This window comes from Callospermophilus lateralis, chromosome 5, assembly GCF_048772815.1.
Source record: "Callospermophilus lateralis isolate mCalLat2 chromosome 5, mCalLat2.hap1, whole genome shotgun sequence".
Taxonomy (NCBI): domain Eukaryota; kingdom Metazoa; phylum Chordata; class Mammalia; order Rodentia; family Sciuridae; genus Callospermophilus; species Callospermophilus lateralis.
In genome coordinates, this window is record NC_135309.1 from 37,229,614 (window position 1) to 37,354,326 (window position 124,713).

Genomic DNA, 124,713 nt, shown 5'->3' on the forward strand with positions numbered 1-124,713 from the left:
CAATGCTTACTGAGCACCTGTTCATCAGGGAAGACACCAGCTATACCCTGGGGACACAGAACAGAGGAAGGCTCATATGACATCATCCCAGACACATAAGTAAAGTAAAACAGCAGAGGGTGCACTATGCAGGGATGGGTTAAGCACAAGTTTCAGAAATGATGCAAGAGCGTGCTCCTAGAGTTGAGAGGGAAAGCACCACAGGGGAATTGACAAGTGCAACCACGAGCAGGAGTCCTCGGCCAACAGTGGGTCCGGCATCCCAGGCTGAGTGGGAAGCAGGGCTTGGAGTCCCAAGTTGAGAAATGGCCTAGGGTAGAGGCAAAGGAATTTTTGAGCCTGATGTGTTCACCGTGCTCCAAAGTTTCTGGGCTCCCCCAGGGTGCAGTGTGGCTTGATCTCCTTCCATGCAGCAACACAGTGGAGTTGGGAGGGGAGAAGATGCACCCTCTCTGCAGCATTTGCTGCATTGCCTTCCATCTTTGGGTCTTTGGGGCCTGACCATGATGTCAAAGGTGCCATAAATTAGTGGGGAAAAAGTAGGATTTCTTCAGCCTTGGAGGTCCCCCATTGACTATGGATGAACTCTTAGGCCTGCCTGTCCCCAGCCAGTTCTGATGGGGCAGCAGGCAGGGCCAAAGCTACAGCCCGTAAAGCATTCCAGCCCTCCACTCCCTGCTGTCAGACCCAGTTCCCCAAGGCTTCTGGATTCTTCAGAACCCATGGGAACCCCCAGGACCACCAAAGCACCCATCTTTAGCTGGTCCTACAACATGAAGAAAGAGATCTGGCTTATGTTGCACACTCTAGTCACTCTTCTGTGGTATGCAAGCTTGCTTTACCTCCAGGAGGCAGGAAAAAGTAAGATGCAAATAAATCTCTAGGCAAACCCACACCAAACAGCTGCTCTGGAGTTGTTCTATGAAGGCAGAAGGAATCACAAGCTCCTAGAGGTCCAGCAGGCACCACCTTCTCTCTGAAGCAAGGTGAGCAAGTGAGACTGAACCAATTCACATTGGGATGGCTCTGTATGTCCAGAGCTGGGCACAGAGCTGTCAGCGTTCAGAGAAGAGAACCTGTGAGGCAGCAGGAAGGCGTGCCTTGCCCTTGTTATCCAGGCCCTGGCCAGCGCAGCTTGTACATTCACCCTTTCCCCCAGTTGATAACCTCCTGGCATCCCTGTTCCTCTCTCACCTCTGCCAGCTCTGATCCCAAGGCCTAGCTCAGGTTCAGAAAGCATTTAATTACAAGTTCTACATTCTGGCATTCAAGGCTTTATGCACTATAATACTAAGCCACCTATCATCAGGCCTTCCACATACTCCTCTTCCAACCAAGTGTGTACCCATCTTTTTATACTTTACCCACAAAGATCTCCCATCTTCATTTGGGGGCCTGGGTCTTGCATTTACCTGGTCCAAATTCCCGCTTGTTACTGCTCTAGACAGCTGACCAGGCCCAGACCCAGCTTCAATGTTGTCTCACCTATCAAGTTTTCCTAGTCATACTCTGCCCTCTGAACCCATGGCCTAAGGGAGGCAGCATTTTATTAGATTTTCATCTTTAATTATAGGAGTGATACATGCTTGTAAAAACATTCCCACATTACAGAAGCGTACACAGTAAAACGAGAGTATGTCATTCCAACCCTGCTTCCCCTAGAAGTAATCCAGTTAACAATTAGACATGTGCATGGATATCCATTTTATCCAGCCTGAGAGGGGATCTTGGGACATTCTCTAATTACTTGATATGGTGGGCATGAGCAGAGTTGGTGGAAGGCTCTGGAGAGTGGTGACATAGGTTCAACTTTGAAAGAAATTCCCCAAAGTGAGTCTATGGGACCCCTTGATTTTTTTTTTTTTCTTTTACAAGACAGTTCAAAGAACAGCGCCCCAGGGAGATATTCCTAGGTCATGTGGGAATATACATTCTATTCACCCAAGAGCCAGAAACTAAAGTTCAAAAGGCAACCAGACCTCTGTAGAATCCCCCTGGTTTAGAACAACTAGCAACTAACTGAGCTGAGCCAAAGCCTGAACAATATGGTCACTTGGTCAGATGGAAAGAAGCAGGGCATGGACCGTGGTCTTCCCTGTTCCAACTGGGCCTTTGCCTGATCACCCTGAGCCCTGTGTCCTGGCTGGTCTGTCTGTAGAGGTACCACCAAACAACAGAGGTGCCAGTATTCCTTGCTGGCAGAGGTGATTCTCCTTAGTGTGGCCCAAGGTAAGGGTAGTCTGGGGGATAAATGGGCCCTGAACTCCTTAGAATAGGGTCTGGCAAAGAACTAAGGGTGTGCTGACAACTCTTTCTCAAGGGGCTCCAGCCATGTTTCTAAGGAGCTTGAGAGGCAGACCACATCTCTCCTCCACACCACAACCCAAATAAATATTTAAGTGGGGAGAAGAGACTAGAGTATACCAAGTTGGGAACACCTAGCCCAACTTAGGGATGTCAGAAAAGATTCTCTCCAGGTGTTAGCATCTCAGCCAACCCTTGAAAGGTAAGCACGATGTGGCAAAGGTAGGAATGGGATTCTTGCGGAGGAAATGTGATGGGCAAACACCTGAGAGTGAGAGGAGTATGACTTTGGAGGAAATGAAAACTCATTATTGCTGAGCCTAGTGTGGGGAGAAGTACAGGAGGGTAGCTACAGAGGCCAACTGCCTGGGTGTGCACATGTTTTCTGACAAAATGTCAGGCTTTGTCTTGATGGCCAAGGGGAGTCAGGAAGGATTTTTGTTTTGTTTTTATTATTATTATTGTTTTTTTGTTTTTGTTTTTGTTTTTACAGTAGAATGAATAAGGAAGGGTTTTAAGCAGATGGTGGAATTTCAGACAGATGACTCTGGTTGCCACATAGAGCATGAGCTGGAGGAGATAAGTTTAGAGGAAGTGAATGCCTGTGGGCGAGCAGTAACAGTGACAGTGACCTGAACTAGGGTGGACCCGGTGGAACACAGGGAAGAGAAAGGATTCAGCACAGAATGGGGGAGGGGTAGAAGGAAGAAGGGGATGGTGGCTTGGTTGTTAAGGATGCAGATCCCAGATCTATGGCTGCATTAAGCAAACAACTGTTAACTGGATTGGACTTAGGATGTGGAGAGTTAAGGATCCTCATCTTTGGTGAAGAATCAAAGGAAAGTATTAAGCCCCAACCTGGCCATCTAGTCTGCCTCTATTAGTGAACACCTGAGTTCCCAAATATTAATTTGGGTGTATCTTGTTTGGGATGCTACTGGACACCATAATCCTGGAGCAGATGCCCTAGATACAGAGCTGGTGACTTCCAGCCAACCCAATATTTGCTTGACCCAATATTTCCCAAATCAATCATCAATTCTCAGAAAACTTGCATTTTGAATACAGAACAGAGATAGCTCATGATAAACCTCATTTCCCCTCCCTCCTTATACACCCCTGAACCTAGACTCTGGGCTGGAAGTTTCCCTGTTTGGTAGTGAAACTTGTCTCTACTCATCATTTAATCTTTGGTCTTCCCCCATCCCCAGAACTGGGGATTGAACTTAGGGACACTCTACCACTGACCTACACCCTCAGCTTAATTTTTTATATTGCTGAGGTTGACTTTGAACTTTGGATCCTCCTGCCTTAGTCTCCTTGAGTCATTGGAATTGTAGGTGTGCACCACAATACCCAGTATTCCATGTTCTTTACAAAATTCTAATATTCTGCACTGTTTGGTTTGCTTTGAGTTCTTCTGGGCAACTCAGGATACCCTGAGTTGGATGACCCAGTAGAGACTGGGGTGCTGTCTGAGGTTATAAATCTTGGGGGCATTGGGCTGTGGTGGTGGTGGTGGGAGGAATATAGGAATCCAAAACCTCAGTTTTAGATCCAGCTCCCAGGCGACTATTGACATGGCCTGTCCTCTCTACGCCTCTACTTCCCCAGGCTCCCAGACCTTTGCACATGCTGTTCTCTTTGTCTGGAATACTCTTTCTCTTCTTTACCTTTTGGCTCCTGTTTATCCTTCACATCTGTGCTTTTTCAGGGAAAAAGATTTCTTGATCCAGGTCAGGTTCCATAATGAAATATCCCCACACTACTTCCATTACTTCCTCCCCTTCATTAGGGCTGTTTGCTTGTTCACTACCATCTGCCTCCCCCAACAGATTGTGCCTACCATGAGGAAGGGGTTCTGCCTGTCTTACTCACTGCCATATCCCAGTTCCTGCCAAGGGGCCCTGTCCCAGGGGTAAACCCTGAATGAATGAATGAATGAATGAACAGATGGACAGATTGTACTTGGCAAAGCAAAAGGCACAATCAGATATGATCCTTCCCATCATTCATACAATTTTCTATGGCTGTGTGCTTCATTCTGAAATAGGATGAATGTTTTCTATTTGTTCCTTTACTTCTGTGTATAAAATGGCTCAAGTCTGCCTGATAAAGCTTGGGATGCTCAAAAAACAACTTGGATAAAGTCTCCCCTTGGCTCAAGGATCTCATTTTCTTCCTTCCTTCCTTCCTTCCTTTCTTTCTTTCATTTGTTCTTTTTAGATTGACGTGACAGTAGAGTGTATTTTGACATATTATATATACATGGAGTATTATACATACATGGATCTTATTTTCTGACACCAGTTACAGATATGTGAACTTCAGGCCTCACTGAAGGAACTGGAGACAAACAGCAGTTTCCCTGTCAGTTAAGTTTCCAGAAGCCCTAGCCAGGCCTCCTGAAATTAGGGGAATAAAGACCCTTCTTTGTCCCTGTGGCCAGGCAGGGAGGAAGGGTGAGTATCACAGCTCAGAACTGAAAATTGTGCCCCTGGAGGGGCCCAAGGAGCTTTTTGCTAATCTGTTCATCTGTCTGTCTTCAGTGATAAGCTGAGTGAAGTTCTTCTGAGGCCAAGTCAGAGGTCTGGCTTAGGGCCCATTGAGTCATCTCCCCAGGGTATAAGTTGTTCAAGAAGGCTACCTACCTGTGTCCACATTTGCTTTCACTGCTACGGGTAGACCTACCCCATCCACTGACGTCTGGTTCTGCTTATGAGAGGCCCCAGGATGAGAGGATTGTCTTTATAATCACCTATTCCTTTTCTCTCTAGTCTGACTTTCTTGCCCTCCCTCCCTTCCTTTTTTTTTTTTTTTTTTTTTTGTGTGTGTGTGTGTGCTGGGGATTTAAACCCAGGGCCTTGCACATGCTAGGTTACTGCCGTACCACTGAGCTACCCTCCCAGTGTGCCTCCTAGTCTTGAGGAAGTAAACATGTTCTTCCTGAAAGGGCCAGCCAGCTGACTGGAGGTATGACCTGTCCCGGGTTGAGACAGAGTGCCCAGCCACATCAAAAACAGTGTCCATGCTATTAAAAGCCAGGATAGGGAACCCGTGTTCCAACAAATCAGCAAGAGCTGAAAAACCTGAATGAGGAAAAGGAAGAAGCTTTTTAGTGCCTTAAAAAATACACATGGAAAAACTCCTGCCCATGGACACCACTCTCTGATGGAGGAAGCCGGGAAACATCCAGTACTTTCAGTATTCTAACAAAGGGTGGTCCCTTGCCCTCACCCCTGGATGTGCCAAGTCTGTGCCTTCCCTTTCTGCTCAGATCACCATGCATCCTTATTTTACTGCTGGTGCCTGGTCACCTTGGAATAACCTTAGCTAGTCCATTCCTTCCTTTAAAATCACATGAGTCAATACTATCACTGTTAAATCACTATCAAGATCCCAACAGCATTTTTCAGAAATAGAAAAATCCATCCTAAAATTCATATAGTACCACAAGGGACTCCGAATAGCCAAAACAATCTTGAAAGTGCTGGAAACCTCTAGTAATCAAAACAAGTGGTGCTGGCATGAACACAGACATTCAGAGCAATGGAATAGACTAGAGAACATGAAAATGAATCTTCATATGTGGTCAAATGATCATTTTTTTCTTTATTGGGAATCCGGGGTCACTCTTCCACTGAGCTATATCCCCAGCCCTTTTCATTTTTTAATTTGAGACAGGTTATGACTAAATTGCCAAGTCTGGCTTTGAACATGAGATCTGCCTACCTCTACCTCTCAAGATGCTGAGATTACAGGTGTGTACTATCACACCTGGCTGGTCAAATGATTTTTGACAAGGGTGCTAAGATCATCCAGTGAAGAAAGAACTGTCTTTTCAACAGATGGTGTTGGAAACACTGAAAATGAACAAGCAAACAAAATGAAATTGGACCCTTAATTTTTACATCATGTACAAAAGTTAACACTAAATAGATCAAAGACCCAAATGTCAGAGCTGAAATTAAAAAACTCTTAGAAGAAAAAATAAGAAAAAAAGTTCCATGATGCTGGATTTGAACAACAATTTTTTAGATATGATACCAAAAGCACAGGCAACAAAAGAAAAAAATAAATAAATTTGGCTTTGCCAAAACAAAAATTTTGGTGCACCAAAGGATACCACCCAAAGAGTAAAAAGGCAGCCCATGAAGAATTCGAATAAGTATTTGCAAATCTGATAAGGGATTAATAGTAGAACATATAAAGAACTCCTACAACTCTACAATAATTTTTGAAAATTTGAATTTCAAAAACAGGCAAAGGGCTTGAATAAACTTTTCTCCCAAGAAAATATACAGATGGCCAGGAAATACATGGAAATATATTCAATATTACCCATCTGAAGAGAAATGCAAATCAAAACCACAATGAGATACATTAGAACAGTTATTAGAGATGAGAGGGGGAGAGAGAGAGAGAGAAGAAAAGCAGCATTAACAAGGACATAGAGAAATTGGGACCTTTGTGCATTGCTGCTAGGAATGTAAAAAGGTACAGCCACTACAGAAAACATGGTGGTTCTACAAAAGAATTAAATGTAGAATTATCATCTGGTCCAGCAATTCCACTTCTGCCTAGGTATCTAAAATATTTGACAGCAAGAACTGAAATAGATATTTGTATATGCATGTTCATAGCAACATTATCAATAACTAAAAGGTGGAAACCACTCAAATATCCATCATTAGAGGAATGGATAAATAAAATATAGTAAATGTATACAATGGAATATTACTCAGCATTAAAAGGGAATGACACTCTGACACATGTGTAACATGGATGAATCTTGAGAATATTATGCTAAGTGATGTAAGCCAGGCACAAAAGGACAAATACTGTGATCTCATTTACACAAGGTACCAATAGTGTTCGATTTCATACAGACAGAAAGTAGAATAGTGACTACCACTATGGAAAGAAGGAAGGATTGGGGAGTTACTGTTTAATGGGTATAGTTTTTGTTTGTTTTGCTTTTTTTTTTTTTTTAGTACTGGGGATTGTAGCCAGGGGCACTTAACCACTGAGCCACATCCCCAGACCTTTGTATATTTTATTTAGAGATGGGGTCTCTCTGAGTTGCTTAGGGTCTTGAGTAGTTGAGGGTGGCTTTGAACTTTGATCCTCCTACCTCAGCCTCCCAAGCTACTGGGATTAGAGATGTGTGCTTCCTCAGGGGTCTGAGAGAGTGGAGTTGGCCAGGGGCAGCCAGCAGAGACAGAGGAAGAGGCCTGCCAACAGTTCTAGGATTGTCCATCCTTCATCCCTACACCAGTGGCCTCGTTCCTATTCTCTATCTCCTGCCCATCCTTCAAAGCCCAGCTATGATCATTGCCCACTTCCTCCAGGATGGGACCTCCAGCCCACACTGCTCCCCCTCAGACCACATCTGGGATGCCTACTCTCTCCTCCTCCGACAATCCTACTCCTTTCTCCTGGGCTCCTTTCTTGGGGGGACCAAAGCCTCCCTAGGATTGGGTCAGCTTCTGCTGTGTCAGGTTCACAACCCAGTTGTGCACTCATGGTGGCATAGATTGCTGAGAGAGAAAATAAAGTACCTGGACAGTGCACAAGGTAGAAAACTTTATGGTGAAATGCCTTACGGGGAAGGTCCAGTGGCAGTTGGCTGAACAAATAGCACCTCTGTTCCTCACTGTGTACCTCCTCTCCCTCACAGCATTTTGTCCAGTGGTGGCCCGCTGGGTGAGCATCATGTATCCTTTTCACAGTGCCCTCAGTTCTGCCCCAGTCGTCACTGAGAGGGGTTTTATGTCAGGCTACGGGAGCAGTGACAGCATCAGCATGAGCTTGCCTAGTTTGCTCGTATGACCAGCATCCCAGGGAACAACTGTCCTGGTGCACATGCAAGAAAGTAGCTTCCTACAGATAACCTGCCCCAGATCCCAGTAAGCAGAAGAGAAAACCAGTGTCTTTCAAGATAATACATATTTGGACATTCTGATCCAGGCTTGCTCTCATGGTTCCCTTAACTTGGCTAGATTTCTAGGAATGGAAAGGGGGCATTGAGGGACACAGTGTTTATAGTCCCCCTTTTATTTAAGGATGATATGCGTTCGTCTCCAGCTAGAGGAGGCCCAGTCTCCTTGTCTGTAGGGCAGGGCTACTGATATCTTGATATCTTGAGGTTGTTGGGAGCATCCAATGAGACAATAAATGGAAAGCTCTCAAGCAGTATGAAGACTATGAAGTGAGTGCTCAGTGTATTCTTATCATTACTGCTGGGATTATTCTTCCTATTGGCCTGGAATGTTTCTCCCAGTATCATCTAATCTACCCTCATCCCATGAGCCCTAGCTCCACTCCTACCCCCAATCACCAAGCATTTATGACCATTTCAGATCCCACTGACCCCTTATGGAGCATTTTAGAATTTGAGAAAATCTGACCTGATAGGGTTCCCATGAAGATTAAATAACTTAAGACATGTAAAATACCTAGAAGTGCTGGATGCCAGTGGTGCACACCTGTAATCCCAGTGACTCAGGAGGTCGAGGCAGGAGGATGGCAAGTTCAAGGCCAGTGTCAGCAATTTAGTAAGGCCCTAAGCATCTGTCTCAAAAATAAAAAATAAAGGGCTGAGATTGTGGCTCAGGGGTAGAGCGCTTGCCTCTCACATGTGAGGCAATGGGTTCGATCCTCAGCACCTCATAAAAATAAATAAACAAAATATAGATATTGTGTCCATCTATAATTAAAATTTTTTTTTAATTAAAATAAAAAATAAAAAGGACTGGGGATGTGGCTCAGTGGTAAAGTGCCCCTGTATTCAATCTCCAGGCCAAGACAAAATTTTAAAATAAAATGCCTAGAGAGTTGGAGGAACATAAAATGGGAGTTTGCAGTAATGATGGAGATGATGCCAAAAATGGTGACAATGAGGACAGGCTGTAGTCATTTCACTTGTTTGATCTGTGTGCATTTTGTAATTGTTGTTGTTTGTTTGTTTGTTTTGCTGTTTTCTTGTTTGTTTTTTGCAGTCCTAGAGACAGAATCCCTGGTCTTGCACATGTTAGGCAAGTGCTCTATCACTGAGCTATACCACCAGTACTTATGTTTGGCTGTGACTGTCAGTCTAATGGGAAGACTTAAGAATAAAGTGATATGATAATAAGAGGTGACAGGTGCTGGAGGATGGCTACATCAGGGATTTTCAGAGCCTTGGAAGGAGTTAATGTATCTGGACAGTTTTCCCCATCTTAAAAGACAAGTGACAGTCAAGAGGTCAGGTGGATGGAAAAGTGACAGTATAGAAGCTAGGAGCATAGAGATGAGGTCTCTGTGGTTGAGTGTAGCGGTCAAGATGGCAGGAGCTGGGTAGGGTTAGAGTCAGATCAAGGCCATTCTGTAGGGTTTTCAGCAGGGAGAGACCATCTGACTTGCATTTTGAGAAGCTTATTGTGTCCATCAGAGTGAAGAAGAAATAGCAAGGGGCATGATTATGAGCAGGTACATTATGAAGAGATTGCTGGAGATTCTGGAAGAGAGATGGTGGTGGCTGGGCTGGGAGTGGCAGTAGAAGTGGAAAGCTATGTTATGGTTTGCCATGCCCTTCTGCCATGCTGTACTACCTGACCTCAGGCCCAGAGCAATGGAGTTGGCTGCCTGGGAACTGAGACCTCTGAAACCATGAGCCCCAAATAAACTTTCCGCCTTTAAGTTGTTCTTGTTGGGTATTTTGATCACTGCAATGAAAAGCTGACTAACACAAGCTATGAGATTCTGGAGGTGTTGTGAGGAACAGAGGCCAAGCAAGGGCTGCTGCTAGAATTGGCCATGGGGCGGGAGGGACTTGGTACACAGGGAACTTGGGGGAATGGATTAATGATAATTCCATTCCCTGAGATTGTACCAGTGGAAGAACAGGTTGAAAGGACAAGACTGGCCCCTAGCTGCTTAAAATTCAATATTCTTCCCCCATCTTTTCCAGTTACATGTTCACAGCCATTACAGTCAGAAAGTTCTTTGAGTCTAACCTTGGTCTTCCAGCTGTCATTTGAGTTTAGGCCAATCCACATGGCCTCTGTTGACTCTGCCCATTGCTGAGAGACCATGGGAGTGAGGGATGGGCTGAGGGCCAAGGGTTTGCATGGTAGGCATGCCTCCTGCATGACCGCTATCAGGCTAACCAACATCTGGTGCCCATCAGACTCTGACCCAGTGAGGCTATGCCAGGGTGTGTGGGCAGGAGGACCTGGTACAGGAGCTTCTTGCTCTAAGCACTTCAGGTCCACACATGCCCTTCCATCCTACCTCTGGAGCCTGCTCCCAGATCAGAAGCATCCCCTAGGGCCCCCCAAGATAGGCTCTTCCTAGTGATTCTTTCAGAGGTAGGAGGTAGAGAAAAAAAAAAAAATCTCTGATCTTGATGCCAGACATAAACCCTAAGAAATTACTCACCAGAGGGCAAAGCTTCAGAAACCCATGCAAGGGGCCCAGGCCCTGGGGGCTGTCAGAGTCAACAGAGGGCTTCCAGGCTAGGCCTCAACTTAACAAAATGCAGGTGGGAACTAAGGGGTGACCCATGAGCTGAGTGACTCTTCTCTCCTGGAACTGCCCTTCTAGTTGGCTAATTTGGGAACCACAGAGCTCCCAGACCTATCCAAGATTGACCTGCCATATATATGTGGTACTGTCAGCAGCTTTCTGACCCCAATCCCCAACTTACCCTTCTGGAAAGTGTCAGTCAGCGCTATATTGGCCCCTAACCTAGAAGACTGCTCCCTAGCACCCCTCAGGAAAGTATCCCAGGTTGGCTTCTCATGAGCTCTCTGTCCCCAGGAGCTAAGATCTGATGACCAGCCTTACTCAGGTTACCTTCTCCATTTACTTCAAAAAGACAGAAGCCCCTGTCCTCCCCCCGCCACCATGCTCAGCTTTCTCAGGCCTGGCTCAACATCATGTGTAGTATGGTTACGTGCCACCCAGGGAATAAAGCAAAGAGCACTGCAAAATGGAATTAGGTGACCCTGGGTTCCAGCTGCTGGCACTGAGGGAGACTGGGCAGGTGTCCAAGTGGAAGTGGCATTTTTGTGAATCACGAAATCTGAAGGTGCAGAGTGGGTTCACAGGGGTAGTCTCTGCCCCTCCCTCCTGAACAGGAATGTGTCTTGCGTAGCCTTGAGAGGAGACTTCTAGAGGAACAGCCTTGTGACAGGGAGCTCTCTCCCTGGGCTGACCCCACCCCCACCCCCCACCCCAGATCTTGTCCTGCACTTCTGCTACTTGAGTGGTGAGGATACTGTCCTCTTGCATCGTCACCACTTGCCTAGCTCTGCCCCTGCAGTCACACAGAAATGTCTCTGTCCCCTACCCCACAGCCCTGTGGGTTCCACCAGACCTCTCCCTTCTGGCTGGACTCCTGAAGCTGCTCCTGAAGGCTGAATGGAGGGGAGGGGCCTCACAGAGTGCCCAGTGCCACTTCAGGCACTGAGGCACTGGCCTGGCCATATGTAGAAAGGGTGGCCATTGAGGCAGGTTATGGGGGCAAGGCCTGCGGGGGACCAGCAAGGGCACTAAGAAAAAGGTAGGTTAGAACATCCGGCCACAGTGTTCTCCCCAGCAGCTACCTCTGTCCTAGCATGGGAGTTCAACATGGCTCTAAGGGGCTCCCCAAATCACACAGTCCCCTTCATCTCCATTCTTAGCCACTGGCATGACCAGCAGATTCCCAAGATGAGCCAGCTGGTAAGTCGGGCAAAGTTGGCTCTGCTCTGTCGTCCCTCTCTTCCATCCTTCTGCCCCATGTCCTGGGCACAAAGAAGGGACAAAATGCCCATTCCTCTTGCCATCCTACTTTGTGGTAAACATGTTATTCACCAGGACTCTCCTGTCCATGGGAATTTGTCCCATGATCCCCCTGGGCTGCTCCTCTCACCTCCCTGTCCACACAATGACTCTAGTCAGGGGCAGCCCTCTGCTCCCAGGGACCCTCTCAAGGCTTCCCAGGGATCTAGTCATTTGCTTCTTTATCCTTGGTACTGTGCTGTAAGAGGAAACCCAAGTTCCCTGAGCACTGAGGATCAGGCAGTTAGGGAAGGGTGGGGAAGGGCCCAGTGTAGAGGGAAGAAGCTCATGGAAGGGAATAAAGGTAGCTTTGTTCACCGCTCTTCTCTGCTCAGGTGATGCTCTCACTTGGCATCATAAAAGCAATCTCTGGGAAGAAAGAGGCTTTAGGCATTTGGACAGATATGGTCAGGGATGGAAGGATTGATAGAAGAAACCCTGAGAGAACAACATTGACCTTCAGGAAGAAACTCCCATGGGTCCATCAGCTGTTGTAACACTGGACAATGGGCAGGCTCCTTTGGGACTGAGGAACCCCCATTCTTCCCAGGGAACCTGATCCCTACTGAGCCGTGCAGGGGTCAGGCTAGCAAGGGCCTGAGACAGCCTCCCATGCAGTGTTAGAAGAGCCCCCAGGGACTTGAACACCTGCATCTCAGCATCACTTTGGCCACTCGCAAAGGCTTTGCTAAAGCCTCTCTGAGCCTCTGTTTCCACTCCAGGGGCTTAAAAGAAGTCTATTTCATCCCCAAATCTCTCTCTTCTCTGCCTGTCATTCATTCCAAAAGCTCCCCCTCCCCTCTGCAAGTGCAGCTGCCCTTGCAAATGTTCTTGAAAGGTAGCTGAGGGCACAGCAGGCTTCTCATCTTTCAGGGAGAGATACATTTATCTGATTCCACAGCGCCCTCCAGACCTTGAGCTGACCCTGCCCCATAAATGGAGACCTCCCGGAAGCACCCTTGCCTGCTGCTCCCTGTGCTGTGCCCAGATGGTTCCAAGCCATTGGACCAGAGCCTAGGCAAAGATTTCAACACAAATGTTCCTTTGCTAATGGGAGGCTGAGCTGTCACTGGCCCAAGCAGGAGCACTGACACCCAGCCATGCCATCCTCTATTCCATCCAACACCTGTTTACAGAGCTCTAGCTGTGTGCCAGGCATGGTGATAGACCGGGAGGCACGCAGTGGGCAGAGAGGAGGGTTAGCCATGTTACCATCCCAGCATCCTCGCTGGCCTCAAGGATCTGACTCCAGCAAAATCTTCAAGGAAGGGAACTGACCCTGGAAGCAGGGCAAGGAGTGCAGGCAGAATTCAGCTGGGTCTCTGGGCCTTAATGAGGTAGCAGTGCCACTCTATGTGGTCAGGCAGGCTAACCACAGAGCAAAATCCTACCACATTCAAGGGAAAATAGATGCTGGATTTCCTATAGAGCTCAAGAGCAGGGAGCTGGCAATAAATCAAGAACTGAAAAGCGATGTTAGTGCTTCAAACTAAATTTTCCATGCCCAGGAAACAATTGTGCATTAAAATCCATTGGAGAAAAAAAATCTATTAAAACTTCAGGAGAAATGCTTTGCTATAAATTAGGTTTTTCTGCCAACCAGGATAATTCAATAATTTCCCCTTGACATTCTCGAGATTGCTCTTTGGGGGGGAATTATGATGCTTTGAAGTTGGGAGCTATTTGTTTCCAAAGAAAGATGAAGGGTTGACTAGGAGCTGAAGTGAGAGGGCTGGGATGGGGCTGTTCTAACTCAGGGAGGATCCCTCTGGTGAATCAGTACCCCGAATTGAGGGTCTCTGTGATAGCTGGAGTATTACAATTCAGGGCAGTGAACAGGAGATGTGAAGGACCACATTATGACTGTCCTAGAGTATATGGGGAACTTAAGAAAGGCCTTGGGGTCTTCTAGTATCATCCTGATAATTAAGGAAACTTCAGTCTTTCAGCTTCCCTGAAAAGCTATCTAGAACATTCCCCAACACTAAAGAACCAAATCTGGTCGCTGGTAACAGCTCCTGAGACGACTTCTTAGTTTGGGGGTTTAGGCAGCCATCTTCCCTCCCAGTTTCCTTTGCTGTGTGACCCCTCCCCCTCACCCGATGAGCTGTCAACTCTGCTCTCTCTGAACAAGGTCCACATAGCCATGATGCCAGACTGTCTTAGGTTGGCCAAAGCCATTCTGGCTGGTCAAGGCAGCTGAAAGAAGGGAGCAAGGAGGGTGCCAGGCAGGGCAGGGATCTTGGAGGACTGGGCACAACTGGCCTGGCCACTGACCACTAGCCTCCAAGACAACTGTGGGGGAAGAGGATAGGGCATGGGCAAGGGGCCTGAACCAGGATCTGAGCAGGACAGGGCTCCAGAATCTGCCTGTCTGGGTCTGAATGCTGCTCTTCTGTTGGCAAGTCATTCAACCTCTCCAAATCTTGGTTTTTGGCATCTGTAGAGTAGGGGTAGTGTCAGTACCTGTCTTATTGACAGAATTAAATGTGACAATGTATGAGGACACCTCGTACCATGCCTTGCACACAAAAACAGTACTTAGCTGAGCACCACAGTGATGGTGGTGGTGTAGCTCAGTGATACAGCACTTGCCTAGCATGCACGAAGCCCTCAGTTCAATCCCCAGTAACATCACAATTAAAAAGCAGTAACCTGACCCTCTTCTGGAGACAGGGTCTTGCTATGTTGCCCAGGCTGACTTCAAACATGTGATTCTCCTGCCTCAGCTTCCCACATAGCTGGGATCACAGCACGTGCCACCATGCCTGGCACTTAGAATCTTCAGGACACAGGCCTCCTGACCCCAGGCCACAGTGCATCTCCTGCATTCCCTGCTCAGGTCCCTCTCTCTCTCCCTCCTTTTCCACCCCAACTTGCCTGTTCTTGAGGTCTTGCCTCCTCCAGACAGAACTATGAAGGATGATGTCTACTGTAGAGTTGGGCTGCCTGCTGGCCACCATGGCTCCCTCATGCTTGGTCACCGTGGCCAGCATTGTTGCTACCAACATCCTCCCCAGAAAGGAGGCTGACATTTGAATTCTCTCATTTTGTAGAGACCCTGGGAGGTGAAGTAGCTTTGCTCAGGTTCACTCATTTGGGAAAGAGATTGGAGCCACCACTTGGGCCCAGGTCAGACCAACGCAAACACAGAGCAGAGTCTCAATTCAAGATTTTCTCCTCCCTCCCTCCATCCTTCCCATGAATCAGAGCCTCCCAGAGCGCCCCACCCACCTACCCACTGGTTAGTAAGCCTGAGTGACAAACTGAGGCAGGGACACATGGGAGTGTCCTTCTTCCCCATGTTCTCTGAGTCTCCAGGGGGAAGATCACAGAACCCAGCAGAAAGAGGTCAAAGGGGAAGGAAGTGGGAGAGCCTGAGAAAGTTTCCATCTAAGCAGTGGTTGGAACCAGCCTTCTCTTGGACACCCTCTGACCTATAGGATAGAGGAGCTCAGGGTTGTGAGGTCATCTCACCCCACCCCTTCTTTGAATCATTTCTCTACAGATGCTTCCACTCCACATGACAGAATCTCCTTCCTTCACAGGGTGGCCCCTAGTGCAGGCTGCTCTTTGCCCCTTGACTCTCTCTGGGGTTCAGACTGCCTTTCTGTGGCACTATCCTGGCCTCAACCCACATGGGCAGGAGCCTGCTGGTGGGAGTAGGGTGTGTGTGTGTGGGGGGGGCTAATCTGTAAGCAAATCAGGGGCTTTCTGGAGACTACATCTCTCCAGGGAGCAAGGCTGGGTGCTGGAGTGGCAGTAATCCCCTGGGGTTGAGGCCAGCCCTGCATCTGGGAATTTCCTTCATGGGAGGTCATGGGGAAACTCAGGCTGGGGAACTTTTTCACCTCTGGAAACCAGGCTGGGAATTCAGCCGATGCTTAATCAATATCACTTAACTTGTTTGGAAATGGTAGATATTTGTACTGAGTTAGTCCCCCCACGCGGCCGGGGATGTCCAGGTTCCTAGTCTCGCTTTGGGAAGGCATCACCTAGGAACCTTCTGGCACCTGGCAGAGTGGGACATGGGGAGTGAGAAGGCTCAGGAGAGGTCTGAAAGCTTGGAAGCTGTAATCCCTACCACTCAGTAGCTATGTGATGCTGAGCCAATCACTTGGCCTCTCTGAGCCTCAGTTTCCTTGTCTCTAAATGGAGGTAATAATGGCTCTGCTTCAGAGGCTTGTTGGAGTAACTTACCGACAAGATACCTGTCAAGGGAGCACAGGGCACAGAGTGAGCGTTTGGAAAATGCCAGCCTTTGTTACTATTTGAAGCAGGTGGGGAAATCCATGGGAAATCCGGATGCCTCTGAGAAGCTGGGGGTGGTGGGCAGCCCTTCCCGGATCCAGGGGGCGGGGCATCACTGGCCCCGCCCCGCCCCGCCTCCCGGTCCCTCTCCTCCAGTCCTGCGAGGCTTGCCAGCTGGATCTGAGTCACCACGGCCCCGCCGGCCGTTGACCTTATCTCAGGACGTCGTTACTACTAAAAGTCCTCGACCCTGGCCCTGCTCGCCAGGCAACATCCAACTTGCGCCAAGTCCCTCCATCAGTTCTGGAAATGCTCCCTAGGGTCCACGGACTGCAGGTCCCGAGGAAGCAGGGAGCCTCCTCCCGTCTGTGGGGAGGAAGTCCAGGAAGCCCCTGGCCTAGAAACCCCTCAGGGCCTGTGGGCACCGTGCCTATCTGTCCACCACTAGCTCCGTTTTCCTCGGGGGAAAGCACTGTGCCTGCAGATTTCTCTAGAAAAGCACATTCCCCCAGGGTGAGTGTCACCGGAGGATCTGAAGAGGAAACCAGAAGACTTGATAACCGAGGGCAGATGGTCTCAGGAGCCAAGAGGGGAAGGCGGCCTGAGGGGCCGCTGGGACTCGCAGGGCAGTCGCCTCGGCTCCCTCGGCCCCGCCTGCCAGTCCCCAGGACTCTAGGGGAAGTGGTGGGTGGGGGATGGGGAGCCCAGCTGACAGATTCTGTAAACAGAGCGGATTTGGGCCTCGGCCAAGGACTGGGTGTCCTGGCCCAGCCTGGGTGTGAGGCCCATCCGCTGCTCTCCAGGACACCCCGCCCTGCCGGGCTGCCCCAGGGGTGCCCGGCCCACAGACAGCTCCATTCAGGATGTGTCTGAGTTTGGGGAAGTGGCCAGTTCCCTCCTGGGAATGTGTCTGGAACCAGGTGTGGGGAAGGTGTGTGGGGCGGGGTGGGGGAGTTGGGTGGTGGGGTGCTTCTTTTCAAGAACCTCAATGGTTGTTCATTCATCAAATGCCAAGCTCTGGAGGTCGGCCTCAGGATAAGACTGTGCAGGGTTGTCGCCCAACCCCCATTCCCACCTTCAATCCTGTCCCCTGTTGTTCTGCTGCCTGAGGCAGAGTCCTTTTGGGGGGTAGGGAAGCTGAGAAAAGTGGCTCAGGTTCTGAGAGTCCTTCAAGGGCCAGTCCTGCCCCTTGGCTTATTGCCAAGTGTGATATCCCATGCTTGTGGCCTCACAAGGGCAGCTTAGAGGACAAGGAATGCCCTGGAGAGGGAGTGGGGAAGCACAGGCATCTCAGGATACCCCAGCAAGAGTAGCTGTGGGTATGAGATGGGGAGAGGGGTCCCTGGTGTTTATGGAGAGATACTGGCACCCAATGGGTGGAGGCACCTGTGGGTTATGCCTCTGGTAAGATATGGAGAGGAGTCCTGGGGTAGGAGGAGAGAGCTTGGCAAGAGCAGAGTGCTAGACACAGGACTTCATTGAAGGGGATAGCACTTCCCAAGATGTGCTCCAGGATATTGGATGGGATGAGCAAAAATGTTCAGGAAACACCTTTCAAAAAAGCAAAACACCACTTATAGCAGGCTTTCTCAGATCCTTTATTTCAATGCTAATTAATGAAAATCCTTGCTCTCCAAAAGAGGGACGATATGCAGAAAGCTTCGTCTTATGGGGCCTGTGCTGTTCCAAAATCTCTAGGGCCCAAGGATTCACAAGTATTTCTTACTTGATGACTCTGCCCACGATAGAGTGAGTGGGCATATGTAGGCATCAAGAAAAACACAGCTGGGGCTGGGGTTGTGACTCAGTGGTAGAGCACTCATCTAGCATGCATGAGGCATGAGGATCGAGACTTAGCACCACACAAAAATAAAATAAAGGTATTGTGTCCACCTACCACTAAAAAGTGTGTGTGTATGTATGTGTGCGTATGTGTATGTATGTGTGTGTGTGTGTGCGTGTTTATATATATATATATATATATATATATATATATATATATATATATATATATATATATCTTTCCTAGAAAGCCAGATTCAATGAGCACCTCCTCAAAGAAAGAGCTGCCTGCCACAAGCCTGGGCAGAGGATGATAGACATAAAATGTTAAATCTACGTAAAAGAAAGTTAAATCTATGAGTTTGGCGGACTTTACCAAAAAGTTTCCAGGTCCAAGATCCCAGGCAATCTTCTCTTCTCCAACTTGGGTTCCCAGTTCAGCATCAGAAAATCTAGGGTTCCTGATCACGGCTGAGGAATTTCATGGTCTATGCAGAGTACATACCAGAGGTTGTAGATAGTGGCAGGGATCACAGCTGGAGGCTGGATTCAGTGTAGTTCCTCTCTAGGACATGTTCTGAGCTAAGCCCCAGATGCTGCACACCCAACTCCCCTAAAAGCACAGGAACAAAGTTGATCTCCAAAAGTGGGTTTTCTCAACACCAATTTGGTTAGGTAGAAGCACCTGAGCTGTGCTACTCAGGAATCCCTTTGCCAAATGTGACCAACACCAGTAAGACTTGTACCTCCTCTGAAAGGCAGAGGGTGACTAGAAGAATGGCAGAGGAAAGAGAATGTAGACATGGTAACTTCTTGGTAACTGCAGCATTCCTGGGGTCTACCTAAAATCTCTGGAGCATCAAGTAAAGGGCTGCAGAACCCCTGCTTGAGCAGGTGGGGAGAAAGGGTCAAGGGTGTATAGGCTGGAACCATGGCTGATTCCCTTGTCCTTACCAGCTGGAGAAGCCTACATCCTTCCCATACTTGCAAGTAGAATGTGGAAACTGTAAACAAAAATATGGCGATGTCATCTTGTACGTAGTGTGAAGGCAGGCTGAGAATGGAATGGTCAGTGGGAGCCAACATCTCTAGGGCTCCAAGAGGAAGCAGGGTGTGGTAAGCCTTTCCAGGTGGAAGAATTTTAGTGGTAGGAGAGGACTGGCCTGGCTGGTCTAGCCAGCATCACAAGAGAAGGCTACAGAGGCCTACAGAATCAGCTTTGTCAGTTTTTTTTTTTTGTTGTTGTTTTTTTTGAGGTTCTGGACCTCAATCTGTGGACTGTGATGATATCTTAGGGGGTCCTGCAGAATATACACCACCGAGCCCTATCGTCCATAAAGCTTCATCTGCTATCATGACTAGCTAAGCCTCTTGAGATTTTTCTGTTTTCTTTTTCTTTTTCTTTTGTACCAGGGATTGAACTCAGGGAAGACCACTGAGTCACATCTCCAGCCCTTTTTGTATTTCATTTAGAGACAGGGTCTCACTGAGTTGCTTAGTGCCCCGCCTTTGCTGAATCTGGCTTCAAACTCATGATCCGACCTGAGCTGCTGGGATTACAGGCGTGGGCCACTGCACCTGGCTGACTTCTTTTCTTGCTTGCTCTGACCACTTACTACCAGCCCAAATGACTTTAGCTGAGATCACAAGAAACTTGGCTTCCAGATCTATTTAATAGTTTTTCCAAATAACAACTTGATTGAGGTAATTCACATATGATTCACCTATTTAAAATGTACAGTGCAATTTTTTTGTGTATATTCAGAGTTGTGCAAGCATCATGTCATCACCCTCCTTCTCAAGAAACTATACCCATTAGCAGTTCCTCAGCTTTGCCCTCTCAGGCCTCACCTCCAACCCTAGGTAACCACTAATCTACTTTCTATAGTTTTGGGTTTTTTTTCTTTTTAAATACCTTTATTTATTTATTTATTTTTCATGTGGTGCTGCTGAGGATCGAACCCAGTGCCTCATGCGTGCTAGGCAAGTGCTCTACCACTGAGCCACCGCCCCAGCCCTACTTTCTGTCTTTTTTGATTTTCCTACTGTGAATATTTCATTTAAATGGAATCAGAGCTGGGTATGTGGCTCAGTGATACAGCCTAACATACAGGAGGCCTTGAGTTCATTGGATCTCCAGCACTAACAACAACAAAAAAAAACATATATATATCTTCTTGTCACTGTGTGACTTTCACTTTATGTTTTCAAGATTCTTCCATGATGTAGCTTGTATCAAAATTTCATTCCTTATTATTAAGACCAAATAATATTTAATATGCCATTGTATACATATACCATTGTGTATTCATTCATCAGTTCATAGACATTGGATTGTTCCTACTTTGGGGGCATTGTTAATAATGAGGTTATGTACACAATTTTTTTGTGTGTGTGGACATTATGTTTTCATTTCTCTTGAAATCCCTTGGAGGGTTGGGGATGTGGCTCAGTGGTAGAGCGCTCACCTAGCATGCATGAGGCTCTGGGTTGGAACCTTAGCACCACATAAAACTGAAATAATAAAATAAAGATATTGTGCCCACCTATAACTAAAAAAATAAATTTAAAAAAAAAGAAATCCCTTGGAGTGGAATTACTGGGTCATGTGGTAACTCTATGTTTAACCTTCTGAGGTTAACCTCTGTTAGTTGTTTTTCCAAAGCATCATTTTATATTCCTATCACCAATGTATGAGGGTTCCAATTTCTCTACATCCTTGCCAACACTTGTTATTATCTGAATATAGCATTGTAATAGTATGAAGTGGTATCTGATTTTGGTTTCTTTGCATTTCCCTGACAGCTAATAATATTGAATAGCTTTTCGTGTGCTTATTAGCCATTTTTATATCTTTTTTGGAGAAATGTCTGTTCAGATCATTTGCCTATTTTTAAATTGGGTTATTTTTCTTTTTTTATATATATATATTTTAGTTGTCGATGGACTTTTATTTATTTATATGTGGAGCTGGGAATGGAACCCAGTGCCTCACACATGCAGGGCAAATACTACCATTGAGCTACAGCCCCTGCCCCTTGGTTATTTTTCTTTTCATTATTGGGTTATAAGAGTTCTTTTTTTTTTTTTTTTTTTTTCTGGTTGCAGTGATCTTTATTGATAGTATGTGTCAGTAGGTCACAGGGTATGTGACAATTCTGGGTGCTTTGGATTCCCATATGAATTTTAGGATCAGCCTGTCAGCTCCTCCCCCTTCTTCAGGGGTCCTGGGGTGGAAATTGGGAGGAGGGGAGATTCTCAGCAATGTTGAAGGACTGAGTTAGGGGCAAGGACTCCCCAGCAGCTGAGCACCTCTCTCTTCCTGTGTTCTTGCTGGGACAGGTGGTGCAGGGGCTCTTATTCCTTGGAGGCCCTGTGGACTATAAGGTCCACCACCCTGTTGCTGTAGCCAAATTCATTGTTATACCAGGAAACGAGCTAAACAAAGTGGTCTTTGAGGGCAATGCCGGCCCTAGCATCAAAAGCAGAAGAGTGAGTATCACTATTAAATTCACAGGAGATGACCTGGCCCTCCGTGTAGCTCAGGATGCCCTTGAGGGGGCCCTCTGATGCCTGCTTCACCACAAGGGACAGAGATGATGACCCTTTTGACACCATCCTTCAGATGAGCCCTGGCTTTCTCCATGGTAATGAAGATACCAGTGGACTCCACAACATATTCAATGTCATCGTATGTGGCAGTTTTCTCCAGGCGACAGGTCAGATCCACAACTGACACATTGGGAGTGGGCACACAGAAAGCCTTGCCAGTGGGCTTCCCATTAAGTTCAGGGATGACCTTGCCCACAGCCTTGGCAGCACCAGTGGATGCAGGGATGATATTCTGGGCAGCCCCACGGCCATCATGCCACAGTTTCCCAGAGGGGCCATCCACAGTCTTCTGAGTAGCAGTGATGGCATGGACTGTGGTCATGAGTCCTTCCACAATGCCAAAGTTGTCATGCACGACCTTGGCCAGGGGAGCTAAGCAGTTGGTAGTACAGGAGACATCGCTGACAATCTTGAGGGAGTTGTGATACTTCTCATGGTTCACGCTTATCACAAACATGGGGGCATCAACAGAAGGGACAGAGATGATGACCCTTTTGACACCACCCTTCAAATGAGCCCTGGCTTTCTCCATGGAAATGAAGATACCAGTGGACTCCACAACATATTCAGCACCAGCATCACCCCAATTTGATGTTGGTGGGATCTCGCTCCTAGCGGATGGAGATGGACTTTCCATTGATGGCAAGCTTCCCGTTCTCAGCCTTGACTGCGCCATGGAATTTACCATGGGTAGAATCATACTGGAACACGTAGACCATGTAGTTGAGGTCAATGAAGGGGTCATTGATAGTGACAATGTCCACTTTGCCAGAGTTGAAAGCAGCCCTGGTGACCAGGCACCCAATACGGCCATATCCATTCACTCCGACCTTCACCATTGTGTCTCAGAGATGTGACTGGCACTGCACCAGATCGGAAAATGTGATTGCCTGTCGAACGGGGAGGAGTAGAGAGCCTACAAGAGTTCTTTATATATTTTAGATATAAATGTCCTGTGACATATATAATTTGTAATTTTCTGGTTGTCTTATACTTTCTTTTCTTAATTTTAATTTTTAAACTATAGATGGACAAAATACTTTTATTTTGTTTGTTTGTTTATTTTTATGTGGTGCTGAAGTTCGAACCCAGTACCTCACATATGTGAGGCAAGCGCTCTACCACTAAGCCACAACCCCAGCCCTGTCTTATACTTTCTTTTTTTTTTTTTTTTTAATATTTATTTATTTATTTTTAGTTTTCTGCAGACACAACATCTTTGTTTGTATGTGGTGCTGAGGGTCGAACCCGGGCTGCACGCATGCCAGGCGAGCGCACCACCGCTTGAGCCACACCCCCAGCCCTGTCTTATACTTTCTTAATGATGCCCTCTGCTGCACAAAAATTTTAATTTGGATGAAATGTTCAATTTATCTGTTTTTCCTTTGGTCGCTTGTGTTTTTGATTTCATAGCCAAGAAACCATTGCCTAATCCAAGTAATAAAAATTTACATGAATCTGTTCTTCTAAGAGCTTTAGCTCTTACATTTAAGTCTTTAGGATTCATTTAGTGTTAATGTTTGCATATGGTGGGAGGTAGGGGTCAAATTTCATTCTTTTGCATGCGAATGTCTAGTTGTCTCAGCACTACTCATTGAGAAGGCTGTTTCCCCCATTGAATTTTCTTGACACTCTCCGTCAAAAATCAGTTGGCATTAGGGGTTGGAGTTGTGGCTCAGTGGTAGAGCACTCACCTAGTACAGGTGGGGAACTGGGTTTGACCCTTAACACCATATAAAGATAAATAAATAAAGGTATTTTGTCCATCTACCACTAAAAAATATTTAAATTTTTTTTTTAAATCAGGTGGCTTTAAATATAAGGATTTAATTCTGGACTCTTTGTTCTATTTTATTGATCTGTATGTCTAATCCTTATACTAGTAACACACAGTATTCATTACTGTAGCTTTGTAGTTTTTTTCCCAGATTGTTTTGGCAATTCTGGGTCCTTTGGATTTCCATAGGAATTTTAGGATCAGCCTGTCATTTTAAGCAAATAAACCAGTTGGAATTTGATGAAAATTAGATTGAATCTGTATGTGAATTAAGAAAATATTGCCATCTCAACAGCATTATGTCTTCTGATCTGTGAACATGGGATGAATTTCCATTTACTTAGGTTTTCTTTAATTTCTTTAAAAAATGCATTGTATTTTTTAGTGTAAAATCTTGTATTTCCTTGATTAAATTTATTACTATGTATTTTATTATTTTGGAATGTTTTCTCAATTCAATTTTGGATTATATTGCTAAAGTACATAAATACAGTTCACTTTTGTATATTGGACTTATATGCTGCAAACTTGTTTTATTAGTTCTAGTAGTTGTTTTGTGGATTCCTTAGGATTTGCTATATCTGAGGTCATGCTCCTTGTGAATAGAGATAGTTTTGCTTCTTTCTTTCTGGTCTAAGTGCTTTTATTTTATTTTATTTTTTTTCTAGTCTAATTGCCCTGACCAGAACTTCCACTACAATGATTAGTAGAAGTGATAAGAACAGACATTCTTGTCTTGTTCCTGATCTTAGGAGGAAAGCATTTGTTCTCTTATCATTAAGTTTGAACTTTTTGTAGATGCCCTTCATCAGGCTGAGGAAGTTTCTTTCTATTTCTACCTTGTTGATTGGTTTCTTCATGAAGGGATGTTGAATTTTTTCAAATGCTATAAGATCATCTTGTGGTTTTTGTCTTTATTGCACTGATATGCTATATTACATTAACTGATAGAGGTTACACCAACCTTGTATTTCTAGAACAAATTTCACTTGGTGATGGTATATGAACCTCTTTGTATGTTGCTGGATTTGAAATCTTAGCATTTTGTTGAGGATTTTAATGTCTGTATTCAATAAGAGATTAGTTTGTAGTTCTTTTTTCTCTATCTCTCTCTTTTTAAGGAGGATTTTTTTTTAAAAAAAAAATATTTATTTTATTTGTTTATTTTCATGTGGTGCTAAGGATGGAACCCAATGCCTCTTGAGTGAGGGACAAGTGCTCTACCACTGAGCTACAGCCCCAGTCCTTCTTTTCTCTTAATATCCTTGTCCAGTTTAATTACCAGAGAAATATTGACTTCATAGAATGAGCTGGTAAGTGGTAGGTGTTCCCTACTGTTTATCTTTTTTGTTGTTGTTTTTTTGTACTGGGCTGCTTTACCACTGAGCTACATGCACAGTCCTTTGAAAAAAATTTTTTTAGACTGGGGTTGTAGCTCAGTGGTAGAGTGCTTGCCTCACATGCGTGAGGCACTGGGTTCTATCTTCAGTATCACATAAAAATAAATAAATAAAAATAAAGATATTGTATCCTTCTACAAGTTTAAAAATATATTTTTAATTTATTTTAAGAGAGGATCTTGCTAAATTTCCCAGTCTGGCCTTGAATTTTCAATCCTCCTGCCTCAATCTCCTGAGTCACTAGGATTAATGGTGTTCACAAAAGAGCCCAGGTGCTTATATACTTTTAAAACTACTAAATCGGCATTATCGAATGAAGTTTAGAATGCTGTCCCCCGACAATGTTAACATCACATTTTAAAGAGTAATGAAGTATTCAGGCTGGGATTATAGCTTACTAGAAGAGCACTTGCCCCGAATATGTGAAGCCCTGGGTTCCATCCTCAGCAACACATAAATATAAGTAAATAAAAATAAAGATATTGTGTTCATTTACAACTAGAAAAATACATAAAAAGTAATGAAGTATTGATACATTCTATAACATGGATGAACCTCAAAAACATTTCACAAACAGTGGCACATACCATGCCTCAGATCCCAGCAATTAGGGAAACTGAGACAGGAGGATCCCAAATTCAAAGCCAGCCTCAGCAACTTAATGAGGCCCTAAGCAACTTAGACCCTGTCTCAAAATAAAATATAAAAAGGGGTGGGAATATGGCTCAGTGGTTAAGTGCCCCTGGGTTCAATCACCAGTACCGCCCCCCCCAAAAAAAAACTCACAAAGTAAAAAATCCAGACATAAAGCATTGTTTATTATATGATTCCATTCATATGAAATATGTATAGGAGATAAATCTGTAGAGATAGAATGCAGACTGAGAAGGGTGTGTGTTGGGGGGTCAGGTGGAGAGCAACTGCTGGAGGGTTTTCTTTTGCAGTAATGCTAGTGTTTTAGAACTAGATAAGATGGTGGATGCACAACATTGTAAATGTATTGAATGATACTGAATTGTTCATCTTAAAGTTTATATTTAAAAGTTAGTATTATCCTAATATCAAAACCAGGCAAGGATAGCATAAAAAAAGAAAACTATAGACCAATACCTCTTAGCAATATAGGTATAAAATTTTTCTGCAAAATGCTAGAAAACCAAATTAATTTTGTGTGAATTTCATCTTAATAAAAAACTACATTTGAGAGAATTACTCAGATTTAAAGCTCTTTTGCAGTGTGATTTTAAAATGTTTTATTAGATTTTTAAATTATAATATGTGTATATTTGCTTATGGTGAAGTAAAATAATAATTAAGGGCTGGAATTGTAGTTCAGTGGTAGAGCACTTGCCTAGCATGTATGAGGCAGTGGGTTCCATCCTCAGCACCACATAAAAATAAAGAAAATAAAGGTATTGTGTCCATCTACAACTAAAAAAACTATTGTAGAAAAATTATAATAATAGTTAAGTTTTATGTGCAAATCTCAGAATGCCATGTTTTGTTTTGTTTTTTCTCCTTGATATTGGGGATTAAATCCAAGGACTCTTTACCACTGAGTCACATCCCAGCCCTTTTTATTTTTTATTTTTATCTTTATTTTTAATATTTTTTAGTTGATGATAGACCTTTATTTTATTTATTTATATGTGGTGCTGAGAATCGAACCCAGTGCCTCACACATGCCAGGCAAGTGCTTTACCGCTGAGCCCCAGCCCCAGCCCCACCTTTTTATTTTTTTGAGACAGGGTCTCATTAAGTTGCTTTGGGCCTCACTAAGTTGCTGAGGCTGGCCTTGAACTTGCAATCCTCCTGCCTTAACCTCATCAATCACCATCTAGCCCATTATGATTTTTTCAATATCTACAAAATATTTCATTAGAGATATGCTTTATTTTATTGTATACTTAATTCATCTAAAACAATATTCTTTTTTTTTGGGGGGGGGGTGCAGGCAGGTGCTGGGGATTGAACCCAGGGCCTTGTGAGGCAAGTACTCTACCAACTGAGCTATATCCCCAGCCCCTCTGAGGTTTTTGTTATTGGAGATTGAATTCAGGGGCACTCTACCATAGAACTATGTCCCCTGTCTGTCTAACTCCGTCCTTCTTTCCTTCCCTCCTTCCTTCCTTCCTTCCTTCCCTCCTTCCTTCCTTCCTTCCTTCCTTCCTTCCTTCCTTCCTTCCTTCTTTCTTCCTGTACTTATATATCTATGTATTTATGTATTAGTTCTGAACCCAGGGACATTTTACCACTATGCTATATCTCCAGTTCTTTCTATGTTTTATTTTGGAGACAAGATCACTAAGTTGCTACGGCTATCCTCAAATTTGTGATCTTCCTGCCTCAGCCTCCAGAATCACTGGGATTACTATGCCTGGCACCTTTTTTTATTTTGAGACAAGGTCCTGCTAATTTTTCCAGGCTAGACTCAAACCTTCAATCCTCCTGCTTCAGCCTCTTGAGTAGGTGGGATTATAGGGGTGTGCCACTCTGCCCCCAATAAATTTTTTTATTATGTATTATGATTTAATGAGTGTCTATGATTTTTTCAAAGGACTGAATTATTACTTCCTAAAAGTCATCTCCTTAGGATTGATTCCTAGAAGTGAGTGATTAGATCAAAGCAGAAAGGTTAGCATTTGTAAAGGTTTTTCAAGTACACTGCCAATTTTTCCCCACAGTTTCAGCTAACATTATGAATTATTATATTTTTAAAATTTTGCTGGGCAAAATATGAAGCTTTCAGAAGTTATTATAAGAGGGCCGTGTGTGTAGCTAGCATGCATGAAGACATGAGTTTGGTCTCCAGAACTGCAAAGGGAAAGGGGAAGGAGACAGAAGAAGAGGAAAAGAAGGAGTAAGAGAATAAGAACAAAACACATGCAAAAACAATAATAATGCACAGGATTGGGAGTATAACTCGGTGGTACAGTCCTTTCCTAGCACATCTAAGACCCTGAGTTCTATCCCAGCACCACAAAACAAAAAATAAAATAGAAAATAATACATAAATAATATTATACAAAAATTAAAACTTTGTTTATCAAAATGTCATTATAAAAGTGATAGAGTAAGAGGAAATATTTAGAAAATACACAACTAGTAAGTGGCTTGTATCCAGAATATATGAAGAACTCCTACTGATTCCTAAGAAAAAAGAATCAAATAATAGTGAAAATATTACATATAAAAAGTTGTGGGTATAGCTAAGGCAGAATTTAGAGGGAAACCTATAGCATTAGGTCTACATATTTAAAAAGAATTGTTGAAAATTAGTAAGGCACAAGGTGTGGGTGTGGTGGCCCACACATGTAACCCCAGCTACTTGGGAGGCTGAGGAAGGAGAATCACAAAATCAAGGCTCACCTAGGCAGCTTACTTAGTGAGACTCTCAGCAACTTAGTGAGGCCTTGTCTCACAATTTTAAAAAGGTGAAAAATTTAAAAAGAACTGCGAAGGTATCTCACTGGTAAAGCACTCGTGGGTTCAATCCCTAGTAGCCCCCAGAAAAAAAGAAAATTAATAAGCCAAGGATACATTTCAGGAAATTATTCTCAAAGAAAGTGGAAAAATGAAATAATAAACGTAAGAGAAGAAATTAATGAAACAAAACCAAACATACAATAGAGAGAATTTGTTGTTGTTCTTCAATAGACTTTTAGGTTTTTTGGTTTTTTGTTGTTGTTTTTGGTACCATGTATTGAACTCAGGGACACTTAACCACTGAGACACATCCCCAGTCCTTTTTTGTATTTTATTTACAGACAGTGTCTCACTGAGTTGCTTAGGGCCTTGCCAAATTGTTGAGGCCAGTTTTGAACTTGAAATCCTCCTGCCTCAGTCTCCTGAGCCACTGGGATTACAGGTGTGCATCACTGCACTCAATGTCAATAGATTTTTTTGATTCTGGGGGTTGAATGCAGGACTTTGGCTTTGCTAAGCACATACTCTGCCACTGAATTACACTCCAGCTCCCAATAAGACTATTTAAAGTGATAAAACTGTTCAGTTTAAAAAAGAAAACAAACAAACAAACATGAATAACTATTAGGAATGAAGAAGGAGACATTACAAGAGCTACTATGCACATCTAAAAAATACTAAAACGAGGTTATGAACAATTTAATGCCAATAAATGTAAAAGATTTAGATGAAATATAAAGTTTTCTAGAAATAGTGATTTACCAAGTGACTCTGAAGACATGGAAAATCTGAATAATCCCATAAACCCCATAATTCTCTCTCTCTTTCCTTCTTTCTTTCTTTCTTTCTCCTCTTCTTCTCCTTCTCCTTCTCCTTCTCCTTCTCCTCCTCCTCCTCCTCCTCCTCCTCCTTTTTCTTCCTTCTTCTTCTTCTTCTTCCTCTTCCTCTTCTCTTCTTCTTCTTCTGTACCAAGGATTGAACCCAGGGGCACATAACTACTGAGCGATACTGCCAACCTTTTTTTTTTTTTTTTTTTTTTTTGAGACAAGTTCTCCCTAGATTACTTACAGTCTCACCAAATTGCTGAGACTGGCTTCAAACCTGCAATCCTCCTGCCTCAGCCTCCTAAATTGCTGGGATTCAGGGATGTGCTGCCACACCCCACCCATAACTCTTTATTAAAGAGGTTGAAACAGTAATTAAAAATCTTCCTACAAAGAAACTCCAAACCTAAACAGCTTTACATATGAGTGATGTTGAATACTCAAGAAATAAAATAATTCTGTTCATTAACAAACTCTTCTTGAAATCTGGAAGTTTCTCCCCTGAAGAACTGAAGTTATCCTCCTCAGCTCACTTTATGGAGTAAACATGACCCTGACCTCCAAATCTTACAAGGTCAATAAGGGAAAAGTAAAGGCCAATCTCATGTATGCACACAGATACAAAAGCCCTAAACAAAGTTGGGCCACCTATAAATGGAATAGAACATATGACTTACAAATTTTATATGATCCTAGGAATGCAAGCTATGGTCAACATCCAAAAACCAGTTGATATAATTTGTCACAACATATTTTTTAAAACATGTCTGTCTGTCTGTGTATCTATCTATCTATCTATCTATATCTCTCTATATATATATAGTTTTATTTCGTTTATTTTTATGTGGTGCTGCAGATGGAACCCAGGCTCTCAAATATGCTAATTAAGCGATCTACCACTGAGCCACAACCCCAGCCCTGTCACAACATATTTAAGGAGAAAATTCATGTGGTAATCTCAATGAGTGCAGAATAAGCACTTAATAAAATTTAATATTGATCTGGGCACAGTGGTGCATGACTGTAATCATAGGTACTCAGGTGGCTGAGGTGGGAGAATTGCAAGTTCAAGGCTAACCTCAGCAATTTAGCAAGACCCAGTCTCAAAATAAAAACTAAAAAAGTGGGGCTGGGATGTGGCTCAAGCGGTATAGCACTCACCTGGCATGCGTGCGGCCTGGGTTCGATCCTCAGCACCACATACAAAGAAAGATGTTGTGTCCGCCGCAAACTAAAAAATAAATATTAAAATTCTTAAAAAAAATTAAAAAAAAAAAACTAAAAAAGTGCTGGGGGTGTAGCTCACTAGTAGAGCACCCTTGAGTTCAATCCCAGGATGGAAAACAAAAGAAAATCAACATTGTTTGGATTAAATGGATGAATAATTTAAAAAAAATTTTTTTGTGTGTGCCAAACCAGAAATGGAAAGAAACTTCCTTAATCTTATAAAGACTGTCTTTTTAAAATAACTAAAATAAGCGTCATACTTAGTGGTGAAACATTCAATGTTTTCTCTTTGAATACTGGAACAAAGCAAAGATATCGATTTTTCTTTTTTCTTTTTAGCAGTATGTGGTGTTGAACCCAGGATCTCCCTCCTGCTAAGCAAGAGCTCTACCACTTATCTACAGGCAAGCCCTTTTTAGTTTTTATAGGGTCTTCCTAAATTGCTGAGGCTGACCTCCAACTTTTGATCCTCCTACTTCAGCCTCCCAAATTGCTGGGATTACAGGCAGGGCCACTGTGTCTTTTGCTATCACTTTCTTTGAACATTATACTGAAGGTTCTGGCCAGCCCAGCAAAGAAAGAAAAAGAATCAAAGAGAATAATAATTGGAAAAGGAAGAACAAAACTGCCAGTATTTATAGATATTATGATTGTGTACAGAATAATTTTTTAAATCTATAGATAATTAAAACTAATCTATAATTAAATAAGTTTCCTGGACTTTGAAAAATCAATACACAAAAATCAATGTATTTAATTTTAACAAAGAGAAAATTATATCCTAAAAGGATAGCATTTCTAATATTTTAAAAGACCAAATTATTAGAAATATATTTTTATTAACTCATAAAGAAAAATATTAAGTATTTTTCACAGAAATTAAAGACAATTGTAGTAAATGGAGGAATATACAGTGCTTGTGGGCTGGAAAACTCAATATTACAAAGATTATCAGTTCTTCCTGAAGTCATTCATAGATTAAATGCAGTTTCATTTCGGTGAAGGAGGAAGGGGGATTGAACCAGGAGTACATTACCACTGAGCTACATCCCCAATCCCTTTTTTTTTTTTTTTTCTTAATTTTGAGACAGGCTGTCACTAAGTTGCCGAGGGTCTCGCTAATAATAATAATACTTGGGAAAGGAAGAAGCAAAACTGCCAGTATTTATAGATATTATGATTGTGTACAGAATAATTTTTTAATCTATAGATAATTAAAATTCATCTATAATTAAATAAGTTGCTGATACTAGCCTTGAACTTGAGATTTTCTTGTCTCAGCCTCTTGAATAGCTAGGATTACAGGCCACCACACCCTATTAAATATTCAATGCAATATTTAATAACTCATTTGGATTTTTTTTTGTGAACCTAATAAAATTATTCCTAAATTTATATGGACATGCAAAAGGTCAGAATGGCCATGTCACTGCAGAGAAAGACTGAGGTTAAAACAGTTGTTCTCCTGGGTAACTATAAAGCTGTGGTAATTAGGAAAGTGGGGGACTGGGGGTATAGTTCAGGGGCAGAGCACACAGGGCAGGCTGCGGTGCTGAGTTCAATCCCCAGCACCACAAAAGAGACAGAGAAAGAGGAGAGAGAGGGGGCGTTGCATTGACTCCCAATCTGTCTTTCACAGTAGTTTTTCATTTTGATGAAACCCAATATATCAACTTTTATAATTTGTGCTTTTTGTATCCTATTTAAGAAGTCTTTGTCAAACCCAAGGTCACTAAGACTTTTCTTTTCTCCTAGAAGTTTGATCATTTTAGTTGGTATCTACAGCTGCATGATCCATTTTGAGTTAATGTTTGTGTGCATGGTGTGAATGAGAGTCAAGGTTCATCATGGCATATGCTATCCAACTGTTCCAACACCGTTTGTTGAAAAGATTGTCCATTCCCCATTGAATTGTCTTGGCAGCTTTTGTTAAAAATCAATCGGCCATACGTGTGTGGGTCTACTTTTATCTCTATACCAATGACACATTTTTTACACTAGTTTTTTTAATATACCTGAATTCATTTCCAACAAGGTCTGAGGTAAAGACCTGGACTTATTTTGTTCCACTTAGTTAACCAATTCTCTCTCTCTCTCTAAAAGGAGTCATGCTTCTTTATCCCAATTGTTTTATAGATAATAATCTATGTTATCTATAGACTTATTATGCCATATGTAAGTCTATTTCTGGGCAATTCTCTTTCATTGAGATGTCTGTGGTTTAGTATCAGTTCTGTGAAGAGAATTTTTGTTTTGTTTTATTTTGATACCAGGGATTGAATCCAGGGATGCTCAAAAACTAAGCCACATCCCCAGCCCCCTTTTTTTTTTTTTTTTTGTATTTTATTTAGAGACAGAGACTCTCTGAGTTGCTTAGGGCCTCACTAAGTTGCTGAGGCTGGCTTTGAACTTGCAATCCTCCTGCCTTAGCCTCCTACGCCATTGGAATTGCTTGTGTTCACCACCATGCCCGGCTGAAAAGAGTTTTAATTAATATTCCCACTGGGGTGCTGTGGATATAACTCAGTGGTAGAACATGGGCTTAGCCTGCTGTACATCCTGGGCTCAATTAAAAAAAAAAAAAAAAAATCCTACCAGGGAGTAAAGAAGGAGCCAGGAACCTTCACCTGCTCTGGGAAGACTCCCTTCCTCATACTACCAGCACAAGCAAAGAACACTTTCCTCCACCCTCTAACAAACCCAGCCTGGCCACCACCTTCTGCCCTGGCCCATTGGGACTGTTCTCATCAGGCTCTTTAACCTTGTCCATATAAGCCCCCAAAAGAGGCCCAGAAATCTCAGACACCCCTCTCCACAGAACGCTAGGCCCCATGTGACTCTATCCCTCTTCTGATCTCATCTCCCACCTTACCCAATTTCAGAAATTCTACAATGGGATTCTCTAAAACTTATTGAATTGCCTCAAATAAAACCTCCCATGTTCCCAACTCCTTTCTGAATGTCCCCTTCACTTTCTTGTTCTCGTGGGAAACTGCCTCTCCTGTGAGCCTTCGGCTTCCTCTCCAATCTCTCAGGAGGCTCCTGTCTCCCCTCTTGTGGGATCTTGTCCTTGCATCTAGAGATGGGGAAGTACCATTCAGCTTCTCAATGCCATTTCCAGACAGTCTGTCCTCCTCCTTAGAAACCCCTGTGGTTGGGGCTGGGAGTGTTGCTCAGTGGTAAGGCACTTTCCTAACACGCACGAAGCCCTGGGTTCCGTTCCCAGCCCCACAAAAAAGAAAAAGAAACACCAATGGTTGAATGTCACATCCTCAGATAAGAACACCCACTATTCCTCCTCCCATTCCTTGAGGAAGTTAGCTCCCTGCCCAGGGTCTCGACATCCAGTGGCACGCCTGCTGAAGTTTTTCATTTCAGCATTAGTGTAGATGAACTAGCCCCTTAGGCCTCTTCACGATCTCGGCTTCCACAGTATCTCAGCCTCTCTGGCTCATGGAGCCAAACTTCAAAATAGTCTTTATCTGGGCTGGGGCTGGGGCTCAGTGGCAGAGTGCTTGCCTAGGATGTGTGAGGCACTGGGTTCGATTCTCAGCACCACCTATCAATAAACAAAAAATATAGGTTCATTGACAACTTAAAAAAAAATAGTCATTATCTGTCAATGCAGTCCCTTCTTTATCTTAGTTTCATACAACCTGCTCTCAGGAAAACATGGCTGTCTTCTCCAGTTAACTTCCTCTAATACCTCCAACCCACAATTCTTCCAGGAACCTCTTTTTTTTTTTTTTTTTTTTTGCAATACTGGGGATTGAACCCAGGGCCTTAGCTCCTGTTAGGCAAGTGCTCTACCCCTGAGCTACATCTCCAGCCCAACTTGCTAAGGCTGGCCTCGAACTTGTAATTCTCCTGCCTCCGCCTCCCAAGTTGCTAATATTGCAAGCGCACACCCTAGTGTCGGCTCCTGAAACCTACCAATCCAAGCAGATGTTCTCACCTTCGCTGGTCTAGCGCCCCACTTCACTCCTGACTCAGCTTGGAGTCCATGATCCTACATTACATTCTCTGCTAGAGTATAATCACCTGGCAAAGCCAGGCCCCTGGTTAAATTCAGCCCTCTACCCCCTCAACACATGCAGCTCCGGCTGGCTAGGGCTGAAGACAAACCCAGGTCTGGGCTGACCCGTCTTTACTTATTTATTTATTTATTGGTAATGGGGACACAGCCTCATGCATGCTAAGCATGCTCTCCACCTCTGACCTTCACCCCCAGCCCCCAGTCTTACTTTAAATTAATGACCACACCCCTCCATCAATGAGACCTCAAAGCTGCCTAACCATTATACTACATCCCCAAGTCTATTCACACCCTCTCTCCTAGACGACTGCTTCACACCTCCTCCTCCACCTCACTCTCAGCTGACAACCTCTTCCGATTTTGCTAAGAAAATAGAAGCCCTCAGAACAGAAGTTGCACCGGCTCAGCGGCTCCCCCGCCCACCTGCATCTGTGCCCATCCACTCTGCTGCCCTCCCACTAAGACGGCTGAATCGCCCCTCCTCTGTCAGGGCAGCCCCCTTTTTGGGCACCAGATGCCGTCCCCACCTGCCTATTCAAAGGCTTCTCGCCAACATTCACCCCCTTCTCACCCATACCACCCAAACTTCCCTCTCTCCAGGATTATTTCCATCAGCACACAAAAAGGCTGTGATTTTTCTCTCTTAAAGAAAAACTTCCTCATGACCTTATATCCTCCTCACCCCTGTCTCCGCTCCTCTTTGTGGCATAATTACTAGAAGGAATTGGCCCTTCTTTAACCTTCAAGCCCTCTCCTCCCTTCCTTTATCCCTGCGGCTCCCATCAGGAATCCGCCCCTCACTGCTACCCCAAAACTGCCTTTGCCAAGGACTCCCTCTCCATGTCAAGTCCAGGGGCCAATCTCTGGGCCTGGCCTTCCTTGCACCTCTGTAGCAGGTAAGAGTTCATCTCTCCCTCCTTGGTGTCAGACTCTCAAGCCACCCTTCCTCCCTCTAAGGTTGCCCCTTCCCTCTGTCTTCTGCTGATGGGTGCTCCCCTCCAAGGATCTGTTCTCATCTTAGTCTACTCTCCTCCCTTCATAATCTTCCTCCAGGGACCTGGCTTTAAGCACCATTCTGTTGCGGATGACTTCCAAATTTATATCCCTGGCCTGAACCTTCTTCTGGATTCCATCTCCTATTGTTTCTAGGCAATCTCCTGAAGCTGAATCATGGCCACCCACTTCCAACCAAGCTCAGCTTGCCAATTTTCCCCAGTGCACAACTGGCCTGCTTTCCTGTAGATGCTTGAGTTTTGACTCTCAATCTAGAGGGCGAAGTCAAGGAGCAGCAGTATAGAACTGTAACCTCAGCCTCTCAGGAGGCTAAGGCAGGAGGATCTAAAGTTTGAGGCCAGCTTGGGTAACTTGGCAATATCCTGTCTCAAAATAAAAAATAAAAAATACTGAGGATGGGGCTGGGGATAGAGCTCAGTTGGTAGAGCGCTTGCCTCGCATGCACAAGGCCCTGGGTTCAATCCCCAGCACTACACACACACACACACACACACAAAAAAAAAAGTATTGTGGTCAAGTGCCTCTTGGTTTAATCCCCAGGACCGAAAAATATGAAAATTGAGACTTTTCCTCTGGGTGCCCCCTGGAGCAGAGGCAGTGGTTCAGTGAATGTGGTGGGCTGGTTGATGGCGCTCTCTGCCTTAGGCTGCCTCACGTGCAGCACTCCTGGCCAAGCTCCAGGACCATTGTGACTGCATCTCCACAACTCACAGGTATACAAGTGCCTGCCCTTTGACCTTGCATTCTTTGCTTGTTGTATTTCCTTCCTGCTTTTCTCTCCGGGTACTGGGGCATAATGACACATTCCAGGAGGACACTGCTGATGGACTTTGCCCATCTATGTTGTGGCTTCCATGCCATGCTGGGATCATCTCCTCTGGACTTTGCAACCCTCTGGAACCCTACAGGAGAAGGGCCAAGTGAGGAGCTTTGTATGGCTGACCTCTCTGGCTCCTCTTCTGGAGGGAATCCATCTTGCTTTTTCAAGGTGGGTTGTGTCCCCTGCATCCTGGGACCCACAGATGTGAGCCCCACAGTGCTGCTTCCCACAGAAGGAGGTATCTATCCTCCAAGAAGCCTCCTGAGCGGGCTTCGCAGCAGTGGATAGCAACTGGGCTGTCTTCCTCTCCTGAAACCACTCAAAGCTGCAATTTTACAAACCAAGAATTAAAGCCTGGAATACTGAATGCCCTGCGGTCTCCGAAAGTGGGAGGATCCTCATGTTGGATCTGCTTCCCTCAGAAGTCAGGCACATTGGCAGGAGGTACCTGGGTACATGAGCAATCTTGGGGCAATGCTAATCTGCTTTTTCCTCAGCTTCAGATTATCTGGCAGTGTCTAAATTGAATTATTAATTTAGTCCTGTGTGCCCGTGTCACTTTCCCAGACAACTAGTTTATTCATGACTTGCACACTATCTATTTCAACATGCAATTTGCAATGAAAGTTGAGTGATCAGCAATACCATAATTAGTTGCAAATGTCTGTGCTTGTATTTGTTTGGTGTAGGGGCTTTTTCATTAAAGTGACGGAGGCCAATAAATGCCATGACTTTGCCCTGGGACAAAGCTCTAGCAGCAGTTGAGTCATGGACCAGGGACAAGCCTGTTGGTAAAGAGACTGTGGGGACTAGAGATTGCAGCATCAGGAGCTGTGTTCATCATAACATACTCTGTTTTCACAAGAGTAAATCCAGGTTGGGTGAAAGATCCATGAAGGGGAAGAAACCTGGAGTTGCCCTGTATGGCCTCCCTGCTGAAGTCCCCCAGATCTGATTATGTGCCACCAGTAGGAAGGGAGCTTGTTACCTGGTGGAGCATCTCTACTTCTGAGATTGTTCTTTCTTTTGGGGCTCCCACCTTCCAGTTGTGGGTCATCCTGTGTTCTGGTCTCAACTGAAAAACTATTACATTGCATAAACGAGGACAGGTCTCTAAGCCTCAATCTATCCAACTGAAAAAAAAAAAAAAAAAAGGGAGGTATTATCTAATTGTCCTGCCCCAAGAATTATCACAGTCAGGGTTCCTAATTGCAAGTAAAAGAAAATGATTCATTCATTCGTTTTCTCTCTCTGTCTCCCTACCACCCTCTCTCTCTCTCTCTCTGTCTTTCAGTGCTGGAACCCAGGGCCTCATGCATGCTAAGCAAGTTGTCTACCACTACCTATATCCCCAGCCCTGAAAATGACTGTTAAGTAATAAATTGGCTACATTGGATTAAGCAGGAAAATAATAAGATGATTAGGCAGCTCAGAAGATCTCTGGGCAGAGTAGCTTTCCCAGAGGCTAGACAGCCAGAAACAAGGCCCCAAATCACACACTACAGAACTAACATAGTTAAGGCCTTACTGCCATAATCGTCAAAGCCACCACCATGCGGACTCTGCAGCCAAGGCAGTGGGCACCCCTCCCACATCTTCCAGTGCTGCCATCTCCATCACCCTGAGAGTGCCAGCCTGCTGCACCCATAGTACAGAGAATTCTGTGGTCCTTGCTTTTCGGTGGTCAGACTGGAGCCTCCATGTTTGCTGTCAGAGCCTAGATCAAGTGCCCTTGCCCAGCCACTGGGAGGGTGGGAAAAGCCACAGGCTTCTGTGGTGGGAAGTGGGCTCCGCCTCATAATGAGGGGAACTTCCCATCACAGGAAGAGGGCTCAGGTCCTGGGGAGCCAAGAGGGAAAACAGAATCAAGTAAGATATGAATGTTAGCTAGGAGCTGTGGCACTCGGAATCTCAGCAATTTCAAAAGCTGAGGCAGGAGGATTTCAAGGTCAAGGCCAGCCTGGGCAATTTAATGAATGCCTGTTTCCAAATAAAAATATTTAAAAAAAATGGCTGGGGAAATAGCTCAGGGGTAGAGCACCCCTGGGTTCAATCCCCAGTACCCTTTCCAAAAAATTCTGTCCAGTTGTCAAAACACATGTTCTGGTTTGAGTTCTGATATTAGAGGCTCCACTGATGCCTGAAGAGGGATAATAGAAGGCTGAAGGTCCAGTAGTGCATGTGCTCTGCAGGCCCCAAGCACCTCCAAGTAGCCTGAGCTCAGCAGAGCTGTTGAGCAGGGTAAGGATGGGATCCCACCAGAGGCTGCAGGGTTTAGCATTTCCAAAACACTTTTGGTAGTTTGCCTAGCAAGTATTTGCAGCATGAGAAACGAGGTTGTGATGTTGCCTTTCCCCACCAATATAGGGAATTCTAGAAATATCACCAGAAATTTCAGACTATGTTTTTTAAAAAAAATATTAACCCCAGGTAAAATCATTTGAAAACTGCTCAGCCATAACCTCTAAAGCTAAACATAGGCATGTCCTATGGCTCCACAATTCCACTCTTAAATATGCACTCCCAGCAGAGAGGCACACATGCATATCCCAAAAGACATGTACAAGTTGTAATAGCCAAAGCTGGAAGCAACCCAAATTTCCATCACCAGTGGAATGAATAAATAAATTGTGGTATAGTCATAAAATGGAATATAGCAATGAGACTGAGCAAAGTATTTTATCCTCAACAACATGAGTGAATTTCATTCAGCAAGAGAAGCCAGGCATAAAAATAGTCCATACTATAAGATTCCATTGACATAAGGTTCAAAAATCAGGCAAAACTAATCTATAGTGTCAGAGGCATGATGTTGGTTACTCCTAAGACAGTGACTTGGAGAGGGGACAGAGGACTTTGGGGGCTGGGGATGCTCTGTTTCTGGTCACATAAGTGTGATCAAAGGAATGTACATTTAGGATTTGTGCACTTTTCTGCATATATATGATACTTCAGTGAAAAGTTTACTTAAAAAAAATAGGGGCTGGGGGGCTCAGAGATAGAGCATTTCCTAGCATGCACAAAGTCCTGAGATGTATCCCCAGCACCACCACAATAAATAAATAAGTCTGCACTGGGCATGCAGCACATGCGTGTAATCTTAGCTACTCAGGAGGCTGAGGCAAGAAGATCACAAGTTCAAGGACAGGCTGGGCAATTTAGCAAGATCCTGTCTCAAAATTAAAAATTTAAAAAAATGACTGGTGGTATAGCTCAGTGATAGAGAACTTGCTAGTATGTGCAAGGTATGGGGTTCAATCTCCAGAAATAGATAGATAGATAGATAGATAGACAGACAGACAAACAAAACAACCCCCAGCACAGGGCTAGAGATGTAGCTCACTGGTAGAGCACTTGCCTAACATGCACAAGGCCCTGGGTTCAATACCCAATATGGAAAAAAAGAAAAGAAAAACAAGTTATGCCTCTGACCTAACCTACCCCATGCAGGAACTCCAGGGAGAGCCAGGAAATGGGCCACCTCTTTCAGTGGTGAGTTCTGCTGTTCCTTAGTTACTTGGGTTCTCCAAAGTTCTCACATCTAATGCCAGCAACCAGAGCTGTGGAGACACAGGAAAAGAGGGAGGTGGCCTAGTGAGTGACTGTTCCCAGGAGGGAGTTGAGGATGACAGAGGGCAGAGAGGAGGCCTGCAGAAGGCTGGCCCCGTCCTTGCCTGAGCAGACCATTCAGACCACTGTCAAGGCCAAGTTGAGGTCAGTTTCCCACAGGCCTTCCAAGAATTGTGCTGCTCAGATAAACCCCTTCCTAAGCCCTCTGGAAGACAAAAGAGAGTGTATTTTATTGTAGGACTAGGGCAGGGGTGGGCAGAGGCACTGAGCCCACTTCAGAACTGGCATTGACAGTTCTCCGTCGCTTGAAGCCTCCCAGATTGCCAAGTCCCTGCTGGCTCAGCACGACTCAGGGCAAGGCTGAGCATCTGGCCAGCTTCCAATGATGTTCACCTAAGTGGGGGAGGGGAGCTGCTGGAGTAATGTGCCCTGCCCCTGGCACCTTCTCTCAGGGACAAGCTCCCCACCCCATGTGGAAAAGGCCTAAGAGTGCCCTGCACATAGTAGGTGCTTCTGGATCATTATTAAAAGTCTGCATGGGATGGAGTTTCCAGTGCTGGGGGCAGGATCTGGGTCTACCTTAATGCCAGAGAAGTATCCACTGTGTGGACTGGAGACACCTCAGGTTGGGCCCAGAGAGGGCAGGACCTGCCCTAGGTCACACAGTAGTCTCTGGTGTGCAACCAAGTATTGGAGAAGAGGATGACCTCAGCTTAGAAGACAAGGCAGTGGACCAAAGAAAAGAAGTGCCTCCCTACCACCCTTTACCCCATTGACCAGACAGGCAAACTGAGTCTTAGAAGGGAGAGGTTGGAGTTGGTCCCTGCCTCACAGGTAATGTGCTGAACCTTGACTCAGTGCTGTGCTGTCACGCCCACTCCTCTGATCTCTGCCTCCTTCTCCCGTTCTGAGTTTCCTCAGAAGAGCATCACTGCCCACTCACACTCATCCTCTGCCTGCTTCTAGCACAGGAGTTCACAAACTGTTTCTGTAAAAGGCTAGTTAGTAAACCTTGTTGGCTTTCAGTCAATAGGTGCCTGAGGTCTGTGTCACAGGCACCTAGCTCTGCCCTGGAGCCTGGAAGCAGCCAGAGACAGTCTGTAAATGCACGGGCATGGCCGTGTGCCTTTATGTATGCATGCTGAAATTTGCATTCCATGTAATTTTTACATGTCATGAAGTATTATTCTTCTTTAGGTTTGTTTTCAACCATTAAAAATGTAAAATCTATTCTTAGCTCATGGGCTGTACAAAAACAGGCAACAGGCCAGATCTGGCCTTTGGGCCACAGTTTGCCAATTCCCTCTTCTGGAATGTGCTGTCCTGGGGCTGGGACTCCCCAGAATCACTGAGGCAGAAAGTCATGTCCTATCACACAGGTGGTGATAGAGTGGCCAACAGTTCTGGTTTGCCCGATTGAGGGTTTCCTAGGATTCAGGATTTGGGGTGCTAAAAACGGGACAGTCCCAAGTAAACCAGGGTAGTTGGTCACCTTCCATGGTTATGGTTACCCCAGAAAGAGACAGGATTCAGGAAGCAGCCAGCCAGGGCCTTCGTGTGGCCCCTAGGGTCTGCTTAGTCCTTGCCAGTCGCCTTAGGGCCTTGTGCCACTGTGGCCAGCCCTCCACAGGGAGGTGGCCCATCCTCCAATCCTCTAAGAAAAAAAAAAAAAAAAAATCTGTGGTCTGGGCGCTCTCAAAAGGCAGGAAGTTGAATCATCAACGCCAGTAACGACTCAGGCAGCCTGTGGGTCTGCCTGGGGAGCTCAGGGCTCCAGGCCCACAGGGCTGGCTGCTCACTTTGTTGCTCCCTCTCTGAACAGGAAAGCTCCAGAGTAAGGCTACTTAAGAAATGAGAGCTGTTGAGTGAGGTGGGAGGATGGCAGGTTGATCTGAACTTCCACCCAGCTTTGGTCTCTACTCACTGTGTGGCTTTCGGTGACCCCCTTGCCTCTCTGTTTCCTGGCTTTGAGAAATGCTGATTCTTGAAATCCCCTAGAATTAGGAGTGTAAGTGGTGACCAAAGTGAGAGTGCTGTGGGTTCTGGAGGACTCAGCTTTAGCTGAGTGGTGCTCAGTTGCACACTCCATCTCCTGCTTGCCTGGGAACAGGATCTGACAACTACCCAAGTGCAGACTGAGAAGGCTGGATTTAGGGGAATGCAGAAGAGGGACAGAAAAGAAGGACCAGATAAAAGAGGGTTACCCACAGATATCAATAATAATCATGCCTCCTGTGTTTATTAATCACTTCCTAGGTGCCTAGCCCCTGGGTGGTCTTACTTGATCTTTTTTTGAGGGGGTGGTACCAGGGATTGAACTCAGGGGCACTCGCCCACTGAGCCACATCCCCAGCCCTATTTTGTATTTTATTTTGAGACAGGGTCTCACTGAGTGGCTCAGTGGTAGAGTGACCCTGGGTTCAATCCCAGGACCAACTAATAAATAAATAAGCAAGCAAGCAAGCAGACAAATAAATGGATTATCATTATTTCTATATTATAATTAAGATGAGTTTCAGAGTGGTTAAGTATGTTGTCCAAGGGCGCACAGCTACCCAGTAGTGCAGTTCGAATTAATCCCTATGTTAGGTTGCATCTTTGAGAGGTAGGGACTCAGAAAGCCCACAGGTATCAGGAGGAAGATGAGTTTCCTAGAGAACTGAAGTGTAGGATGTAGTTGCACAAGACAACTAAGAACAGCAAGAAATCTGGGATCTTGGTGACTGTGCCCCCAGACAAGCAGGATCATGTTCAGCAGACTCTCAGATGACCTCTCAGGGCCTGATGAGGAATTGGGACACCCAGCAGAATTCTGCTGCAAAGAGTGACTGAACATTTCCTTTCTGAGCAAAAGCGCTGGCCCTGCTTCTCCAAGGGTGCGCCATGGATAGGCATGGATAGGTCCCTATCCACTCAGTATGGTTGCCATGCTCAGGCTCAGACCGTGGACCACAAGCCCTACGCTGCACACTCTGTGGTCTCTCTCCTCCCCTGTGAGTTAGGAGACAATGAGGGCTCATGAGGGTTTGACCAGCCTGAGCAAAGGACCAAGCCCCATTGGATCAGAGCCAATAGGGCCCCTGGCAGGGTTTGTTTCAGTGGGCTTCTAGGCATGGGGACAAGCCCCAGCTTGCTGTCTTCAGGAACAGAGCTGGCAGACCATTCCAGGGAAAGATGCCAATCTAGGTGCCCCAGGCCAGGAACTGGATCCCAGCATGAGATCAGTCCAGACCTAGAGGTGTCTTCTCCCCTGGGAGCAGTAGACTCAAAGGTGGTGCATTCCTTACCCTCTCCGGGGCACCATAAAATCCCCCCAAGAAGCCCTTACCCTAAGAAGCCTTTTGTTTCTGTCTGCTTCATGGGCACTGACCAGTATTGATAAGGATGGGGCTCCAGGGGCTTCATTAGCTTGAGGACCTACTAGGGGCACTCCTGGACAATGCCTTGGGATGGAGAAGGGGGGCCTGGAATTTGGGAGCGGGGACTAAGGCTAGCCTCCTGACCCCCCTGCCTCGGGACTGGCCTGAACTGCTAGGCCTCTGGAGCCAAATCATCTCGCAGACATTTGGCTTCCATTATCTGGCTATTTTGGGCAGCCCTGGGCTAGACTTGATTATTGCAAACCCGAAATAGTTCTTTATTAGACATGGCTGGCTCGCCCTCCTAAATCAGTCTTTTCGAGCCCCTGGGGTCTGGTGGGGAGCACATCTCCCCGTGCGCCCTCCAGGCCCTCTGGCAGGAAAGAAGGAGCCAACCAGGGCTTCGGCCCAGAGTACACACTCATGGGCACAGGAGGACAAGTGGAGGAACCGGGCCTGCGGGCAGGTCCGGGCCCTGCCCTCTTCCCTGCCCCCTGGCTTCAGCTGGCCCGGCCCCCAGCTCCTCCCCTAGGAGAGAGGGCAGAACAGGACTGGCTGGTTGAGGACCCTGCAGGACTGTGCCCGCCTGTCTACTGGGGAGTGCCAGCCTGGGTGTGGGGCCTCCACGGTCCAAAGGCCACCAACAGCCCAGCCACTGGGAGTGTGTGAAGGGGTGGTTCTCAGCCAGGGAGGTGCAGGGCACTCGGGAGCAGGAGGGAGAGAGGAAGAGGGTGAGTGCAGAGCCCACTGAGGGGCCTGGGAACCTCCCTGTCTGCCTCAGCTTCCCCTCACCTCACAGCCTGCTACCTCTGGATACAGCTCCCCAGAACAGCTGTTCCTGCATCTGGGGGACAAATCTCCTGTAGGATTTGAGTGAGATGTCACCAGGCTACTGCTGGCCTGAAGCAAGTCTCTGCCCTGCTACTTTCCTCCCCCAAGGGCATTCATTTGTCCTTATCAGATGCTGTCAGACTTGCTAATCGTGGAGTTTCTGGCACCTGACAGGTGGGTTAAGGAGAGGGCTGGGTCACATTTATTTGCAGGTCCCCCACATGGCCTCAGGTGGGCTGCATTCCGTGGCATCCCTGGTCACAGGTGGGGGCCACAGGGTTCCCAGTGGCAGAAGAGAGCTCCGGCAGGATGCAGCCTGACTGGGCCGGAGCAGGATTGTGCAACAGTCAGGGCTGTTTATGTCTAATGGCTTTGCCTTTAAGGTGCTGTGGACCCTGTCATGGGGACATCCAGGCACAGGTGAAAAGCCTGGCAGGGCTGGTACACGTGGATTAGTTGAGGGCAATGACTACCAGAATCTGGAAGAGGCCAGGAAGGATTCTCTCTCAACCCTTTGCAGGGAGCATTTCCAAATTTATTTTCTTATTTATCCCAATTTCAGACCTTCAGTCATCAGAACTGGAGAATAAAATTCTGAAGTTTTAAGTCATCCTGTCGGTGGGACTTTATTAACAGCAGTCCTGGGACACTAACACACCAGGGCTGGTTCTGCTGCCTGGAATGACCACACCCCTCGAGCTCATCCTCTAGTCTCTTACTTTCCATCACCTGTTCTATGCACCCACCTCTGTGTGCCCCAACTCTGAGCCCTTCCTTCTGTAGCAGATCTGTAAGGTTTGCTGCCAGCCTGTCTCCAGATTAGACTTCAGGCTCCTTGAAGGTAGGGCCTGAGCTGTAGCTTGACGCCTGACACATAGTAGGTGCTCCTTAAATGTGAGATGGATGAAGGCTCTGCCCAGGAGTGATGAGCCCCTGTGAGCCTGACCTAGCTTAGGCTGGGGACTTGGCAGTCCTCAGAGACCACAGCATCATCCATACGGGCCACTGCCAGCTCCTCCACTCTCCAGATCCCTCCTGGCTCCTTGTGATTCTGAAGAACTTGGGGAAATTCCTAACCTTTCCTTTCAATCGGGCCATTGGCCCCTGGAATCAGCCACAACGTAACTGCTCAGGTCCCTCCAACAAGGGGACTGTGTCTGTGGCCCAGATGACTCATGCACACTGCTCCATCCCGCAACCTTGGGCGGGACTTGTGCTGGGGATGGTGCCAGCCAGCTCAGCCAGGAGCCTGGACATCCTGTTGCCCCAACCCAGTCCCTAGGAACAGAGTGTACTCAAGGCTTCAGGACAAAAATCTGGATATGGGGAGGCCACGCTCGTTTGAAACTGAGATCTGAGTGATAAAAGGGACCAGAAAGGAGAAACAGCAAGTACCAAGTCCCTGAGGTAGGAATGAGCTTGACATGATTGAGAACTAAAAAGAACACAGGGGAGCCTGGAGCAGAGTGAGAGAGGTCAGTGATAAGACCTGAGATTCGATGGGGCCCACCTGGATCATCCAGGAGACACTCTCCCCATCGAGATCCTTAGCTTCATCATATCTGCAAAGTAACTTTTGCCATGTAAAGTAACATACTCACAGGTCCTGGGGAACGGAGCAGACATCCCAAGGGCAGGCCATATTCCGCCTACCATTGTCTCTCTCTCTCATCCTCTTATCTGTCTCTCCTGTTCTCCATTTCTGTTTATCTATCTACCCACCTACTTACCTACCTACCTATTTGGAACTGAATGTGTATCTATTGACCTGTCACCAGGCCACAATATATCTCTCTTCCTGTCCCTTTATCAAATATTAACAGGTTATTTATCAATCACTCCTCCATGCTTTGATCTTTCTATCTGAGAACTGCATTATCACCCTTCAGCCATCTACCTAGTACACTGTGTGTGTGTGTGTGTGTGTGTGTGTGTGTGTGTGTGTCTGTGTGGTACTGGGGATGGAACCCAGGCTTCACGCAGGCTAGGCAACAGCTCTACCACTGAGCTACATCCCCAGCCCTCGATAAGCTGACTTTTAAAACCAACTTATCATTTAGTTGTCTTCTGTCCATGATGAATTACCAATCATCTAAGTCATATCTGCTCACTTGTCACAGACGTGGACTTTCTTTCCCAACAAATAAAGTCAGTAAATATTCACGGAGGGCTTGCTATGTTCTCTGTGGATGCAATAAGGGGCAGACACCCCAGTAGCCATACAGGGTCCTTTTCCATTATATCTTTGTCACTGTCATGCCATCATCATCAATCCATGCACACTGTCCAATTTTGTCATCCACACAGGGCTCGTCTTTGGTGGACTCCCACCAACCTGCCTTGTGCTTGATAGCCATACTGTGCATGCATAAATAATGCAGACTCATTTTACTTGATGTTGATCTTAGATAAAATGTGGGTAGAAAAGTGTATCTGCTGGGCAAGCATCTTGTACATCAAATAACAAGTCCTAAAGTTAAGTGGAAACTATTTTTAGGTTGTCTGGGCAAATAGCGCAGGAGATGGGGACTCCAGAGATGTGGCCTCAGGCATGTTCGGGCACACGCAGGCACACGGAGGCACACAACACGCCTACATTGCTACACACAAATACACACGAATGTGCCTCCTCTCTTTCTCCAGCCACCGCACCAGCAGTTCCTTCCTGGCTTTCTTCTCCCCTCCACACTCACAAAGGGCCTGAGCAGACACTTCAGCGCCAGCTCATGTCCTGCTTCATCTGGTTCCCAGTCTAAGAATGTCTCCTCCCCCTGGGCTGCCAGGTCTTCCAGGGCAAGGTTAGAGCCTGCTTCTTCTTTATTTTTATTTTTATTGTTGTAATACTGGGGATTGAACCAGGGGCACTCTACCACCGAGCTACATCCCCATCCCCAGCCTTTTTTTTTTTTTTAACATTTATTTTCTAGTTGTAGTTGTCAATATCTTTATTTTTTTATTTATTTTTAAGTGGTGCTGAGGATTGAACCTAGGGCCTCGCCCACCCTAGGCGAGCGCTCTACCGTTAAGCCACGACCCCAGCCCCTCCCAGCCTTTTTATTATTTCTTAAATTTGGAGACAGGGTCCCACTGAGTTACCTAGGCTGGCCTTGAACTGTCAGTCCTCCAGTCTCAGCCTCCCAAGTAGCTGGAATTACAGGTATGACAAGCCTGCTTCTCTGAACCCATGCCCTCCAGGCCTGGCTGGTCTGAGGACTGGACACTCAGGAACATCTGGCCTTTCCTTGAACTCAGGATAAGTAGGGGACTACAGATGCTCTCCAGGCCATCTCCCATGACCCAACACAGTCCTCTCTACCTCACCCTGGAACCGGTCTGCCCAGCCCGGATGCCAGGGTTCTTCTTTCTATGGAACTTGCCTGGAGGAACTGTGTCAGCCAGATAATCTGCCTGGAGCTGGCCTCACGGGGATCTGCTCAACAAGAATTCCCTTGTTTCCAAGCATATTTGTGGCTCTGGCATTGAGTGCCAGCTCCTGTCCAGGGCTCTCCTCTGGGCTGCCGCCGGAGAGCAAGCACATTTGGAAGGGCTCGCCATCTGCTAGGCTGCAAGTCCTGGACATCCGGTAGTCATAGCGCCCAGGGCCACCCCAGCTTCACAAGTCACTTTCTCCAAGGCCCTGGGGGGAACAACTTCCTTACTCAAGGCTGAAGGAGGATCCCAAGGCTGCCACCTTGCTCCCTGGAGCACTTCGCACAGTGGAAGGCTATCAAGGCCAAGACACCATTAATGAAGGCTTGACTGGGGGAGGCACATCAGGGCCAGCAGGTCCTACAGTCCCTGGCCCCATGCTGAACCTTGATTCTCAGCCACATGCTTGACCCTGTTCAAATCCAGTGTCTGCCCTTCTGGAATCCTGTGGTTTCCTCCTGCAGGGACCTCATTTAACATATCTCTGAAGCCTGAAGCCAGCCAGGGGTTGGGCCCAGAGCAGCACAGATACGAACCTTAGCACAACGCAAGCCAATGAAATCCGAGAGCCCAAGCCCTGGCTTCATGCAATCTTTCTTTCCCTTACAGCCAGCACACAAGACCCACTTAGGGGTTCTCATTAACCACTTGGGATCCACCAAGTAATGAATTATCCCTACCTTTGCGGCCTCAGGAGCAGTCTGGGCCAGGTACTTTCAAGCTAAATGTGTTGGGAAGAAATGGAACTCTACCTACCGAAGAAGGGATCTCCTTCTGGAGGCCATGCTGCTCAAAACCCTTTTTCCTGCTCAGTTCATAATAGCTAAGCTATGGAACCAACCTAGGGGACCTCCAACAGATGAATGGATAAAGAAAATATAGTATATATACACCGTGGAATATTTCTAGGCCATAAAGAAGAATGGAATTGTGGCATTTGCCATAATGGACAGAACTGGAGACCATCATGCTAAACGAAATAAGCCAATCTCAAAAAACCAAAGGCTGAATGTTCTATCTGATATGCAAATGCTAATACGCAATGTGGGGAGGGGGAATAGAGGTTTATTGGATTAGACAAAGGGGAATGAAGGGACGGGAGAGAGAATGGGAACAGGAAAGACAGTAGAATGAATCGGACATAACTTTCCTACGTTCATATATGAATACATGACCACTGTAACTCCACATCAATGGGAAGTTACACTCTATGTATGTATAATGTCAAAACATTCTACTGTCATATATATATATAAACTTTTTCCTCTTTCTACACAGGTTCCCAGCTCCAGCCCAGTCTACCCAAGTCCCATCAGGTCAAAGGGAAGTACAGATTTTCTATGCACTTGCTGGAGCTCAAGTTCATGAGAAGGCTCTGGAATGTAGTTAGGGTCTGAGGCTGGTCCAACTGAAACAACTCAGAGAGACCCTGACCTTGGAGCCAACAGGCCCTGGTCTACACAAGGGATAGCACTAGTACTAGCCCCAAGACTGCTTTCCAAGAGCATGGTGCCTCCCAACAATGCTTCTGTCCCTGGAAGATTTTAAGCATCTGTAGGTCAACCAGAAGCACCCAAAAGCAGAGAGCTTCTTGGGTGTTCTGCAACAATCACAGGATCCACTCCTCTCCCTCTCTATTTTCACCCCTTACATTCCAATACAAGTAACAAGTATCATTTTGATGTGTCTTTTTGCAGATTCTTTCCCCGCACCAAGACCAAATTACACATATGTATGTGTTTCTGCAGGTCTTCAGATAAAAATGCACACTTCGGGGCTGGGGCAGGGGTGGCTCAGTAGCAGAGGGCCTGCTTAGCAAGTAGGAGTTTTATCCACGGAACCAAAAGTGCGGGGGGGCTTTCATTTTGTAGGGGTTTTTGTTGTGATTGGTTTTGTTGTTGTTATTGTTGTTGATTGCAAATGACACCACATGGTACCTAGTACCTTGCAACTTGCTCGTCATTTATGCTTTCCTTGGGGCTCTTTCCACACATTGTGTGTGTCCACACATTGCCACTCCCTCCTCTGCATCCTTGTCCTGTTTGCATTGTGCTTTATTTAGTTAGTCCTCTAGTCATGGACACTCAGCTGCTTCCAGGGTCTCACTGTTCTAAAGAGTGCTATAATACCATTTTTAAACAGGGGTCTCTTTGTGCCCACATTAGAAGGTCTCCTGGGAGGAGATTGCTGGAAGTTGACTTGCACAGTCTCATCTCCTCCTTGCAACCTGGAGCACCTACAGGCAGATGCCTGTACCTTCAGGTTACCTTCACCTCAGGCAGCTCCTAGTAGATTTTCCTGGACAGAGGGAAGTTCCCTCCTGCGGAGAAGCTCCAGGGTTGGCACCCTACGCTGTACCAAACTGCACTGAGGTGAACCAGGAAGACACCATCCCTCTCTCTGGAATATCCTTCACCGTCCCTGTCTCATCTAAATCACCACCTGCTATCATTTGGATGTGTCTTGTTCCCTATGGATTCATGAGTTGGAAGTATGATTCCTAGCGTGGCAATGTAGGAGGTGATGGAAACTTCAAGAGCCAGGGCATTGTCAGGCGCTGGTGGCACACGCCTGTAATCCCAGCGGTTTGGGAAGCTGAGGCAGGAGGATGGCCTCAGCAACTTAGCAAGGCGCTAAGCAACTCAGTGAGACCCTGTCTCTAAATAAAATACAAAATAGGGCTGGGGATGTGGCCCCTCAGTTACTCGGTATCCCTGAGTTCAATCCCCTGTACCAAAAAAAAAAAAAAAAAGAGCTGGGGCATAGGCCTGGGGTGTGGAGAGGGCTTGCCTTGCCTATGCAAGGCTCTGGGCTTGGTTCCTAGTACTGAGGGAAAAAATAAAGAAAACAAGTAGAAAAAGAAATAAAGAGGCAGGGCCTAGTGGAAAGTCCTCAGGCCATTGGGGGTCTTGTCCTCTGAAGGGAATGCTGGTGCCCTGAAGAATGTTCTGGAAAGAGCATTGTCATTAAAAACTGACCCTGATCTCCCATTCTGGCTTCTTGTCTCATTTAGTTTATTTTTTGCAGTATTGAGAATCAAACCCAGGACCTCACACAGGCTAGGCGAGCACTCTACTATTGAGCTACATCCCCAGTCCTTTTTATTTGATTTTGAGACAGGGTCTCACTATGTTGATCAAGCTAGACTTGAACTTTCCATCCTCCTGCCTCAGCCTCCTGAGTAGCTAGGATTACAGGTGTGTGCCACCACGCCCACTTGGCTTCCTGTCTTAAGATGTGATCTCTTCCTCTTGTGTGCTCTCCTGTCGGCGAGATGCCATCCACCATTTGGTGCTCACCAGAACAGAAATAATTATGGCGCCATGTCCTTAAAGTTTCAGAACTGTGAGCTAAATAAACCTCTTTTCTTTATAAAGTTTCCAAGCATCAGGTATTTTGTTATAGTAATGAAAGATGAACTAATAATACTCATCTTCATGCAGGTCCATCTCCACAGCTTGCCTCAAAAAAAATCTTTTACCTATTTCAACCCCCAGGCTCCTAAGACAACTTGTTTTATTTTAGTAACCCTGCATATACTTAAGGACCTATCTTCCTAAATGGGCTTACATTCCATAAAGGCAGAATTCGAACCTGAAAATCTGTCCTGGTATATAGATGCTTTGTTTCTGTAAGTTGTTTGTGTGTGTGTGCTATTTGAAAGGCCAAGATACCCCAAGTGTGACTGTAAGTTCACCAGTAAATACATGGGAAGAATCTTTTTAAGACTGTCAGATGGGGAGAAGATTTGCTTTGTAGCCTTTTTTGGCAGTAATGGGAGTTAAACCTAGTGCCTCACACATGCAGGGTGAGTGCTTTACCCAGCACTAGATTTGCTTTGATTTTTCGTAAACCCTGGGAAAGGTGAAAGGGTTTTGTTTACATTGCTCAACTTGACTTAGAGCCAGTGCCTTTGGTTCTTGGTGGCTCTTGGATTGGGCTGGGCCCCTCAGCTCTGAGTGGGGTGTGTCACACTTGACTTGGTTGGGCAGGCCCCTGACTTGGCTGGACTTACTGGCTGCTGCCAGTTTTGGAGGAGGCGTTTGCAGGCCCCAGGGATCTTCATTGCCTTCTGCCATCTGTGGCCAACGGGCTAAGTCTGAGAGTCTAAGAAGGGACAGGTGGCCTGGCTGGCACATTCTGCAGACATCTCCTGGGACTGGTCAGTACCATCTCTGAACTGGAAGGCTAGTGCTCTGAGGGGCACCTCTCCCAGGCATGCAGTATCGTACATCCCAGGTAGAGCCAAGTCTGGATCCTGCCAGGGCAATGTCTTCAGCCACAGACAGCTCTGGGTGGCTTGTCCCTCTCTCCCAAGCCCCAGCTGCATGCAGTTTCTTCCTGGAGCCCAAGAGGCAAGAGCCGCTGGGTTTTGTCCTCTCGTCAATGCCAAATTATGTGTTTTGTACAGGTCTTGGCACAGAGTCAGCACTCGGGAAATATTTACTGAACAACCAATGGAATGAATGTTCACTCTTCTTCAGAGGAGGCCACGTAAAGGCACTGACTACAGGTGGGAGGGGAAAGAGTGGACTTTAGAAACAGAGGACCCAGAAGGAAGGGTGAGCAAAACTTGCCTGCATCTGATCAATCAGCAAGTCTTCCCAGACTCAACTCCTTCAGGTTCCCAGGAATTCTCTAGAAACCATAAGGTTAGGGCAGGTGTTTCCTAACCTGTGAATTCATGCTACTTCCTATGTGACCTGTGGATCAGCAGCATCAGCAGCATCTGGGAGCTTTTGAGAAAGGCAGACTCTCAAGCTCCACCCCAGACTTCATGAATCAGAATCTGCACTTGAACAAGATCCCAGGTGATGTGCATGCATCATGTCATCATTGGACAAGCAATGCCTCCAGCAGCAACTGAATGAACATCGATCTGGAACCCAAATGAGGACTTCTCACCTGGCACAGAGGCAAGCTGTTGGGGAGTGTGGATAACTACATCTGGGACTTCTGCCTACCTCCATGACTCAGACAGATTATTGAGTCAGATATTTTCTCTCTCCGGTCCTTGAACACTGCCTGGAACATAGCAGGCACTCAATAAATATTCAACACATGAATGTTGAACAAGTCTTAGGCTATTTTTAAGATTTATTTTTTATTTTAAAATTTGTTCTAATTAGTTATACATGACACTAGAATAAGGTGATGTGATTTTATTTTATTTTTATTTTTTAGAGAGAGAGAGAGAGAGAGAATTTTTTAATATTTATTTTTCAGTTTTTGGTGGACACAACATTTTCATTTTATTTTTATGTGGTGCTGAGGATCAAACCCAGCGCCCCACGCATGCCAGGCAAGCATGCTACCGCTTGAGCCACATCCTCAGCCCCGGTGATGTGATTTTTAAATTTTATTGATTTATTTTAATTAGGTACATATGACAGCAGAATGCATTTTGATTCATTGTACACAATTGCAGCACAACTTTTCATTTCTCTGTACATGATCACACCATATGTGCAGTCACACATGTACCTAGGGTAATAGCGCCCATCTCATTCTGCCATCTTTCCTGCCCCCATCCCCTTTCCCTTCCCTCCCTCCCCTTTGCCCAATCAAAGTTCCTCCATTTTCCCCATCACCCCCCCCCATTATGGATCAGCATCCACTTATCAAAGAAAATATTCGGCCTTTGGGTTTTTTTGGGTTGGCTTACTTAGCATAATAGTCTCCAACTCCATCCGTTTACCTGCAAATGCCATAATTTTATTCTCTTTTAATGCTGAGTAGTATTTCATTTGCTTTTTTTCAATTAAAGTTCTTATGCTATTTTTTTCAATTAAAGTTCTTAAGGTATGCTGGACCTTCTGCTTCTGGATATAAATTGCAAGTTATTTTTAAAAGGATGTTTGTTCCCACTAAGGACTCCTGGAAGAACAGCTATTGTCTAATAAGCAATTACTGAGTACCAGGCCAGTACTTGAAACCATGTGGTCATGTTGTGTTTCACAAACTGTGGTTCCTGGGTAACGGCATCAAGAATGACCATCTGCTTGTTAAAAATGCAGATGCCTGGGACAGGTCTCAGAGACCTGCCCACTGGGAACCTTTGGGGATAAGGTCTAGAAGTCTACATTTTTACTGAGTATCACCATTCCCCAGCACACTGAAGTTTGGAAATGACTCATCCCCAGTTAACAGAGAAGAAAAATGAGGCACAAACAGGATAACTGATCTATGCAAAGTCATAAAGCTGTTGAATGGTCAAGGAAGGATGCAAACCCAGGACTGTCTAACTCTGGAATGCATAGTTTTCATCATATTGTCTGTTACACTGGCAAAATTAATAGTCAGGCTAATATGTGTATTTAGCCAGATATATGGCTTTGTGTACATTTCGTTTGTCAACAAAATTTTATAGACTTGGAAGGCAGTCAAGTATGCTTTATTTCTCTCAGGATTCGTAACTTCCCTTACCATGCTTAAGGAACAGAAAGATCCTCACTAAAAGTTGTCTAAGTTGAATTTCTACAGCTATGTGGTTATACTATTCTATACATATTCACAAACATACAAAGGGTGTCTTATTTCTTTTATATATATATATGTTATAGATGGCATAATAAATACCTCTATTTTATTTATTTATTTTTGTGCAGTACTGAGGATTGAATCCAGTGCCTCATACGTGGTAGGCAAGTGCTCCACCACTGAGCTACAACCCCAGCTCTGGCTATCTTATTTTTAGTAGCATACTGGAACACATGATAGCAACTGTAAATGTTGCCACTCTTTCTTGAACCCAGTCCAATCAAGGTTTTGCTTGACACTCCATTGACATGGCTCTTATCAAGGTCACCATTGACCTCCATTTTCTGAACCTAATGATTGATTCTCCGCAGATTTGGACGTAGGGCTTTCTTTCCTCCTGTAACTCTTGCTTCCCTTGGCTTCCAGGGCATTCTATCTCTTTGGATGCTTTTTATTTATTTATTTATTTTTAGTTGCAGGTGGACACAATACCTTTATTTTTTATATATTCACGTGTAGTGCTGAGGATCAAACCCAGCGCCTCACATGTGCTAGGCGGGTGCTCTACTGCTGAGCCACAACCCCAGTCCCTAGATGCTTCTTTTTTGATGACATCTTTGCTGATTCCTCTTTGTCTTCCAGCCATCTTTGAGTCCCTTCTCTTTCTACACTTGGATCATCTCCTGTAGCTTTAAATACCATCCATCTGCTGATAATTCTTAAATAATATCTTCAGCCAAGACCTTGCCCCAAACTAAGGCTGCCATGTTGAGCTGCCTATGGGATGGCTGCACTTGATATCAAACAGGCATCTCGAGCTCAATATGTCTAACAATGAGCTCCTTATCCTCCTCCAAAACCTATTCCTTCCAGTTTCCCCTGCCTTAGCCAATGGCAATCCATCCTTCCATGGGCTTAAGGTCAAACTCTTGTAGTCATCCTTAGTGTCTTTCTCTCACATTCCATAAGCAAATTCTGTCAAAATATACACAGAATTTGACCACTTCTCACCATTTCCACCGCGGCCACTCTGGCCAAGGTAACATCTTCCCTCACTTGGTGGGTCAATCAACATGTCTTCCCATATATCCTTCTGCTTCAGCCTTCCCCCCTTTGGTCTGCTCTCTGTATGAAAGCTGAGTGACCTGTAAAATCCAGTGTCAGATCATGTCATTCATGATACCAATGACAATCCCCTCATATCACTCCAGTCAAATCCAAGTTCCTTACAGTGTCCTGGGTGACTTCTTCCTTTGACATTGTAAGCACGCTTCTGCCTCGAGTCCTGCTGTTTTGTGTAGGGATGGACAGGGGTTCTTGACCTTTTTTGTATGGTGGACTCTGAGTATAAGATCTTTTTACTTTTTTAGTTGTTGATAGACCTTTAGTTTTTTTATTTACACATGGTGCTGAGAATCGAACCCAGTGCCCCACACATGCTAGGCAAGTGTGCTATTGCTGAGCCCCAGCCCCAGCTCCTCTAAGAGCTTTAAATCCAGTTTTAAAAAAAGTTCCATAAATTATAAAAGAAAACCAATTTTATTGGTTTTCTTTTATAATTTATAATATATTACTATATTATACATTTAAAAATATCAAAAATATTTTTAAATGTATAATATAGTAATATATGTGCTTTATTAATTCATTAAATTGCAGCATAATGTTGAGGTAGTGATGAATGTAATGTTTTAAGGAATTTTCAATAACTGTAATGTGATATGAAAATATCTGTGATTTTTACTAGCAGCAGTGTCACAGGTGCTGCTAATATCACTGATTTGTTATCTGCATTCATAATTGAAGAACTGCTATGTTTTAATTAGTGAAAATAAAGATGCAATTCTTTTTCTCATCAAAGGTGCTGACCCCCTGAGTTCTACCCATTGACCTTTGAAAGGGAGGGTTCGTGGGGTCCAGGTTAAGAAGCCTGGGCTTAGAATGCTCTTATGCCCTCAATGTACCCTTATGCACATATACTGTCCCACACAACTCACTCCTTCTCCTTTTGCTTAAGAATCACATTCCTGGTGAGGTGTCCCCTGACCATTCTACTTAAAATTATACCCTTACTCTCTCCATTCCCCTTTTCTGCTTAATTCTTCCCTACATCACTTAATTATTTTCAAACATATAGATTTTTAATTAATTTATTTAATTTATTTATTTTTAATTTATTCTATTTCCACTAGAAACAGACACTAGGCACTTGTCAAATGGTGACACATTCTAGTATGGTGTCTGGCATACAGGAGTCACTCAATAAGTACTTGTTGAAAATAAGTAATGATTAAATCTGTATGACCTGTGTCTTCTCATTTTTTTCCTGCAAAAAGTTAATGAATGATTGGTGAGACTTTTAATAAAGATTAAGGAGTTATAATTATCTTCATCACTATAATTTTATTAACTTCCAATATTAACCTTAAATAGTGGCACAGAGCTGCAGGTTTCTTAGCATTCTGAATAGGCTTCCAGTTCTGTTTTCCAAGGATGCTTTGGGGGCCTGGGTTTCACACCATGTCAGGAACTATCTCTGATGCAAAGTGCCACTCATAAAACTCTTTCTTGCCAAGGTAGCTAGCAGACTCTCCCAACTCCAATCAAATCAATAATAGTAATAATACTTTTTATTTCTGGCAACCCTATAGGTCAGCTACCACTTACTAGCTATGTAATTGTTGGTAAGTTACTAAACCTTTCTGAAGAGGTAAGATTTTTTTTTTTTTTTTTTTTTTTTTTTTTGGTACTGGAGATTGAACTCAAAAACTGAGCCACATCCCCAGCCCTATTTTGTATTTTATTTAGAGACAGGGTTTCATTGAATTGCCCAGTGCCCCGCCATTGCTGAGGCTGGCTTTGATCCTCCTGCCTCAGCCTCCAGAGCTGCTGGAATTACATGCATGTGCCATCTCGCCCGGCAAGACAGGATTTTTGTGGGGATAAAATGGAATGGCCCCCACAAGGTGTAGTATAGAGCAGGTGCTCTTTAAATGATCATCCACAACCTCTTCCACCTCAGCAGGTCACTTTATAACTGCTTGCCAATGCATTTTCCCATTCAAGTTCAGCTCCTGATGGCTAGGAGGATGTCCTAGGATGTCTTCCAAGGCATGTTAACCTCCTGCAACTTGATCCAACCAGAGCAGCCCCCTTTAGGACTGCCTCTATAAATTGATGGCTCCACTCTGACTCCCGACCTCCAACATGTGACTGAGACTGTTATCTGGACCTTGACCCTGAAGCCCACCATTTATCACAGTTTCCTTTCCTGACCCTCCTGGTACCCACACTGGGAGTTCCTGTACCTGTCCTCATAGAGGGAAAGACAGAAATCATCATCCTGCTGTTTTCAGGTGTGTAGTACTTTCGAAGAGGGCTTTCACCCTTCCCCAAAATATGTAGGCACAAGGTAAGAAAGGAGAGGGTATGTGTGATAGCTCAGTGGTAGAGCATATGCTTAGCATGTGCAAGGCTTTTGGTTTAATTCAAGCACCAAATACCAACAAACAAAAAGAGGGAAGGGTCAAAGTACTCCCGTGCACCATGCATTTGAGTCTGGTTCTGCTTTACCCACACAGCATGTATACATACATATTTACATATATGTATATATGCACACATGGCCTCAGGAATCTTCCACCACTTCATTATAGGAAGAGGTAAAACACTCAGAGAGATGAATCCACTGACTCAGATCACACAGCTTCTCAACTGCAAAGTCAGGAACTGAACCCTCCTAGCCTCCAACACCTGTTTCCAGGGGTTGACCCTGGCCTGGGAAAATCCTACCAACTGACCACTGTGAGCGAGAGCCACGTCTAACTTTGAGGTGGAACCCAGTCCCCTCTTCTTGCCAGATAAGCTGCCTCATACTTTGTGAATGAAGGCCACAGAAGAGAAATGTTGCAGTGACTCCCTTTGAGCTCATATTTCTTTCTTGTTGCAAAAAGTGCTTATTTCAGCACCCATCATCTCCCTCTTTGTTGTGTAGACAATCCGCCCTGTCGGATTTGAGCTGTTATTATGAGTTTGTTTATTATTAGATTTATTTCTCCTATAAGCAAATGTGTTCACAACAGTCCATGGGGGAATCTTCTTAATTGTCACATAAATGTCATCTTATGTAAATTGAATATTTATGTTTTCATGGAAGTCGTTGGAGGGAAAAGGAAGAATAAACAACCTTCAGTCTTGGAGAGGGAAAGGGATTCACAACTCACCCACATGCCTTCAAAACCAAAAGGTAAGTTGCAAAAATCATTGGATCATCTTGGAGGGGCAGCCAAGAGAGCGGGGGTGGGGTGGGGTGGGGTGGAGAAAAAGCTGGCAACTATGCCATGGGAATATTGGGCTAGCCTCCCGGATCTCCCCAAAACCTCCAGCCAAGGCCAGACTACTTCTCTGGCTGAGGCATTTCGAGGAGGCTGAAGGTTGCCCCCAACCCTCCCCATCCAAGAGACAAGCCCTTCTCCTTCCTAGAGAGAAGGTGAGCGCGGCGGGCGCAGCGGGTTAGGTGGGTGTGGTCCGCAGCTCTGGGAACCGACCCAAGGCCCCGCCACCGCCGGCTAGCCGCCCGACAGCCCGCCCGCCTGGCGAGCGCAGGCTCTTCTTCCAGAAACTGCGAGGATCCAAGCGCACTGTTTGTGCACCACAAGGTCAAGTCGGGAAGTGGAGCCGGCGGAGGAGGGGCGATGAGGCGAAGGGTGGGGAGGGGGAGCCCCGCTTCTTAGCCAAGTACCAGCCCTTGGAAGTTGCCCCTCAGTTGTTAACCCTTTAAGGGGAATGGGCGGGACGAGCAAAAGGGAAGGGGTTGCCCCGAGGCAAACTCCTTCAGGACCCAGGACGTGCAATCACCCAACCACCCATCACCGCGTTCTTCACCCTCCGGAAATACGGGGCAGCTCCGGGCGCCTGGAGGCACCCGAGAGGGGGGAGGGGGCGACGAGCCCTAGAGGGACCCTCTCTACGGACCGCCCCTCTTTTCGTGAGGTCGCCTACAATTTCAAGTTTCCCCTGCCCGGGATGTTAGTTTCCATTTGGTGTGGGTGGGCGAGGAAGGCTGCGCCCCCTCCCCCAGACTAGTACGCGCCCCTCCCCTCCGCTCCTGCCAGCACTTTCTGCTCACTTCTGGCGCTGTAAAACGCCACGCGATTTATTCGATTCACATTTTAAAACCGGCGATTCGGAAACGGGGCCGAGGGTGAGGGTCTCCCAGCGCTGGAGTCCCGGGGGGCGGGGTGCTCAGTGCAAACCTCGTTTCCTCCGCGAGTGTCGCCTCCAGGCTGTTATTTGCAAAGAAACGTCTTTTTGACGCAGGGAGAAATGGCAAATTTTAAGTACGTCATTAATATGGCGCCAAAAGATTTTTTTAAGTATAAGCTTGCTATTTTTTTTTTTTTAAGGTTGCGGGGGGCGCCGCCCGGGTCTGGGGCGCGAAGGGGGCGGGGTGTGAGCAGAAAGTGTGAGTGAGAGAGTGGAGGGGCGGGGTATGTGTGTGAGTGTGTGAAGTGTGAGCAGACCTGATGGGACTTGCACGGGCGCAGCCGCCGCTCGGGCCCGGCCCTGGGGACAGGGCGGGCTGGGGGCGCCCCAGAGTGCTTGAGTCGGGGCCCCGCTGCAGGCAGGCGGGGGCCGGGACGGGCACCCTCCCCCCCGCTGGGGCCCGCAACACTACCTGGAACCGCCGCGGGAGCCAAACAACTGGGCGAGGGGGGGCGGTGACTGGGGGTGTCGGGAGCGGAGATCCGAGTGAATAAGAAAAAAGTGGCTACTCCCCCTCCCTCGCTCCTCCTGCCCGCCCCCACCCCACCCCCACCCCAACACATTTTTTTTTTTTCTAAAGAGATCACAAGGAAGTCTTGGTTTAAAAAGAAACAGAAACATACACAGGGGGTTGGTGAATGGTGCCGACCGCGGCCATCGCAGTTGGAGGCTATTTTTTGGGGGGGTGAGTAGCGTCCATGGAGTTACTTTGCTCCCACTCCTAGCGGCACCAGCTCGAGTCTGGCGGGCTAACCGTCCCCAGCAGGGGCGCGGGGCTGGGGACGCCGCGGGCACGGCCGCCTCCCTCGCCACGACCCCGGATGGATGCGCGCCCCCCGCCCTCCCGCGCCGGCCCCAGGAGCTCCTGGTTTCGGGAGCATCCTTCCCGCGCCGGCCCCCGCCGCGGCGCGTAGCGGAGGGCAGCGCCCCTCGGGAGGGCACCGCGGAGCAAGGTAAGATCCAGCCCCCGGTGGCTGGGCCCTGCGCATCTCCACGGCATTATTTTGTGTTTTTGCAACAGATCTGCCAGCGCTCCTCGCTCTCTCTCTTGCTCGCTCGCTCCCTCTCTCTCTTGCTGGCTGCCTGTTCTAGGAAGCCAGCGCGGGGGGTGGGGGGGATGCACAGCACTGGGGAGAGAGATTGCGCATGTTGGTCAGTCGTTTAAAGAGTACGGTGCGGGGAGGCTGAGAGGGGCGCATGCAACAACAACTTTTGGAAGGGTGAGCCTGGCGACCTTCTTTATTAATGACTGCGGCAAAGCGCCCCTGGGCCGGCGAGGGGGCGCGGGAGGGCGGGGGCGCGCGGAGGTTGCAACTTGCCCTGCGGGCTCCGGCCGGTTGAAGGGGCTGCGGCGGGAGAGGGGTGCGGGGAGAGGCCGAGCGTCCGGGGTTGGGGATTCGGAGAACCTGGAGCTATCTGCCCTCCTGTCGTCCTGAGTTTCATTTTGTTGATACGCAGCACGTCCAGCCGCCGAACCGGGCTGAGCTGGTGCACATGACCCGGCGCTGGGCTCACGTGCAGCCGGTCCGGTCCCAGACACCTTCCGGGGGCCACCGCCTCCGCCCGGCGCCCCCTCTCCGGGCTGGGTGCACGCGGGCGCTGCACGCGGGGGCAGCATGCTCGGCTCCTGGGCTCAGAGGCTCTGCACAAATTAGACAGTTTTTTTTTGGAGGGTCGGGGGACACCCTTTACAGGTGAGTGTGGAGGGTGCGCAGCCTTGGCGCCTGGGGCTCGGGCTGGGGTCGGGGACAGGCCCCCCCCACCCCCAGGGCTGCGCGGGAGTCCGGCGGGGGAGAAGTGCTGGGAGAGTGGAAATGTACCGGCGGCGGCCGGAGCGGCGGGTGCGCGCCCGCGGGGCGACGGCAGGGGGCGTGGCCCTTGTTTACCTTCTCCCAACTCTGCCGGTTCGCGTCCCGCTCCAGGGACAGCTCCGCAGTCCCCTGCCCTCCGCCTCCGCCCTTAGGCCCTGGGTGATATGGGGAAGGTGCTGACTGGCAGCCGACCCTGGCTGGGATGCACACACCTGACCCCCAAAAGAGCGACATTGCAGCCCCCGCCCCCACCGAGCACTGCTGCAGTCCCTCCGCCGGATCCCGGGCCCCGCCCCGCCCCCGGCAGTGGCATCTTCCCGGCCTCACCTCCTTCCTCCCTCTCCCTCCCTCCTTCCCACCCACTCGCCTGCGCCTGCGGAGCGGCTCCCTCCCGCCTTCTCCCCGCCTGGGTGCAGACTTGTGGCTCCCCGTGGTCCCTTCCCGCCCATCCCTGGGTCTTGAGGCACCCCTTCTCAGGCCAAGGGATGAGAGGGGGTCAGCTTGGCCATTCGGAGCTGTTCCGCCGGAGGATGAGGATGTCTGTGAGACAGGCAGGAAGCCTTCACTCTAGCTTCCAGAGGCCCAGCCCCCCAACCCTGTCCCCTACTACACACCGCTGCCCCGCTCTCCCTCCCCAACCCCCACCTCTGGGTCTCTAGTGCCCTTCCCTGTGTCTTCTAGACCCCTCCCCCGCCAGGGGCTACAAGCCCACCCACCTCCCGGCGCCGCCCCGGGTCCGAACCGCCTCTTGCCCTTCCTTCGCCTGGGCTGGAGCACCCCGCAGCTACCTCCGGCTCCTCCTCCAGGCTCCCGCGGTCGGAATCACGCCGGCGCGCCTCCAGCCTGCGGTCCCGCGTACTGCCTCCAGGGGCGGGCTGGAGGCGCGCACAAGCCCCCTTCTAATCCCCTTAGCCACTGCCGCCGGGCCGGGGCACTTTTTTTTACGGGCTTGGCCGCCAACCTCGTGCTGGGGGCTGGGGAGGGGGAGGGGCGCCAGCTTTCTTTTGCCAAAGGCAGTTTGCAACCCGCATCCTTGGTCTCTGCAGATTTCTAAACCACACCCCTGCATCTAGCACCCCCGGGCTGGTCTTTTACGGTTCCAAGGCACAAAGTTTTATCCATAGGCAGTTTGTAGGGGGTCATCAAGAGGGGTCATGTTTGTATCCAGAGCAGTGCCAAAGGATCTAGAAGGGTCTGAGCCCCTTCATTGAAAGAGCCCAGATAAACTGGATAATCCCTAAACTTTTATGTTTGCAAATCTAGTCCCCGGCCTTGGGAGGTGGTAGGATCTACTGGCCCCTCCTTCCAGAGTGGCACTGACTCCCTTTTTCACTGGTAAAATTCCCAGTAGGACATTTGGCAAAAGGGCCAGGCAGAGATCTGCCAACCGGGCCTGGCCCTGTTTCCTGGGTTCCCAGGGTGCTGGGTTCTCCGGTACCCTGACTTCCTTTCTCACCTTAGGGCCCCAAACGAATGCACTATCCCTCCTGTCTTCTTCAGGCGGGTTGGGACTCGCAGGGAGATCTACCAAGCAGAGGAGGAAAATAACAACAGAATAACTGTAAGGGGGGAAGGAATGAGTAATAAAGCTGACCCAGGCAGGGAGGAGGGCTTTCATGTTTAAGCGATGCTATTTGCTTTTTAGGTCACAGGCTGCAAAAACAGGCTTTGATCCGAAGTGGGCGAATAATTTATTGAGAAAGTTAGCATGGTAGGGGGAAAAAAAAGGAAAGCTTGTTTGATCTGGAGCCTTCTCAGTTGTCCCAAGTGCTGCTGGCTGTTGTTTTGAGTGGAAAAGCATTTAGTTCCCCAGCAAATGCCTCTCAGAGGGAACTCCTCACCTCAAGCAGAGAATGTTGGTTTTGCAACTGTTTGACCAAGGGTCTTCCCAGCACTTTTGGAGATGAAGTGTTTAAGGACTGGGTTGTTTGGGCTCTGGATGAAGCAGATGTTTCCAGAATGTTTTCCTATCCAACATGCTTTTCCTTTCCTTAAATTGCCTAGTTAGATGGCCAGTAACATACATGGAAGAGACTGTGGGAAATCCCATCCACTTAGCTCTCATTGACAGGTGATGGAGGGATTGCTGCTTCTCAGGCCCCACATGCACTTTGGAGTCTTGAAGTTAGGCTTCTGACACTGACTGCTACATCTTTGAGGTTGTGGGCAGGGTGTTCTGGTTATAACCATTGTTTCTGTTAACAGGGAGATGGTTGTCTTTATGCTCATTACCCAGGTCAGAGACTTACTTGCAGTAGGTTGCTTGGGAACCTGACAATTTTTTTAATAGGTCAGAATTGAGGAGAGGATTCCCCTGCCTTACCATGTCCCCCCACTTAGCCCCCTCACCCATGTGGCTCAAAAGCTTACAACTGCAGGTCCCAACTAAAAACTTAGGACCCCAGGGAGGTTGGTCCTGGGGGCTCTAGATCGTCCTCCTCTCAGTACTAGAGAATAACCCTACCCAAACTCTGCAAATTGGAGATCGATATATACACATTAGCCTTTTGGGGATGGATTATCCCCTCTGGAGTTACACAACCTAGATTTGAACCCTGGCTGCCTGATCATCTGCTGTGATAATGGTTCTGGGCCTCAGTTTCTTCATCTGCCAATGGGATTGAAACAGTTGAGGATCCCATTCAAAAAGACTAAGATGCACAGGCCTGTAATCCCATCAACTCAGCTACTACCAAGGCTGAGCCACAAGGAGACCAGCCTGGACATTTAGTATGACCCTCAGCAATTTAGTGAGACCCTATCTCAAAAAAAAAAGCGTTGGAGATATAGCTCAGTGACAAAGCACTCCTGGTTCACTCCCCAGTACTAAAAAGAAAAAAGAGGGTGGGGGAGGACTCTGCCCAGAACTGGTAAAGTGCTTGCGTAGCATGTGCAAGGCCCCAACACTGGGGGAAAAAAAGTCTAAAGCTAGGCGTGTGGTAAGCACTTGATTAGCATTAGCCATTCTTATTGTTATTACCAATGACCTGGGCAGGGTCTCAATGCAGCTATGACCTGTTCTCTCACCTTTAGGCTAGGCCAGAGAGCCAGCTCCTTTCTCTAAAGAGGAGGTCGGAAGGATCCTGCAGATGCCACTGGGCAAACAGATCCTGGAGCAAAGGGATGGAGCTTTGTCCTTTCTGAAGTGAATAGGGTGAGGAAGTACTAAAAGCAAAGTCCCATTCATTTTTTGGAGGCTGGGTGTAGGCAGCACATTTTAGGGAAGCTGGGTCTCTAGGACACTTGGTATTGCAGGTGGGCAGCGATAGTGTTAGAAGGTTTGAGCTTCCCTTGCCTTGAAGAAGCAGGGTTGAGGATTGCAGGCAGCAGCTCTCTACCCCGCGTGCACAAAATCATTTTTGTAACTGCAATTTACTGTCCCCTAGAAGGCATTAAAGTTAATGAGAGATAGGAAAGAGTGGGGCTCTGACCCCCGTTTCAAGCGGTTTTAAAAGTGTGCAGCTCTTGTTTTCTGAATGTCTGGCCTTCCCGACACAAGGAGGCTCTGAGGACAGGTTTTCCAGCCGAAATATCATTAAATTGTATTAGCATCTTATTACACACACGCCTTAGCGGTCTGCCTCAGACAGGGAGAGTTTTTGTTTCTCTTTGAAAGATTGTGTCTGGAATGGTAAATTGCCTGCTTGAAAGCCCTTTCCCCCTTTTTTAAGGAGGAGGACGAAATCCTGCTGTGTGTGGTGGCGGGCAGGGCAGGCCTGGTGGCCCCTGGAGAGGAGAGGCCGGAGGCCAGATTGGGGTGTTTTAACTGCCCAGGGAGGACTGCAGTAGCAGACCTGAAAGGCCCACTGTTCCCAGGGTCAGCTGGAAGGGCGTTAATGGAGGCCCAGGGTGTTTATTTGAGTTTATTTGCGGAGAAGTCTTTAAAGGGGGCTGGCATTGGGCGGTGGTGTTCCAAGGCCAGACCTGAGGCCCCCACTAAGACCAATAGCCAGGGCTGCCAAGAAAACATCTGCCACCAAATTGCTGCTCTATTACTGAGTTGACATTGATCATTAGCCAGGAGCCCAACCAAATAAAGCCTCGTGGAAAATGTGTGAGGTCAAGACAGGGAAGGCAGGCTGTGAAAATAGGACGGAATCTTGGGCTGGAGTGTTTGTTCCTGTAAGACACAGGCAGGCCAGCTGGGCTGTGTAGTCCCGACACTTCCGAAGGGGACAAGAGCACACTCAGCCACTCCCTATTATGAACTAGTTGCCGTGTGATGGGGTTGCTGGGGCTCCTGCAGGGATCTAGACAGACATGCTCCTTACACACTCACAAGGAGGACAGCCAACAAGTAGCTCAGCCAACACAACTGTGATGGTTGCCCTGGAGACCTTGAGTGACTACATGGTCAAGTTCTTTAGATAGGGTGACACAGGTGATGTTTAAACCCAAACCTGGAGAGTAAAGAGTCAGACATGCGTAGACCATATGAAACATTCCAGACAGAGAGTACAGCTTGTGCCAGGTCTCGAAGCCTGGAATCTTTGGCTTGTTCGAGGAAATGAAAAGAGGCCCATGTGGCTATAAAGTGGTGAGGAAGGGGATCATGGTCAGTGTGAACTTGTCAAAGTGGGCAGGAGCCAGATTGTGTAGGCTTTTGTGGTCAGGAGCTTGCAAATGGTCCTTTGATCAGGAGGAAGCCTTTGAAAGATTTTCAGTAGGGGCATGCTGTGATCTGATTTATGCTTTTTAAAGATCACTCTGGCTGCTGTATGGAGTCCTGGATTATGGGGGGACAGTGGAGAAAGCTAGGGGATGAGCAAGAGGTCCAGGCAAGACTCCAGATGGGTTTAGATGAGAGTGGTAATAATAGAGGTGGGAAAAAGTGTATTCTGGGGGCGAGCCCATGGTTCCTGCCAGGGTTTGGCTGTGGGGTGGAAGATGCACAGAGAGACCGGGCCCCTTTGAAGGTGAGCTAGGGCATACACAGTCCTGAAGGACAGCTTCCAGCCTGTGTCACTTTGGGGGATACTGTAGGAGTTGTGAATGGCAGGGAAAGGAGATGCTTCTTTTCTAGACTGTCCTTTATAGATTAGGTTTATGTTTTGCCCCTAAAAAGTAAGTGCCTTGTGATATTGAGGTCATCTCCCAGAGTAGACTTTGCTCTTGGGAGAGGCTGGAGGGACCAATAGAAAGAGAAAACCAAAGGCCAAGGTGAAGGCACTTCCACATCTTACTTGCTTTTGCATCTTCAGGTTTGAGCTTTGGAAATGGAGTCCTCTCGGCCCCTTTTGTTGAGATAAAGGAGACGGTGATTTGTGGGGCTGGCTCGCAGGGGCCAGGACTCATTTGAGGCTTTGGTAGGCACTGTGACTGGAGTCTCACTTGAGGCAGGGAGGCCTTTGGCATGGAATTAGTTCAAAGGAAAGAAGCTCTACTCACAAAACAGGGAACTCTGAAAGCCTAGTTATTATTCCAATTAAGCTACCACAAAATCTGTTCCCTAATAACTGCCTCCAGTGGGGCAGCCCCGACCAGGAGAATAATCCCTAGTTGCTCTTCGGATGTTCTTATGAAGGACAGGTTAGATGGGGAGGTGGCTTAGATGAGGTGTGAGTCTACCTGCCTGTTGGTCCTTGGGCAGTAGGACATAGCATTGTGAGACAGGTGTGGGCAATCAGAGAAGTCTGCCGGGGGCCCCTTCATAATATATAGTGTCATTGCTCTTTCTGTTCAAGGGGGTCCCAGGTGGTCACTGGCAGGATTCTCTACCCTAGTCTAAGGCTACCATGGTATTAATATCTAGCATCTGCATGGAGCTCCAGCCTCACTGTACCAAGGGCTGTACTTTGCTCTCATTTTGCCTCGCTAACTGATTCTGGCCCATGAATGTGTTTAGTTTGGCCCTCTCAAAGTGTTTTAAAAATTTAAAATGTTGCCAACATTTTAAATTCAGGAGATCTTTGTGAAAATCTAGATCCAGTTTACTTCCTAGAAATTATGTCTTTGCCAAAGTTCCTGGCCTGAGGAGTGATAGGGCTAGAATTTGAATTCAGCACCCCTGAATCCACAGTTCCTGCTCCCCACACCATGGGCCTAGGGATGGAGCCCAGGGTCTTAACACATGCTAAGCATAGGCTATACCATTGAGCAATACCTTGAACCCCCACAGCTTCGGCTTTTTTTAATGCTGTAGGAGCCCCTGGTTTGGAGGTACTACTCTCTTTGCTAAAAACAAAAGAAATGGAATTCCTGCACAGGATTGCAGGAGGATACAGGTGGATGCATTTATAGCACCTTTCCCTCTTCTACCCCACCAGTGGCAGGGCTGGGCCTGGCTGGATAAGATGTGGGCTAGCATCTGGGTTCTATCAAAGTCACCTTTACACTCTTGACACAGACCCTGGAGGACATGGAGGGTCGCAGCTCTGGTTGCTTGGCTGCTTGCTCTCTGCTGCACAGAGGCGAAGAAGTCTGAAGGTCACAATAGCTTGGTCTCCTGTGTCAAATACAAGCACTGTCTTCTTGACCAAGTCACCCCATCTCTGTGCTTCTGTTTCCTCATCTGTAAAAGCAAGACAGTCATCGTATTCACCTGCAATTAAGGGCTCTTTGGAGTGCTCAGCGAGGTCCCACCAGTATCCTCTCCTGCCCCAAGAAGTGCTTAGCGGCCTTGTCATTGCTACCTCCTACATCCCTGCTGCTTGCACTACCAGCTATCCCTGGTCCCTCACCTTCTGGAGAGCACTTTGCACCTTTGGAGCTGAGCAGCAAGTAGCAATTTGAGCCTTCCTGCCATTCTATTGAGGGACACTTCTCTCCACAGAGGTGGAGAGAAGCTCCTAGCTAAGGTCATGTACGAGGGAAAAGGGTCATCCTGGTACAGAGATCTGGGTAGTTGCCTACTAAGTAAATGGTCCCTGTCTTTGTAGGACTGCAGTAAGAAGGGGGCACCCCTGGGCTTAGTAGGATCACTAGGGTTAGGGCAATGGGTCATCCGTCACAGATAGGTCCCCAGGAAGGGGTAAAGAGGCTAATTGGCTTACAGATAGGCTGGGCCACAGGCCATGCTTCCTGAAAACAAAGACTCCCTCCCTGTCTTTGGCTGTGAGCAATGAGGCCATTTATAACTAACAGGAATATGGCAGGGTGGAACGTGAAGCTGGATCCTGCGCTTCATGTGAAGACTTGGGCCGCAGAGCATTAATGACACCCTGAGCAGGTTATCAAGCCACCCAGGGCTCTGCGGGATTAAGAGGAAGAAGTGGATGAGAAAAGGTTTCCAACAAGCAGAATTGATGTTTTGCACATGGATAGCTCACGTGGCTCCGGGATCAGACCTGCATTCAAATCTCAGTTCAGCCAGTTACCAGCAGGCAAGACACTGAGCCTTGCCTGTAAACAGAGCTAGGAACTCTAAAGCTCAGTAGATTGTCAAGAGCACAAGATTTTGTAGATAAGGGCAACCCTGAGGCCTGTGTGCAAGAGCTGCCCTTGGTATCTTGAAGTTAGGTATTCCTATTATGATAAAGTAAGTCTGTATCTGGGGAGGACAGTGAGGGATAGGAGAGTTGGGCAGTCTCCCCCAGGGCCAGTCACGGTTGGTCTGTATCTCAGGGTCCTACCCCCATCCTGTTTCCGCATCCTGCTGGCTGCCACTCTCAGAATTGTGCCCTCAGTGCTGGCTTGTGCCTTGCTTAGATAGCTGGTGTTCATGAAAGAATCAGTCTTGCTTCCTCTCCTCTATCTCCTCACCCGCTGTGGGATTGTCGGGGACACTCAGGAGGCCTCTGTGGTGTGCGTGGGTTTTCTGATGGGCCTGAGTTTCATTGAGTGGATGCTGGGACTGGACAGGTTATGGTCACTGTTCAGTTTGGAGCTGCTGACCCTTTTAGTTCTCCCTCTGTCCTCTTTGGCCAGACTTCTGATCGTCCCAGCTGCTGGGCCTTTACAGATGGGTAGGGATAGATTGAGGCTGGCTGAGAAGAACACTAGGAAGGGCTGAGCCTCATTCTCCTTCTTCTGCATGGAAGGGAGTGTCGGGAGGTAGAGAATGGGGTGGTTAACTAAAAGGTTGAGGATTTTCCAAACCTTGCGTGAATATAATGGATCTGACTTTCTTTTGTTGCAGATGGAAGAGAAGAGGCGAAAATACTCCATCAGCAGCGACAACTCGGACACTAGTGACAGTAAGGCCTTCCATTTCACAACTCCTATAGGGGAAGAATTTGAATGATGATCAGGCCCACAGGCCCGGGTGGAAGGAGTCTACCTCGTGGTCTCAGCGCAATCCAGGGCATGTTGATGAAAGCATAAATCAAGTCAGATCCCTTTGCTCCTGAGATAGTCCCTGCACCTTACTGTGGCCCCCAGGGCCCCCTGTCTCCTTCATGCTACCCGCCTCCACCTCAGGTCTTACCTTCACTTGTTTTGCTGTGGTTGGAGCAGATCAACTCCCTTTGAGGTCTTTGCATTTGCTACTTCTGACTGCTAGAAGAAAAAGTTCCTCGCTTTGCCCTTGCTGTGGAATCAGAGCCCTTTTAGGAAGTCCCTACCTCACAGATAGAAAACCTGTCACTCCTCATTATAATTATCAGATAAGTATCATTTTCTAACCAGAGATAAAAGGGCCTGTTTCTTGCTCGGTGCTGTATCCCCAGTTCTAACTCCCCAGATTCTAATTCTGGCATATAGTAGGTGCTTAGTAAATATTGGCTAAAGAAATTAATGAAAACCCAACTTTCATGGGATCTTGGCAGTAGAATTGCAGGCTTATGCTCAGGATGGGTGTCATTTGGGTGTCTTGGTGGGGCAGTGATGTTGTGAAGGAGATAATGGGGTTTAAGGAGCCTTCTCTGAAGTTTGGAGCAGAGAAGGGAAGGAGGTTCATGCCAGGGGAGAGCCGTTCTCCAGTCTGAGGTTATGGGCTGCTCCTCTCAGATAACCCAGGAAGCCAGGCCCTGCCCCCTGGAGTAAGGAGTTCCATCTACCCCATGGGTTGGAGGGATATACTCACAAGAAGATCCCACCTAGCAGCTGTCACCTTGGTGGAGGCCAAGACTAAGAAAGAGGCCATGCTGGCAGGGCGGCCAGGCCTGATGCTCTTTGCCTCTAGACCTGATTTCTCATGCAAACCTTTGTGGTTAGCAAATAGATTAATGGGATCTTCGAGGCCCCTCCTAGTTCCCAAAGCTCCACATCCCCCAAGAGCCCAAGGATAGATGCACTAGGATGGTCATTCAGGTTCCAGTCCCTTTCCAGTGTGCAGGGTCTCATTCACTGTCCTTTGGGCTTGACCCTTGTTTCAAGCTGGCCCATCCCCCTACGCAGCAGATTACAGCATCTGCCCTTCTGTGGCTGCAACACACTACTGTGGCCTGGCTCAGTAGAACCAAGAACCATGTCCTCTGCTTCTACCTTTGGTGTAGGCAGAGGAACCCTTTGAGAGGGCCAGGCACCTGCAAGGGCAGGCATCTGGACAGCTGAGCCCCGTAGCTGCACCAGGGTTGGCCAGGCCTGGTCTTAAATGCTTCCCCACCAGCTCCTGTGCCCACTGTGGTTGGCTGTTTCTGTTCAACCAAAGCATCGAGTTTCTCTGTGGCCCCTCTTGTTGCTCTTCTGACTCACAGGGGTGGAGACCACAGTGCTATAGTTTAGCAAGGACCTTAGACCCTAATAGTAATTAGAGTCCCATGTTCATCACTGTGTGCCAGGGACTGTGCTAAGACTTCAAAGGCAAATCAGTCAACCCTGAAAGACAGTTCATCTCAGACCCCTGTGTTAGCTTCACCTCACTATTAGAAGTACTTGACATAATTAACTTCTAGAAGGAAAGGTTTATTTAGCTTACAGTTTGGGAGATTTCAGTCCAAGATTGATTGGCCCCAGTGACCTAAGGCTTTCCCATGAGACACTATCTAATAGTCCTAATAGTGCCATCCTGGGGACCAAATCATTTGCCCATGGAGATAAGCTATTAAGAGGCTGTATCAGGTATCGAGCCTCATGGTCTCTGGGTCTGACCACTTCAGAGGATCACTGCTTCCTGCTGCCCTGCCCTACTCCGAAGATACCTGGGCATCTTCCCAGAGTAGCATCATGTTCCTAACCAGCCAGAGAGAGCACAAAAGGCTTGTTCCAACACTCCTTGACTGAGGAGGAAGCACTGTCCCAAAGAGGCAGGGGCTTGTCTGGGGTCACAGGGTAAGCTAGCACAGAGCCCCTTATGGGAGGTGACTGGTGGAGGGCTTATGTCCCCATTCAACAGTGGAAAGGCTGAGGCCCAGAGCAGGGACAGAGGTCCCCCTCTGATAATTTAACCCAGAGCTTTCCTTGTGGGCTTCCTGTCAGGCAGGTGGTGTTCCTGGCCCTCCAGGGCTGGTCTCTCTCATGGGCTATTCTTTCTCTACAGGTCACGCTACATCTACATCAGCATCAAGATGCTCCAAACTACCCAGCAGCACCAAGTCGGGCTGGCCCCGGCAAAACGAAAAGAAGCCCTCAGAGGTGGGTTGTGGCAAGCTTCCCAGAGAAAGGTGAAGCTGAGGTGGGGAGGTGACTGGAGAGGAGACCTGTGGGGAGTGAGAGAGTGAACCCTGCCTGAGCCATGCCTATGTGGCCGGGAGGGGAGGGGGGCATTCCTGGCACAGGGCCCTGAGCATTCTGCAAAGGGAGGCCAGTGTGACTGGGTGGAATGAATGAGGGGGCCAGTTTGCCTACGCCTCCTAGGTTGTTGTAAAGCTGTTCCTGTTGATCTGAGAGGGAAGCCTTTCAAGGATCATAAACAGGATTATAACATAGCCTGATGTTTTAATAAAAGGTCCCAGTGGCTGCTGTGAAAGGAAACCATTTGCAGTTGTTCAGGAGAAAAAGGAATACGGGTGGCTTAGAGCTGGGTTGTGGCAGTGGAGTAAAAAGCAAGAGGATTTGGGACATTTCGGAGGTCAAGCCAAGGGACATAGAATTTGCTGGTGTGGAGCCATCTACCTAGGATCGTTTCACATGCACCTGCACTTGCCTTCCTTGCTCTGACCTGGGAAGTTTCCCACAGAAAGTTGAGGTATTTGGCTTCTGGAGCAGAGGAGAAGAGCATTGGGGATTAAAAAAAAAAAAAAAAATGGATATCAGCACCTGTTCCTGTGGCTCCAGAAAAGTCACGTGGGCTCTTACTGCTCCTTAGGAGGTAACTGTCATTGCCACTGGGTACAGAAGAGGCCTTTAGCACACATGGGGCCGCAAGAGCATTCAGCAGTGGGCATTTCAAACCTGGCACTGTTCTGCAGTCTGTAGAGGAGACTGGGGGTGTGGACACTACCTTTTTGTGGGGGTTTGTGGGAATTGGAACCAGGACGCTCTACTCACTGAGCTACATCCTTAGACCTTTTAGTTTATTTTGAGACAGGGTCCCTCTAAGTTGCCTGGGCTGGATTCCAGAGAATTCTATTTTAGATAAAGGAAAATAAGATTCCCCTGGTCACAGGGAGGAGACTTGAAGACTTCAGAGCTAACAGTACTAAGGGTGAGAAGGCCCAGAGTTCTGTCACTGTGCCCTTTGGTGTGGGGGAAGGTGTCTTTCCAAGTCATCCTTTCTCCTCTCCTTTCCCCCACTACAGGGCAATTCAGGCGCCACCGCCTTCAGCCAGCCCCTGGGGGGTCTCCCACAGAGGCTTCCCTTTGAAAAAGGACTCCACCTCCGGGAACTGCCCTACCCTAGGGTTCTTCCCTTGGGCAGTGGGGTCCGAATACTTTGAAACCTTTTCCCCAGCCACCCCAATCTGGTGGCCTTCCATGGCCCTGTGGGTGTTGGGGTGAAGATGGATGGAGATATCTCTGGGAATGCTGTTTAGGAGGGGGAAAGTTCTGGGGTTTATGCAGGATGGGAGATTGGAATGTGCTTACGTGCAGCCAGGGGAGCCAAAGGCAGGTGGGGCCTTGGGAGGGTCCTGCCTCCTGGGGTTGTAGGAGATCTCCCCCCAAGTTTCAAGATCCACTGTGGCTCCCCAGTTGCTAAGGAAGAATTAGTAAAATAGTGGCCATCTCTGTGTGCCTTCTTGATTCAGGGAGGCATGCCCGTTTGGACTGGAGAACCTGCTTTTCTGAGAATCCTCTTAGTTACTGTTCTTAATAGCCCTGGTTGAAGTGGGGTGGGGGACCCCTGGGGCGGGCTCATTCCCTTGATTCCGGTATAAGCTCCAGCCAGTCTCCTCCCCTGCCCCGCCCTCTCCAGGCACTGGTGGGTGGAGGAGCTGCCTCCCTGTGGCAGGCCTGCCACCTACACCAGGATCAGGCATGGCTGGGAGGAAACAGGTGTTACTGAAGGCTGAGAATAAAGAACAATTTGCATGGGGCAGAAAATTCCCCTGCCTCTTGGGTTTTCCAGTCTAGAATCTTTGTATCTAAAAATAGAGTAGAACCATGATAAGGGCCCGGCTAGGGACTGGCTACACGTAGGCCCACGTCCCAGACCAGGAGCCTCTGTAGGTGGCACGGATTTCTGCTGGGATGTACCTCCCCCTTTCAAGCCCCAGGCTCCTGGAGGGCTGAGGAGTCCTCCTGGCCTTGAACTATGGCCAAGGACAAGCTTTCCCTCCCCACAGAAGGCTGGAGAGCAGCCTTTGAGGTTTTCCTTGTCTCTAAGTGAGAAGGTTGAGTTGTGCCCAGCATAAATTCTGCAAGACAGAGAAGGAACCATCAATGAAAGCTTCCAGATTATTTGGCTCATGAGAAGGCAGAGAGGAAAGCAGGACTTGGCTGCAGAGTATTTGCACTAAATCTGCTCACTGGGCTGCTTCTTTCTCTTAATGGACCACAAGGGGAAGGCCTCTATGGTCTGCCCAGCCTGCAGGGTGTTTTGGGAGCCCCAACTGCCCAATGCCTACGGGGCAGCTGTCAAGCTGGTCACACTGTGTGCTCACAGTTAGGCTTAAGTTCCTATTGGGAACACTTGCAGAGCCACAAGTGTGGTATAGAAACTGGTTGCAGAGCTGTGGAAGTCTCTTAAATCTGGACAATGGTGGGGGGATTTGAGGACTCCAGTCTTAGTATTGCACTAGCTGTGGGTACATAGTAAACTCAGCTGCTGGGAAGTGGCTGAGATTGGGTTTAGATGAGACAGGGTGGTCTGTGATGATATCAGAGGCTGCCCTTTCCATTGCTCCCACCACCACCACCAAGGGTACAGGTCCTCCTAACACCCAGCAAGGTGCCCCAGGACTGAAGAAAGTGCTGACCAGGAGTCAGGACCCTGGACAGGGCTGAGGCCTTGAGGCCCAGCTTCCCATCTGGCCCTTACCCAATGGGTGGCCTCTCCCTCAGCCGGAAGGAAAGGGGAATGCAGACCTTAGTAAGGATGCCTGAATGAAAGGACCCTGCTCTACCTGAGAAGTTGGGTTAGGATTATTGGTGGAAGCTCACAAAGTCTGAAGTCTGCCCCAGGACCCTCTTGTGCTTTGAAAAAAAAGGGTGTGTGTGTGCTGAACTAGAAGGTTCAGCCTGCAGCTTGCTCTGCTTTGCCTGTCTGTGGAATCCCGTCGTTAACAGAGATCTGGACCTTGGCGCTTGGCCCTTAAATCCTGAAGGAGGGAAAGGGATTGACCTGGCCTAGGGGCTGGTTTTATTGTGTAAATTCTGCTAAAACCTTGGGTTTCTGGCCACGCCTGTCTCACCAAATAAGGTAGTCATTGTTGGTGCCTAATCCTTTGTGGGATGCAGCATCTCAAGGAATTGCATATTATTCTTTTTTTGTTTTTACATTAATTCTCAATATATACAAAAGTCTTTTTTTTTTATTAGTTGCTCAAGACAATACAATGATTTTGACATATCATACATAAACACTAAAACCAGACCTCCTTCCACTTTTTGCCTAGGTAATTCTAATTTAAATAGTCTGGGGTGGGGCCCCAGGTACCCATGCTTTTGTTTAAAAAAAAACCCTGCTGTGAGCCACATTGAGCACTCCAATCTTAAACTTTCCCCTCATTTGCCTAAGACAGGAGTTCCTGGCTTCTTTCCAAGAAGCTTCTGGGGGCAGGGGCTGAAAGCCCCCCCTCCCCCTTTCTTTCCACAGGTGCTAGGGGGATTGACTGGTTTCTGCCCTGCCTGAGGCGAGCCAGGACTGTGAAGGACAGTTCTTGAAGAGACCTGGAGGCCAGCCCTGCGGTTTATGTCTTCCCCAGGCCTTGGGCGGAGAAGCAGGCAGAAGGGCAAGCCAGACAGTGGGGATTTCCCCTCCTGAGGTAGAAAACTGTGTGTTCAGGAAACCAGTGTCCCCAGAAAGTCATCTGGTGGGCAGAGACATGGAACTGGGAACTGCCGATGCTAAGATCAGCAAGCTCCGGAGTGCCTAAGAGACCTAGCTTAGTGCACAGCCCTGTGCCAGAGACAGAAAGCACAGCTCCTGTCCCTGGGGAGCTTGTCCTCTGGCTGCTGGCAGGATGCAGGTGCTGTACAGGAAAGTGTCCGTTAGAGGTGGTGCAGCTGGCTTTGCCAAAAGGCTCCTGCTTGGCCACTGGGGAACACTGTGACCCTTGTCAAGTGACTGTTGGTCTCTAGCCTGAGGATTGGTGTTTGTAGATCTAGGAGTCTAACAAACCTGTCCTGTCATGGAATTTCTGATGTGCTGATATGACTGTCTTTTCTGGGACCCATGGAGCCTGGGAGCAGGGGAGGTCCCAGAGGTGAGTGGGCCAGGGGTTGGAGGTATAAGGTGAAGTAAGGCTTGGGGTCCAACTGTCAGCTCTTTTGTAGGCTCTGGTGACAAATGAGTATGTCCCTGGAGGAGGGAACCAGTGGGATCTTTACCTGTTCCACAGTGGCCCTTCTCCAACGCCCAGCTCCTTGTCCTGAGGGACAGGGACTGGAAGAGAGGTGAAACAGCCTCTGCTACCACTAAAGGGGTGTCCCCGAGACCTATGTCCTCCAAAGATCCTATATAAGAACATCCCTCCAAAATATGTTGGTCTCATGGCTTGACTCATTCTTTTAAAGATAAGACTTACCCCAGGAGAGGGGTGAAGGTGGGGGTGGCCAGATTGTCTTGGGGCTCAGAAGCACAGGAATAAATAAGAAGCATTCTTAGAGGAACAGAGGTGTTACCCAGATGTTTGTATTAAAGCACGGATGGCCCTTGTTGTAGTGATATGCAGAATGTCCACAGACTTGAGATAGAAAACCAGAGAATTCCCCAAAAGCCCCTGTAGCTTTGAGTCACATTTTAGTCCACCAGCTGCTGCTCCTTTGTGACCCTGACCTTGGGGGATAGGCAGCTCTTTCTGCTGGGCCAAGCACTTGCTTTCTGAGTTTCAACTCTGGAGTGGGGGAGCAGAATCCACTTCTAGTGTAGTCGGGAACATTGTTTGCTCCCGCCAGCTGGAAAGGCCTCCTGGCCTCTGGGACTTGTCTTGCAAAAGAAATGTGCGTAATAAATTCTCTTTAAGAGCAGGAAGTGCTGTTATCCTCATGAAAATAAGAGAATGAGATGTTGAGTGGGGTGTTTTTTTCTTTTTTTTCTTTTTTCTTTTTTTTTTAAAATGCATCTGACTGACTTAGCCTAGTGGTAGCTTGAAACATGACTAGACAAAAGGTGGCTATTCCCAGAACCTTCCTCTGGTATTTCATACCTAATTTTAAGTGTAGGTTTACTCTTGGCTGAGATACCCTTTATCAGGTTCCAGCCCCGAAAAGATTATTTAAAGATAAATTCTCTGGCTGGCTTGCAGGCAGTAAGTACTGCTGTGGTTAAAAGACAGCGGCAACCTCAAACAAGTGGTTTAACCTCTCTTCAGTCTCAGGCTTCATGTCTGTAAAATGGGGGTGATGTGAATTAGTCTAGGTAACAGCCCAATACTTGACATGGCTTAACTATTAGCTATAATTTCTGGTAAGTTGGGCGCTCAGGAAACAACTGCGATTTCAAATGAGGTTGGCTATTTGAGGGAGACCCTTAAACATTTCTTAGGGGATGAAAGGTTGCCCCTCCTGATGTGGACAGGTCAAAGATAGGCAGTCACGGCCAAAGTCATTTCCATTGGCTTTGGACAGTAACTAGGCCTGGTTTCTGAGTTCTGTCTGGAAGATTCCTTCAGGGCCAATTTCCTACCTCCACCCTCAGAAACAGGAAATTGTAACCTTTAGCCATTGTTCAGGCTACTCCTGGGACTCATTTATTCCTTTACTCATTCCGTAAGCATTTCTGTTTTCTTTTTATGCTGTATTGAGGACTGAACCCAGGGGCACTCTTCCACTGAGCTACGACCCCAACCCTTTTTCTTTTTTATTTTGAGGCAGGGTCTCACTAAGTTGCCAAGGTTGTCCTCAAACTTGCCATCCTTCTGCCTTAGCCTCCTGAGTGGCTGAGATTACAGGCATGTGTCACTGTGCCCAACTCACAAGCAATTTGTGTGTGTGTGTGTGTGGTGCTGGAGATTGAACGCAGGGCCTTGTGCCTGCTAAGCAAGCACTTTATCAACTGAACTATATCCCCAGGCCTCACAAGCGCAGCACCACAAACGGGCACAGTAGAGGCAATAGAGACACGGGACACATGCAGTGTATTTTTCTGCTGCTTGGTTATCAAAGGAGATGGATATTAAACAAATAATTCCAAGATAATTTTATCTCATAATTGTGGTAAATGCTAGAGCTTTTCCTCAAATAATCCAACTTTCCTGCCAGGTGCAGTGGTGCTGCCCATAATCCCAGCAACTCAAGAGGCTGAGGCAGGAGGTTCGTGAGTTCAGAGTCAGCCTCAGCAACTTAGTGAAGCCCTAAGCAACTTAGCTAGACCCTGCCTCAAAATAAAAAATAAAAAGGGCTGGGGATGTGGGGATATGGTTAAGCGCCCCTGGGTTCAATACAATCCCTGTTACCAAAAAATCAAACTTTCTCTTAGTCCAAAGGACTCTGAAACAGTAATTCAGCCCATGAGGAAAGGAAGCAAAAAACTAAGGTTCCAGGATGAATTTTTCAAATAGCAGCCACAGAACCACCCATCATGTTCTAAAACTTCACCTGTGCCATCCGAGTGTCACTGCACATTGGAAGTTGCCTGTTGCCTGTTGTTTGCTTTAGGAGATCACAGACACCACTGAGCTCCACTGGGCTTTCTTTTTTTCTTTCTTTCTTTCTTTCTTTCTTTTTTTTTTTTTTTTTTTTTTTTTGTTTTGTTGTTGTTGTTTGTTTTCCTACTGGGACACTTGACCACATCCCCAGCCCTTTTTACTTTCTATTTGGCGATAGGGTCTTGGTAAGTTGCTTGGGGCCTTGATAAATGGCTGAGGCTGACCTCAAATTTGCAGTCCTCCTATCTCAGCCTCCCAAGCTGCTGGGATTACAGGCGTTCGCCACTGTGCCCAGCTGCACTGATCATTTTTATGTGACCTGCTTTCAGTTCTTGCTAGGGAAATAAGTGTAGAAAGGTAGATTTGTGGGGGTTGTGGTCTTCAGTCTCAGGAAAAGTAACCACAGAGCAGGGTCACGTGATGTGTTCCTGGGGCGACATCCCTACATCTGGACAGAGCAGGGTCTTTGGCCTCCTGTATGGCTGCATTGGCACCCCTGACACCCAAGTTGGTTATTAAATTAGAGTTTGTGCCCTTTAAACATCCTCCATACTGTTTGAAGAAGTTACAATTAGTATTTCCCAAGTAGCTCAGCAGAACTTGGTTGCTAGGCAGCAGACCTTTAAAGACAATTTGTTGATTTCTGCCAAAAGACAGAAAAGTAGTAAACATTCACGTTCTAAGAAAATTGCTTGTTTTCCAGCTTCCAACTTCCGTGCCACAGCACGAATTCCATTCATCAATATGTGCATCAGTGTCCATTGTATTCTTTACTCGGTTTACATAAATTATTCAGAGTTGTTATTCTTTTCCAAGCCTAACCCCTGGCATATCAAAATAATAAGATGTTTAGGTTAGAAACCGGCTACCATATTTGTGGTCAGGTAATGTACAGAGGCTACTACGGAAGGTAACAGAGTACCCAGCTGCCCAGCTATAGCCTGGGGCAGCACCCAAGGAAGAGGTGGCTGATCCATGGAATCATCTCCAGTTTTTCAACATTTGTTCGCACCTAGCATGTGCCAGGCCCCATGTGCACTGTGGTCTAGCCAGACTTCCATACTTTCATTTCTTTCTTTTTTTTTTTTTTTTTTTTGAAAGAGTGGGAGAGAGGGAGAGAGAGAGAGAATTTTTTAATATTTATTTTTTTTTAGTACTTGGCGGACACATCTTTGTTTGTATGTGGTGCTGAGGATCAAACCCGGGCCGCACGCATGCCAGGCAAGCGCACTACCACTTGAGCCACATCCCCAGCCCCACTTTCATTTCTTAGTAAGGAAGTCATGGCGGGAAACCAGAAGCTTCCAATACAGGTGCTGTGAGAATTCCAACAATATCCAGAACCCAGCCTCATATTGGGCAGGGCTTCCCAGAGTGAATATGTGCTGAACTGGAGACCTTCAAGATGAAGCATGCCAGGCCCACTTTAGTGAGGGAGAGGAGTGATTCAGAAGGAGACTTCCATGTAAAAAGCCCTTGGGAGATTGTAAGTGCTGGATGCCTTTGACCACTATAGACTTGCACTTCAGCCTGAGGGCTATGGGAAGATAATGGAGAGCCCCTGAAGGGCTTGGAACTTAGAAAGGACACCATCAGATTTGCATATTCCCCTTAGGGAATCCACCTGATTTGGCTGAAGGTTGATTCTAGGGTTTTGGACTATAGCTTGGGGGGTGGTGTGGCTGGAGGCCTTGGGGAAGGAAGTACAGCATGGCTCCAGAGTTGTGTTGGCCTGGCCTTTTGCCACTTTCAACAGGTAAACCTTGAGTAGGTTAACTCTCCAAGTTTCTCAAGTCCAAAATACCTACCTCTCAGATTTGGTCTAGGAACTACTACTGAGTCAAAATTACCAGTAGCCGCCTGTCACCTGGCACACAGCCATGTCTCTGCTTGATAGCTGACAGTCATAGAGCTGACCTCCTTGTGGAAACCCATTTAGTTTTTTTCCCATGAGTCCTGTCTGAAAGGGGCAGTAATGTCTAGTCACTTGAGTGCTATATTCCCAGGCTGAGGCAGGAGGATTGCAAGTTCAAATTCAGCCCCAGCGACTTGGCGAGGCCCTAATAAGCAATTTGACAAGACCCTATCTCAAAACAAAAAATATAAAAAGGGCTGAGAATGTGGCTCAGGGGTGGTTCAGTGCCCCAGGTTTCCATCCCTGGTACCAAAAACAAGAACTTAAAAATTTGGAACTTTGTTAGAACCAGGCTTGTCTCTCTGAATTTGAGTCACTTTGAGGTCAGCTCACTCTAGGTCCTATGTGGGGGGTGGAGGTGAGGGGGGGTTGGGGAAATAATTCAGCTCTAGCCCTCTGGGCCTCCAAGGGTCCCCAGAGGCCTCCCTGGAGTAAGCCTTCCATTCCTGAAGAGGTGCTGCTGAAAGGAGCCCCAAAAGCACTCAGCGCCTGAGTGTGTGCTCTTATATTAGCTGTCTTGCTGCTTGCTAATAAGATATGCAAATTATCAGGGCTGTGAGATCTTAGCCACATTCCATCTTCTGTTTAATTAGCATTTAATCGTAATCTGATTTTAATTTTTTCACACTGGCACCCTAATTAAATGTTAGGGTGTTAGTCTTAACAATTAAATTATATTGGCAAATAGAGTCTTCAGGAAACTTGACCTTTTTCAAGCCAGGGCCCTCTCTAGCTAGATGCAGATGTTAATTAGATTCTGCAAGATGCTGCTTCCAGACCCATCCGTGTACCCATTTAGTTTTTTCCTTGTGGTAATGGCTCTGGATTCCAGTGGGGCTCATATAGCTGGTGAGTGCACCCCCAGCAGGCAGAGGTTAGCACTGAATTGGTTTGTCAGGAGCCTGGAGCCTGGTGAAAGCCAAGTGAGCTGACTTTGCTCCAGGCATAATGATAGACATGGGTTTGGAGGTTGAATTTAGGACTGGAATAGTCCTTGAAGTGGTTTCTCTTGTCTCATTGATGTAAGTTCTTCTTTAACTTGTGATTCTCAAGTGATGATTACCAGGGAAGTTGGTACTTGAGCAAGTCATATGGTATCTAGAGGCACCACCATCTTCCACAGCAGTGCTTTGGGGGGTGGGGGGCACAGTGGGATTAGGCAATGGAGTCTGGAGGCATTGCCAGAGCCAGCTGGGAATGTGTTTGGAGATGGTTTTGGGTTGGAGGTGGAGGACAACAAATAGAATAATGGGGACAGCCAGTTTCCCTCTGAGTGAGCTGTAGATAGGTGCTCAAGAAATCCCAAAGCATTTTGAGGTAGCCTCATGGGCTGGCTGGCACTGAGGGAATGAGGACAGATTGAAGAGAGAAGACAACTGTCCTCTTCTACCCCATCACACACTAAGGGTGGTAGTATAGAACACCACTGAAGCGGGAGACAGTGTCCTTGTTCTTGTGGGACCTTGGAGGTCCTGACTCATAACATGGTTACTCTCCAGGCTGCCCCAAGTTCCATCCTCTCCCTGCACTATGGCCTTTTATTTTCTTGCAGTTGGGCTAGGGATGTGTCTAGAGATAGAGTACTTGACTTGCACACACAGATCTCCAGGACAGGGGTAGGGTGGGGTGAGTGGGTATTTTCCTGGGGTTGCTATTTAATGCTGTTTCATATCTCTCCTTGTGCCTGTGGGTGCAAATCTACAGCATAATTTTAAACTTCCAATGACAATTCTCTTTGTAGTTACCTATCGGTCAGTATCACATTCACAGATGCCTTTCTGCCCTCTGAGGGTTTTTTTCCTTTTGTTTGTGTTTATTTTTTGTTTTTGCCTTTCTCTGCAATTCTTTTTCTCCCCTTTTAGGAAGGAAAAAATCCCATTGGTCATTCAAATTCTGTCCTTTTTTAACAGGTTAGAACCGTGTGAATTCAGTGTTTTATGGAACATGTACTATGGGAAGGGCATATGCTGGTTCAGAGAAGGGGTTGTTCCTACTGCTTTGGTTTATTTCTAAGTGGACAGGCAGAAAGTCCGCTTCGGTTGCATTTATATGCCTCTTGCCACAGCCTAGGGTCCAGACCACCCCAAGGTGATCTGAAATCCCCTTCTCCTCTCCCCTGCCAGGTTTTCCGGACAGACTTGATCACAGCCATGAAGATTCCAGATTCATACCAGCTGAGCCCGGATGACTACTATATCCTGGCCGACCCGTGGCGACAGGAATGGGAGAAAGGTGTGCAGGTGCCCGCCGGGGCAGAGGCCATTCCAGAGCCGGTGGTGAGGTGAGACAGGCAGTGCCCAGGAGGAAAGGGAGGCTGCTCTCTCGAAAGGGACCTACCAGTCCTCAGGTTCCTTTCTAGTTTGTCTATTTCGTGTTCAGTTCTCTTATCTGATAAATCGTTGAAATATTCTAGAAATACTCTAGAAACACTTTTCAGGCTTTGGACCTTGGCTTGGGCTCAGCTCTGGAGCTAGAATGCTTGGATCTAAATTGTCACTCATGGGCTGGGGATGTGGCTCAAGCGGTAGTGGGCTCGCCTGGCATGCATGCGGCCCGGGTTCCATCCTCAGCACCACATACATACAAAGATGTTGTGTCTGCCGAAAACTGAAAGATAAATATTAAAAATTTTTAAAAAAACCAATTGTCACTCACATTCAGTGTGACCTTGAGTCAGAATCCGGATCTCTCTGGGCCTCCATTTCCTTGTCTTAGAAATGGGATGTCACTCTTAGAATGATGTCACTCTGGACTCGATTAGAAACATCTCTAGACTTTTTTTTTGGTAACAGGGGTTGAAGCCAGGACCTTGTGCATGCAAGGCAAGCACTCTACCAACTGAGCTATAATCTCATCCCATCCCCATCTCCCTTTTTATATTTTGAATAGGGTCTTTCTGAGTTGCTTAGAGCCTCAGTAATTTGTTGAGGTTAATTTTGAACTTTAATTCTCCTGCTTCAGCCTGCTGAGACTCTGGGATTACAGGCATGCGTCACTATACCTGGCTCCCGGCCTTATTTTTTATTTTGAGACAGGGTCTTGCTAAGTTGCCATGCTCTTAACTTCTTTCCCTTCTTTTCTTTTGCAGTACTGGGAATTGAACCCAGGGCCTTACATATGCTAGGCAAGCAAGTGCTTTACCACTGAGGTACATCCCTAGCCCTTTTTGTTGATTTACCTGTTTATTTGGAGACAAGGTTTTGCTAAATGGCTTAGGTTGGCCTTGAACTTGTGATCCCTCTTCCTTAGCTTCCCAAATCGCTGGGGTTACAGTTGGTATGCCTGGCTCTTATCTTCTTTTAAAAGGCCCTTTAAAGGAGTTCTTAGAGAGGGTCTGAGTCAGAGAGGAGTCTTAACTGGGCTTTGGAGCCTTCCAGTTTCATGGAGTAGTGAGACCCCTGGGTGCCCTTGCAGGATGTAGCCACATTGCCATAGGTTGTGCCTCCAACTAGAGCTCAGTCAGGTGCTTCTTTCTGCACCTTGAGGAACCCTCAAGGCAGGGGGGCCTGGTGTTTTGTCCTCCCCACCCACCAGCCTGCCTGAGCAGGGTAGCTCGGGTTATTGGCAGCCCCTTTCTGGCCTTGGCAGCCTTGGCTCTTGCTAGAGCTCATGTAGACCAAGCTTGGGGCAAAGATCACAGCGGTTCCCTCCCTTGACATTGGCACTATCGATTCCTGGCAACCACACTTGTGACTGGCTCATAGACATTGAGAACCTTAGTGCCAGCCTTGTGCTGGGCACAGGATCATAAGGGAAGCAGATTCAACCCTGTCGGGTGCTCTGTGGGGATTGGCTATTGAGGAGGGCCTTTCCTCGTCCAATAACTTCTGAGGGCTGAGTGCCACCAACCCTTGGCTGGGACTTTCTGAGAATAAGGGAAGGTCTGAACTTCTCTAATGGCCCCCTTGGGAGTATATGCTGCATCAGTGAATGAACTGGACAATAGAGATTATTCTCCACATCATTTTCTAGGGCCAGCAGCATGGCTGAAGCTCCTAGCCAGTTTTGTGCCCTCACCTAGGCAGACTGGAAAACTCTGGCTTGACCTCTTTGAGCCAGTTTCTTCCTCTGTGAAATGGGGATAACACCAGAACCTGCCTGATGATGTGGTGGTGAGAGTACACATGCCAAGTTGTCACCACATGTGCCAGGGCCCAGGGTACGGAGAAGGGGCAGGCCACTTTACTGGGCAGAAAAAAGCCAGTCCTGATCAGGCCTGCCCCAGCAGTCTGTCCTTTGTACTTGATGTTAATGTCAGGTGGTTCCGGAAACATCCACAGGCCTAGGTAATTAATTGCAGATGCTTCCACACCAGTAGCTTAGTTTCAGAGTGCCTGTAGGGTACTTTATCTGTTGACATCAAGAGGAGAGCACATGTTCGGGCTGCCTTGGCTTCGTAGCGTGCATTCCCAGCATATGCACAGCTGCACCAGGATGACAGGAGCCAGGCACTCCCGGCCTGTCCATGGTTTGGAAGGGATAAGACGGGTGTTCTCTTGGCCAGCTCTCCATGCCTGCATCTGTGTCTTCCCCAGCCCAGCCCAGCCCGTCCATCTCCCTGGCTGCCTCCTACTGCACAACCCTTGTCTGAAAATCTGCGTGGCGGCCATCATGGCAGAATTGCCAGAGCTGCTCTGAGCCTGATGATTTGCTGTACTGAGCCTGGGATGTTCATTTTCTCATTTAATGATCTTACTTGCCTTGTAAAGTACAGAGTACTGTCCCCATTTTATAGATGAGGAAGTTGGGAAATTCTGGGGACTTTCCTGTAGGGTTGCTGGGGCCTAGTGGGCTGGGCCAGGAAATCACAGGCCCCACGAGCAAGCCTTGGGTTATCTGTGTGGGGCCCAGAGCAAAAGCCTGGCTCAAACTGTTCTCCCCAGTTACTGTCCCAGCCCCTCTATCCCTCCCTCCCTGGCCTTTTGGGCCAATCTGCCCGCCTCACCCTCTAAATCTGAGCGAGGGCCTGTACCACCCCCTTAGTATAGCCAGAAAGCCCAGGGCCCAGCCAGCCTCTGGAGAATGTCTCTTAATGGGACAGAGACCCTTTTCTCTCCTATAGGTCTCTAACCAGTGGTCCTCCAGCTGACTTCCATGCCATGTCCAACGGTCAGGTCAGTCCATGCCTGGTAGGAGAAGATGGGAGTCCCAGGAAATGCATTTTTCTGGTATGAGTCCTTCAGCCCTGGCTCCCCAGAGAGAAGACACTGATCTTGTTCCCTAGAGGTCTGGCCAGGTAACAGCTGACAGGGCAAGCAGGGTTAGGTAGTGTTGTGCCAGCAGCTGGGCATTTGGATGAGAGTTGCCCCAAACCCTTGAGTAAGCATATGTTTAGGGCACAAACAAAGCCAGATCGTGACCGAATGACGGGCTGCGCTTAAAAGGAAGCATTAGTTCAAATGGCTGTTTCACCGGGAAAGTCAGCATTTTGTTGGACTCGGGTCTTGGTGTAGTTCTGATTGGAACCCCCAGGGTGGTGGTGGGGTGCCACCGACATCATTAAGGTGGTGCCAGCCCTTTCCCTTTCTCTTTGCCCCTCAGCTTTTTCTAGGCCTCCCTTCTGGCCTGGAGGCCTGTCTTCCTGCTTGGGCCTCTGCCTCCCTGTCCCCTGCCACCTTCCTGCCTCTCTTGCTAACACCTGGGGCATTTCCTGGAGCCCAGGCGCCCTCCCCACAGCTCAGCCATGTCTCTGCCATCTCAGGCCCTGCCCTCCTCTCCACAGTGTGCGCTGAGTCACAGCCCTTGGCAGCCCTGCCTCCGACCCCAGGAGGCCTCCCAGGCAAGTGAGGGGCCTCTCAGGCCTGGCCCTGCTGTCCAGATGGAGGCCAGGCTCCCAGGCAATAACCATGGCAACCAGTGGGGGGTGGGAAGAGCTGGTATTTTGGTGTTCTGTTCTTTTTTTTTTTTTTTGGTACTGGGGATTGAACCTGGGCCTCCTATGTGCTAGGTGAGTGCTCTATGACTAATCTACATCCCCAGCCCTTCTTAAAATTTTTATTTTACTTTGAGGCAACATCTTGCCAAGTTGCTCAGTGTAGCCTCGAACTTGTGATCCTCCTGCCTCAGCCTCCTGAGTAGCCACTGCACCTGGCTAAGCCCTGGCATTTTGAACTGGCATCAGGATCTGAGAGACAGCATAGGGCTAAGCTGAGAGGACATTGACCTCCTCACAAGGCAAAATTTCCCCCTTGACTATGTATGTGTGCCAGGCACTTTTCTAAGAACTTTATACACATTAATCCTTACAATCCTCTCACTAACTGAATATGGTAGGTACTAATGTCATTAGCCCATTTTGGGGATGAGAACATTCAGTGGGGGAGCTGTGATGTAATCTATACATGTAGCCATGGCCTTTCCAAGCTGCCTCAGAGACAGAGCTGTGTCCCCAAGGGAGAGATGAGCTGGGATGTGATCCTGGGACCATGGTGGGTGCAATTTTGTATGCAGGAGACGTTGCTTCCGTCCTGGGCAGTGTTGGTGGGGAGACAAGTAACCTAAGACATTTGCTGCTTATGTACCAGATCTGGGGAAGGACAGGTGTTGGGCATTGCTGTAGCTGGGGCTGTAGCACTGGAACCTGGCAGGGCCCCCTCACACCCCCGAGGAGAACTGGCCACAGTTCTACTCAAGACCAGGGCATTTTCTGGCTGTTGGTGAAGGAGGGACCAGGGCTTGTGAAAGTGGGTAGCTAATCCCTGGCCTCTCCCCACCTGGAGGAGTATGATAAAGGACCTGGAATCGAACTGGCTCTATCCTACTTGTTCCCAAGTGACTGGCACAGGGCATTGCTTAGGATGTCACTTGGGACACCTTCTACAGGCCCACGCTGATCAGGAGGCTTCAGTTTAGGCCCAGCCACCCTGGTTGGGGGATTGTGGAGATGGGCTCTGGCTGGTCATGGATGTTTATGAAGTGAGCTGGGGCTTCTCCATAGCCCTTTAGGTCTTATATTTCCTGTGTACCCGTAGCCATCCGAGTGTCGGCAGGGTGGGCAGATGGTGGAGGAAGAAATAGGAGGAGGGGATGCACAGGAGTGGTCCCTGCTGGGCATCAAAAGTCAGACCTCACACTTGGCCACCAGCTCCTCACTGACCAGCTCACTGGAGCCCCCGAGCCTGGCGGCTGAGGGTCCTTCCCTTCATGACAACCCCTCTTGATTTTCTAGGATCCTCCCACCGCTGGAAGGGCCCCCTGCACAGGGATCCCCAGACAACTCTGCACTTGGTGAGGGCTCCCAGCCTGATTGGCCAGAGGGCAGCCGCTATGACCTGGACGAGATTGACGCCTACTGGCTGGAGCTTATCAACTCCGAGCTCAAGGAGATGGGTAGGTGACCCTCTGAGCTAGGAATGGAATCAGGACAGGGAGCGAGGGTTTCCTTCCCAGTTGCAGCATCCTCACCTCTAGAAAGACAGTGGCTGAGACTGGGGAACAGTGACTTCTGCGTTACTGATAGGTATAATTATTTAGTATCTCTGTGCATCCTGAAGATTTTGCAGCCGTCAGGTGGCTGCAATAATAGCATGATTCACAGGGTTCTTGGGACTATTGCAGCAGACATGAATGTTGTAGGAGTAAGTAAACATACAAGCAGGGCCCACACATTGGGTATTAGCATCCTGGCTAAAGCCCACTGATGTGTCAAGGAAGGACCAGGTCTGCCCTGTTCAGCCACCTTCGGAAATGCCTGCTGCACACAGCACTCCATGCTTTCTACACATACATGTGTAGTCTCAGGCCAGCTGTCTACAATGAGAACACCACACAGGTCAGGAGCCTTTGTGATAGGATGATCCAGCCTGTTCCATCGTTAGAGGGTGGAGCTGAGTCCCAGGGCACATATGTCTGCCCAGAATTCCTGACACCACCCGCTACTGTTCTCCCCACAGAGAGGCCCAAGCTGGACGAGCTGACGTTAGAACGTGTGCTGGAGGAGCTGGAGACTTTGTGCCACCAGAATATGGCCCGGGCCATTGAGACGCAGGAGGGGCTGGGCATTGAGTATGATGAGGATGTGGTCTGTGACGTGTGCCGCTCCCCTGAGGGCGAAGATGGCAACGAGATGGTCTTCTGTGACAAGTGCAACGTCTGTGTGCACCAGGTGGGCAGCCCTCTCCTCCCTGACCTGGTGATGAATGTACCTGCTCCCTGGGTGGACCCCTGTCGGGGCTGGTCGTTCTGGCTGTAGGCGCTCAGGGATGCTGTGAGCCACCTCCCTTAGCAGGGAGGGAGGGAGACAATGCCATGGATGCCCTGAGCTTCTAGGGATACCAGGGCCCTTGACTCAGCCCCACAGCCAGACTTGAGCAAAGGCACATTGGGTTGCCTTTCTGTCTTCTCCCATCTACCTCAGACACCCCCGTGGATCATCCTACCCTACTGCACTCTCCCTTCACTTCTCATGTCCTGAACTTTAAAAGAAGTAGCAGCACAGTGTAGTGATTGAGAGCCAAGCATGGAGCCAGCCTGCCTGGTTTCAAAACATGGTTGTGTCCTTCACAAGCTGTGTGACCCTAGACAATGTTGCAGGAGTAAGTGAACACACAAGCAGGGTCTGGGCCTCTTTTTCCCTCAATTATCAATAAAAGTGAGTTATTGGTGCTGGGGATGTAACTCAGTGATACAGACAATGCCTAGCATGTCTGAGGCCCTGGGCTCTATCCCAGCCCTGAGAAGGAAAAAAAAAAAAAAAGACTTGTCAAACCTTTAAATTAGCCCTGGTGATGCATGACTGTAATCCCAGCAGCTGGTAGGGAGGGTGGCTGAGGCAGGAGGATCATAGGTTCGAAGCCAGTCTTGGCAATTTAGCAATTCTGTAAGCAAAATAAAAGTATGGGGGATGTGGCTCAGTGATTAAACGCTCTTGGGTACCAAAAGGGGGGGCGGGGCGTTTAAATTGTTTATTATGAGTTATTTGCTTAGTATAGTAGAGTAAGTACTGAGAGTACTTACTACAATTCCTGGTATTATAAACTAGATATAGTCTGGATAGTCCCCTCCCCACCCCCGATTGATCTTGGGCCCTCAGGCTCCAGGTCTTGGGTATCTCTGGGCCTTGTTTCTGAACAACTGACTGGTACTCAGTGGACCCACTCTGACCCTGACTTTGAGGCCATCTGTACCCACTGATGCTGAACTAGACCCTGGGGAGCTCAGGAGGGACTGCAGGTGGGGTGATCAGTGTGACCCTCATACATCCATGTCCCTTCCACCCAGCAGCTCTTAGGTCCAGTATCTCTATTAAGCTGTAGACATGACCAAGAGGAACCCTGTTCAGATTCCTAAGAAACAGATGAAAACTGTGGGCCTTGGTTGTAGGAAATAGATAACCAGTTTTTTATTCAACTTGTGAGGGGATCATGGACCCTCCCAAGTTCCTCCTGATTAGGAACTGCTAGCTAACGTGAGCCTCCTCCCAGCAGAGGGCAGGCCTGAGCCCTTTCCTGGAGGACTGTGAAATATGCAGGCAAAGAGCTTTCTAGGAGCCCTCGTATCATCAACCCTGAGGAGCTGACTGCTGTCCAGGCACAGACTGGCTAGTGCCTTTGACCCGTGACCACCCTGCTCTCTCCCCAGGCTTGCTATGGGATCCTGAAGGTGCCTACAGGCAGCTGGCTATGCCGGACGTGTGCCCTGGGAGTCCAGCCAAAGTGCCTGCTCTGCCCCAAGCGAGGAGGAGCCCTGAAGCCCACCCGAAGTGGGACCAAGTGGGTGCACGTCAGCTGCGCCCTGTGGATTCCTGAGGTGAGTGGGTGTGGGGGTGTGGCAGCTCAGGGATCAGCACCTGGGGAAGTGGGTTTGCATGGAACTGAGAACTTGGGGATGAACCCATGGGACAGCACAGGGGTCTTTAAGTGACAGGGTTGGGAAGAACTGAGGCAGCGGTCCATAGGGTTGGGCACAGTTCAGGTAGGCAAGTGGGATGGTGGACTGCTGGGGATTTCAGGAGGTAGATCTAAAGTCTGGGCAGAAGTCAGTTAGCTGTGTGTAGGGGACAGGCTGTGGTAGCTATCAAAATGTGGGTAGTGGTTCCAACCTCAGTCAGCCTACAAGTTTAAACCACAAATAATCCCACTGACCTGAAAGAAAACCAGGCATCAAGCCTAATGAAAAGTTGGACAGCAGCTCTGTCGCTCTGGCTGTGGTTGGGAAGGAGGGGTCTGCCTGTGGCTGAGGCCAGGTGGGAAGGCCACAGGCTACAGGCTGGGTCCACACGTCAGCAGAGGCCCCCAGTCTCCTAGAATACCATTCATTTTCTTTAAAATGTGAAATGCTGAAATTCACTAGAGTTTCAGCCCCAGCCCTACAGTGTGCTGTGCGGATTGAGACCCCATTCCTATGCTGCCTGTGTCCAGAAATGAGCCAGGTGACCCTGTCAGTATTTGGTCCTTCCCTTCCTGGGTTCATAGCCCAGGGGGCCCACATTGCAGACTTTTCTGTGATGATGGTCGTTTGTGTCAGCAGAAGCCACTGGCTTTCAGAGCAGCATCTTAAAGGCTGGGACTACCTCTCAGTGTTGCCTGGCCTGGACACAGCAGAGACAGAACCAACAAGGACCCCACCATGGGAGCCCTTTAGAGAGGGGCCCTTATTCTATTCTCAGACATGGCCAGATGAATGTGTATTGCCTCCTGGGGCCGATGCCCTGTAGAGGTCTTATATGCAGACCTGTCCCCCTAGGCAGGGCTAAGTAAAGGTACATCCCTCTTGGCCAGGAGAGGCCTGAAGACCCCAAAGTGGAGATTCCATAAGGTCTGCTCTTGGTGTCTAGGAAAAATGATGAAATTAAAATAAGTTATAGAGGCTAACGAGATGCAGAAGGAAAAGGGACTCGCACATTCTCCCCCTTCTCTCACATGCACACACACACACACACACACACACACACAGAAGCACTTCTGTGGGAGGCCAGCACAGTCATCCTGTCAACTGTACATGATGCTCATGTGCATTGTCCCTCCGTCACAGTCCAGGATTAGTCACAGATTAGCACACAACTTGCCCAGCAGATAGCTTGGGACGGTGAGGAGGGACTCGGACCTGTTTGGGGTCAGGAATTGGGATTCAGAGGCTCAGCCACTGTTCTTTCTGCCTACCACCTGGTTTCTGTGGGCAGCCCCCATGTGACAGGGTTCCCTGGAGGCAGTCTGGGGATTGACACAGTTCCCTATGTCCTGCTCAGGTCAGCATTGGCTGTCCAGAGAAGATGGAGCCCATCACCAAGATCTCACATATTCCAGCCAGCCGCTGGGCTCTGTCCTGCAGCCTCTGCAAGGAGTGCACAGGCACCTGCATCCAGGTACGAAGCCCATTTCACCTCCTGGAGTCCCCTGGAAAACAGACTGCAGTCTCTACCCTCTCCCTGCCCTCACCCCAGCCTGCCCCTAGGCTACTGCAGTGGGACCACAGATGGGCCCAGGAGGTGTGGGACTAGGGCCAGACTCAAGATTACTTCTGGGAGGAGGTGAGCATTCCTTTTTATCCTCAGATCCTCCAGAGACAGAGTGGCTCACCACTCCATTGGAGCGCTGAGAACTTGGCTTTCCCTGAGAGTGTTTTTAGGCTTAATAAAGACATTTACCTTGCTTTAGACATCAGGCTTGACTTGGGAGGAATGGGAATCAAATTTCCCCTCCAGCTGGGCTAATGGGCTCTCCTGCCACAGGACTGCACTAGTCTGCCTTGGTTCCCAGAATCTAGTGTGCATCAGATCCGGGAGGGCTTATTGAACACACATTGCTGGGCCTCCTTCCCAGAGGTTCTGATTTAGTAGGTCTAGAACTGAGAATTGGCACACTCTCAAGGTCCCACGTGATTCTGATATCTCTGGGGGTTGGGGGGGGGGCATCCTTTTCCGTCTCATCTCTTCAGGAACGGAATTGTTGATGCAAACACTACCTGAGCCTTCACCCATTTATAAGACCTTCAGAAGGGTTTCTGAGTGCAGCATTGCTGGTTCCTAATATTGGGGGGCATTGCTGCTGAAACAAGGCTAGAAGGGAGGGTCAGGCCTCAGCTGCCTGGCAAGACTTCAGCCCCTCCTCCCAGATGGGCAATGAGGATCCCCGCCTTAGATGATGTCGCAGTAGTAGAGGAGGCGTGGCACGTCATCAGCCTTTCTTTTGATGCCTTCTGCTCTCAGAGTCATTTTGCCCACACAGAAATGCAGCTTGTCCCCAGAGGTCACAGAATCATTTTCTGATTGCTGACTCCCCAGGGGTGTGTTGTGCCAATCTGTTACCTTTCCAGGTGTCCCAGGGCTCCTCTGTCCCATGACTCCTTCCATCCCAGGCAGGGCATTGGGAGCCCATGCCATTTTATGTAGGACTTCCCAGGCATTCAGCATTGTTAGTGGAGCTCTGTGGCAAGTCCCATATCCTTTTCCTTCCCACCAGGGCTCCTTTCATGCTGCCTTTCTCTCCCTCCAGTGTTCAATGCCTTCCTGTGTCACTGCATTCCATGTCACGTGCGCCTTTGACCATGGCCTAGAAATGCGGACTATATTAGCAGACAACGATGAGGTCAAGTTCAAGTCGTTCTGCCAGGAGCACAGTGATGGGGGCCCACGGTGCGAGCCTACATCCGAGCCCACAGAGCCCAGCCAGGCCATCGAGGACATGGAAAAGGTGACTCTGCGCAAGCAGAGGCTGCAGCAGCTGGAAGAAGACTTCTACGAGCTGGTGGAGCCGGCTGAGGTGGCCGAGCGGCTGGACCTGGCTGAGGCACTGGTCGACTTCATCTACCAGTACTGGAAGCTGAAGAGGAAAGCCAATGCCAACCAGCCGCTGCTGACGCCCAAGACCGACGAGGTGGACAACTTGGCCCAGCAGGAGCAGGACGTCCTCTACCGCCGCCTAAAGCTCTTCACACACCTGAGGCAGGACCTGGAGAGGGTGAGTAGCCCTGGTAGGCCACTTCAGGAGGCCTTTCTGCTCTGGCTCACTGCCCTGGGACAGCCAGCCAGGACTCACCTGGCAGCTGTGGGCCCTAGCCAAGTCCCCTGCTCTAAGATCAGCTAAGGGGCTGAGGGCTTCCAAGTCGTGGACAGTACGGGGGGGATTGATACTTTACAGAACACAGAAGGATCGAGCTCTTGCTTCTTTTTTTTTTTTTTTTTTTTTTTTTTTGAGAGAGTGAGAGAGAGAGAGAGAATTTTTTAATATTTATTTTTTTTTAGTTTTCGGCAGACACAGCATCTTTGTTTGTATGTGGTGCTGAGGATCGAACCCGGGCCGCACGCATGCCAGGCGAGCGCGCTACCGCTTGAGCCACATCCCCAGCCCCCAGAGCTCTTGCTTCTTTGAATACCTTTAGTCCTAGAGCTTTCTCGGGTTCTGGTGAAGGTAACCTTACCAAGGAAGGGAGGCTGGGGGAGCATCAGAGTTGAGGCAGAGGTCCAGGTGCCTGGCTCCTAATCACTTCTGGCCTCCATGGCACTACCTGGTCCTAACATGTGAGCTTTAGAATCGGTCAGGAGAGGCACTGGAGCTTCCCAAGCTGCCCCACTGACCTATGCTGTGCGAGTCTGGGTACACAGGGGTGAATGTGGCTCCCAGTGGGTACCTCGCAGACAGAACTGAGGCACAAAGCATGGGGGCAGGTATTGAGGTTCTGCAACCTACATGGAGTGGAGGGATAAGCTTGGCGTGGCCAGTAGATCCTGTGAGGCTGGGCTGGTGGACCACAATGTCTGCAAGCTGCACAGGCGAGATTTAAATAGAGATGATCTCGCTGCATGCCTATAATCCCAGTGCCTTGGGAGGCTGAGACAGAAGGATCACGAGTTCAAAACCAGCCTCAGCAAAAGCAAGGCACTAAGCAACTTGATGGACCTTATCTCTAAATAAAATATAAAATAAAGCTGGGGCCGAGTGCCCCTGAGCTTAATCCCCAGCACTAAAATAAATAAATAAATAAATAAATAGGGATGGTCTCACTGCACCTGGGATTTCCAAATCCTCCCCAGGGAGGAGGAGTCGCAGGACTGCTGTGAACGAGTTGGCATGCTCCAGGAAACAGCCCTGGGTGGAAGCATCAGGGAAGCTTTTGTGTAATCTGAGGCATCTGCTTTTATTACCCACAACTCGGTGAGCAATCTGTAAAATGGGTCAAGCATCTCAGCAAGTGTCTTGCTGTGCAGAGGTAGCTGGACCCCATTTCCCCATTCCTCTTCACCCCATTTATCTGCCCTGGGGCTTGGACAAAAGGGGAAGTGACCTTAGTGGCCTGAGAGAGGACTTACTGCCTGGCAGTTCCCAGCCTACAACCAGGTCAAAAGGAAGAGGAGGAGGTGGGAGGGGTCACATGTTTCATGCTGTAGCCAGGGCAGAAGTCAAGGCCACCTGCCTTGGAGTCACCACCTCCTGGGCAGCCTGGCCTTCTGTCACACAGGGCAAGGGCATGATACTAGCCCTCTGAGACCAAGACACTTCCAGAGTTGTCCTGAGGCCACCCCCAAGTTCCCATTCCCAGGGTCTCTTGTATAAACAGCTGCTTTGCTCCTGCTGTTCCCAAATGACCCATCAAATCTGACCTCCCTGGTCATGCTGAGCAGCAGCCCTCCAGCCTAGCCCTGACCCTGGCTAGGCTGTATGGGAAGGTTCAGGAATTCGTCTCACTTCTGTAATCATCATCCTGGAAAAAGAAGATTATCCTCCCAGCTGTACTGAGCAAGTGAAGAAACTGGGGCTCAGAGAGATGAGGTGACAGGAAGCCTTAGATGAGCTTGTTTCCTAGAGACTTCAGAGCTGAACTGCGGGAGGGCTTGAGTCAGGAAATGCAACGCTGGCTCATTCTCTATTCTGTAAATTTCCCGGGCAAAAGCATCCCCATATCAGTGCCCCAACCTCCCAACCCCTGTGTCAGCTGGTACAGGTGGAGCCAGGGTTTGAGGCTCAGTTGCCAGCAAACCGGCTGAGCAGGCTCCCGGGGACCCAGGGCAAGCAGGACTTCCACAGACCCCTTCCAAGGCAGGTGTCCTCTCCAGAAAGAGGAGTCAGGGCAACTTTTGATGTCTGTGCAGCTCTTGTGGCTCATGTGGGTCTTGTCCAACTGCTGCTTCCACAGCAGCCACAGGGCTAGGATGGTGGGCACCAGCTGGGAGCAGGGCAAGGGGAGGCCAGCCTTGGCAGGCTGAGGAGGAAGACCATCAGAGATAGTAGTGAGCCAGGGCACCCCCTCAGGGCTGCTGCACCAAGGCCTCTCATGGCCACGCATAGAACTCCGCTGCTGCGGAGGCTTTCTGCAAAGTCCCATGGTGGTGGTGGCCTGGCCAGTGGGCCCAGCCTCTTACCATGGCCCAGTGCCAAGAGCCAAGAGTATCCAGCCTGTGACTGGGCACTGGGCCACCTTGGCCTGGATCCATCGGGGAGGTGTAGGGCAGGGCTTGAGATGGAAGCCCTGGGTGGCCTGGGTCTGTGTCTAGTCCAGTACTTCCCAGCTCTGCACCTTCTTTGTTTCAGTTTCCATGTTATCTGAGTTTTGTTTTCTTGTCTATAAAATGGGAATAAAAATCAAACTGATCTTGGTTACCGTGAAGACCGGGGACAGAGATTAAACACAGTGCCCTCCGGTGCTGGCTGCGATTCTTGTCAATGCTCTCACCCCGTACAGTGTTCAGCTCTTAGCGGGGAAGCCAAGCCTAGGGCTGCAAGGGTGGGCTCCACAAACAACTGAGGAGGCAGGCCTGGTGCCGGGGTTGGGAAGCAGCCTTCCTGATTGATTTGTCCCTCTACGGTCAGGCAGGGGGTTGCTGAGAGAAGCAGAATCTGGGACTGCCACAGCATGAAATCCCTTATTTATGGTCATCCCAGAAGATGCACTTTCCTAAACATTTCAGCCATAGGCCTTGGCCCTGGTGGGCAGCTCAGGAAAATAAGACCAGCACCGCCTCCCGGAGTTATTCACGGCTGACAGAAAAATTGCAGCACTGAACATCAGCCTTAGAAACACCAGCTAGTGTCCCCTAGCAACCACGCTGGTGGTCAGGCTCTGTGTTGCTCCCTATGGCTGTGGATCTCACTACCAGGAGTTTATTTGAGGACCTTCCTGGGGAAGAGGCCGGGAGGGTAGACACACATCTGCCCTGAAGATGGACACCAACTGCCCCCCTCACAGCCTCATTACTGCTGCCCCTCCCAGGGAGAGAAGGGCTGAGTATGAAATTGGTCCTGCCCTTTCCTGACATTTGCCACCTTCCTCCTTGTCATTTAATCACTCTGTTTACGGTCTTCACTGCCTACATTATAGGCCCCTCATCTCTATTCCCACTACCAAAGCCTCCCTTATCCAGATCTTTGGGTCCTCAGCCTCCAGGACTTCTTCAACACCTACTGCCCCTGTCCCTCCCCCCAAATCTAGTCACTACCTCCAAATGCTCCCAGGTCAGTGACACAGAACTCCCCCAAACTCCTACCCCTGGCTCTGGTATTAGCTGGGTGCCTGTACCCTTGCCCCTGTGCTGGGGCCACACCCCTGGAAGAGCCTCATGCAGCACAAGATACTCTCTGCCCACAGCAGTGAGCAAAGGATTCCCGAGACACCTGCCAGCAGCCTTGTCCAGCAGTGTGGTGGACTTTCCCGACCCTGCCACCTCCCCTGTGGCTCTCCCTGTCCATTAGCAGACAGCTCGTCTCTTCCTCAGACCAGAGACCTCCACTTCCTGCTAGTGAGCCCCTGGACCCCATCTCTGTCCTTGCTGCCACCTTCCTTCCTCCCCTCAAAGAACCTCTCTCCAGTTTACACCTGCAGGGAGCCAACTCTGCCCTTTCTTTCTTTCTTTCTTTCTTTCTTTCTTTTTTTTTTTTTTTAAGTATTTATTTTATAGTTGTAGTTGGACACAATACCTTTATTTCACTCATTTATTTTTTATGTGGTGCTGAGGATCGAACCCAGGGTCTCACGTGTGCGAGATAAGCGCTCTACTGCTGAGCCACAGCCCCAGCCCCTCTGCCCTTTCTTATCCCCTCCTCAGGATCTTTTCCACCAGCACTGGAATCTATCAAATCCTTCCTCCCACCTCCTGGGGTCGTGGGATACTCCACTGCCCTCCCCATTTCTCCTTTCCTGTCATCTCTCGTGGGATTTGCTTCCTGTGGCCAGGCTCTTCGCCACTACTGAATCCCAGAGCCTTCTGTGTTGGTCACCAGCAGCCTCCACCTCCCACTGTCCATCCTCATCCCTCGCCCGAAGCATTGGTTGTCAGTGCTTTCCAGCCTGACCTTGGCCTTAATCTTTTCATCGTGGATGCTATGACCAGGTCAGCCTTAAGGTCCTGCTTCCCTGGCCTCCTCTGTCTGAAGTATCCATTCCACAGCTTTTCCTGTAACAGAGAACTGGCGTCAACCCATATCTCCCTCCTGAATTCCAGCTCTGTAAGTCCCCTTCAAACATCTCACACTAAAGATGCCCGCTCCTCCCTGGCCTCCACTTCTCTGGGAGTACCCCAACACTGGTCCATTCTAGCTCAACATCCAGCTTTGAGTCCTCCCTGCTCCTCAGCCCCACACCCAGGCTCTCTCTAAAACTCATTAATTAACAGTACAACTTCATCAAGATATAAAACCTGGAGGCTGGGGTCTAAGTTCAGTGGTAGAGCACTTGCCTAGCATGTGTAAAGCATTGGGTTCAATCCTCAGCACCACATATATATAAACAAATAAATAAAGGTATTGTGCCATCTCCAACTAAAAGTATTTAATTTATATTAAATATAATAATATATAGAAATTAATATATATAAAATAAATAAACCTGGCCACGTGCAACAGTGTGAGCTTTAATCCAAGGCTGAGGCAGAAGGATGGCAAGTTCAGCTCTCTTTCCAGAGGGCTCTGGAGAGAGCCCCCATGAGATTTATTCCTTGCTTTAGCCCAGCGGTTCCCTTCCATGAGATTTCTCCCATTCTCTCTTGAATCTGTATCTACTTTCTTAAATAAATCTCTGTACCTTTGAAGGAGTGAAAAGTTGGGAGGGTCGGGGGTATGCAAGTTCTAGGCCAGCCTGGGCAATTAGGACCCTATCTCAAAAAAAAGTGTTTTGGGTTGTTTTTTTTTTTTTTTTTTTTTTTTTTTTTTAATATAAAACCTGGGACTGGCAGTGGAACACACCTGGAATTCCAGCAGTTCAGCTGGAGGATCACCAATTCAAGGCTAGTCTGGGCAGTTGATCAAGACCTTGTTCCAAAATAAAACAGAGCTGGAGATGTTGCTCAGCAAGTTCAAAGCCAGCCTCGGTAATTTAGCACCCTAAGTAACTCAGAGTTTCTATCTCTAAGTAAACTATAAAAAAGGCTGGGGATGTGGCTCTGGGATTAAGTGCTCCCTGGGTTCAATCCCTGCTACCAAAACAAAACATAAACAACAAAAAACCCACCTGGGGCTTGTATGTGCTTTGCACTGGGTTCCACACCCAGTACCAAACCAAAACAAAAAGCAGTAAAACTGTGGGACACAACTTAACAGGGCCCAAGGCGGCTGGGGCTGGGGCTGGGGCTCAGTGGGGAGGGTGGGGGGTGTAGCTTAGTATTTAAGCGCTCCTCAATTCAATCCCTCGTAGCAAAAAAAACAAAAAAAAAAAAAAACAATAAAACCTGTGTTTATTACCACTCCTTGCCCTAGTTATTGGAACTTTCCTAGTTTTCTTCTTGATTCATTTTTGCACTGCTATCTTTAAAATGAGAATGTTTTAACTTTATAGTAAGAAAAAAAAATGACAGTGTAAGGAGCCTATGGGTCTATGTGAGCTTCTAAAGTGAGATAATACTTTGTCTCCCAGAAGCCATAGGATAAAGGAATTCAGTATTTACATGCAGTAAAATGTTGTCATGTTACTGAGATTATTATGTTACTAAGAAATTAGAAAACTAATAGGTGATTTCAGGATGAAGTAGATGCTAAAGGATCCATCTCTGTAAGCCCCCTTCAAATGGTGGATCTGGTGGTCAAAGTGTGACCAAAGTACCAATCAAAGAACATTGGGATTCTACAGAAGGAAGCATTCTTGTGTCTGGAGTTGAATCCCCAGGCAGTTTGGTCTTTATCAGTAAAAGAGTTTGAGCTGATACTTCAGGATGTTGTATTTTAAGTATCTCATTCTTCGCTACCACTGCATATTTTAGAATAAACGTAACCAGACTTTTTTAATAGGTTCCAAAAATAATAATAAAACACCAGCATAAGTTCTGCTATTTTTTCTCCCATGCCACAGTGCATTGTTTAACTTGTTTCCTATGCACTTCACTATAGAGGGCCCTGACCTGAGGCAAGTAGTTCTTTGAGTCTGCAGTTCTGTCTAAAATGTGTATTTAAGGCTTCACCCCTAGAATTAGGTGTCCCCTAAGCCTGAGAATCCACTACCCACTGCAGTGACTTTGATGCCAGGGATTCATTTGGGCTTGCCTTTTTTTTTTTTTTTTTTTTTTTTTTTTTAAGAGAGAGTGAGAGATAATATTTATTTTTTAGTTTTCTGTGGACACAACATCTTTGTTTGTATGTGGTGCTGAGGATCGAACCCGGGCCGCACGCATGCCACTGGAGTGCGCTACCGCTTAAGCCACATCCCCAGCCCCCTGGGCTTGTCTTGAGAAGCCTTGCTTTATAGAGTTTCAGAAGGGAATGTGGCTGTGGTTGAGTGGTTGAGCATTTGCTTAGCATGCGTGAGGCCCTGAGTTCAATTCCCTGTACTGCTAATAGCAATAATAAATAAGTAAATGAATGAATAGATAGATAAATAAATAAAAGAGTTTCAGATCAGAGACATACTATATCTACATCTTACAAGGAAATCAAGTATGGCCCTCAGTGATTTTGGCGGGGGAATTGCAACATAGGGCCTTACTTCATCTGGTTCCTCACCTTTTTTTTTTTTTTTTTTTTAAGAGAGTGAGGAGAGAGAGAGAGAGAGAGAGAGAATTTTAATATTTTATTTCTTGGTTTTCAGCAGACACAACATCTTTGTTTGTATGTGGTGCTGAGGATCGAACCCCGGCCACGCGCATGCCAGAGGGGCGCGCTACCGCTTGAGCCACATCCCCAGCCCTGGGTTCCTCACCTTTGGATGTTAGGTCTAAGGGTGGATTAAACTCCAGGGTGGCATGTTCTAGAAATGTTTTGAAAGTTAGACCTTGATGAATTTCTCTTTAGATTAGAAATGATTGGCTTATATTTTAAGCTCCAAAATAGCCCTGATTGGGCTGGGAACAACAAAATAACCATGATCCATTTCCCTTTCCAAGTCTACCCCCTCACCTCCGAGTCCATATGGCTATTAGAGAGGAATGGGCCAGGCTGTGAGAAGGAGAATAATATTGGGTTGCTTAGATGCTCGAGCCAGGGATGACCTTCTGGAGGTGACATTTGAGCCCAAAGCTAAAGGACAGGAGCCAGCCATGTAGGTGGATGATGAGCCTCCCAGGCCAAGGGTGAATGTGTACCAGGGCCCCAGAGTGGAAGTGGGCAGGACAGGGAGAGAAGAGACCTGCTAGGCTGTGGGACATAAGCCATGAGAAGAGACATGAGGGAAGTTTTATTCATATCCTAGGTTTGTCCAACGAGGTAGCATCAGCTAGATGACTTTAAAGCAACAGAAATTTGTCCTCACGGTTCTGGAGGCTGGAAGTCCAAAGTCAAAGTGTCAGTGGGCTGGTTCCTCCTGCAGGCTCCAAGGGAGAGTCTGTTCCACACTCCCCTCCTAGCTTCTGGTGGTCCTGGGAAGCCTTGGAATTGCTGGACTCCTGGGTGCATCACTGCAGTCTGTGCCTCTACTCTCATGCCATAGTTTCCCTGACTGTCTCTATGTCCCTGTATCCTCACATGGTCTTTTATAAGGGCATCAGTCAGATTAAGGGCCTATCTTAATTCAGTGTGGCCTCATCTTAACCAGTGGCAACCACAGAGACCCAGTTTCAGAGAAAGTCCATTCTGAGGTTCCCGGCAGACATGAATTTGGGGGGGACACCATTCCACCTGGTATAGAAACCCTGGGAGGTTGTAAGGGAAAGAAGGAAGTGGTCTGATTTTGTTTCAAGATTTCTATGGGATAGCAGATGAGTCTGATGGCTTCTTATCCACATGATAGATGATGAGAGAGGATTAGGAGCTATAGGGACTTAGGGTCACAAGGAAAGACGATGGATATAACTGATGGGGGGTGATGGGTGCAGATGAAGAGAGCAGGTCATCCAGGACGACTCTGAGGTTTCAGCTCACCCCTCTGCAGAATCCCTCCACAGCTTCCCTTGGCCTGGCTCAGTCAGAGCTCAGAGCCTGCCCTTCCCCCTTCTGGTCTTGCCTGTCCTCACTTTTCCCTTGATGCTGGGCCTGGCCATGCCCCTTCACTGATTGGCCTTACTGTGGATCCCTTGTCACCGGGCTGTGTGTGATCAACTTCTGCAAGGCCTAGCTGTCCCTTTTTCCAGGAATCCTGGCTCCTCTCCCCAGCTCTGGGTCAGGGCTCTCTGATACTTGGTCAGCATTTATCTGCCCTCCTGGGTGGCAGGCCCTAGGAAGAAAGGGACTCCTCATGGCATTGCTAACTACAAAGCCCAGGGCCCCACACAAGAAAGAAGAGCTTTAGCTGGTACTTAGGGCTATGGGGAGGATTTTGGCTAGAATCCAGTCCTGAGGAAGCTCAGGATTTGAAGAAGGCAGGCCATGCCAGGACTCCAGAGAGAAGAACTTACAGGCTATTCCTAAGTAGTTGCAGCCCCCGGCTATCCCTTAAGGAGTGGTGACCATGTGAATTGTAGACCTGGGGCTCCATTCCACAAGATCTGGTATTCATGGTGTAGGCTGGGGATGGACACACCACCTTGTAATGCCATGGAAAGTCCTTACAGAGCCCGTCCTGCAGAGGCTTGGAACTAGTGCAAGCCTTGTTCTGGGATCTCCTTCATGACTAGGCTCAGGAGGGAAAGAGGGATGCTTAGACCCCACAGAGAAGTCTGATCACAGCTACCCTCAGGCCCCAGAGAAGTGGTGGTCATGCCAAACAAACAGGGGTTCAGAATCAGATTGACCTCTGCCTTGAAGAGGACAAACCCAGCTAGGGACCAAGATGCCTCAGCTAGAAAGACCCTGCTAGGACCCAGGACTTAGCTGAGCAGCTTTGCCACTGCCGTTGCTCCTTGGAGACTCCATTCTGAGCAGAAGGTGATGGCAGACCATGGAAGGGTCTCACGGGGGTGGAACCCAAATCTGTGCCCCAGGAAGTTGTGAGAGAGCAGCTAGTGAGCGACGGTGGCAAGCTGGGTGAGGTGCCAAGAGGGCAAGTGTGATGTGGTCCATCTTTCATGTGCTTCCAGATCACCTGAAGGATGTGTCCATGTCCCGTGGGCTAATAAGTAGGATGCCTTCAAAGCCCTTTAGGGACTCTTCCCAGCTGGCCTAAGGAAGTCAGAGAGACCTCTGCAACTTTCTGCTAAGGAAGTCTGCCACATGGCTGAATGACTATGGCCATGTGGGTGTGGGAGCCTTGGTCAGAGTAGCACAGACCTGGCTCAGGTCCCAGTGCAGCAGGTAGATGTGGGGCAGCTGCAACCTGGGCGCAGGTGGGTTAGGACTGCCTGTCTGCTTTCAAAGCCATTCTGCCTAATCTCTAGCTCCAAATTTATAGGGCTATGTGTGCCTCAGGACAAGTATTGGTGTCTGCCACAGTCCTTGTGTCTGAGGAGTTTCTTTGCTGGGAAAGGCAGGCCTTGGACGGGAGGTGAAGGATAAACTTGACTTACCTAGAGAGGCCCTGATGAGCCTTGGGTCACTGTGGACTTAAAGGACAACAACCATGTTGGAAGGGCCTTAGGAGACAGAATGGCTGGCTCAGCCTAGAAGTTAATTTCTTTTTCTTTTTTTTTTTTTTAATCTTTAAAAAAATTTTTTTAATATATTTTTCTTTTAGTTGTAGTTGGACCCAATATCTTAATTTTATTTATTTTTATGTGACGCTAAGGATGGAACCTAGGGCTTCACACATGCTAGACGAGTGCTCTACCGCTGAGCCACAACCCCAGCCCAAGAAGTTCATTTCTTTATGTGTTTTGTTGTTGTTGTTATTATTGTTGTTGTTGGTTTTTTGTTTTGTTTTTTTTGTTTGTTTTTTTGGTTTTTTTTGCATTGCTGGGGATAGAACCCAGCCCTTGCACATGCTAGGCAAGTGCTCTACCACTAAGCCACAACCCAAGCCCTAGGCCTGAAGGTTAAGACCAAGGGAGGAAGGTACAGTTGCTGGGCTGAGCTAACCAGTTAGCCCCTGCTGGCTCTGGCTCAGCCAGGGCCCTAGGGCCTAGGCTCCTCTTGACTCCATATTCTGGATCACATGGCCGGGGATGCACTCACTGACTGGGAATTGATTTCCTGATGTCCTGTGCAGGGTAGGCAGCAGCAGTAACCTCTGTCCCATGTGCTTCCTTCTTCAGCAGTGACCCCCAGAGGTGGGAGATCTGGGGTGGTTGCTATGAGTAAGGTGGGAGATCTCTCTTGTGTTTCCTCAGGTTAGAAATCTGTGCTACATGGTGACAAGGCGCGAGAGAACAAAACACGCCATCTGCAAGCTCCAGGAGCAGATATTCCACCTGCAGATGAAACTTATTGAACAGGATCTGTGTCGAGGTAGGAGCCTCTCTATTGGCCACCTGCCACCTCTGTTGTGCACTCGGGTGCAGGACTGGATCCCAAGGAGGGTGTGTTGGGGGGGCATGTGTGTAAAGCCAGGGGCATCGGCCCCTCTCTTTCCAGCATCCAGTTGCTAGGCCCAGAGAGGTCCCTGTCCAGCTTGTAGTGGTGGGCAAGGAGCCAGAGTTTAGAATGTGGGCACAAGACCTGCCCGCTGGGGGCTTTACTGTTTCACTGAGTCACCACAGCTTAGCAGCAGGTACAAACCCAAAGTCCTAGGAGCTCTCTGCTGAATTGAGGCAGGACAAGCAGGAAACTTGTGAGCTTCTTTGAACCCCCATGTTCCTGGGAGTCAGTACAAGAAAGGCAGCTGAGCTGGGTCAGAGCCCTTGTATTCCTTCTTTTTGACGCCATGTGACCAGATTCAGGCCCTGTGTTAGTTAGCAGCATTTTCCCTGTTGCCTTCTTATTCTGTATTCTGTTGCATGTATCAAACAGCTCTGGAAAGCAAAGAAGCTTTGACCTTGATCTTATGGGTTAATTGTGGATATTGCCAGACGTGGGGCCCTTCCTGGAGTGTGGATGTGTTAAGAAGGGCAGGGCTTAACCTAAAGCAGTTGTGCCCTAACATTGAACTTGCACACAGCAGAAATAGCTGAGTGGAGAGAGATTTTTGAGCCAGCCACCGGCTGCCACTGCCAGCTCAGCCTTAAGGTCAGGCTGGGCCCAGAGTGAAGAGGAGGGAGGGGAGCTGCTAGGCTACCCTCTGAGAAGGCGACTGAGCACTGGTCCTCCCCACATCCCTGCCAAAAGCTGAGTTGCCTCCGTGTGCTTTGGGATCGCCACCCACTCTGGCTTAAGAAACTTCCATCGACGGCTCCAGGTGCTGGGTCAGGGCGGGTCATGCCATGCTGAGCTCACTGTGAAAAAGGCTGGCTGGTAGCCTCCTTCCAGGCTCCTTGTCTTCTCTTTAATCATTCAGAAGCCCAGGGTTCCTGTTCCCATAGGCCTCACCATCTGGAGAAAAGACAATGGTATCCCAAAGCTGTAGTCAGTGGCAATATAAGGTATCAGAGGTATCAGTGGTGACACTGATACTCCCTAGCACTTGACTGGCCACACATCTGGCTGCAAAGACACCCACACAAGACTCCTACAGCCAAAGAAGCTGAGGTTGCCAAGGCAGGGACAGTGCCCTGGGGCATAGGATCCTAGAAACTGGGGGGTCTGGCCAGGATACAAACCTGTAATCCCAGTTACTCAGGAGACTGAGGCAAGAGGATTGTAAGTTTGAGATCAACCTAATGAGACCCTATCTCAAAAAAAGTAAAAATTCAAAAAGGGTTGGGGATGTAGTTCACTGGTAAAGTGTCCCGGGTTCAACCCCCACTACCGAAAAGAAAAGAAAGAAAGAAAACAAGAAACTGGAGAGTTTGCATCCTCTCCTTGGGTCCTTGGGTCTGGGAACATTTATAGCAGCTCCTTCTCCTGATAATAGGCAGCTTTGTTCAAGCAGGACATTTGGACAGAAGACTGGTTTGCCCCTGCCTAAAGTTGATACCCATACTAGTGTGACATTTGTGACCCATGACCTCCAGGGTGGGACATAAGTTGCTGAGTCCTGTCTGTCCCTGTGGGCTGGGAGGGCCTCCCAGTGGAGGCCTGGATCTGAACTGGGTGAAGGACAAGACAAGTAAGTAGCGTATTTGGAGACTGAGGCCAGAAACTGTGTTGGTAGAGAACCTGGAATGACTCTGACGTGACCGCAGGTGAGGGAAAGGAGGTACCTCAGATGAGGCTGTGGGCTAGCCAGAGTGAGATAGGCAGGTCCTGTGGTCTAGGGGAAGGAGTCTCAACTGTCCAAGGGCAGTGAAAAGCCTCCTGCAACGTGTCAGGCATGGAGTCCATGTTACAGGTGAGGAGACTGAGGCCTGAGGTTTCTCTGGGAACCAGCACAAGAGCTGGGGCCACATCCCTCCACTTACTCTGAGCCTTGTGCAGCAATCCATCCTGCCCGTGGCCAAGAAGCTAGGAGGATTCAGGGCAGCTCTGCCCATCCTCCATGTTCTTCCCCTAAACTTGCAAGGTGATCATGGACTGAAAGGATATGAGAGCCAGGTGTGCAGCCTGAATCTCCCATCTGCTGCCTGACCTCAGATGCAGACCAGAGATCAAGGCAGGAGACTTGCTCAAGGGGGCTGACTGGATTGTTAGGACTGGAATCCAAGCCTCTTGCCCCTCGCATGATGTTCTTTCTACCCTTGTGTCCAGCCGTCCTTCCCACTGTCCAGGACTCCCAAGGTTTAAGTTGTTCAAGTCAGACTGAAGTTAACATTCTGCAAGGGCCTTTCCTCTTGGCCTGGTGCCCACCTCAAGACCCCAAATGGCAGCAGTGTTCAGTTAGCCCTTGGTCCCACACCAGCTGTCCCCTGACAGTGCTCACAGGCCCCTGGCTTTGACCTTGGTGCAGTGGAGGCTGTGCATGGGCTAATGATTCTTAGGCTACCACTCAGTGATGGTGGTCCAGACCAAGGCTACCTGGTGTAATCATCTCCTTCCTCTCACTTTTCCTGACACAGAACGGTCTGGGAGGAGAGCAAAGGGCAAGAAGAGCGACTCAAAGAAGAAAGGTCACGAAGGCCCTAAGGGCAGTAGCCCTGAGAAGAAAGAGAAAGTAAAGGCTGGGCCAGACTCCGTGCTGGGGCAGCTGGGTGAGTGAGGGGCCACACTGACCCCACAGACACAAGCTCACACTGTCACCTGCTTGCAGCCACACTCCCACATAAGGCCAGGTGCTTACAACTTCCAGCCACAAAGGAGATGATGGGTCTCAGGGCCCCACCTGACATCCTGAGAAATTCCCCTCTGTAGATGTGGATGGAGGCTGTGGAACTCAGGGACTACCCATTCATTTGCCATGCTGGGGTCCAGGGTGCTAGATTGTCACAGAGGGCCATAGGCCAACACCAGGCTAAGCAGGGAGAATTGCCGGAAATCCTCGCCCCCTTCTCTTCCTGCCTGTCCCTTAAAGGGGCTCATCCTTCAACTCCAGCAAACCTTAATGGAACCTTCCACCCAGAGAGATCCAGAGGAGTGGCAGTCTGCCTTTATGTCACTGTCACAGGCCTTCTTCCTGTCCCCATTGGGCGGAGCAGCCCTCATGGGCTCTGACTCTGGGATGTCACACACTTAAGAGTTCTTCTCAGACAGCAGGGTAGAGCTCCCTTCCAGACCTCACCTCAGCACAGAAGCCTCAGGTCATCTTTTATGTCCCTGCACATCAAGATGGGGACACTTGAGTGATCTCTAAAGGGAGGCCCTGATACCTTCCTCCCCTGATTGTGCTGGGCGTTTTGCTGCAAGCGCTCGGAGAGAGCCCACATGGTGAGGCAGCGCCCCCTGGTGGCTAGAGGTCGTTTGTCTCCGTTCTTCCTTCCCTGAAAACCTGATTAAACAGGGCCGCTGCCATTGGCTTATTCTTTGCTTTTGCCACCTTGAGATTCTTAGTGATTTGGGCAAGTACCATTTCTACTACAAAATTTATGAAGCCAACTCTGGGGGTAGGCTGTCTTTCTCGGGAGAAAGTGGTGGTGAGGGATGGACCCAACAAGATAGCTCACCTGGGTCAATTGTGAAGGAGGGTGGGCAAGGGCTCCTGAAAGGGCAGGACGTGCCCCCGCTGCATCTCACCTGCCCTCTCTCTCCCTTGGTCAGGGCTGTCCACCTCATTCCCCATCGATGGCACCTTCTTCAACAGCTGGCTGGCACAGTCAGTGCAGATCACAGCAGAGGACATGGCCATGAGCGAGTGGTCGCTGAACAACGGGCACCGTGAGGACCCCGTTCCGGGGCTGCTGTCAGAAGAGCTGCTGCAGGACGAGGAAACGCTGCTCAGCTTCATGCGGGACCCCTCCCTGCGACCTGGCGACCCTGCCAGGAAAGCCCGGGGCCGCACCCGCCTGCCTGCCAAGAAGAAACCACCTCCGCTGCAGGATGGTTCGCGGACAACTCCTGACAAAGCTCCCAAGAAGCCCTGGGGCCAGGAAGCAGGCAGTGACAAGGGTGGGCAGGGGCCACCTGCCAGGAAACCACCACGGCGGACGTCTTCTCACTTGCCGTCCAGCCCTACAGCTGGGGACTGTCCCATCCCAGCGGCCCCCAAAAGCCCCCCTCCACTGGCTCCTGAGACCCCAGACGAGGCAGTCCCAATGGCTGCTGACTCAAATGTGCAAGTGCCTGGCCCTACGGTGAGCCCCAAGCCCTTGGGTCGGCTCCGGCCACCCCGTGAGAGCAAAGCCACCCGGAGATCACTGGGTGCCAGGCCTGATGCTGGGACAGGACCGCCTTCTGCTGTGGCCGAGAGGCCAAAGGTCAGCCTACACTTCGACACTGAGACTGATGGCTACTTCTCTGATGGGGAGATGAGCGACTCGGATGTAGAGGTCGAGGACAGCGGGGTACGGCGGGGTTCCCGAGAGGCAGGGGCTGAGGAGGTGGTCCGCATGGGTGTACTGGCCTCCTAATTCACCCTACCCCTGTCCCAGGTCCTGCCCTGGTCCCTGATAAGGCCTCAGCCCAGTCACAACTGCCATTTCCAATCTCTGCTGAGTGTCCCAGACCCTTGAGGCTGCCACTCTGTTGTGGTTTTATTTTTAATATAGAGAGTTTTGAATTCCACACTGTTGTCTTTCCTCTGTGCTGGCCTAGGACATTAGGATTCCTTCCATGGCTCTGGCCACAAGGACCATACCAGGTCCTGTGTGCCACCTCTGTCCCGGCCCACGCAGCATTGCTGGGCTTCTGGTTAGATGTAGGCAAGGTGAAGAAGCGCTCAGGACTCAAGCCCGCTGCCACTGGGTGACAGACTGTCGTTTGGGCATTATTTCATGGCAGATGGGCCAGCCCAGGGCCTTCCCCACCTTGCCCCCAGATCACACTGGGGCCCATAAGGGGGGGGGTCCTGCTGCACTCCACTGATCCCCAAGGAAGTATAATAAATGATAACCCAGCCAGAGTCTACTCACTGTCACAAGCACAACGAGTTTATAAGAGAAAGCACTGAGGGGGCGCAGGGGGCCCACTGGTTCCTGACCAACCCACATCATCTGAGGCCTGCCCGCCTACCCCACCACCCTCCCCTCCCTTGCTGCTCTGCCCCTGCCAGTGCCCAGCCCAGCAGCTCTGGGAAGGGGTTCCCAGAATCCTTCCTGAGCTGTTCATTTACTCAGGGGACTCCCAAACAGCCAGCCACCAGTGCCGGTGGAGGGCTTCAAGGGAGGGCCAGTGCCCAGCCAGGGGCGTGGGGCTCAGACCAGCCCACTGCAGAGAATCACTCTGGGGCTCCAACTTCCTTCCTTCGGGGCCAGTCTCGGCTAAAGTCTGGTCACTCCCACGTGGAGCTGGCCAGACCAGACCGTTTGCCTTTTCAAGTTTCTTAGTCCTGCTAAAAGATGAGCTTCTTCCTCGGTTTCCTTTTGGAAACACCTCCTTCCAACAAGCAGTGGGATCCCGGGGCCAGAGCAGGCCAGTGTTGGCCTGCTGGGGCTGGTTGAAGTCTTGCTGGATGTTCTCCTGTTCCTGTGTCCCTTGGCGCCTTAATCCTGTTCCTTATACCCCCATCCCACCCCACCCTGCCTCACCCCACCTTTCCTCTAGGTTCCAGATAGTTGCTCTGAAGAGTTTTCCGTGGAGTGGCCCCAGGGTGATAGCTCAGGGAACAAACATAAAAGGAATTCCGTGAAAACTTTTTTTTTTTTTTTTCCTCTTAACGAATTACTCCTGGGTCACTTCCACCACTGGTAAAGCCAGAACTTCTCCAACAAGAACCTTGCAAAAGTCCAGTGAATCAGTCGAATCATTCTATGGATGCCAAAGAATATTTTGACCATAATACAGCACAGTCTGAACCTGACAACTTGTCACTGGGACTTTTTTTTAAATGGAGTTCTTTAGCAACAAAGTACAGAAACACGTTCATTGCGCACACCCACGGAGAGCCCAAGGTCCTTGGAGCAGGATGCTTTGCTGCTGCTGCTGCTGCTGCTGCTGCTGCTGCTGCTGCTGCTCTGTACCTGGGTGTTGGATTTCAGACCCTGGGCTGGGCCACTGTGAGCATTCCTAAACTCTGAGACTCCCAGGGGAAATCCTGACTGTGAAACCAGCGTGGAAACCGTCTTTACCATGTGGACCCTCCCACCGCCCCCCCGCAAGAATACACAAAGAGCAAACAAGCGGGATGGGGAACAACTTAACCTTCACCCCTCCCCTGACTCCAAACTTAACAAGGTACGACAGTGGCATTGTCATCAACACTCAATCTCGTGAATTTTAGCAAAACCGGAAACAAAGAGAATGACTTCAGTTCAGAGGATCGGGCAAATTTGTCCAGTCCGAGTGGACTCTTGAGGGAGTGGGTGGGCTCCAAGGATCCTGGGCGTTGGGATGGCATGAGCTACCACGTAGACTTAGTCTGCCTGCCCGCCTTGGTAGTAGTGACAGTGCAGTGTTAGCATGGGCATCCCAACCCCAGTCTCTGTTTACTGCCTTTGAACAGACCTTCCTTCCCCGTGCTTCGGGTCACTTCGGGTCGCAACCTTCTCTGTGCCAGACTGCCTGGTCTGGCCCTGGGGTGAACAAAGGGGTGAGCTTAAAGAACAACCAAACTCTGCCAGGGGTGGAGCGCCAGTCAGGCTCAGGGTTCAGCAGTCTTGACACTTGCCCCGACCTGTTCACTCCATCTCGGGGCAGGGTCTGGACTCTGAATGGAGAATCAAGGGGTGAGTGAATTTTAGAAAAATCTAGCCTCTTGCCCTGGGACTGGCCTTGCTTCTAAGCCAGAACCTAGGCTGGGCATGCAGATGGGGTGGCTGGCATTTCTTCAGGAAGCCTCTGCTAGTGACGGCCTCTGGATTCTGGCCCCTCTTCTCTGTTGGCTTTTGCTTTGGACTAGACTGTTCCTGGAGTTTGTGTCCTGGAAAGCCCAGAGTCTCTGGGCCAGTCGCTCCCAGGCCAGGCCCTAGAGCAGTCTTTACCAGGCAGCTGACTCCACCTCCAGGATGTCCACCAGGCTCCAGGGAGGACAAAGATGCCAGTCTCTCCTCCCTCCTACCCCCAGTGGCTCCCAGTTTTCCCCATTAGCCACAGCCCCTTCATTCATTCTTTCTAACCCACTATCCACAATGGACAGGGCTGTGTTGCCCTCTGAGACCAAGAAGGTTCCTTTTCCAGACCAGAGGCAGATCTTTTTCTTGACCACATCTGCCCACATTCATAGCTCCTCCTCAGGGAGGCAGAAGCTGCTCCGTAAACTCATTCTGGCTATATAGTCCCCCATTCTCACAGTCCCGCTGCCTTCCACCTCCTTCCCTCTCATTATGTGACAAAGGATAATGTGCAAGGAAAGTATTTTTATGTATTATAAATGTATTTTGAAACAAATAAGGAGAAGAAAGGTAGAATGCTCATTTACTTTCTTAAATGAGCTCTGATTTTGTGACGGTATATGAGTATTTGCAATGTAAGGGACTCAGCTTCTTTGGAGAGGCCACCCAGGTTTCCAGACGTGGGCATTGGACCTTAGTGGTATGCATGTGTGCCAGCGCATGTCTTGTGTCTCCGTACATGCACATCTGGGTGCATTGCAGAGAGTCGCACCATGGGACTTGCTGGGGCAATTCCTAGAGATTCAACTGCCCGATGCTAACAAACCCTGGCAGCAGCTGGATTTGGCATTTCCTTGCTTACTGCCAGATGTGGCCAACCTCTGGCCATACTCAAAACTCTGCAGAATGATCTGGATTCCTGTAGCAAGGCCCTTGGGGAGGCCACTCTCCAATGTCCCTGGCCCTGCTGGCCACATTGGCCAAAGAGCCAGGGCTGGAGTCTGGGACCTTTGGTTGTTCTTTAAGGCACTTCCTTCCGCTTTCTCCCTCAGATGCACACTGTGTGCTCCAAATCGTTTGGGGGGTGGCGGTGGGGGGGGTGATATGAATGTCACAGGAGGAGACACCTTCTGTCTTTGTTTCAAAGAAAGTGATGTGCCATTTGTTAATATACAAGAGAAATATTGAAAATATATTGAAAAGAGCAATTTTAAATTATTTTTGGCTTATGTTGCAATATTTATTTTCTTGTATTAGAAAAGATTCCTTTGTAGAGAAAAAAATGTATTTTTCATTACCGCAAAGACCTATTTCTCCTTTTTGTACATTGTCCATGTTCGCAACCCTTAATGAGCAATAGAATGTATGGTCACCTCGGTGTGGCCAATGCCCGCTGTGCCCTGCATGATTCTGTGTTGCCGCTGCTGCATAGCTCCCAGCCCCATCCTGTCCTGCTCACTCATGGGGGTTCCAGACCCCGGCCCCCACCAGGGCCTGTGTCTTACGGAGCCCTCTGCACTCCTCGTGTGTTGGCAAACGCAGTTAATAAAGCAATGTTTTCTGTGCTGGCTGGTGTGAGGCTCCATTGCGTTGGGTGGGTAGGGGACCTGAAGCCCTTACACTGCACACACCCAACAGTGGTCTTAGCAAGAGTTCCCTGAGTCCCAAGAGACCTACTGCAAACTCCTAAAGAACTATGTGGTGCCATGTAGTGGTACACGCCTGTAATCCCAGTGGCTCAGGAAGCTGAGGCAGGAGGATCGTGAGTTCAAAGCCAGCCTCAGCAAAAGCGAGGTGCTAAGCCAGTGAGACCCTGTCTCTAAATAAAAAAATACAAAATGGGGCTCGGGATGTGACTCAGTGGTCAAGTGCCCCCGAGTTCAATCCCCGGTACCAAAAAAAAAAAAAAAAAAAAAAAGAACCATGAGAGTGGTTTAACCAGTGAGTGTATTTAACCAGTGGATGTTAAATACACACCAGGGCCAGAGTCTAAGGGCGGCGTTTCGACTGATCTTCACAGTACAGTCCCTGGAAATCAGAGAGGTTGCAGAATATGCCCAAAGTCACACCTCTGGTAAGAGACAGTTCTACATCAAAGGCAGGACTGCTGCATGATTTCACCACCTCCAGACACCTGCCTGGTACAGCGGGAGAGTTTGGGAGGCTTCTCTGTCTAGTTTGCCTGGGTTTGTTTTGGAAAGAGTGAGGAATGTAGCTGCCCTCCCGGCTCTGGGTCAGCTCACAGTTCAGAGGAAATGACACCGTTCCTTTGTTCATTCAGCAATTGGTCTATTGACCATACATCCGCCTCACTGCCAGCATGCTGGCTTATGTGATTGTGCCCACAGCCTCCAGGCAATGGAGACCACAGGGATCAATAATTGCTAACCCACGGGATTCTGTGGAGCTGGTGAAGGGGCATTCCCAGCAGAGAGCTCAGCAGAGGTCTTGGAGTGCGGGCCCAGGGAAAGGCTGTGCAGAAAAGAGATTGAATTGGTGAATCCAGAATTAGACAGGCAGCCAGTATAGGTAGGTAAATCGAGTCAGGTTGGATCAATTTTGAATGAGTCTGGGAAGTTGGAGGCTGCCCCCTGAGGGATTGAAATGTTAATTCTCTCGGAGCCCTTCCTCCACCCTTATCAAGAACCTGCCCCTGATGTGATGGTCATCATTATTCAAAATACATTTATGATGATTAAAAAAAGAAAGAAGAACCTGCCCCTGCTCAACCTGTTGCTAAGGTAACCTGTCCCAGGAATTGCCCTCCACTACAGGGAGCTATAAGGTTGTTAATTAATGCATCCTGGGCTGCTCCATCCTGGTCTTCTTCCCCCTTCAGCCCACCTGTGTCCCACCTTTTGGCCATCCACGAGCATTCCTGGGCCTAGACACGTATGCAGGAAGGAGAGAGATAAGGGGAAGAGGGCAAAAGAACAAAGGAATCCTAGGACATACAAAAAGGGCAGAACACCTTGCTTCTTGGGATACCAGGATTCCAGCCATGGAATATGATTGCCTCGGCATGCTTCTCTAGTGCTCAAACTTCATCATGCAAGGAAGCAGAACTCGTCACCGATAACCGGCAGTATCATTGGGACTTCAAGAATCTAGCTCCTAAGGCCACTGACCTAGTCACTTGTCACAGAGAAAGCCCCCTTTCCTCACCACAATAGGCAGCAGGTCCCTAAGGGTACCTCCAGAACCCAGATCCTGGGTGTCTGCAACACTGAAGGCATTGGAAATAAGCCTGGGATGGACTATGAATGTGCCCTGAAGGCCTGTGGAGGGCTCATTTCTGCTGCAGAGTTCTCAGGGCACCAAACCCCGGGACCCAGCAGCTTAGCTGGGAGTGGGAAGGGCATAGAGGTCTTAACACTGGTGTTGGGGCTAAGAGGGATCCTGGGTGGACAGCCCACCTAACAGGATAAGGAGCTGTCAGTACCTTGGCCTCTCTGTCCTCTAACAGACGCCCTTAAACGAGGCCCACTGTGGGCCACTTGACCACAGCAGTCCAGAAGAACAGTGCTGCAGGTCCATTATAAGAACAACACCTGCGCACCTGCCCCAGCTGAGGAATGTGGGGCAGCAGAGCCAAAGGCACCAGAGGGTCAATAGGAATACAGTCAGCCACACAATGTTATCCTAGTAGTCACATTTTATTAATTTATTCATTTTGGTACTGGGGATTGAACCCAGGGACATTTAACCACTAAGCCCCAGCCCTCTTTATTTTTTATACGAATAAACAAAGTGAGAGGTAGGATCTCACTAAGTTGCTTAGGGGCCCCAATAAGTGGCTGAGGCTGGCTTCAAATTAGTGATCCTCCTGCCTCAGCTTCTCAAGCCTCGGGGATTACAAGGATGAGCCACTGTGCCCAGCTTTATTTTTTATTTTAAGACAGGATCTAAATTATAAGATTGAGACAGGGTCCCATTAAGTTGCTTAGGGTCTCTCTGATTTGTTGAGACTGGGCTTTGAACTTGGACCCTCCTGCCTCAGCCTCCCACATTGCTAGGATTATAGACATGCACCAAGCACCTGGCTTAGGAGCCACATTTTTATTTTATTTATTTTTTTATTTTTTGGGGGGGGTACCAGGAATCGAACTCAGAGGCACTCGACCACTGAGCCACATCCCCAGCCTCATTTTGTAATTTATTTAGAGATAGGGTCTCACTGAGTTGCTTAGCACCTTGCTTCTGCTGAGGCTGGCTTTGAACTCCTGATCCTCCTGTCTCAACCTCCTGAGCCACTGGGATTACAGGTGTATGCCACTGTGCCCAGCTCACATTTTTATTTTTATTTATTTATTTTGGTACCAGGGATTGAATGCAGGAGTACTTAACCACTGAGCCACATTCCCAGCCCTTTTTTGTATTTTATTTAGAGACAGGATCTCCATGAGTTGCTCAGGGCCTCACTAAATTGCTGAGGCTGGCTTTGAACTCACAATCCTCTTGTCTTAGCCTCCAAACTGCTGGGATTACAGGTGTGCACCACCACACCCAGCAGTAGCCATATTTTTAAATAGTAAAAGGAATTTTAATAACTTATTTAACCCATTTTATCTAAAACATGATTATTTAAACATAATAAAAACTTTTTTATGTGTGGTGATAGAAATCAAACCCAGAGCCTTGCACATGCTAACAAGGGCTCTACCACTTTGCTACATTCCCAGCCCTTTTTAAATTTTTTTTTTTTTGGGGGGGACAGGGTGTTGGTCTCATTAACTTGCTCAGACTAGTCTCAAACTTGAGACCTTCCTGCCTCAGCCTGCAAAGTAGCAGGGATTATAAGTGTGTGCCACCACACCCGGCTAGAATAACTTGTTTTGTTTAGTACTAGAGATTGAATCCAGGAGTACTTTATCACTGAGCCACATTCCCAGCCCTTTTTATTTTTTATTTTGAGACAGGGTTTAAGTCTCTTAGAACCCTACTAAATTGCTAAAGCTAGCCTTGAACTTGTGATCCTCCTGCCTCAGCCTCCTGAGGCACTAGGATTATAGGAATATACTATCATGCCCTTAGAATAACTCTTTTTTATTGGTACCAGGGATTGAACCCAGGGGCAATTAACCACATTCCCAGCCCTTTTTATGTTTTTTGTTTGTTTGTTTTGTTTTGTTTTAATTTTGAGGCAGGTTCTCGCCAAGTTGTTCAGGGCCTTGCTAAATTGCTGAAGCTGGCTTTGAACTCATGATCCTCCTGTCTCAGGCTCCCAAGTCACTGGGATTACAGGCAAGTGCCACCATGCCCAGATTTAGAATAACTCTTTTTTTAATATTTATTTTTTAGTTATAGGTGGACACAATATCTTTATTTTATTTTTATGTGGTGCTGAGGATCGAATCTAGTGCCTCATGCAGGCTAAGCAAGCACTCTACCTCTGAGCCACAATTCCAGCCCAAGAATAACACATGACTCACTTCTATAAGGACCTCTAGCTCTGCGCCCTTGAGTCCCCAGTCAGGCAGAATCCTTAAGACAAGCATCACATCTGACCTGTGCTCCTAGGCCTCCCCTGTGGTTACCTGTGCTGTCCCTGTTTCCTGAGAAGGGCATGCCTAGGACAAAAGAGCACAAGTGTGGGGCTGACTTGATGGCATCTCTCCATGGTGAGTCATTTCCTTCCAGCCAGTTCTCACAGCTGAAAGACACAGGGGTCTGAGAGGAGGCAGGGTTGGGGGGAAATCTGGATGTCACTCATCCACTCTTCATTCAGTATGCACTGATTGAGCACCTGTTGAACATGGTAGTGACCATATGCTTCTTCCTGAGAGACCAGGCCTGTTGAGAGCCACAGTTTAGTCGGAATGACGCCTGGCATTTTGCTAGAGGGAATGGTTGAAAGGTGACCCTGCTCCGGGATTAGGGCGGATCCTGCTGGGATTAGGGTGGATCCCACTACTTTGGAGTTCCCATTGAGTTCTTCCAAGCCCGGTGAAGGGAGTGTGTTCCCGGGAAGTGTGTGTAGAGTGCCGGTGAGAGTTCGCGAATAAAGAGTTGCTGTTTGAACCTACAAGGCTTTGTGGCGGCTCGGTTATTTTGTGCCCAGCCAGACTGTGGCACAGGCCAGTGTGGGAGACATGTCCATGAGACAACGGAGACTGTGCTGAAGGAGAGCATCAACATGACACAGCCCCTCCCTGATTCTCTTTTTTGAACTGGGATTGAACTCAGGGGCACTCAATCACTGAGCCATATTCCCAGCTCTACTTTGTATTTTATTTAGAGACAGGGTCTCACTGAGTTGCTTAGCATCTTGCTGTTGCTGAGGCTGGCTTTGAACTCACAATTCTCCTGTCTCCACCTCCCAAGCCACTGGGATTTTTATAGGCATGTTCTGCTGCGCCTGGCTCGAATTCCCTTATTTCTCTAAATTCCTGGAGTAGGATCGGGGTGCCACTTGCCAATCACCTGGACCCAGCCCAGATGCTGTCAGCTGCAGGTCCTAAGGACACAGGGCCAGGACACATTCCCAGTTGGAGAGCTGCAGTCTCCTGCCTCCTTTGTCCTTCCTAAGACTCCTGCACACCACAGCCCTTCTCCACTGCCCTTTGCCAGCAGGGCCAGAAAAGGATCTTCTCCATCCATCTACAGGAACAGGCTGTTAAGGAATGAGAGGCCTTGGGAGAAAAAGAGATTGGTTGAGGTCTGCTGGGTGCCCAGCCCTGGGTAGGGTGAGGAGGCCAAAGAGACTCGTCATTGTCAAGGCAGGGGATCAACAGTGAGTTAAACAGGAAGCCTTCAGCCTGGGCACTGTCCCTTTTATTGTGGCTATCAGTGTCTAGAGCAACCAGAGGAGGCAGCAAAGTTCCCTTTTCTTGGAGACCAGGTTTCAGGACTTGCAGAGGTGCTCCTTACCCACAGTGGGAAATGCACGCTGCTCAAAAGCGGTCTCCTCATTGTCTATCCCTTCACAGAAACCCCCCACATTTTGGCCTCACATGGCCAGGTTTTTGTTGTTGTTATTGGTGTTGTTTTTTTGCAGTATTAGGGTTTGAACCAAAGAGTGCTCTGCCTGTGAGTTTACCTCCAGCGCTTACTTATTTATTTTTAAAATTTTGAGACAGTATCTCACTAAGTTGCCCAAGCAGGTGGCCAGGCTTCTGAGGGCATGTGCCAGGGCCAACTGCTCTGCACTGTGAAGACCCAGCTGAAAGGAAAGTGAGGCAGACATATACACGAGAGTTTATTTGTCAGAGCTGACAAAGAAAGGCCATCTCTCCATAGACAGAGAGAGGCAATACAGGTTTGGGGCAGGCTGAGGGATTAGATACGGGTGGTTAAGGGTAGGGTGGGTATGAGGGAGTGGTGAGCCTTTCTCAGAAATGCTCTGGGGTGGGACAAGTGAAATTTTTCTTAAAATGGCAGCTGTCACTTAAGATGGCCATCCAGATGCTAAGCAAGGACCTTACACCCAGCCCCCAGCTACCCCTGTGTGTGTCTGACCCCACAAGACACTCAGGCAAAGGGACATGAGGTATCATGACCACCATTTAGGGTTTGCCTGATAAAAGAAGAGTCAATCATGAAATATGGATTTTAGAGGTTCAGGAAGACTCCCTGCTATGAGTCAAGGGAAGAAGGAAAGGAAGTTTGCCGACGGCCCCTCTCACCTGACCTTGTCCTGAGCCCACCTTGCTTTGGTTTCCCCACTTCCAGAAAGGAGGAGCCATGCTGTCCTGTTTCTGTTTCCTCTCCAAGTTCATCAGTCCTTTGCTACTGTCCCTGCGCAGCACAAGCTGCAGCATTGTGATTTCATGGCTCTGGGCCACCAGGCACTCCTGGGGTCCCCAGTCAGCCACCCCACAATTCCTGATGGCCACAGTGGCTTCCTCCTGGGACCCTTCTGGGAACCTGTAGAACAAGCTTACTGTAGCAGTGGGGCGCTGGTCATCAGTGATCCAAGTCAGGCTTGAGTTCAGAAGCATCCCTGCCACCCTTTCTGCAGGAACCTGAGTAATGACACAGGTCCTGGTTACTAGCTAGAGAGGAAGACCAGGTGGATAGGAAGGAGGGCTTCCAGATTTAACAAATAAAAACACAGGACATACTCTAATTTAAAAAAATACAGTACGTACAGTTAAATTAGAATTTCAAACAAACAATGAATAGTTCTTTAATGTCAGTATGATCTGAATATTGCACTCTGCATCTCACCTGGCAATCCTAGTAGGAAGTATTATGTCTTTTGCTACATGGTGTCCCAGGCAGGGGGCTGATGCAGGTGAATGATGTCTCACAGTTTTATAAACTGGAACAGATCTGCTGACACACTCAGCCTATAGTGTGCGAGGAGCCATGTGAAGGGGCTGCAGCCCAGGACACAGGGAACCCAGCTGAGCCCATCTTGGCTGCAGCATGACTTCCAATGCCTCTCATATCCCAACCCAAGACAGAATCGAAGCTCTGAAGTGTCCTGAAGGGAGCCTGTTCTCCAGAACCCAGTGAATTTGCCATCTCAGCTCAACATATAAAGAGTTTGCATTGGCTACAACACTATTCTCTCTCTCTCTCTCTCTCTCTCTCTCTCTCTTTTTTCGCTCTGGGGATTGAATCCAGGGCCTTGTGCAGTTGAGGCAAATACTCTTACCAACTGAGCTATATCCCCAGCTATTCTCAAGCAACCAAAATTCCACTGAGAGATGAATGGATAAAGAAATTGTGGTATAATAGTTCCCCCTTATCTTTAGATAAGTGTGTTCCAAGACCCCCAGTGAATACCTGAAACTGCAAATAATACCACACCCTATGATAAAGTTTGTTTATTTATTTGTTTATTTAGGTACTGGGGATTGAACCCAGATGTGCTTTGCCCACTGAGCTACATCCACAATTTTTTTTTTTTTTTTTTTTGGTACTGGAGATTGTACTCAGGGGCACTCCATTGAGCCACACCCCCAGCCCTATTTTGCATTTTATTTAAAGACAGGGTCTCAGTGAGTTGCTCAGTGCCTTGCTGTTACTGAGGCTGGCTTTGAACTCACAATCCCCCTGCCTCAGCCTCCTGAGTCCCTGGTAAAATTTAATATACAGGACTGGGGCTGTAGCTCAGTGGTAGAGCACTTATCTAGCATGTGTGAGGCACTGGATTCAATCCTTAGCTCTGCATGAAAAAATAAAATAAAAGTATTAGGTCTATCTATAACTAAAAAAAAAAAATTTTAAGTGTAACTTACAGATTAGAATGAGTAAGAGATTAATGACAATAACTAAGATGAAAATGAAGAATTCTGTTATGGCTTGGATCTGAAATATCCCCTAAAAGCTCATGTGTTGAAGGCTTGGTCCTCAGTGTACCAGTGTTCAGTCACCAGGTGAGGGGACTATTAGGAGCACAGAATCAGTATGGAGGAGGTCATGGAATTAAATGCCAAGTCTGGGAGACTGGGGATGTAGCTCAGTCCCCATGTTTAGCCTGTGTAAGGATTGAAAAAAAAAAAAAATAACCCGGTCTGGCTAGGGCAGTGACAGGGTGGAGCACAGAGCAGGACCCAGAGGCGCAAGACAAGAAGGTGAGACATCTGTTTCTAGGCTTAAGCATGCGCTTTCGCCTCTCAGGTGGGTCTGTGCCCTGTGCTCTAGGTAACAAAATTTCAAGAGGCTTGTATTCAGTGAATGATCTCCTTTGTCCTTCCCTTCTTCCTCGGTTAATTTTAAGCAATATATGGCCATTCAGGTCTGGAGTATCCATCCATACATGAACGTGCCACAAAGGAATAAGTGACTAGAAATGAAATTTTGTGGGCCTTGGGATCACAGTGAACTGGGGACCTGCATTCTGGTCCTTTCTGGGCCTCAGTTTCTTCATTTGTGAAATAGGGATGTGAGCCCCTGCTGGGTGATCATGCAGGGGAGCTGAGAGGGTCAGCATGGACGCCAGTGTGAAGGTGTTAGAGGAGGGCAGGACACAGTGGTTTAGGTAGTCTTAAGAGTCTGGCTGGCTGACCAGAGGCAAGGTAGCCAGAAGGATTTGTTTACTAACTTGTACTTCCTGGAATCTGAGCAGGTCAGCCCTGTTTGTTTCTAAGTTCTCATGGGCCTGCCTGAGCTCAAGTAGGACAACTATAGTCTGGGGTCAGGGCAGGGACTAGCCATGGGCAGCTCCCATATAAAAAATGGTTGTTGGGCTGGGGTTGTGGCTCAGCGGTAGAGCGCTCACCTCGCACATTCGAGACCCTGGGTTCGATCTTCAGCACCACATAAAAATAAATAAGTGAAATAAAGGTATTGTGTCCAACTACAACTAAAAAATAAATATTAAAAAAAAAAAAAAAAAGAATGGTTGTAAACAGCTGGTGGTCATCAGGGAAGCCAGTGATGTATGTGATAGTCAGTGCCTAGGCCAAGAAACACCCAGCTGCATTTTGAGCTCCTAGGGCCCCTCCTCAGCTGTGGTCACCCCACACCTGAAACCTTGTAACCCAAGAAGTAGTTGAATAGGTCATCTTCCTCCCACACACCTTCCTTTTGCAAAGAAGGAACATTCCATTGCATCAGATTGAATGTTGTGATCAACATGAGACTCAGAGGAGCAGCCAAGGGCTTGCAAGAGGAAGCCAAGAGAGAAAAGAGACTCAGCAAAATAAAGCTTCACCTGTGGATATTTTGAACTGCTATTTTGAGGCTCTGGGAGACTGACTGCCTGGTTCTGGTGTCAGGTGCTTCGTTCGTCTGCTGGGCGCTGATATTATAGTTCCCTGCATCCAGCTGTAATATTTGTGCCCATTTCTTTCTGCAGCAGAGTCCTGTCAGGCTTGGAAAGGAGGGCTGATAGGCAGGCCTGGTCTCTACCACATCTATGTAAGAGGCATAAGTGGGCCAATGTTGGAGGAGGGTGACATGCCCCTGTGGAGGCATCAGGAATCAGAGAGGACCTCAGAAAGAAGTAAATCTTAGGGAGTCCCCCAGTCAAGAAAGGGTATGTGGGGCTGGGGTTATAGCTCAGTTGGTAAAGCACTTGCCTAGCACGTGGGGGGCACTGGGTTCAATCCTCAGCACCACATAAAAATAAAGGTGTTGTGTCCATCTACTATTGAGGAAAAAAAAAAAAAAAAAGAACAAAAAGGGTATGTGCTGCCAGGCACAGTGGAACAGGCCTGTAATCTCAGCAATTCAGAAAGCTGAGGTGGGAGGATCACAAGTTCAAGGCCAGCCTGGGCTACTTAGGACCCCATCTCAAAATTTCAAGAATGAAGTTCTGGGTTTGATTCCCAAAACCACAATAAATAAATAACAATGAAAAAGAGTGGGGATGTGACTCAGTAGTAGAGCACCTGATTAAATCTCAATCTCCAGTACCCCCCCACCCCCCCACCCCCCCATGAAAAAAAAAAAAGAGAGAGAGAAAAAAGGGTATAGCTAACTAGAGACTAGAGACTATGGAGGCTGAGTCAGTAGGCTTGTAAATTCAAGGCCAGCCTCAGCAACTTAGAACCTGTCTCAAAATCTTAAGAAATGTAAAAAGGGCTTTCAAAGGACAGGTTCTTTGTCACTGGAAATCAAGCAGAGACTCTCATAGAGAAGGGAGGAGCCATGGAGGATGATGAATGAACAAGACAGACTCTCAGAGGTTCAAGTATAAACTAAGTTGACAATGCAAATCTGTGCATTCTGCTTACAGCCTCACTAAGTTGCTAGGGCTGGCCTTAAACTAGCGACCCTCGTTTCTCAGTCTCTCAAGTCGCTTGGAATACAGGCGTGTTGGCCACCAAGCCCAGTATGCTGTGCAGTCTTGCCTCCATCTAATACACTCTACTTGGTCCATCTTTAGGCAATGAGCTCTACCAACCTCCAAATCACAGCATGATCTTTCTGTCTCTGTCTTTGCTGGTCCATTTGCCTGGAATGTCCTTTCACCACCTTCCACTTAATCACTTTGTAGTTTTCAAGATTTGGCTGCAGGGCTGGGGATATAGCTCAGTTGGTGCAGTGCTTGCCTCACATGCACAAGGCCCTGGGTTCAATACCTGGCACCAGCAAAAAAAAAAAAAAAAAAAAAAATCTAGCTGCAGTGACCATTGTAGAAAAGGCACCATGCTTTTAGAAAACCATCTCCTTTTTCCTTCCAAGGTACCTGGACAGATCTCTGCCCATTTTCCTTCATGCCATGCCAGCCCCCCACAGGCAGGTATTCAGGAAATGCCTGATGATTGACTGAGGGAAGGCAGCAGAAAAAAAGGCCAAGCACCAGAGCCAGAATCCAACACTCGAAGAATGCTTGGTTAATTGCCTGGTGAAAACTAAGGTTTTCCCTTATGTAAGATTTTGTGTGTGACAGAAAACGAGTAGGGAACCTGCTCCCTATTTTGCCCAGCTGAGCACATGAAATGTGTACATGAAATGATGTGCAAAAATTATGCCTTGTCCCCTGGTAATCAGAAAGGTCAAGGCAGTGCTTCTTCAAGGAGAAAGGCAGAGTGAGGCCCTGGCAAATCTAAGAGGGGCTCCTTGGTCTCTTGTGTGCAAGAGGACTCAAGAGCCTAAGGATTCTGAGCATGGCCCCAAATAGAAGCTGGGGTGGAGAAAAAACTCAGACTGTTCTCTAAATAACTTCCTGCCCCTGCCATCTGCTGCCAGACAGTCAGGGAAGAATGCAGCCTGCATGGCTTCCTTTAAGAGCTATCAGAGCTATATCCTGGTATAATGGAGTCCTAAGGCACAGAAGGTCCCACCCCTTTGCCTCTCTGGATCCCAGAATAGGGCTAGAGTTCTCCTGTTCAGCCCTTTTTCCACAAAGAGAACCTGATCTCTCGGTTTTCAAAACTGAAGGCCCTTAAAAAATATATAAATAAAAATAAAAAACAAATCACACATTTAAACATTTTTTTGAAGGCCCTAGAAGAGGCAAGCCAATTTGTTTTTTTGTTCTTTTTGGTACCTTTTTCTTAAGTACCAGGGATTGAACCCAGAGGTGCTCTACCACTGTTACATCTCCTTTTTATCTTGAGACAGGCTCTCACTAAGTTCCTGAGGGTCTCGCTAAATTGCTGAAGCTGGCCTCAAATTTGCCTCCTGCCTCAGCCTCTGGAGTTGCTGGGATTATAGGTGTGTTCCACCATGCCCAGCTCACAGGCAAAGTTTTTGGACTGGAGGAAAACTGTTACCTATTAACCTAAGACCCTATAATACAATCATGCAAGAACACCCCCCACAAATAATGGGGATTAAATCCCTGGGTGCTTTATCATTGAGCTACATTTCTAGCCACCCACCTATTTTTAGGGGCAGTACAAGGATTGAAATCAGGGGCACTCGTCCACTGAGCCACATCACCAGCTCTATTTTGTATTTTATTTAGAGACAGGGTCTCACTGAGTTGCTTAGCGCCTTGCTTTTGCGAAGGCTGGCTTTGAACTCGCGATTCCCCTACCTCAACCTTCAGAGCCCCTGGGGTTACAGGAGTAGGCCACCACACATGATTCCCTTTTGAGACAGGGTCTTGCTAAATTGCCCAGGCTGGCCTCAAATTCACAATCCTCTTGCATTAGCCTCCTATCAGCTGAGATTACAGGTATACCAACATACTTGACCTGGGATCTTTTTAATCAAGTTTATAGGCTGTTGTTCCCACATTTCAATTAGGAGGATGGTGGCCACTACCCAAAAGGTTCCATTTACATCATTTCCTAGGAACTTTCCCTATTTCCAACAAGGTACTCTTCACACTAGGCTGAATGTTATGACATCTGCATTAGTTGTGTATGCGTGGTACAAATGTCAGTTTAGTTGAAGATTATGTAGCTAAATTTAGGAAAAATAGCTAAATAAATAAGACTTTCTTTTCTTAGCACTGGCTATTTTGGTGCACTGGGATTGAACTCAGGGGAAGCTTTACCATTGAGTTACATCTCCAATTCTTTTTTTTTTTTGAGACAGGATCTTGCTGAGTTGTTTAGACAGGCCTCAAACTTGCAATGCTCCTGCCTCAGCGGGTTTAGTCGCTGAAGTACTAAATTGTTTTATCATGTTTCTCCTAAATAAAATATCCAGAATCCAGCATAAAAAGAGATTCAGATTACTTATTCTGCCCTCAAGAAACCTATCTATTGAATCATAGTCTTTGGTGGGAATTTTTTTTTTTTTTTTAAGCTCCCTAGGAGTTTCTGTGCATACTAAAGTTAGAGAACCTTTAAATAGATAAAACCAACTGGTTGCCTTATTTTTCATATTTCTATTGAGCAGCATTGTGTAAGTTCTATTTCAATTTATCTCTAAGTTGTTTTCAGTCTTACAAAGCAAATAAGAATGTTCGAACAAAGGGAAAAT

General features: G+C 48.1%; 1 protein-coding gene, 2 long non-coding RNA genes, 1 other non-coding gene and 1 pseudogene across 8 annotated transcripts; 1 reads left to right on the forward strand and 4 right to left on the reverse strand.

Moving 5' to 3' along the window:
- Positions 1 to 20,085: 20,085 nt before the first annotated feature.
- Positions 20,086 to 20,154, reverse strand: Trnaa-agc (transfer RNA alanine (anticodon AGC)). The gene has a single exon. It is a non-coding gene; the product is annotated as a tRNA-Ala (tRNA).
- A 1,332-nt stretch (positions 20,155 to 21,486) lies between these two features.
- Positions 21,487 to 22,645, reverse strand: LOC143399064 (glyceraldehyde-3-phosphate dehydrogenase-like; annotated as a pseudogene).
- Positions 22,646 to 32,731: 10,086 nt separating this feature from the next.
- Positions 32,732 to 59,693, reverse strand: LOC143641708 (uncharacterized). Its single transcript, XR_013155475.1, has 3 exons — positions 59,627 to 59,693; positions 39,722 to 39,840; positions 32,732 to 33,969 (listed from the first exon to the last, which is right to left on the reverse strand). It is a non-coding gene; the product is annotated as an uncharacterized LOC143641708 (long non-coding RNA).
- Positions 58,544 to 110,716, forward strand: Jade2 (jade family PHD finger 2). Of its 5 annotated transcripts, none has more exons than XM_076856491.2 (12): positions 58,544 to 58,607; positions 69,103 to 69,160; positions 71,383 to 71,477; positions 82,070 to 82,227; positions 87,115 to 87,275; positions 87,839 to 88,050; positions 89,526 to 89,693; positions 91,132 to 91,248; positions 92,378 to 92,842; positions 103,435 to 103,552; positions 106,135 to 106,266; positions 107,270 to 110,716. In XM_076856491.2, exons 2-12 carry the CDS (start codon positions 69,103 to 69,105, stop codon positions 108,076 to 108,078), a joined length of 2,493 nt encoding a protein of 830 aa, XP_076712606.2. In that variant the 5' UTR covers positions 58,544 to 58,607; the 3' UTR covers positions 108,079 to 110,716. The 5 variants fall into 5 exon arrangements, with proteins under 5 accessions (XP_076712606.2, XP_076712607.2, XP_076712605.2 ...); XM_076856492.2 differs by lacking the exon at positions 58,544 to 58,607 and adding an exon at positions 58,849 to 58,941; XM_076856490.2 differs by lacking the exon at positions 58,544 to 58,607 and adding an exon at positions 60,080 to 60,167.
- LOC143399651 (uncharacterized) lies at positions 60,436 to 61,235 on the reverse strand. Its single transcript, XR_013091420.1, has 2 exons — positions 61,101 to 61,235; positions 60,436 to 60,856 (listed from the first exon to the last, which is right to left on the reverse strand). It is a non-coding gene; the product is annotated as an uncharacterized LOC143399651 (long non-coding RNA).
- Positions 110,717 to 124,713: the final 13,997 nt, after the last annotated feature.

Excerpts from the sequence above, each read along its gene's own strand:
- Jade2 (XM_076856491.2), top strand. The coding sequence starts at position 69,103 with ATGGAAGAGAAGAGGCGAAAATACTCCATCAGCAGCGACAACTCGGAC. Across the intron at positions 69,161-71,382 it reads CAACTCGGACACTAGTGACA|GTCACGCTACATCTACATCA; the intron begins GTAAGGCCTTCC and ends CTTTCTCTACAG. Across the intron at positions 71,478-82,069 it reads ACGAAAAGAAGCCCTCAGAG|GTTTTCCGGACAGACTTGAT; the intron begins GTGGGTTGTGGC and ends CTCCCCTGCCAG.